At 33.8% G+C, this 120,337-nt stretch overlaps 1 protein-coding gene across 5 annotated transcripts; it reads left to right on the plus strand.

Moving 5' to 3' along the window:
- The first annotated feature begins 8,930 nt into the window (after positions 1-8,930).
- LOC129743375 (ankyrin repeat-containing protein kinase A-like) lies at positions 8,931-113,258 on the plus strand. Of its 5 annotated transcripts, XM_055735367.1 has the most exons (7): positions 8,934-10,124; positions 81,122-82,664; positions 96,633-96,884; positions 96,949-97,933; positions 104,503-104,702; positions 112,580-112,630; positions 112,695-113,258. In XM_055735367.1, exons 2-4 carry the CDS (start codon positions 81,203-81,205, stop codon positions 97,560-97,562), a joined length of 2,328 nt encoding a protein of 775 aa, XP_055591342.1. In that variant the 5' UTR covers positions 8,934-10,124; positions 81,122-81,202; the 3' UTR covers positions 97,563-97,933; positions 104,503-104,702; positions 112,580-112,630; positions 112,695-113,258. The 5 variants fall into 5 exon arrangements, with proteins under 5 accessions (XP_055591344.1, XP_055591343.1, XP_055591342.1 ...); XM_055735369.1 differs by lacking the exon at positions 104,503-104,702 and having other exon boundaries at positions 8,931-10,124; positions 96,949-97,257; positions 112,583-112,630; XM_055735368.1 differs by lacking the exon at positions 104,503-104,702 and having other exon boundaries at positions 8,932-10,124; positions 96,949-97,257.
- Positions 113,259-120,337: the final 7,079 nt, after the last annotated feature.

Genomic DNA, 120,337 nt, shown 5'->3' on the forward strand with positions numbered 1-120,337 from the left:
AAATGGAAAAAAGTTGCGACTAGTTTATGTCAGTTTTTGAATTTTTTAATTAATAAAACTTTTTGTTTACATTTTGTTTCATATGACGGACGTAATGAAAGCACACACGAAATTGGTTTTAATCAAAAACCCGATTTACCGTTAAAAATGCTTCTCAAGCCTTTTGCAGCTGGGCGGGTCACAAAATGCTCCTAACGCACTATGGGGAAAAAATTGTATAAACGCCGAAGAAATTCGATATCTTCCCTTCTAAACGAGCCAAATTCATGAACACATACTTTCCTTTGGTGTAAATATCCAGCAAATCGATTGGACATAGTTTCACATGCCGTACGACCTTACGAACGGAGATATAGTGCCTTTTTAACCCCTGATTCCCCTATATATTGTAAACAATCTAGAAAAAACACTGATTTGGATTAAATGTGTTTAAATAAAAGTAGACCTATCTTGTGTGATTTATTCCAAAAAATCAAATGAAGGCTATTTAAGCTATCACATGATTCGGAAAATGGAATTATGGGTTGTAGTTAGGGTAAATTCCTCTACATTTTTCAATTAATTCAGAAAAAAGTATGTTCACACTAAAAAACTTTCAACCAAATGAAACTTATCTTGAGTGAAAATTTGGAGCAAATGAGAACTTTATAATGTGATTTTTTCTGAGGTCTGTTTGAGCCACCACATGCATCGAAAACTGAGGTTATGGCTGTTTCAACTCCATTTTTTTAAATATTGTAGAAAAGCATGTCCTGAATTGACAATTTTAAACCAAATGAGACCTTTGTTACGTTATTTTTTTCTGAGCAATCCAATAAAGGCAATTCAAGTTACCGCACGATTTGGAAAATGGAGCTATGGCGTAAAATATGATCAAATTGAAAAAAGTAGGGAAGAGTGGGGTAACGTGGGCCACTCTAAATATCTCAGCTGTGTGTTGAGATAAAAATCTCAATACAACTGTCATCGTCGTCGCTTTGCGTAAGCATGTTTTTCTATATGTTCTCGACTTATGTACGTATCATATGCTTTTTTTATTTAACTAGCCTAGAAAAATGTACTTACAAATTAAACAAGTACCCGCAAAATTGCATCCGTGGAAGACCTAAAGTACCTTACAAAAATATGCTCATAGTTTCGTCATGATCTTTCACGTGGAAAAGGGATTTTTGATGAAACATAAAGAAGTCACACAAACGCAACCAATTTGCAAATCATTGCTTGTGGGTAATCGTGGGCCACATTTTGTGGGGTATCTCGGGCCACCTATATTTTGGTGTTTTTACACACATCATGAACTTGAAATACGTTATTACTATCTTTAAAGTTCTCTTATGCCAAATGAAGGGCTATGAAAAATGTTTTGTCCATCTTTTCTAATGCGATAGAGATGAACATAAATCTTATATTTATATGGAACTAGCTGACCCGTTGTGCTTTGCTACACCTTCCTAAAAAAAATGTAAATTGTAAAAATTTATTCAAATTTAGATTTTAGAGAGCATTTTTTTAAAATCAAATCTCATCATACTTCAGAATCAACAACTTTGAAATAAGAGCTGCAGCTGCAGTTCTGAATTGCAATTCAAAGATGGTATATATTATTTACATTTGATCTCCAAACTCGTTTTTCAAGATCTGAAATTTTTACTCTGTACCCAAAAATACCTTTTTAAATGTGGTCCCTTCTTTGAAAAGCTCTTTATCTTAAATTTACATGGGAGCTCCCCCATCTTTTCCAATTTTGTCCCCCACTGCTTGAAGAAGGTATGCAAATTTAACCGGCTCGAGTTTACATAAATTACAAATTGAATGAAAAAGATTCGCATATTGGAATTTATTGCAAATTTTACTTTATGGAGATAGAATTTTCAAAACCTATGAATAGCGTGAATCGAGACAGTTTTTTGAGTATACTCCTAATATTCTGTATCATGAGCACTTCCAGCTCCTGATAAGCATTAGATGGGATATGTTGTGGAGTTGAAAAAGTAAGCTTTATGTTAATGAAAAATATATTAATTTAGTTATGTATTAAATACAGTGCAAATTTCTTTTTTTTTAATAAACTTACTACGGCAATAAATATAAATATTTAAAAAAAATATCAGTTGCATCACTAAATAAGTTCTCAGCGTTTTTTTATTTTCTCTTTGAAAGTCAAATATTCAAAAATGTTGGCAAAAATAAATTTCTTAATTTACATTTGTCCCGTATATTGGGGCAAGTGTCAATGCAAAGCTTATTTACAGATGCGTCAGAGTAATGGCTTTAAAATGGATTTAATACGTATTCCTGTTTTTTGTTCTACCAAGTTTCACTGATATATCTGCAGTAATCCAGCAGTGTAAATTTATGTTTGTAACTCCACTTTTAACGAATGCTGTTCAAAGGGAATAAACCATTTACAAAGAATCCAGCAGTGTAAATTTATGTTTGTAACTCCACTTTTAACGAATGCTGTTCAAAGGGAATAAACCATTTACAAAGACATTTAAGAATTTTCAATATCCGCTTCAGTTTCAACATTCGGAATACCCCTTCTGGTCTTTCCAACATATTGAATCATTTTCAAGATGAATTTCTTAAAAGTTCGACGTTTGCCCTTGCCCCACCGTGTTAGTTGACAGGAGGGAATATTGTTTCCAACACTTTAAGGGTAAACCAAAAATGTCTAATAAAAATTTTGCGTTCAGTTGAATATCTGTTCTAAGGTCTCGCTTTTCAAAAACGAAGCGGATCAAAAGTCTGTTTTATGCAGCCATGTAACACAAAAACACTTTTCATGTTTAGTACGTACTTTAATTATGGTATGTAATCAAAAAGTACGAAGTTTTTTTCATAATTATTTAAAACTAGCTGATCCCATACGAACTCCGTTTCGCTTTCAACTTGGAATATTATTATTATTATTTTTATTAAAGACATTTTACCATTCTTATAACTTGGAATATGTCATGAACACTCGTCTATAAATTTCGACTCGATCGTTGAATAACAGCGCAATTATTGCCAAAAAGTTAAACCTCTTTCGGTTGCCTCGTATACAATCTTTGATATCTGAAATCGATTGCCCTTCTCTCAAAACACCCGTGTGCAAATTTTCAAAGCAATCCATTGCATAATAACGTCAATATTGCTAAAAACCTTTTTCGACGACCCCTGGAAAAACATTTGACATCTAAAATCGATTGTCCGTCCCCAAAAACTACCGTGTGCAAATTTTCATCCCAACCCGATGCCAAATAACGACGATATTGCAAAAATATTGAAAGGTTAATATGGACGACCCCCTTTGCCGGCCTCTTACACCGAATTTATTACCTGAAATCCATTGCTCGTCCCTCAAAACTCTCGTGTGCCAATTTTCATCTGAATCCGATGTATAATAACGACAATATCGCATTAACATTGGATAGGTAATATGGACGACCCCTTTGGCTGACCCCTGTTTGAAATTTGGATAATTGAAATCGATTGATTGTCCCTAATAACTCCTATGTGCAAATTTTCATCTCAATCCGATGTATAAAAACGTCAATATCACTAAGATATTGAAAAGTTGATATGGACGACCCTTTTTGCCGGTCCCTTACACTGAATTTGATACATTAAATCGATTGTACGTCACTCAAAACTATCGTGTACCAATTTTCGTCTGAATATGATGTATAATAACGTCAATATCGCAAAAACAGTTAACAGTTAATATGGACGACCCCTTTGGCTCAACCCTTACACAAAATTTTACACCTGAAATCGATTGCTCGTCTTTCAAAACATTCATGTGCAAATTTTCAACACAATCCGACGAAAAGTAACGTCAATATCGCGAAATCAATATTTCTCTTGTATGGACGACCCCCTTCAGAAGGGGTCATCCGAAAATCTAAAAACATTTTTCATCCTTCCTGGTCCTAATGAACATCCATGCCAAATTTCAGATCTCTAGCTCTTAAGACGGCTGAGTCTATAGAGGACAAACAAACAAACAAACAAACAAACAAACAAACAAACATACAGAAATTGCTTATTATATATATAGATAAAAAGCTCCCATTTTCATTTCTAAATTCGTTTCAGATGTGTATTTGGGCCGAAGTAACAATTTCTAGAAGAAAATATAATTTTTAATTTTTTAACAGAAAAAGTTGTACGTTTGAACATGTTTTAATGTCCCTTGAATGAAAAGTCGGATGCTACCTACATTAACACGAACTAAATATAGAAGTATTTTTGCAAATCTTTCAATTGGTTTTGATTCGATTGATAAAATACCAATCCGTGTCACATCTAGGCGTCATTTATTACCACGTGCAATAAAGCAAGAAAAAACACATCTAGGTTGCATATCGCCCCCACGTGCATAAGAAACATAGGTACTTGTTTGAGAAACAGGCGCCTGATTGTTAAATTTTTCCAGCGATCTATGAACAGTATGCTTTAGTTACTATCCACTTGCGACGACGTTTGCTTGACCATATATCTATAGAGACGAAAAACAAACCCCTCAAATGAAAGAAACTCATTAAAAATGGATGCCATGACTTTTTAATTTCAGAATTTGGCAAAAAAAAATGTATATGACCCATTCCAAGCACCCCTCAACTGGAGAACCGATTTTTATTTTTCATTATCCAAAAATAAATTGCATAGCATTGGAAAGGTTATTTCTTGAGTGTCATTTTTCATTCAAAGATTCTCAGCTACCTTTTTTTAGTATTGAGTATGTTGACGTTGAAATTTAAAAATTTTAGTGTGAAATTAAATTGATTTTTGCAATTATTCTTTATCTATAACATAACTTTGTCAAAAATCTAGCTATGTCAAAAAAAACTATTGCAAAATGGTGGTAGAATAGCCATCTTTAAAGCATGATATAAGATAGATAACAGTCACTGCAAGTTTACGCTCTAGAATCGTTGATAAAGGTATCTATTTTTAAGCGTTGTGACGTTACGAAAATTCTACTGTTTTTGATTTTATGATTTACTGAAATTTCACATATTGTCGAAAATTGGAGGTCTCTTCAAACTTTTTGTGTGGAATTTAATGCAATTTTTAGATTGAAAATCGGTTTAGTAGGTTGTGAGTTGCACCCGGGTAAAGAATGCGTTGTGACGTCACGAAAATTTATTTACTTTTTTTCGAAAACGTTCAAGACTTTTTACTTCAACACTATGATAGTATTTCTTCAATACAAGTTCAACACAACAATGCGCTTCAATAAACGAGTTCTATTATCAATTTTTTAAATAAACTTAATTTTTTTTATGCGTTATCTCTGTTGTTTTTAAACATTTCTAATAAAACATATAAAACAGCGCTCAAAAACGCTTAATTCAAGAATAAACAAACTATCAAACAAATGAAATCCTCTTCGATTTTGTAAAAGAATATTTGAGAATCATAAAGCAGGTAGTTATCTTTGATTTGAATAAAAATCTTGCAAAAGATCAAGTTCTTCATATATCTATGTTAGAATGAAAAACACTGCTAGTAACTTCTATTTCTTTCTGGCATTATGTTCAAACAAAATTAGTTCCATGAAATAAATGTAATGCGATTCGAAAAATCTTTGAACATGGTAAACTTAATAGATTAACTTTTTTTTTTTATCAAAAAATTAATAAAATTAATTAATTTTTTTTAAAACTCCCCTTATTGAAATTTCCACCTCAAAGAATGTCACTAGAAAATCTAAATCGAACCCCGCGTTCACATCAAATCTCACAAAAGAGACTTTTAACTGAATTATAAAATCAAATAAATTAAAATATGTACTAGCACAAGGTTTCATGCAAAATTTGGGTCAGATTATTTTAAGGAAAGGGGTTGCGCAACGCGAATTATTTAGATTTTGTTCGGCATGATAAAAAAACCATTTTTCGTCAATAATTTGGGTCTTCATCAATCAATTTTTCTTTTAATTTGAGTATTTTAAAGCTTTAATTATGACAATATTTAATCTGAGGAACGCATTTCGATTAGAGTTATCATAAAACAGCTATAACGTTCAAAATTAGCGTCGATTAACGATCATTCAGGTATTTTTTTTAATTAACCCATCAGAAGTTAATTTTTGAAACTCAAAACCTTTTTAACTAAACCATTATCGAAATAGGATTTTGAGATAAACTATTTGTCATAACGAAAGTTTTGTGAATGACTATAATTAAAACAAATCAGCCTATAGGGACTTCAGAAATTGGTGCATAACTTGGTTTTCATGGCCTTCCAAACCCAATTTCTCATAATTCCATACAAATTTAAGGCTCGTTGTGCCATCTATTTCCGTGGGCCAATCCCCAAATTTGGCAATGGACTTTGTGTTAGGCCTAGGATCTATTTAAGCTTGAAACTTATAAGATTTTCATTAGTTGGCTGATTTAGGCACTCTAGTGTCGATTAACTAATTTTGAAAAGATCGAAGGCTTCAAAATTATCATTTATTTGTCCTTTCCTTTGCAATTAAAGATTAAAAAGATTCAGAAACACATTTCAACGCTTTTACAATTAAATATTTCCAAGTTTTAGTTTTGTCCTTAATAATATTCACATGATCACACAAAAAACTTCGAATATTTAAAATGGTTGTGAGCAGTGTTGCAAACCTTATCTGCTTATATGGGTCTTTGAGATTTAATTCCATTTATTTTTTGGGAATAAATGGATTGATTTCATCACCAAATCACTTTATTTATTAAGTTTTTAAGCATTTTAAGTAAATTTAGCATTAATTTTAAAATTATACTTTGATTTATTTCATGTAGCTAACCATAAAATTTCGTGACGTCACAACGCTTTGCAAAACCCTGCTTTAAAAAAATGGTGCGTTGTGACGTCACAAAACTGAATCGCTCTGAAGTGAAATCAAAATTTGAAAAAATCAAAAACAGTGATTTGTTGGTTGTAATGAATCGATACTTTCCTGAAATTTTCATAAAATTTGATCAAATAGAAGAGCAGAAAAATGCGGCGTTGTAAAAAAAACTGAAAAGTTGAAAAAGAGGCGCGTTGTGATGTTACGATTCGTTTTGCTTATATTTTGTTAACTATTTATTCTATATAAATACTTTTGATTTCAAATTGTAGAGAATTAAATTTTAACCTTATAAAGTACAATTTTTAACAGTGTGCGATATGACCTGTAAAACTTACATGCAAAATACCAAAAAATTGTTTTGCAAACGTTGTGACGTCACGCTGGAATGTGTCATATGTTTTGTTCAATCGGCAAAATGTCAATCTGGGTCTCATCTAGGCGTCATTCATAACCATGTGCCGTACAAATGAGCTAGGAATCAAGTAGAAAAAAAAAAAAATACATCAAGGCTTCATATCGCCACCCCTTGCATGGAAAATATTCTTGGTTGAGAAATACGCGCCAAAATATTCCCACTGATCAGTATGCTATGCCATGGTCACTATCCTTTTGCGACGTTGGCTCGCGACGCCTCGACCATGGAGACGAAAAACAAACCGCCCAAAGGAAGAAAAAATCTCCAGAAAATGGATGTCATGACTTTAATTTGTTTCGAAAAACTACAAATTTTGTATGGAAGCTCCCCCTCCCTTAAGTCGGATGGAGTTTTGACTATTACAGAAACCATCCCCGGCCTCAAAAACCCTCAGATGCCAATTTTGACGATGATTGGTTCAGTAGTTTCCGAGTCTATAGGGAACAGACAGACAGACAATCATTCATTTTTATATATATATAGATTTTGACGAAACGTTCGTGAGCCAGGTTTTAGGAACTATTTGATCATATACAACTCTTTTTTTTTATTTCCTCATCTGAAATTGCTTTAAATTAACTAAATGAATTATGAAATTTTTGTTTTGGGTCAACTTATAAACTTTGAACGTTATCTAGTCAATTTGGATTTGGTGGCTCACGTTTCCCCACAGCTTTTCAAAATCCGAAAAAAATACTTTTTGTCAAACAGTCAGAACTTTGGAAATTTATGTACTGAAGAATAAAAAAAACGCCTAAGGGTACCCTAAGAATGTAGAAAACCTTTCCATTTATTATTTTATTTTTATCTTTTATAATAAAGATGTTATTAAACAAAGAAAAAAAGTGGCCCATGATACCCCACTCTCCCCTACTTTTTTGAAGCAGGCACTCAGTGTGCATCTCAAAGAAGTCAATTTGGTCAAACAATTTGAAGTCTGAAAGTTTGAAAAGAGTTGGTCATCAAGGAAATTTATAAAGCGTATTTTTCTGTACAATTTGATGTGGGACGGGACACCCTTCACTAATCATAGGGGGTCTTTGTGCAAGTTCTCGCCAAGGTTGGATCTTAAGTTAAACTTTTGATAATTGTTAAAAAAATATATCGGGACCATCTCTGAACCGGGGGGCCGGGGCAGTTGTTCTCATTTGCCCCTGTTTAATCTGGCCTTGGTAGCTAATGACAATAATCGATAAATTTTCTCAGAAACGATGTACATCATAAAATTCAACTCATAAATTGTTAATCCAACGGAATCTTCAATTTCTCTTCGAAGAATGACAGTGACAGTCAATGACACTTTAGTTTGTACTAAAGTTAGTACAAGCTTAAACGTCAATGACTGTCGTCATTGCTGCCCAAACTCGATGCCTCAATCATCATCAATCCCCAAACACCACCGCACGAGCAACTCTCGACATGACGCGATATCTCTCTTTCTGGTTAGTTTCTCGCGCAAACAACACCCACACAGCCGATGCGTATGGGGGAGACGAGACCAATCTCTTCTACATGCGCAAGTTGCTCACAGCTCCCTCGGGCCTCGGTAGCACAAAAAGAAAAACCTTGGGAAAACTCGACGCACACATGTGGAAAATTTACCCCAACTGAACACACTAATTCAATAAAAAAGGTTGAATGAACACGATCGTCGTCGTCGTCGTCGTTTCGACTTGGTTTGGCGTAGACTCTGTACGATTAAGTTCTGAACCGTCGTCATTAGTCTTTCGGCGGTAGTGGTTAGCTCAAGTGCGAATTTCTGCAAAGTCTAGCTCTAGGTACGGACAAGAGTTTTGTGTAACAAATTTTTAGGGGAGGTCGTCCTTTTTCTGCGGAGAAGCAATTCCCGGAATTTTTCCCTTGAAAGTTTTCCCGGACGTTTTGGCGAATCGCGTAACTCGAAGTGAAATCGAAATCTTCATTAGTCTCGATAGTATCTTCAGGGTATGATCTGGTGAAGGAATCGAATTTCCAATTTTTGCAATAACGTCCTTCACATCGTCGACGTCGTCGTCGTCTTCGCCGACTTGAGCGAGAGCAATTTTGTGGTGCGTGTGAGTGGGTAGATCCGTGAATTTTCACTTTTTCGTGAAGCTATCTACCCCAGGTTTTTCCCGATTTCGTCACCTCGAAATCTGGCGACCGATTTCTCCGAGTCAAGTTGTCCAGAGTCTTCTTATAATACGTCGAGTGAAAAATTATATGGAATTCCATCGTTCAGTTCAGTGTAAAGTCGAAGGCAGATAACATCCCGATTAGTTTTTTTTTTTTCAAGCAGGCGACGACTTTTTCTGCTGTGACGTACTTGTGCATTTTTTTTCTTGTCCGCAACTCTGCGCGAATTTTTCCTTTATCTGTGTGTTGTGCGATTTGCGGGCGATTTGTGGGAAATATAATCGAAGAAGCGAAACAAAAAAAAATCTCAAATCTTAACGCTGCTGCTAGAAGATAAAGAGAACGCGAGTCGTCGCGTTCCAATACAACAGAGAGCTGCTGCCAGTGGAACAAATCGAAGCTAAAGCAAACAAAAATAAGAAAAAGAGAAGCTCCCAAGAAGATTAAGTCACATGAAGAAGGTGCAAGATTGTATTGAAGAATATTAAGTCGTCGTAACCGCATGAGTGCGCGAGTGTTTGCGGCATACGCGTGACGCGCGACCCGAGACGCGATTTACCGCCTGTGTGTGGGAGAACGAGTAAATCAAAACGGGTCGAGCAGCATCGGGTGTTGGGGGGAAAAACGAAAATAACAACAAAAAAAGTATTATCAGCAGTGTTGGAAGTTTGTGGTTTTGTTTCAAGTGGTATAGAGAATAATATGAGCAAATTTGCGAAAATAGATAACCATCATTGACGGAGGGCAGAGCGAAGTGTTTGAAAACAGGTAAGAAATTTTTTTGGAGTTCAAATTTTTGCTTAATCATTTTATCTTGCTTACAATTTTAACAACAGAAATAAATCTGAAACAAGCAAGGTATGTATATCTTGCTGTAACGAACCTATCCTAGTAAACAAAGAAACGAAATGTCACGATTGGAATTTTTGATTTTCTGTCAGTGGCATTCCAATCAGGTTGCAAGCTCATTATTTTAAAAGGGATCAGATTGCGTCTCTTTGTTTACTATAGTCTCTTTATCTTGCTGGAACAGCATCTCCTTAGAAACAGAAATCAAACTTACTAAGATCAATCTAAAAAAAAGGGTGAAGGGCTTTTCGGCCTAAATGTGTTGTAGTAACTTTGATTCTCCTTTGAAAAAAATCCTTGTGTTTTTTGAACCTCATTATTACCAAAGAAGGCTATGATCGTTTCTCAATAGAAATACAAATACATTTAACAAAGTAAACGCTTTTATCAAATTTAAAGAAAAAAAAACTTTCTGATTATAAGTCATGAGATTTGGTTTAGCTTCGTATTACTGGATTTTGAATCTTTCATTTTATATTCTCAATAATTTTTATAAGTCTGTTATCGAAATTCTGCGTTCTATATTCAAGTTGTCTGTGATTAAAGTGCGATACAAAAGTGCATAACTTTAACGTAGCAACGTGCGTAGGTAAAAAAATTCCGACAAAATCCTTTGTCCGGCATCAGCGCAAAATAATTGTAGGCGCGCTGGACCAATTGGAATGTGTTCAAAATGTTCTCTGAGAGTTGTCTAGCTTTGGAAAAAATGATCGGACAATTCTTACCTTGTTATGTGAAAATGACAATTTTTATTCTGTCTCTCCTTTTTGAAAATCGAAAAAGGAAAAATGTCCGTCTCAAATGTTGGTGTCAAATGCCTTAAAAATGCCTAAAATATCGGTAGAAAACGCTATCGGAAAGAAGATGTGTGACTTAAAATTAACTCGGTTCTGATTTTCTACTCGGCTCTCATGAGTCGAAAATGCTGCGTAGGTAAAAAAATCACTATCCGGTAGCCGTGCAAAAAAAAAATTGTAGTTGCGCTGGACCAATTGGAATATGTTCAAAATGTTCTCTGAGGGTCGCCTAGCTTTGGAAAAAATGATCGGACAATATCTGACCAAGTTATGCAAATATTACTAATTTGATTCTGTCTCTCTCCTTCTCAAAAATCGAAGTAGGACAAATCTCCGTTTCAAATCTCCGTTCATTAAAAATGCATAAAACATCGGCAGAACATGCTATCTGGAAAAAAATATGTGACTTAAAATTTACACGGTTCAAATAATTCATTTCGCTGGTATCGACTTCAGATATCCTTATGCAAACAACAACAACAACAATTAACTCTTGGATTGGAAACTTGGAACATGGAACCATGCCGATCTCTAAATTTCCTGGGCAATACTTACCCACGTGCTCTTATACGAATTGAAGAGCCGCGAATTCAACATCGTAGCGCTGCAGGAGGTATGCTGGAAGGGCTCCACGGTACCCAGCAAACATTTTAGTAGGTATATTTCTCAACAAATTTTGAATTACGATTCATATACATCATAAAATCATCGTATAAAACTCTAATAAACAGCATTTATCTACCAAAGTGGAGGCAGTATATGTACATACTTACATATTTTTAACTCCTGGCTTAAGCGATAAGAATTATACAAACGACGATATTTAACATCTTATTCGTACAATCTGGTAGTATGCGAGAGAGCGCAAGTTTTGATCTCAATGCATGCAAACCGTTGCCAGCGACAATATTTGCCGCTTCTCTCAGTGAACAATTTTGCAAATGAACCTTCTGATTTTTAGCAATCTGGTTGCACGACTTATTGCAGAGAGAACAACAAAGTTGTTTTCTCACTCGAATCCAGCACGAGAGAACAAATTTGACCAACCCACAGAAAGTGTACTATGTATGCCGTGACCGGGATTCGATCTTATGTTCGCTGGCTCAGAAGACTTGAAGGCTATCCTCTACGCCATGGGTGGCCAAACCACTGTTATTTTGAGGCCCGCGAAGCTTTTTCCAGAATGATCACATGAAAATCTTAGATCTATTTAAGAGTTGAGGATTTTCCTTGGATCCTGTGGAGTTCAAATTTTATTCAAATCTGTATCAATCATTCAAGAATTCGTAATAAAAGTCGGAGAAAAACCTTTACATTTTTTTCAAATATTTTGCACATGAACTGTTTATTCAAACAGATGTGTATTGAGATGAATTTTCCTTATTTGAAAAACTTTTACCATTATTCTGAAAGTGATGAGAGCTTCTGGATGGGTCCATTGCACTAGTTTGAATTTTGACTCTTTTTGAAGGCTTCTTGAGAAGGTAATATGATATTTTCAAAAAAAAAAAAAACACTTTCGAAAAATTTGGTACGAAGTTATACCGAATATCAAACATACTATCTACGAATTAAACAATTTATTTGTCTAAGTTTTGAAGTGCCATGTTCAAAATTACAAATTTATGTGGATTTCAAACATAGTTTTTTTACGAAAAAATTTTATATCTAATTTCTCAAAAAATATAAATTTTGAAATCTGCTAAAGATCAAGTGAACATTTTTCAAACTTAGGGAAAAATTAAGAAAGCCAAACTAAACTTTCCATCATCTTCAAAAATTTGATAATTTTCAGGAACGAAATGAACCAAAAATGTTATCACAGAATAAGATTTGATTAAAAAAAGTTCTACGAAACTTCGGAAGATTACCAACAAATTTTGAGTTAAAATCGTGGTAAAATTGCTGAAAACTGACAACATCTGTGGTATCCATTATAAAAGAAGAAAAAAACTAGACTTAATGTATTTTCAAATTTGTAAACTTATTAAAACCTTCTTACGCTTAGGCGAAGGTGTTGAGTTTTAAACGGATAGATTCAAATTGCTTGGCGGGTAGATTAATTTGGCCATAATATGGTGCAGATCTTCTCTGTTTTCATCATTTTAAAGTATAGAATTTTCATCTTTTTCAAAAGTATTACGCCATATCTGGCAGGCCATTTGTCATGTCAAGCAAATCTTGAGAGTCTTGGAGTTCAGTGAGTAAGTTAATTTCGAAATATAATATTTAAAGGTCTACCATTTGTGGAGAAGAAGGATGAATAGCTGTGGAGTCGCGTTTTCTAAAGGCAGGTTTTTTGAAGAATAATTCCTCCTTGGTCGATGTTTTTTTTTTGAAGACCACCTTAATTGATAAAAGGGCGTCCATTTTATTTTTGTTAGAAAATAATCTTCAAGCAAATTCAATCAGGTTTTTACCATGAAGGTAAGTACCAAGTTTTTGAGCGATTTTGGAAATGAAATTAATCTTTTTTTCACTTTTTACAAGTGAGACTGCTATAATCATTTCGTTTTTATAGAGATGGAATTTTTACTCACTTTGTTCAACTGATTTTCCAGCTTTGCAACTTTGTCGGACAAAACAGTTCAGTTGCTTTTTAACGGATAAATATTTCTAATTGAGTAATGAATATAATAATTTGGTCTAAAAAAACAAGCTCTCAATAATTTTTTAGTTTTTTTTATCAATCCAAGTAGAATCAGTAAAAAACTGTACCGAATTTCATGAACCTGTCTTTCATACATACCTATATTTTTAAAAGAAAACAAATGAAAACAAAAATAATTTAATTATATCATCTTTGAATATAAGTTATTCATTTATTTGTTCTGCATATTAAAAAAAAGGTGGTGTGGCCCGCCAGTCTATCCCATCTCCGAAATTTGGTCCGCCTGTTGAAAATGTTGGCCACCCATGACTCTAACGCTAACCATCTCCATCTTTCAAAGTAGGAATTGGCTTCTAGGGCTTTTTCAGAAATAAAGTTATTTTCTAGAATGGATTTGAATAGGGTTTTTTTTCCTCTTCTGCTTTTGCGACATTTTCATTACGAATAAAATTTAAACGACGACGGTTAATCTTTTTTTGGAGGTCGCAATAAATAAGTTTCAAATAAGGATCTCTATTCGTATCAAAAACTGAAGATTGTAGTGACTGGACCACCTTTGGACATTTTCATACTTTTTCACGGAACTTTTTTCGTACACATCTGTCCACGCGAAATATATATTCTTAACTGCCTGAATTTAATCAACACACATACACCTTACTATCACGAAACTTAACGAAACTAGAGCACTCTCACATTTACAGTACACGGAAAATAAAAAAAGGTAAAATTTACCGAGAAGCGATGTGATTTTTTTACAGCAAAAAGGTAAATTTTACCTTTTTTCAATTCACCTAGCAAAAAGGTAAATTTCACCTTAGAAAAAAAAGTTAATAATACCGTTTTCTTATTCACTGATTTAAAAAGTAAATGTTAGTTGGTTTGATTGGTTTCTTCAATAAAAATTTAAACAAAATTTATTCAAAAAGTGATATTTATTTCAATTAAATAGGAACTTTTACCTTATATTTATTTTTGAAATGTATCACCGTGTTTAAAATTTTTTTTTGAGGCAAGTACTTTCTTCGCCAGGCTCGTGGCATTCCGGCTTTCGCGTTCTTCCGAGCCACTTTGGCCACTGAAGCTCTGTGGGCCGATCTGAAACAAAAGCAAAGTATTATGACGAGAATCAGCACAACTAAGAAAACACTCACCATTCTGTTCCAATTTTCACATATTGGGCACGAAGCAAAGCTTCCTTGCTGAACGACAGAACAGCTTAACCTCAATAAACGCGCTCGGCAAATAGTTACTTTTTTCCGATGAATTATTGAACTGTTTTGTTTAGCTCAATCCAGGTCAACTTCACCTTGCTACTAGGTAAGTTTTACCTTATTTGGATTTACTTTTTTTTCAAGGTGAATTGTACCTTTTTTCCAACCTCGATTCTGGTAAATTTTACCTCGCTGTGAGGTGAGTTTTACCTCGAAGAGGTAGAAGTTTCCTTTTTGGCTTTTACGAGCGTTCACCTTGCTATCTTGGTAAATTTTACCTTTTTATTATTTTCCTTGTAGGCCAAGATTTACGGCCGTTCTTATTCGAACGAATCATGTGTACGTGCACGCTAAGTATGATTCAGTCATCTTGGTTATTTAACTATTTAATTTCTTATAACCACTCCTGATCTCTACAAAGGTCATCATCGATCAAAGGTTGATTAAATGTATGTTTAACTTTGGGTAATGAAGCACAAAATTGATTCGCAAAATTCGAGTTTTCATCCGATTGCCATCAAATTTCCAGGAATTGAAAAATAACTATTAAACTTAATTTTATTATTTTTCTTGTATTTTATTTACAGTCCATACGCAAATGCCCGCACCTTGGCCTAAACCCCGGTCATAAGACTCTGCACAACCTGTGCATTACCCGTTTTTTGAATGTAAACCCATACTTTCTTCAGTTTCTCGACTGTTTTCACTACCTTAGGTCGTTCAAGAAGGTGCTGCTTCATAATCGCCCAGTACTTCTCGATGGGGCGGACCTCCGGAGTGTTGGGAAGTTTGAGAATTTTTGGCACGAAATTGACCTTATTGTTCGTATTCCACTTCAACTCGTCCTTGGAGTAGTGGCTTGAGGCCAAATCCGGTCAGAAGATTGTTGGGACGTTGTGGGCCTTCAGGAGAGGAAACAGCCGCTTCTGGAGGCACTCTTTCATGTAGGGGAAAGGTTTCCTAAATGGACCTATCGGGTTAAATGACCCTACGGCTGTTTGATGAAATGGCTGACTAGACAGCTTATCTGACCAATGCATTTTGAGGGTGATACGCTTAGAACATAAGGCAAGAAAGAATTTTATGAATTTACAAACTCAAAAAAATTTAAAAAATCGTACAAGGTTTTGATACATTTTGATGTAATATTTCGACTTTTAAAAATTATACGTAAAGAAGCTTAAAACAAAAACTAGGATGGTTTTTGTTTCTTACTCAAATGAACTTTAGAAATTAAACATATTTCAGCTTTTGTGGAGGTTTAATGATGATTATATAGTGGAATAATAGAGTGTTTTTGTATGCCCCCATCATGTTTGTAAAATGCCTCCATCCTAAAATAACAGGTTAAATAATATAAATAAATGATTTTTATCATTGAACCTTCAAATCTGAGCTCTGAATAACATCTTAAGAGAGAATTGAAGATCTAAAAACAGATTTGATGAAGTTTTTCTTATAGATGAACTGCCTCCATAGTATGGCAACCCTAACTTTTGTTTTATTCCATAACATTATAATATACATAGATTTTTACAAAACTTCAGCTTTGTCGTACGGAAATTATTACTTTCTAGCAGTTTCAACGAAATTATACGGAAATATTACCCAAAAACAGAAATTTTGTTCAAAACATAAATAGGCGCATTTAGCCCGCACGGTTTGAGGTTTGGCATTTTAGACAACACTTATAATAAAATCGTTTTCTTGGAAACAGAAGAAAATTTAAACATAAAAGTTACTCCAATGTATAGAAAACAGATGCCTGCACACGTGTATATAGTTTTTGTACACATATTCGATGTGATATTTGATTAAATCAGTATTCTGCTTAATAGGCGCATATAGCCCGCTCCTCCCCTACACCTGTCCGTTCATCGTGTTCTGGGTAACGAAAGGTGCACTACGCTCCCCGCACGTGAAGACGGCTTTCCAAACCAGGAATTTATTCGCAAATTTGGACATCTTCTGAGTGCGGGCATGCTCCGGAACGCTGAACTTATCCTTGGCCGTGAAAAACAGGTTGCCGGGGATCTGTTTGAAGTCGACCTTCACATATATTTCGTCGTCCATGATGCATCATTCAACTTTCGTCAGCATGTTGAGGTACAACTTCCTGGCACGGGTTTTGGCGGACTTGTTCTGCTTCTCGTTGCGATTAGGGGCCTTTTGTACCTTGAATGTTCGAAGCCTAGCGTTAGTTTTGGCCTTCTGGACAAAACTTCAGCTTCTTAGCCACATCCCGAACGGAGGTTTTCGGGTTTCGGTTGAAGGCCCCAACTACGCGGTTCCTTCACTTCTGGGTTTCCGATCGGTGTTCAATCGTTCCTCGAACCGCTTAATCACTCGCGACACCGTGGAACTCGCGATTCCCAACGTTTTAGCGATGGAACAATGCAAGAGAACCTTTTTCTCGTAATGCACGAATTGTTCTTTCGACTCCATTTCCACGAGCTTTGATCACAGGACTTTAAAGCCTGCAGAATGTAAACAATGCACTATGAACTAAATCCACCCAACGGTTAAAAGTTAGAGCAATTTCATAGTGTGGCGATTTCATCGTGGACACCCTTTATGTAAGTTTCAAGCGGTCTTTTCGATAAAATTGAAGAAAACTCTATGCTTCAACGCTTTTCCAATCGACAACCAGCACCTAGACAACCTTTGACGATCAATTTGTCAATCGACACCCGAATATCAAACGGTCAAATAAAGAAAGACCGGCCCCGTTTGTGTCGTACATGCGATTCGGTTCAACAAACCACCGAACCACCGAACCACCGATTTTTAGCTATTTCCTTCGAAAGTATCACCAGAAGGTGGGTCGGTAAGAAAGTACCCCTCTACTCTCGCCTTTTGTAGATGACGACGTTGAATGCTGTGAATTGCCTGAACCAATTCGCGGGAAGACAAAAAAAGCCATACCTACACACATTTGCGTGTAAATTTTGGCACTTGCAAAAACATTCTCCCCTATTCAGTCGGCCTCCCACATCTTCCTGTGATCACCTCAGGATACTCCCGCGTCGATTTAGCGTTTTTAACATTCTGTTACTCGTTCCATTTTCGGTTCCCAATGTTTGGTTTTGTAGTGGAGCGTTTTTTTGTACCAGTTCGACACTCGCCTAAAATGGTCAATGATGTAAACAACTATGGAAAGGGTTACAACTCCTGCAATGATTGTAGTAAGTGTAGAGGGTTTTCTCAAAGGTCACAAGAAATTTGACTGTAGTGTTGTTAGTAATCTTTTTACTTATCCTATCGTGACCCCCTCGAATACAAAAGCTAGGAGAGATGTAACAATTATAAACATAAACATGAAACTGGCTATGCAGTTGAGGATTTTTCCAGCAGTTAGTTTAAATCTCGAATCGTTTAATTGATTGCCAAAATTCTATCATTCAAACTATGTAATTGACTAAAATAAATTATCACGTCATTTATCCCACGGTAACGTTACTGAAAAAGATCTGTTCTTATCTCCCATCATTCACCTACAGAACGCGGTTCATAAACAACAAAATGAACGCCCGTTCGACAAACTCGTGTATTGTGCGCGTTGCTCTTATCTGTGTGTTCTGTGTCGGTGCAGATGTTAATTTTATCGTCCACAACGAAAAATGAAACAACAAATAGTTTACTGGTATTAGCCTGAGCATGTATTTCCAATTGATAAAAACCCTGCAAAAATCCCCTTTTTTTCAGAGTGAGGCCTGCGAAGTTCAATGATAAGCTTCAAACATAAAACTTCATGCTTAGTCTAAACAGTTCTTAAAAGCTTAAAAATCAGGTGATCTGAAAAGAGGGAGCATTTTCAGCAAATGCGAAAGAGGCTCCCAAGTAGCCTGTCAAGAAGATATAAGAAGAATTTAAAAAAATGTAAAAAACAAAAGCGCAGACAAAGGATAATAAAGTCGTGGCATTTAATCCGAAATAATTCGCACTGTTAATTCAATGATATTTAATGCAACTTATGAAATTTTTTAGTCATTTTTTCTCAAAAACGACAAAAATCACAAACATGACAAAAATTTGAAAAAAGTAACAAAAATAAAAAAAAAGGACAAAAATGACAAAAATGACAAAAATGACAAAAATGACAAAAATGATAAAAATGACAAAAATGACAAAAATGACAAAAATGACAAAAATGACAAAAATGACAAAAATGACAAAAATGACAAAAATGACAAAAATGACAAAAATGACAAAAATGACAAAAATGACAAAAATGACAAAAATGACAAAAATGACAAAAATGACAAAATTGACAAAAATGACAAAAATGACAAAAATGACAAAAATGATAAAAATGACACAAATGACACAAATGACACAAATGACAAAAATGACAAAAATGACAAAAATGACAAAAATGTCAAAAATGACAAAAAAGTCAAAAATGACAAAAATGACAAAAATGACAAAAATTGCAAAAATGACAAAAATGACAACAATGACAAAAATGACAAAAATGACAAAAATGACAAAAATGACAAAAATGACAAAAATGACAAAAATGACAAAAATGACAAAAATGACAAAAATGACAAAAATGACAAAAATGACAAAAATGACAAAAATGACAAAAATGACAAAAATGACAAAAATGACAAAAATGACAAAAATGACAAAAATGACAAAAATGACAAAAATGACAAAAATGACAAAAATGACAAAAATGACAAAAATGACAAAAATGACAAAAATGACAAAAATGACAAAAATGACAAAAATGACAAAAATGACAAAAATGACAAAAATGACAAAAATGACAAAAATGACAAAAATGACAAAAATGACAAAAATGACAAAAATGACAAAAATGACAAAAATGACAAAAATGACAAAAATGACAAAAATGACAAAAATGACAAAAATGACAAAAATGACAAAAATGACAAAAATGACAAAAATGACAAAAATGACAAAAATGACAAAAATGACAAAAATGACAAAAATGACAAAAATGACAAAAATGACAAAAATGACAAAAATGACAAAAATGACAAAAATGACAAAAATGACAAAAATGACAAAAATGACAAAAATGACAAAAATGACAAAAATGACAAAAATGACAAAAATGACAAAAATGACAAAAATGACAAAAATGACAAAAATGACAAAAATGACAAAAATGACAAAAATGACAAAAATGACAAAAATGTCAAAAATGACAAAAAAGTCAAAAATGACAAAAATGACAAAAATGACAAAAATTGCAAAAATGACAAAAATTGCAAAAATGACAAAAATGACAACAATGACAAAAATGACAAAAATGACAAAAATGACAAAAATGACAAAAATGACAAAAATGACAAAAATGACAAAAATGACAAAAATGACAAAAATGACAAAAATGACAAAAATGACAAAAATGACAAAAATGACAAAAATGACAAAAATGACAAAAATGACAAAAATGACAAAAATGACAAAAATGACAAAAATGACAAAAATGACAAAAATGACAAAAATGACAAAAATGACAAAAATGACAAAAATGACAAAAATGACAAAAATGACAAAAATGACAAAAATGACAAAAATGACAAAAATGACAAAAATGACAAAAATGACAAAAATGACAAAAATGACAAAAATGACAAAAATGACAAAAATGACAAAAATGACAAAAATGACAAAAATGACAAAAATGACAAAAATGACAAAAATGACAAAAATGACAAAAATGACAAAAATGACAAAAATGACAAAAATGACAAAAATGACAAAAATGACAAAAATGACAAAAATGACAAAAATGACAAAAATGACAAAAATGACAAAAATGACAAAAATGACAAAAATGACAAAAATGACAAAAATGACAAAAATGACAAAAATGACAAAAATGACAAAAATGACAAAAATGATAAAAATGATAAAAATGACAAAAATGATAAAAATGACAAAAATGACAAAAATGACAAAAATGACAAAAATGACAAAAATGACAAAAATGACAAAAATGACAAAAATGACAAAAATGACAAAAATGACAAAAATGACAAAAATGACAAAAATGACAAAAATGACAAAAATGACAAAAATGACAAAAATGACAAAAATGACAAAAATGACAAAAATGACAAAAATGACAAAAATGACAAAAATGACAAAAATGACAAAAATGACAAAAATGACAAAAAATGACAAAAATGACAAAAATGACAAAAATGACAAAAATGACAAAAATGATAAAAATGATAAAAATGACAAAAATGATAAAAATGATAAAAATGATAAAAATGACAAAAAATGATAAAAATGACAAAAATGGCAAAAATGTCAAAAATGACAAAAATGACAAAAATGACAAAAATGACAAAAATGACAAAAATGACAAAAATGACAAAAATGACAAAAATGACAAAAATGACAAAAATGACAAAAATGACAAAAATGACAAAAATGACAAAAATGACAAAAATGACAAAAATGACAAAAATGACAAAAATGACAAAAAATGACAAAAATGACAAAAATGACAAAAATGACAAAAATGACAAAAATGACAAAAATGACAAAAATGACAAAAATGACAAAAATGACAAAAATGACAAAAATGACAAAAATGACAAAAATGACAAAAATGACAAAAATGACAAAAATGAAAAAAATGACAAAAATGACAAAAATGACAAAAATGACAAAAATGACAAAAATGACAAAAATGACAAAAATGACAAAAATGACAAAAATGACAAAAATGACAAAAATACAAAAATCGCCAAAATCACAAAAATGACAAAAATTCCAATCCCTAATAAATATCAAATTTTTATTTATCATATTTTGTTAAAGGATTGCAGCGCAAATGTTTCTACACCACTAGAATCGTTATGAAATTGCCTTTTTGATGAGTTTTAAATTTATAACGGATATCTCGCGTTGATAGACTAAAAATCCTTTTCAAAGTTGACATCAAGTCTTAGAAAATCAAGTTGCAAAAGGTTTAAAAACAGCATACTTTGAAAATTCGTCAAGAATTCTGTGTTTCGTATTTTGAAACTTTAAAAATTCGTAAATGTGCCAAACTACGTCAACTTTCCCATCCTTTTTTTCAAAATTTATCTGGTGCGATATAAACAATTTTGACGATTCTTTGATTGAAAAATACGGTTTTTACACCCTTTTTTTCATTTTTTGAGGTCATGGTCTTAAGAAATTTCAAAAAGAATGTCCTTATGTGCAACCTACAGCTTCTATCTTCAGCTCTCTTGAAAATTAAATTAGTTTTTTGAGCATTACGCAGCTGATCGGAGCTGACGGATGATGGTTAATTGTGTAGGTAATTTATTCTTGTTTTCAAATATTCAAAAGTAAAGTTGAATTGTTTTACCAGGTTATCTGTTATTAGCTCCGAATGGAAAAAGTCTCAAAAATCAATTTTATTTTTAAATTTCTAATGTCTTCTGACAGCTTTATAGTATTTAAGTGTTTCTATTTTTTTTTAATTATGAAGAATATACCTATCCGGTGATGTATAAATATGTAGGGTTCCGTTGAAAATTGTGACCTCTATTCCGGATTTTCCAGTAGGAAAAATCTTACTTTATAAAAAAGACATCTATTTTAGGTTTTTTTCGTTGATAAGACTATCATATCCATAAAACATACTTGGTCTCTAAAACATCTCAGCTCTTTATGAGCTGCTTTGCTTTGAATGCTTTGAAACTACGCTTCGGGTCATATTGACCAGAATAGCTTTGGAAGGTTAACCAAATGAGCTAAAATTTTACATGATACCTACTGACAGGCAAAGAAGCGTTTTTTGCCTCCATGGGTTTGATTCAGAAATATACCTCTATTTTTGAAACACTCTATTGGTCATTAAAATATGATTTTGATCAAAATCACTTGAAAATGAGTCAAGCTGTGCCGTTTTTTAAGTTAAGTTTGTATCAAAGCCTCTGCTTTGTTTTGCTTGAAGATCCTTTCATCCAACTGTAACAGAAACCATTCAAAACCATCACACACTGAGGTACCACGTTTAGCTTCAATCAGCTTTTATCGAAGCCATTTTTGGAATAATATGTTACATAAAGAAAAAAAAACTGCAGAATTGTAAAACAAAAATCAAGACTTAATCAAATTTTATTCCACCTTGACCTTGGGCCAACAGCAACATCAAGTTTTATTTCCAGTTCGAATAAAACATTTCAGAATTAATAACCTCACACTCGACTGCCGAAAGTCCGCATAAAATCTATCGGCCCATTAACAGCACGTGTTATGATGCAATTCGAATGAAAATTTTGCTACCAGACAATTTCGACTTAAGCTAGAGCTTAAGTTGGTGTCCTCATCAGCTGATGATGGGTCGAATATATCGAGGTGCTGCTCACTACTTAATTGGATCAGGAAAGTGCTTGGTTGGGTTGTTTTAAATTTTTCTTGGTGGCAGCAAAGTTGAATGTGTATGTGTGTATGTGTGTGGCTTGTTCTGCTATAGGGAAGCTTGTAACGTAACGCAACTGATCCGTGTCAGAATAAATGATAATGGGTGTTTTGCTAGCCATGGTCACAGGTGTGCACCTTTTCCTTGAGCTAGCTCGTTCGCCTGCGTTCTCAATGAATGGCAAACAATGTTGCGAGACGAATGATCTCAACACATGGTTCGGATCATTAGTTTTTTGTTAAATCTGTTTTATCAAAAAGTCCACACTATAAATCAAAAGGAGGTTGCTCTCAAACACCAGTTTGAGCTAAAAAACAAACACCCTCGTGAGTCTGTCCGTAAAAAGAGATAAACAGACAACCGAACCGAACTTTTCAAAAGTCCAACGGACGGAATCAGCTCCGAAAATAGACTGATAAGATAAACGAAGTCACCACACAACAACAACATTCCATCGCTGAGCGCGTTCCATACAGAAGCGTGCAATTTGGTAGGCGATTCCAAGAAAACACTAAAATAACCTCGCCATTTCTGGTGCATTTCGCAACTACCTTTTATATCCGCCCCCCTCTTTTAAAGTACTATTTACTTCTATCTTGGAGCGCATGAGAATTGCAAAGTTTTCCTCGTCCATTGAGAGAAGACAAGAGCAGCGCTAGGCCATCCTCAAGCAAAATATGTTCGGAGGTGTGGAAGAAAATACCGACGGCGCGGGACTCGATGGGTTTCCCAATGCCATTTTCGCCCACCGGTTTTGTTTTTCCACGGAATAAATAAAATACCGGCGGAGAGAAGCGCTCCGGCGAAATTACCTTATTTATTTATATGTTTTTTTGGTTTGGATTTTCCTCCAATTTTCTTTTGGCCGTACTAATGCTTAGGCGAACACTGGGTTTATAGGGTGTCCCTTTACGTTTAAGCACGATTTTGATACATGCGATTTGGAAATATGGAGAGGAAAGCAGCTTAGTGAACAAAAAAAAAATCTGGGCGGAAACCGGGACCAGTGGACAAAACTTTGGACCGGAAAGTCATGCGTGCTAAACGCCAGTAGAAAAAAAAGTAAGACCAAACTGAGCGCCATGAGAAAATTTAGAAACTCCAGAAATTAATCCTCGTGTAATTCATATTAGACTGTAAGACATAATAGACTAAAATGAGATTCTTGGATTTAAAAAAACAATCAAATTTGGTTTATAAGTGTCTCGAAAAATGCTGATGTTGTCCAGTTCGGTATGGTCGAATTCAGACCATATAAAAAGCAGAAGAATTAGATGCAGAATCTAAATCCAGTCGGGGGGTGAGACTGTTCGGGATGGTCAAAGTGTTTACGAGACAGAGTTATCTATTTTAACAGAAAAATTAGGTGAAAATGCATTGGTTTGTAAAGCCATATGTATCTAAGTGTCGCTTACTGCCCAGGACACGATGGCTTAATACCAATTAAACAAAGTCTAGATTGGTATTGAAAAAGCTTTTGACAGTGTTTGGCACAAAGGTTTAGTAGCTTAATTAGCTCGATTTGATTTTCCTGTATATCTCACCAAAATTATTCAAAATTATTTGACTAGCCGAACTTTGCAAGTAAGCTATCAAAATTCATGCTCTGAAAGGATACCCATTAGAGCTGGTGTCCCTCAGGGCAGTATACTTGGGCCAATCTTATACAATATTTTTACTTCTGATCTTCCTGATGTACCAGAAGGAAAAGGTAGATGATTATTTGCTGATGATACTTTGCTTTCAGCCAAAGGTCGAAATTTACGGGTGGTACGCAGTAGATTGCAACAAAATTTAAATTCCTTTTTGAATTACCTGAAAATATGGAAAATTTCTCCTAACGCTTCCAAAACCCAACTTATTTTATTTCCCCATAAGCCAAGAGCTCAATTTTTAAAACCTAATGAAAATCATTCCATAACTTTTAATATGGGGTTTCATTAGAATGGTCTGATCACGTGAAGTACCTGGGACTTACACTTGATCGGAATCTTACTTTTAAAAATCACATTGAAGATATTCAATCTAAGTGTAATAAATATACTAAATCTCTTTATTCTCTCATCAACAGGAAATCCAGGTTGTGTCTGCGAAATAAGATGTTAATCTACAAACAGGTATTCCTACCAGCGATAATGTATGCAGTTCCGATTTGGTCTAGCTGCTGCGCGACGAGGAAAAAAGCCATCCAGAGGATTCAGAACAAGGTTCTGAAAATGATTTTGCGGCTTCCACCTTGGCACAGCACCGAAGATCTTCATCGGATTGCGGGCATTGAATCGATCGAAGAGATGGCCAACAAAATCATCTCCAACTTCAGAGGCAAATCGATGCAGTCTTCCATCGCAGAGATTCGTTCTCTCTATAATTAGTTTTAGTTTAGGATAGTTTTAGTTTTTAGTAGTAAGTTCAAAATATTTTTTGACATTACAGGATGTTCTCCTACATAAAAATATTTGATTGCACTCAGCAAAATTAATTCAAATAAATAAATTATAGTGATTAATAAACTATAGGGCTCTGGACAGTTCATCATTGAACTAAACACCTAATTTAATGTAATAATGTAATATAAATGTAATGATGAATTGGTACAAATAAAGACATATTTTAAAAAAAAAACAAAGTCTAGATCGTACCGAATGAGTCAAATCCACCAAATTGTCCTCATGCGAGACCGATTGAATCATTTTGGGATCATACCAAACCGCATTTGAGAAAGTATGCGAAGCCACCAGGTTCTATCGACAACTATGCAAAAGACTGAAAAAAGTAGTGAAAATCATCGTACATCAGTCTGTGCTGAAGCTAATAAGCAGTATTCAATCACAAACTAGAACACTGGCTTACGATTGACCGGAATCTGTTTTTTTTTATTGAAAAAAGACCATAATATTAGGATTGGATTTGCTCCTAAATTGTGTTTATACTGTTCTTTTTAAATCGTGCTTAGACATAATGGGACACCCTATGTTCACAAACAGTACCCGAAAGAAGCAAACGTGACAAAAGTGCGGCAATTACCCAGTAATATCACTCGACTCCATAACTAGACAGAAGAAAAAAAAATTGATAAATTTAAGTCAGCGCATTACGGACCAAATTTCGATGTGATACTTTTAGAGGTATTACTTAAATGTAATGAATTTAACCCTTCGTTTTATTTAGTAACAAATTTGCAACAATTAATAAGTCAACTTCTTTCTTCATGGCAATAATATTTCTAACTTCAAGATAACGTTGAATTAAAAAAAAAACTTTCTGAGTAGGGGAGAATGAGGATACTTGATCCCTGGGGATACTTGATTCCTTAGCTATATCTCCAAACTGGAATGTCGTACAAAGATCAAATGTTCTAGAAAAATGTGCCAAATGGAACAAAACAGCAATCGTTGAAGCTCAAAAAATTTTAACAAAATAAATTTTTGGGTTATTGAACTTTGTTTGAAAAATTTCCCAAAATGTGACTTGAAGATCTTTTTTCATCATTTTAAAATGTTCCTAACATGGAAATATTATAACAAAAATATTTATTCCAATACATCAATCTTTCGAGTGTAAAATGAACTTCAAAATACAAAATTTTCAAAGCGATGGAAAACTCCCAACTTTTTTCAGAAAAAGTTTTCTAAAATGTTTATTTTGGGTACAATTGATCCTTAATATATGGGTACAAATGATTCTTCTCAATGGATCGTGGTCATTGCTGATTACGAGATTACTAATATTTATCCAATAGCTAATTTTCATCCATCCATTATCTGAAGAAAAGGGCTAAAATAATTGATTTTCTCTTGTTTATAAAAAAATGCGCCCGTAAGTATGCAATGTCATAAGGGTTGAGAATAAGCTATAGATTTTTTTTTTCTGCCAATAATAGATTGTGAAATAAGAACAGACATCACCAAAATAGTCAATTAACATACTATCTTGGGGTTTTGTTTGATTTTTTCCATGGATTAGGGCTTCCTGAATAAAGGATCAAGTCTCCCTTAACTTCAAAAATATCGCAATTTTTTTACTCTCACTAAAATGCTTCTAGTTCATCTACGGGTTCAAGTATCGTTCTGATTTTAGGAGCATAGAAACTTGAAGTTACACGCTCTCAGAAAATGTAAAAGAGTGCGAGTTGCTAATTTTTTTCCAAAAAGATATGGTGAAAATAAGAAAAGGGGATCAAGTATCCCCACTCTCCCCTATACATATACAAACTAGACCAACTTGAATCTGAAAAATATGAAATATTTTAAAAGGCTTATTTTTCAGAGTTTTGACCTAGTCCAATTCACACCGCTAAAAACAATTTTGACTGAAAAAAATATTTTCGCATTTTCAGTAATGCAATTAACATAATTGAATACAATTTGAAGATTTTTTTGGTTTTTTGTCTGATATAATGACCTTTTATTAATTGTTGCAAATTTGCAACATCATGCACCCTTGTTCGGTATATGGGCTCCAAAGTGTGTTTTCAAATGTTTCATCGTTTAAACAGTGTTATATGTTTCCCGATGAAAGGATTATCATTTTTGATGTTATATTATCATGTTGTCGAGACATTTTTGAAATCAAGCAGATGAATATAAGCCTCTAACTGAACAAAATGGCTGACAACTGTAGAAATATTGGGGAAAACCAAGAGCAATTCTTTTGGCTAGATCATCAACCATTCGTTTCATAAAGTAAAAAAAAATGGCAGAAATTACGAAACCTAGTTAGAAATCCTGCATAAAAGTTGAAAAATATGTTTCTCATGATTTTTGCAATAAATTTTGTTTTCAATGGGTCACATTTAGTACAAATTTGTGACTTTATAGTAGTTAAAGTATTTATATTTAATTTGAATCTTTAATTTTTCAAATGCAACCAGTGATGATTTTAAATATAATCTTATGATCCCCAGAAAGGATTTAATTTGTTCGAAAATAATATTTTCACATTTTAAGCAAATTAATAATAAACATCTTTTTTCTACTTACTACTTAATAATGATGCGTGTTCTCAACATTATGCAATGTAATACCCTAGTTTGTAACATTTGTTTCATAGTGTGCTTCAATTATATCAATTACAGTTCCATTTTAGTCCTACTTATAAATCTCTTTCACTCCGAGTATATCATTACGAGCAACACGGCTAGTGTGATTAAGCGGGTTTTTGATTTCCCTTTTTTCGGACGTAATTCTATCTTTAAAAGTGCGATTTTTGGTTTTCCTGTCAGGAAGTGGACGGAAGCACAACAGCGCAGTGAAGTTTTTTGCCTCCAACTACAAAGTGGGCATTAAAAAACTATTCAACACTATTAACAAACTGCAGCATAGTGTTGTTATTGTTTTCGCGCTCTGGCTAGCTGGCAGCGACTCGCCATAACGTAAACTGAGTCTACTGCTATAAAACCTAGAACCGCGTATTGGAAGTGCCTACCTTCAGGCGTTAAACAACCTCAAGCGTTTTACCACTCTTCCACTGCTCTTTGAATTCAAAGAACAACTGGCGGTTAAAAATCACATCGCATTAAGGATATACGCGAGAAAAACACAACGCTCTATTACTTATAGAACAAAACGAGACGCGGTACCTTCGCCCTTCACGTCATCGTTGCCGCCTAGGGTAAAGGGCTACACTACTCATTCATTGAGTGGGTTCTACACTATATCGTAATAGTAGTACCTTAGCCTCTTGCTACTACGATCGGCGGCAGGTTAAAAGGCAAATTAAAGGTTTGGTTATCAAGTCAACCAAAAATCTGTAGATACTAATGCCACCCTTAGCTTGATGGCCAGCGCAGGAGACCCTCCAGAAGGGCCCACGAGACCCCCCCTGGCAATTAAATTTAACAGAAATCTACCGGAATGGTTCGGCCCACAGTGCGACTTTATTATTCTACAATTAAACCCATCTGAAGGCTACCAATTGCCAAAGAACCCCTTCACTATCAGCAAATCTCTACAGCTTGATGGAGGGGTAATAGAGTATGCAAAGACGGAAGCGAGAGGAACCAGATACGCAATCAAGGTGCGCGGCAGAAAATTAGCTGAGAAGTTAATGAAACTAGATAAACTTATTGATGGTACCCAAATTCAAATTACTCCTCATCCACAACTAAACTTCGTACGCTGCGTTGTTTTCTGCCACGATGTCATGGAACTAAGCGAGGAGGAACTACTAACGGAACTGAAGAATGAAAATGTCACTAACGTCCGAAGAATCACCAGAAAAATAAATAAAGAATCAGTAAAAACTGCGGTGTTGGTCCTGACGATTGCCGGTACTGAAAAACCGGAATACGTGAACTTTGGATTGTTACGTATTACAACAAGGCCTTACTACCCTTCTCCAATGCTCTGCTACAAGTGTTTTGAGTACGGCCATACAAAAGTCAGATGCCCAGCTGAAAAACAAATCTGCCAAAATTGTTCTCAAGAACACGAGGGAGAATGCGAAAACCCCCCGCATTGCAAACACTGCAAAAACGGTCATTCTATTACAAACCGAAAATGTCCTCGTTTTGTCAAAGAAGAAACAATTTGTCGGATGCAAGTGGAACTGAAAATCAGTTTTCCAGAAGCCCAGCGAATCTACGAGTCAAGGCACAATCAACCAACATACGCCGAAATTAGTGCTACTAAACTGCCATCTCAAAAGGAACTTGAAGAAAAGGACCTCATTATCGCAAAACTTGAAAAAAAGATCTCCGAACTAGAAGCAACGTGCAAGACCCTTCAAAATAATTTTCAAAAGGCGAAGTCTTGGATTCAGAGATCCCAGAGCCAGGAAAGAAACCTTAGCCAGAACAGGAATCCCATTAGAATCTCCGTTCACCCTCCAAAAGATACAGAAGCCAACCTACCTAGATCCTCTAGCACGCAATCGACACCCTCAAATCGTCAAGGCAGATCCTTAGCACCAACGCAACAAACGCAAGTAAACCGATCTATAACACCAGTAAAAAGGACCCAAAGTGAATCCCCCAAACGAGCCCAACCGCCAGAGAAAAAATACGCTAAAACACGTTCAGAATTTGAATCTGACGGCCCAACGGATATCGCATCGGAAATGGAAATTCATACGACGTACTCCAGCCAAGACATGTTCTCACAAAATTGAATGTACCGAAATGGCCAACTCTCCCGAAAATATACCAACTACCGCAAATACACAGAATCGAAGTAACAATTCTACGTCTATAACTACGAACTCGACCACGCAGCTACCGCTACCGTCTACTCCTAATGTACAAGACCCTCGTCTACCAATTCATGCGACTGCTTGCCCCAGCAACAACCCAACCGCACCAACTTATCATAGGAATAAACGTATGTCGAACAGGAACCGAAACAACCCACGCATGGAAACGCTAGTTTTACAATGGAATGTGTGCGGTGCACGCCCACGCAGAGCCGAACTTCAAAATCTGGTAAGTCGATACTATCCAATAGTCCTTGCGCTTCAAGAGCTACGAACACCAAACCTACGAGAGTATTTGAACAATTTCACATGGTACTTTTCATCTAGTCAATACCCCCACACATCTAGTGCTGGGCTAGGTATTCGAAACGATATTCCGCACTCCCTTATCATTCTAAACACAACACTCCCAGTCTGCGCTGTTACCATCGAAATACCGATAAAGGCTACCATCCTCTCCGTTTACATCCCAAATGGCGAACCACTTACGTCTTTCAAAACCGAGCTGGAAAATATAATCTCTTCACTTTCTCACCCGTTATTGATCGCTGGAGACTTCAACTCACACAGTCTTACCTGGGGTGGTAATCGCACTGATAATCGAGGACGTTTTATCGAAAAATTCATCAGTGAAAATGCTCTTATATTGCTGAACTCTGTAGGCCATACCTTGTACTTCCACCTACCCAACGGCACAACAAGTGCAATTGATCTCTCTATGGCTTCCGTATCCATTTGTAACCGCCTGTCATGGCAAGTGGAAGGCGATTTATGTGGGAGTGATCATTTTCCTATTCGAATTACAATGAATGTGACTCCGACCCCCGGTTCTAGTCGTCCTCGATGGCTGGAGAGCAGAGCCAATTGGCAGCTCTTTGAAGAGACTATACTGGATGAAATTCCCCATAATGCAGAACCAAATCTAACAAGCATTACAGAGGCGATAGTGAAGGCAGCAGATGCTAGCATTCCACGCACCAGTGGAAATCCACATCGTAAATCAGTACCTTGGTGGAACGACGAAATAGAATTAATAGTAAAAGACCGACGAAAAAAGCTTAGACGTTTGCGCATGCTAAATCCTGGTGACCCCTTGCACGCTGAAGCTTTGAAAAGTTTTCGAGAAGCTCGCAACACCGCCCGCTATAAAATTGCTGAAGCCAAGAAAACAAGTTGGGAAAACTTTGTCGGCTCGTTTAATACCGAAACTCCAATATCAGTTATGTGGCAAAACTTCAATCGATTCTCAGGTAAAAAGAAATCATCAAGAATCATTCTCGAAACCAGTACCGGCGTCACCAATGACCCCAAGGAAATTGCGGACTGTCTGGGAGACTTCTTCGAATCAATTTCCGATCAACCTCAGCTACCTTTCCCTCCTGCCCCTAGAATCACCCGACGAGGCCGAAACGCTATTTCTGAATTGGAACAGCCATTTTCCATTCAGGAGTTTTTCGTTGCTACGGAATCAAAGAAAGGGAAAGCTGTGGGACCAGACATGATTAGTAATGAGATGATACGCCATTTACCAATAGCTACAAAGACACAACTCCTGAGATGTTTCAATGAGCTGTGGGACAGTGGGAACTTTCCACCTAACTGGAAGGAAGCAATCGTTATTCCCATTCCAAAAGTGGGGAAAAACCCTAAAGTTTGTTAGAATCTTATTGACCCTACTTCCCTGCGCTAGCTCAACAGGGGAAAATGTATTGATCACCGGAGAAACTTTTACAACAATTAAAACTGTGGTTCTTGGGCGGACTTTTTAAACCTTTTTGAAACTTTACGGAAACAAACAACAAGAGAAGAAATATTCTGGATCTTTCAGGGAATGCACTTTTAATTAAGAAAGACTCGACAATTTGGATGAAAGAAAAGACCATACAAAATTTATTTCAGGAATCTGGTAATTCACTTTTCATTTGCGTTTCGCATTCTCAAATTTTAGGGGAAGTTTGTACAAAGAGAAAATGGTAAGTTTATGGGTTTTAATTTTGTACTTGCGCTTTTTATTTGGTATCTCGATGATCTCGTTGCGGCCGTTTCTCGGTGGTCGACTCGTTGGGGGACTTCTGCTGGAACGACGTAACGGGATCGGGCAAATTCAGGAACAGGACGGAATCCGGAATTGCTCTTTGGGCAATTCCCGCAACAACTCGGCCTGTTTGGCGTAGGCCTACCGTTTCACTTCGGTCCGGGGAGCTCTTCTTGTGCACGGTAACCACGCGAGTGTCTCACTCTATCGAGGGGCAAGTAACGGATTGGTCGGCACTAGAACACCCAGAGGGAATTCCCACCAGACCTCACCACAGCACGGAGTGTCCCTAGGGGGTTGTAACGGGGGCGGGGCACTTGTCACAGGCACGACCTAACGCACTCGCGGGACACCGGTGTGTTCGCGTAAAGGCTGATGGTGATTCACGGCACTGGGGGAAAACAATTGTTCTGGGGTTCTCTTCACTTTGCCACCTCGACCGACCAGCTGGGAAATGGATTCGTGAAGCTTCCAGCTGGCCGTTGAAAAATCTTCAGATCACTACCGGAACTGATAATAACGGGGGAAGGGGGTCAATGCCACCCAAGTACGGTTGGAAACGGGCTAGTCACGTAAGGTGTGTGACGCGCTGTTGCTGCTCAACCTCGGACCGGAAATACTCGAAAAAGCCTTGAGCTTCTCGAGCTCCTCCTATTTATAGGTTTTCTTGTCCTTTCATCGCCATGTTCCCATTTCCCGTGAAGCATGTTTTGTCCCCTTCGAAGATTCTCGATGACAGCAACATGACAGGAACAATACAGGAACTGACATATAGAGGGCTGGTGTCTTTTCGAACAAAACATTTTATGGCGTGCATTCCATAACAAAATATATTAATCTAACAAAACTAAACCTAACAAATAACTAACTAAATGAATAATAAATAAACAACGCGAAAATAAATAAATAAATAAATAAATAACGAAGAATTTAATAATTTAATAAATAAATTAATAAACAAAACTAAATCCCTAAATGACACCAGCCGATTGCTATTAAAATTAGAACAAGACACCACACAAACATGAGATATCTTATCCTAATTTTAGACATTTACGAACAATAATTTTTTATTTACAATATTTACAAAGTTTTCATCCAAACTGGCCCAAAAATCACAATTTTTATTGTAACCATTAAATGAATGGTTACAAGTTGTAGGGAACCAAAGACCTATCTCCCTTACAAGCTGCATAGGCAAAACAATGGAACGCATGGTCAATCGTAGACTGGTACAATGGATCGAAAATCAAAAACTATGGAGCCCTCAACAATACGCATTTCGAAAAGGCAGAGGCGTAGATCAATATCTTTCAGAACTAGAAGCTGTGTTAGAAACACCTTTTAAGAAAAAACAATAATCCGAACTTGCCCTACTTGACCTCAGTAAGGCTTATGACACAGCTCAAAGAGCACCGATTCTAGAAACGATCGGTAAATGGGGAATCAATGGTAAGCCCTACAAATTTCTGCAAGACTTTCTCACAGACAGATCCTTTAAGGTGCTCGTAGGTGGAACACTATCCGAAAAGAAATGCCAAAAAAACGGCGTTCCTCAAGGATCGGTACTGGCTGTTACTCTTTTCCTTGTAGCAATGGAAACCTTGTTCGAACGAATCCCCCGTGGAATACAATCGTTTGTTTATGCTGACGACATCCTCTTAATAGTCTCTGGCACCCAAGCCAAAAGTATAAGAAAAAAACTCCAAAACGCTGTATCGAAAGTCGTTGATTGGGCTGACAAGATCAGATTCACAATTTCCTCCGAAAAGTCGAATATCCTACACATATGCTGCAGAAGGAAACACAAAACGGTTCCAGAAATACATATTCACAGCAATTGCGTTCCACAAGTAAAAAAGGCACGTATACTTGGCGTAATGTTCACAAAAACCCTCAATTTTTCCCCACAAATTTTTGATGTTAAAGCAGCTCTCGAATCAAGAATTAATTTGCTTCGAGCCATCGGTGGTCACCCATACGGTGGGCAAAGAAAGTGCCTGTTGAATCTTTTTAAAAGTGTTGTTGTCTCAAAAATGGTTTATGCTCTTAACACTACAGCTAGAAAAGGCCTAAACTCGATAAAACCACTCATGGCAAGCTATAACGCAGGAGTACGCATATCCGCTGGTGCAATGAGAAGCAGTCCAGTACTATCCATGCATGCCGAGAGTGGTACGCTGCCATGGAATTTTGCTTTTATAGAACGTCTAACCTGTAACGCGATACGACTATTAGATAAACCCCACGGGAAAACTACCCCTGCCACAGAGAGGTCCATGGACTTCTTTCGATCGCTCACTGGAAAAACAATCTCTCCCATTTGTCGCTCAAAAACCGTGGAAACAAGACCTTGGAACACAGAAACACCCCATATAGACTGGTCTGTTAAAAGACAATTTAAAGTTGGAGGTAATAGCAACCGGGCAATACAAATCTTTAAAACCCACTTTGAAGAACGATATATAAACCATCAAGCTATATATACAGACGGCTCCGCAGCGAATAACCAAGTAGGGTTTGGAGGCACCAGCAGTTCAAGAGATTTTTACTTCCAACTCCCAGACGAATGCAGCGTTTTCTCTGCAGAAGCAATGGCGATACTCTATGCCCTCAAGCATATATCCAGTAAATCAAGATACAAAACTGTTATTTTTTCCGACTCTGCAAGCGTGTTGGCTGCAGTTGAATCAGGTAAATCAAGACATCCATGGATACAAAGTATAGAGCAAGAACTCCGAAAGTTAAAAGGCACTCTATGTTGGATACCCGGCCATGTTGGGATTGAAGGTAACACAAAAGCTGATCGACTAGCGGCGCAAGGTAGAAATGGTACAATAATTTCAACCGATGTTCCTGCGCATGACATAATAAACTGGGTTAGAAATGAAATCAGAATGAAATGGGAGTCGGATTGGATTGAAAATAGACAACTGTTTCTTCGAAGATTGAAAGTCAGCACGTTAGCTTGGAGTGATAGGAACAACCCAAAAGAACAACGAGTCCTGACCAGATTGCGGATTGGTCACACAGCGATCACCCATGGTGAGTTCTTTACGAAAGGAATTCAAAATTGCAGCACCTGCAATGAACCGCTTACCGTTCAACATATAATCGGAGAATGTAGAGCACACGCGACGAGCAGACAATCCAGCGATATCGGACACGACGTTGAAGCCGCCTTGCAGCCGGATAACGAAGAAAAACTACTTAAATTTTTACACAGTGCAAATCTTATGAAGAAAATTTAAAAGAACAAAATGTAAATGTAAATTCCTAAAGCAGAGGACGAATGACTGGAAAGGTTAAAATCCTCTTAAAATAAACAAAAATAGAATAGAATAGAATATAAATCTCTTTACTCTTCCAAATCTGTGCCATATTCAACAAATGTTATACGGGTAAAACCATTTCTAAACAGATTTTATCCATCGGTTTTCTTATAAAAAATTATTTTTTTGTTTTCTCATTATAGGTGTTTGAATAAACAACGGAAATTGTTTCTTCAACAATTTTTATTTCCTGATTTTCAAGTTACTTGATTTTTTGAAACTAAGCATACCTTGCACTATAATCGCTTTTTCATCGCTTTTTAAGGTTTTATAATTCAAACATTGTTGTCAGCTGAGATAGAACTTTATTTTAGATTGCTGCATATTGCGCTAAGGAACTATGAGCACGAAGATTACCCTGAAACCTTTCACAAAAAATGAAGTTACTGAAAAAGAACTGAATACAAGTCCAGAGCTTGAATGTTATACCAAGAACAAGTTCAAAATATCGATTTTGACAATGTTATTTTTTCAAAAAAGTTGGATTGAAAAGACGTTCTAGCCTTCCATATAGCACCTTCAAGCAAACGTAATGAATCAGTCACAAGCTGATATATTATCGTATAACTACCCTCAGCTTAATTCTGTGCCGGGGTGGTCTAGCCGCCAGCTGTCAAATCTTTTTTAAATATGACTGAACGTGCGATTTGGCATATGAGACTACCATACTGCACTCATCATGCTATCTACCAACTTTTACAAGATTCCGTTTCCTTCTGGGTTTTCATCGAAAAATTTTATATTTTTTCATAAATTCGAACAGAAAAAGAGCGAAACTCTAATAAAGAAGATGTGAATTCTATCATCATTTTTATCCAAGGATTTTTCATGTTAACGATCTTAAAAAACTCTTAAATATTTTATGAAATTTCAATTCGGTGTTTCAAACTTCGATTGGTTTGTTCTTAAAAAAAAAAGGAAATCTTAAACGAATTGATAAAGATAAAAATGGCAAGACATATTATAAACATAATGTACAAATCTCATACACAAAAAAAAAACTATTCGCAAAAAATCAAGCTGAAGTTCTGTCGAAATTTCTATCAACCTATACTAATCTATGTACCTATTGTTGCATATTTCATTTCTAAAATTTTTCAATTCTCTATCAAATGCATCTTTTCGAGTTATGAATTTTCTATTTTTTCGGGAATATCACTTACAAATGACGCTCAAAGAACGCAAACCCTCGATACAAACGGATTTCGTTCCCAGAAAACAGCTGATGCTATAACAGACGCAAAGCGACAAATCCCGTGCATTCCTGAGAAATTCCAATGAAGAAGATAGAAAAAAAAATCATAGCAAAAAAGTTTTAATAATAATGTTCCCATTAAATTGGATTTATTTATAAGCAAATGGATCGAGCGAAAAACAGATACGAAATAAAATTAACGGTGACAGTAACGGTCGAGTGGATGAAGCAATGGTTTCGGGAAGTTAAAGTGAGGGGGATCAAATACCTTCTGTTAATTTTTTTCTTCTATAAACGGCCGAAGAACTCCAGGTAACATTCTTGGGGATTCACTCAAGTTGACGGCACATATGGCACCGGTACGACGGGATGTATTTGGTCAAGGAAAAAATAAACTTAATCAAAAAGAGTGAATCTGAAAGCAACAGAAGTGCGGCACAGTTTTCAATTTGATGGTAGACGCAAATATTCGACAAAGTTACGTTGAGAAACTTGTGTGCAGCCATACCTACTTATTGACGATCTTCGAACGGCGGAAAAGTCGTGCTACGTTTGGGTGAGGGAAAAACGCAGAGGAAATTTTTCTAGGCAGAATATAAACAACGAAACGAGTTCGCGTAAATTCGCACCTTTCCTTTCCCAGTCGATCCCATAGGTTTCCGTTCGAATTTTGAGGGACGACACCGCTTCAGAACTTGTGGCATTTTTACGGTGATGGCCTCATAGGTGTATTTATTTCGGGGGAGGATGCAATTTCTTTTTTTTCTGGCTCATGGTTCCTGTACCGCGCTGATGTTTGCCCGGATTTCCCGAAAACAACCATGTCGTCGATGCCGATTGTAGAAGTAAAGGTGTTTCGGAAACTTGGAACGACACGATATTGTCCGACGAATGTTGTTTTGAGCGAACGTTATGGTCCAATATGTGCGATAGATTGGCAACCGAAACAAACGGAACGAACCGTAAATTTCGGGAGAATTATATGGCGGCCATATAATGGTTGTTCTGCGCCCGGCTCGTCCGAAAGACCGGAATGACAGTGATGACAGGCCGACACAGAGTATGTAAATCATTTGTGAAGTCAAACGTGCGCCGCCAAAGGACTGTTTGTGTGTGTGTGGTCAGTCGGGGATTCGAATGGACATTTGTGGGGGAAAAATACGGGTGAGTTCAATATTACACGTGTCCAGAGATCAGAAAATCCAGGATCTGCATTCATCTTTTTCAATTAAACTATCTATGGAAGAGAAGGACAGAATGGCCACCTTAACAAGGACGCTGATTTAACCATAGAAAACACCTATGTTATGTTAGTTACATCATTGTATTGTGTTCAGCACTAAAAAGTAGGGGAAAAGAGAACATAATGGCCACCTTGAGGAAAACGCATATTTAACCATAGAAAATACCTATGGTATGGAGGTTACATTATTGTTTCGTGTTCAGACACTTAAAAGCCTATTCCCTAACGGGCTGAAACGTGAAAAACTAGATGAAAACGTGAAAAATACATTTAAAAAAATTATGCCAAAAGCTGAAAACCAGCCACTGTAGGGGCATAATGAGAACCCCCCCTGAGGCAGTATGAGCACCATTAATCAGGGCAAGATGTGCGTTTTCTGCCGGGGAATCTAGCAGCGAATTCAACTCGATGAAGTCAGGTGAGTCGTAGATTCATCACGCTCATACATTATGTGCTTTGTTTGGAGGATGATGCTACTAGCCGTATAATGTAACAATAAAAAAATCGATCATGAATTGTAAATGGAAAAAAAAATCACCATGAACGGAAATCGAACTCTAGTCTTTTGATTACCTCTTCGACACCTTACCAATACGACGATTTGTCGGATGAAAACTAGTCAAGGTGTGGCTCTATAAATCAATTTTAATTCTCTGCTAGATTCTACGGCAGAAAATGCTCATTATGCCTTGATAATATGGTGCTCTATATGCCCACAGTCAACAAATTTAAGTTAAAACGTATTTTAAAATTGATAAAGTGAGAAATCAAAAATTTAATGATGGTAAAAATTGAGAAACAATGTGTACATCATGTTGCAGTGCGTACATTATAGGTCAAGGTTATTTTAAGATCATAAGATCATATTTCGTGATGCTCAAAAATTATAACATTATCGTTACTTGAGAACATAGCCGTTTTTTTAAATATCTCTGTAAAGATGATAAGGATATTCCTGTTTTTGTGAAAAATTAATGCTATAGGAAGTACGAAACAAATCCTCATGAATATTTATTTACGAAAATACGTACTTTCGTAGAAAAGAGTAGTGCTTATTATGCCCTGGGTGCTCGTTATGCCTTATCTCCCCTATATTTCTTAACTGGCTGAAACTTGAAAAAGTAGATAAAAATGTTTGAAATTTTTTTACCGAAAGCTGAAAATCACTCACTGTAGGGGCATAATGAGAACCCCCACGCACAGCAAAAAAAAAATTCTAATAGTATACGCAATCTAAAACGTTTGGCATCTATTTTTTCCCTAGTGTAATTCAAAACAGATGTAATGTCAAACTATTTTTGGTCTATTTTGCGTCGTTTTTTTTTTAAAGTGTAAAATTAAATTCTTTGCAATAAATTTACACTACATGATCTAGAAAGCAACGTTGGGAGATGATTTTACATCAATAATGATTGTAAATATGACAGGTCCCTTGTTTTCCTTTCTTTCGCGGCTAAAGTTTATTTGTTTTCACTCGAGGGGTAGGGAAAGTAAAAAAGTGAAAGTCTGTCAAAAATGGGTACACATGCCCCAGCCCCTGCCGTATAAGTTCGCAGAGGGTCTAAACTTCGAGCCTTCACAAAGACACCGCACGAGCAAGGTATGCTGAATTTGCTGTAATCAACCCGAGAGAGCCACGTAATTCCGAACGGATTAAGGTAAATAATTTGAAATCCAGAAAAAAACAAAGGATGACGAAATCAAACAGTTTTTCTCTGTATTTTCTTTCAGTGACGTGGATCCGGATTTTCAAAAAAGAAATCCTTCTACAGGGTGACAAAAAAGTCCGGTCACACTTTTTTGGGGTCGCCTGTAGCCTACACGTTGCATCCAGGGGCGGTCCTAGAGTTGGCTCTTGGGGGGGTGATTTTTCCAAATTTTCAAAAATCAGTCAATATGAAGGAACGTCTGATGAAAAAACGTTCATTTTGAAAAAGCGAATAAAGGAGGAGGATGGTGGGTGGGGGGAGGGGGGGGGGACACTGCTCCTCCTCCCCCCCTCCCCTCCCAATTTCACCGAACAAAATCAGATGTATTTCGAAAAATTTTAAATAAGAGAAGAAATAAAATATTAAAAAAAATGGTATTATTTGTATATCTGGTACTTGGAAATTGTCACTTTCAAAGATCTTAAAAGAATTTCTTGTTTTAAATGTCATTTTACAAATTAAAATTATACACACGTGGTTGAGCTTCTAAATATTAGTTTTTGTTAATTATTGCTACGAATTTCAAACTGATTAATGGTGATTAATTTTTCCATTAGAGTAATTTTCTGAATAGTGATTTGGAAATTTCATAATATAATTTTCAATTTGGAAACACAATCCTCGTTCAAAATTCTGGTTTTGATTTTTCAAATTCTCAATATAAAAAATCAACACTCTAAATATCAATTCAGATGAAAATAAGATGTTCAAAATCAGATACTGAAGTATGAAGCTTCTGGAACTTAATTTTAATTGATTTGCTCTTGAATTTCAGGTTTCAATACCAAATTTTCAATTTTAATTGTACTGAAACAAATGAAATAGCAACAAATAAATTACAAAGAAGCTGAAAAGCTGATTTTGGAAAATTTTTCGTTCTTAACTAGATTTTTGTCAGATTTTTTGTCGGAAAACTAATTAGTTTAGAGTTTAATCGATGATAACTGGTGAAGTAGCTGACCTACATGAAAAAAAAAAATAATTATTTTGAATCTATAAATTATCTTTCATTTCCTCATCGATGCAGATTTAAGGAAAGAATGCCACTAAGTGGCAAATTACCGAAAAAAAAATACAGATTTACTTTCTAAAAATTTTTTTCTAAAAATTCTATAATTTTGTCGTCCAGAAGTCATGGTAAATTACTCACAGTCTTCAGAAAAATTGATCATGAAGTTAGAACGTTTTTTCTAAATCCTTTTGATACTGTACACTTTTGCTGTAATGTGCACAAATTTTTTCATTGAATTTAAACCAGGCATGTCAAACTCGTTTAAGTGTGCGGGCCGCATTAAATTTTTCTAAGACGTACCTAAGACGTACACCAATTTGTTCATATTGAATCAGCTTTTATAACAGAATTTTATTCCTTTTGGGCTCAAATTACAAACACTGCCCACAATTTCTTGTTTTGATTTATTTATGCTCTGGAATCTCTTGTGTTTTATTAACGCGTTAACTTGAATTTAGAAATATTTAAAAGGTTTTTGAAACTTGAATTCTAACTATAAAAATTTGAAATTTCATATTCAATTTCTATTTGGTAGTATGTACTTGAATCTTCCTACGATCATCCATTATATGAATGCTTGATGTGATAGATTTCAATCCAAATTAAATAAAATTGAATCTATTTTTTTTTTAAATTTCTTAATATAGGTTAGTTTGAAGTTTCATAATTCATTTTTGAATGATGCTAATTCGAGGGAATGATGAATTCGTGCAAGAGAATCTTTAATGTGATTTAAAAACTCAATTGTTGTTTTGCAATCTAATTATGAATTCCTTGTAAAGCAAGTGAGAATAGTACTGCATTGGATTTTGGAATGAGTTAAACATGACTTTAAAAAGATTTAAAAATTTTCAATAAACCAACTATAAACAAAAAAAAATACAGAATTGGAACTTATAATTTAAATTTGAATTTCAGATTCGTCTTTGTAGGAAATAAGGTGTATGATAATGATAAAAGCAATATAAGTTTTGGTTTAAATTCATTACGTCTCCGTTCGTTTTTGGCAACATGCCCGAACATTTTGTGTGGCCAAAATCGAATGTTGCCAAAATCGAACGGTTTTTTATCTGAAATTTTTTTCCCTTATTTTTACAAAATAACTATTTTTGTTATCATTAACATTATTTTAAGTCTATTTCCGTCCATTTTTAGAATTTTTGTAGGTTTTTTTCTCATGTTTTTTATGCATTTTGCACTATTTTTGTTTTGTTTATAATCTTTGTTTTTTTTGGAATTTTTGCTGTTTTTGTCATTCTTCATCATTTTTAAGTTGATTTTGTCATTTTTAGGCTTTTGTTTGAATTTGTTTTTGATTTTTTTAAAATTTCAATATATTTTGTAATTTTTGAGTACTTTATAAATTAAAAAAAAAACTTTTGTTTTTGTTGTTGTATTTAATCACCATTTCTGAACGTAAAAACGTATTTTTGGTGTTTGTCTAAATTATATTGGTCCTGCTATAGAGAAAACTAAAAGGTAATGTCGCTTCTAAAAACCGTTCGATTTTGGCACATGTGCCAAATGTGGAATTGCATGTTACAGCTGCTTCAGTTTGGTAGACCGACTTTTCTTCTATCTTGTGTCTTTAAGTGATACACAAACTTTTTCGTTTAACAATCACCCCCACGGAGTGGAAATGTTTTGAAAATTTTAAAGCACATCTACTAGGAGAATTCTTAGTTTTTATAGAAATTCGAGTATTAACGGGTATTTTGTAACGGTTTTTTGCCGCTTGGGGAGGGGAGGGGGGGTGATCACTCCGATCACCCCCCCCCCCATAAGATCGCGCCTGGTTGCATCTCTCTGGTCCCATCTATATGTCAAATGAAAGGGCTAACTTTGCTGCCCAAAGTGGCAGAGTTTCGTTTCTGTGCAGTTTGTTTACATTGAGTTGTTTAAGATCAGCTGTTATCGCTGCTCGGTTGGCGCGCAGATGACAGATTATTTTTTCGGAAGAGAAGCTGTTCGTTTTGGAGCAAACAGTCAATCGCCAAAATGATCGAGTTTGAAATGTGAGCCTCCAGCAAGCTCCTGCGGACAAGCTGAACGTTTCCCGGTTCCAAAATAAGACGTCAGTGATAGTTTGGGGAGACATTTGCAAGAGAAGTAATCTGTCTCTTATTTTTATCGATAAAGGGGTTAAAATCAACGCAGCGTACTACCTAGACACGGTTTTGAAGAAAAATGTTCTGCTTCAAGCTAAACTATTGTTTGAAGACGATTACTACTGCTTCCCGCAAGATGACGCCCCATCTCACACAGCAAAGGTTGTTCAGGCGTGGTGTGAGGAAAACTTTACCGATTTCATTTCGAAGAATGAATGGCCTACGTCTCCGGATCTGAATCCACTGGATTATTTCGTGTGGGGATACATGGTGTCGAAGCTGAACGACTATAAAATTATAAATTTGGAGCAATTCAAGAGAGTTATCACGAAAATCTGGGACGAGATACCGATGGAACACGTGCGCGCCGCTTGTGACGACTTTCCGAGACGTCTGAAGCTGGTTCGATCAGAGAAAGGTTGTGTAATTCCGAGATATCGTCTGTGAAGTATCTTTATGAGTTACTGAATAAAGCTATGAAAGACAGATTCAGATTTTCTTCTTATTTTTTTGAAATATGGAGATTTTCCTGTGTGACCGGACTTTTTTGGCACCCTGTATAACAATATGCGACTGGGGACACTGACCAGCGTCATCGTTTGATGCAACTTCCGGCGCTGTCCATAATTTGGTGAAAATGTTTATTTTACTGTTAATGCTTTGTTTGAAAATAAATGTCCATGAAAAATAATCATTGTATCTTTGTATTTTTTCAATGTTTGAAACCTTGAAATTTACTAAAAATATCCCAAATATCCCGAATGAATTCTGAAATTTTACATCATTGTGTATATTCACACGACAATCAGCCGTTCCATTTTCGTGCATCGCTTTCGATCTAAATTTACACATCGTGATAAAATTTTAGATCAAAAACGATGTTCCGTTTTCGTGCATCGTTTCCGATCTAAAATTCCACGAATAATTTTTGCTGTGTGGGGAGCATAAGCACCATTAATAGGGGCACGATGAGCATTTTCTGCCGTAGAATCTAGTAGTTCACCTCGAGTCAACCAGTTAAAGTAAAAACGAATTTCAAAATTGATTATAATGAAAAATTCTCTCGAATATTATAGTTTTTTCGTCATTTGAGAACTAAGTTAGTGTGGCTGCATCCTCCTCCTACAATTTCTGCTACTTTTTTATGCTGCTACTTTTCTATCCAATATTTCTCGTATAAATGAAACCTTAGGGCAATTTAGTGGATACAGTTGTTTCGAAATTAACAAAACTTGATTATTTTCGAGTCACTAAATGTCACACGTTTCGAATGGAATGTAGGCTGGCGAAATCTGACATTAACGAAATTAAACCATCATGAGATTGAGCATAAAGTATAATCGGGTCGCATAGATCATAGGTTGCGATGGGTACATAGAAGATTACACGTGTTAGGCATTTAAAAACAGCGATAACCAAAGTTTTTGTTTTGAAAATTGTTGTTTTTGGCAAATAATTATATTTTTTACAAAACGACCAGCAAAGACATACTTTAAGATGCTAGGAACCTTGCCCCAAGCAGACATGTTTCGTCCATCGGAAATCATCTGTCTTATAGCCTGGTACCGTCTATACAGCTTACAAACTCTGGATCTAGCAAAAATTAGTTATATGAGACCTGAAAGCTTGATTTTTCTACTTACGGTCTTACGGAGTGTAGTTTAAGAAAATCAAATTCATAAATAAATTGAAACATTCATTCAAAAATAATTAATTAAAAAAAAAACTTTCGATTGGTTCATAGAAGATAATTGGTCGTTGATTGGTTTAATTAGTTTAACGTTTCTCAACTAAACCAATTGTATTCCCAGTTTGCAAATACGGATAACTTTTACATTTCCCCTTGTTCTGGAATGATACAAATTTGTTATCTTATTTCTGTCCTGTATGCATAAGGTTGGATGTCATTTTGTATGATCTTTAACACTATTTGTACCGGAGGGGGTCAAATGACATTTTTTGAACTTCAAATGACTGTAACTTCTTTAAAAATAGGTTTTTTGCAAATTTATCTTCATGACTATTTTTATTTTCAAAATGCACGTATTTTTTCATAAACATATTTTTTTTTAAAGTTTGTAGGTTTCAAAATACATATGTGGTATACCTATTTATACCGCCGGGGGTCAAATGACCCCTAACACCTTTTACGCTAAATTTCTCTTGTTTCTTAACCGATTTTTACAAAATTTATATTTTTGGAAGGCTTGTAACGTGACTCAAATAAAGTTTTCAGACAATATTGAGCTACAAATATCGATTTTAAAGTTATTGGAAGTCTAAGAAAAAAAGTTCGAAAAAACATACTTCGGGGAAAAGACTGTAAGTCTGTTAATAAGTGCTCGAAGAAAAATTCACTTGCATATGTAGGAAAAAAATTCAAAATTTTTTAAGATCATGGCCACAAAAAATGTAAAAAAGTGGTGTAAAAACTGTACTTTTTAATAAATCAACCGCCAAAGCCGTTCCAGTAACAATAAAAATTATTGACCAAGTTGACGTAATTTGTGACATTTTGGCATCTTTAGATTTACAAAAAAATGAAACACAGAATATTTGACGGCTATTCAAATATAGCTGTTTTTAGACATTTTTATCAATTTTGATTTTCTGAGATTATTCCTCTACTTACGTTCCGCTTTGCACTGGATTTTTAGTATGTTAACGCAAGATTTGGGTAATAAAACTATATGCACAAAAAAGGCTATTTTATACCGGTTCTAGTGATGTTATTACAATGTCAATACGGTGTTCAACAAAAATATGATAAATTAAATAGGCAAGTAGCTTCTGAATTTTTAAAAGTCAGCACAAGTTCTTGCTTGGTAGACGGGCTCAGTGGGTGGGAATATCTCAAAGCCAATTTGCACACGAAGACGGGTGAAAGGAAACAAAAAAACACGCACGCACTAGCGCTAAATTTCTGGATTTACTTTCAGAAAAGTATTTATCATAATTTTGTAAAGCATTGCATCGCCAATATAATTACATGACTAGAACCGGTATGAAATGACCTTTCTTGTGCATATTGTTTTATTGCCCAAATATTGCGTTAATATACTCAAAATCCAGTGCAAAGTAAAATTTAGGTGAAAGAATAGTTTCAGAAAATGCAGATTGATAAAACTTCCTAAAAATAGCTTCCTTTAAATAACCGTCAAGAATTCTGTGTTTCGTGTTCTATAAATCTAAAAATGCCAAAATGTCACAAATTACGTCAACTTTCCAATTCACTTTTAAAAAAATTTCTACTGTGACTAGGACAGTTTTGGCGGTTGATTCTTTAAAAAGTACGTTTTACACCACTTTTCTGGCCATGATCATAAAAAATTTAAAAAAAAAAAAATTCCATATGCGCAACATATAGCTTTTAACTTCAGCTTTTCCAGGCACTAAGTGAATTTTTCTTCGAGGACTTATTAACAGACTTACAGTCTTTTCCCCGAAGCATGTTTTTTCGAACTTTTTTTCTTAGACCTCGAATAACTTTAAAATCAATATTTGTAGCTCAATATTGTCTGAAAATTTTATTTCAGTCACATTACAAGCTTTCCAAAAATATAAATTTTGTGAAAATCGGTTAAGAAACAAGAGAGTTATAGCGTAAAAGGTGTTAGGGGTCATTTGACCCCCGGCGGTATAAATAGGTATATACAGAGTGCCGGTATGTTTAGTGTTAAAATTAAGCTTATGTCAAAATAAAAAAAAAACCCTTGTAACTACAGCAAGTATTATGTAGTACAAAAGAGGTCGATTTTGATCTTAAGAAGAGCAACGACACTGAAAATTACCAGATCTGTTGATGCTGAATGTCGAAATCGTTGTTATTATTTATTTTTTATTTACATAGTATTCCGTCTCACAACATAACCTGATGAATAATATTCCTCCAATTCACTCGGTCCATGGCAACCGTTCCCCAACTTCTCGGGCATCCCACATTCGTCAGATCATGCTCCATCTCGTTCATTGCGAGCCTGCTCCTTCGTTCCTACCGGATTCGTAACAGACACCTGGGGATTTTTTTTTATTATCTGACAATTTGCGCCGGGGGTCTTCAGATTTTCCCCAAAATTGAAAATTTGGTTCATTTTTGCGACTTAAAAACATATGTATTTTTTCAGATTTCTTACATTTTTATTTTTTGAGTTAGCTTCGGTTAAGTTTTTTTGTAAATAAAAAATAACCATTTTTCAAAGCTACATAACTCTGTTATTTTTCAACGGAAATTATAAAATAGCACATCAAAATGCATTGAAATTTTATCAGCTTTCCAAATAAAATAGTTGAAAAAAATTAAATAATGACCTTCAACATAAAAAGTTGAAAATAAACTTTAAATGGCGTCTAAAAGTACCGCCTGCACCACCGAATATTTTGCAAAAAATACCATTGTATAGCTCAATTTATGATGCAACTTTCATCTGAAGACACCAAAGTGGGCCATTAACACCTTGAAGAGTTATGAAAGAAATAATGACAATAAATCTCTTTTTTTGCATCGAACACAAACAATGGTCGAACAACTGCACTCACATATGGAGATAGCAAGCACTTCTAACAACATGGAAACAAAATAACTTACCACAGCAGGTAAAAAACACTACTTTTTCGTGCTTTGTAGAGTGTTTGCAGCAAAACTGACTTTAAATTTTAACCAAAATTCTTTGTATCGTATTGTTAATGGGAATGTTGCTTTTACAACCTGGTCATATACTATATAACTTATTAACTTTTCGATTCGAAAGGTCATTGTGAAGCATAATCAATGCCAATAGTAGAAGGTTCAGTCCCTGTGTTTGGGATCACAAAAATGTGATTAAAAAATTATATATAGACGTGCTTTACATAGTTTTTATATCGGAAGCTAAGCACTGGACACCAAAATCCTTTCCCATTGATCAAAAAAGTATGAGAAAGTGGCACAAATGTTGTAGAAATAATCGAAGAGCTCAGTATGGCCAGCCCAGGCTGTAAAATGATGAAAATATGATACTTTTACCGTATTCGTTTTCTACATTCGCCCAGTTTTGAGGTTTACCATACTAGAACGAACATAATTCGTCGTCAGTGTTTTGCTACCTCGATCGCTCATACACGAATCTTCAGTGTTCCACCGTCCATTTCAAATCAAATCTGCGCATAAACTTCTAAAAATGACAGTAAAATGTGCATTGTGACCTGGTGCAAAACTGGGTATAAACGAATACGTTATTAGATTTTTGGATATAACATGAAGTCAGTTAAGCTGCAACAATCTACCGCCCCTTCTTTCATAACAGTCCCATATACAAAAATAAGCAAGCGAAACAATCAGCTTCTTCTGTTTTGGAATATATTTTTAAATTGTGACCACCACTTTCAGCATAAACGAAAATCGTTTCTAGGTTGTCATAATAAATCGTTAGGCCTGAAATTTTCGAAATTGGGTTATTGGTAAGGTCGAGAACACCATTTTTATTCATTATGGGACTGTTAATCGACCATATTTGAAACCATTTTCAAATCTACTCGCATAACAGTCCCATACAGAATTTTTTTTTCACCAAGCTACTTTCTAGGACTTAAATTTGATAATTTTTGAACTTCTAAATGCAATTGTCCGAAAAAAAACATACTTTTGGAAAAAAATATCGTGAATTCCACATTGTTAGTTGAATCTTTTTACGATTTTTGATTGCATCCGATAGTTTTTCGCTCAGGAAGTCATTCCTAAGAAACTCAGACCTGCCTTCGAAAATGACTGTGCATCATTCGACATCAAGTGAGTTTAAAAATGTTTAAATGATTCAAAGCAATAAACCAAATACTATTTCGCAGAAAGAATCATTGAAAAGTAACCAAATCCGTGGTATTTCACATATGGGACTGTTATTCAGGTATATTTCATATAGGACAGCCACGAATTGATATTTTTTTTTGAAATTTCTAGAACAAAACCTCTTTTTTAGTGTTTTATTTTTAACCTTATGTTGACCTAAAATGACGAAAATTCATATGGGACTGTTATGCGAGTAGGGGCAGTCTGAAAAGGACGAAAAAGTAGTGTTTTTTACCTGCTGTGGTAAGTTCTTTTGTTTCCATGTTGTTAGAAGTGCTTGCTATCTCCATATGTGAGTGCAGTTGTTCGACCATTGTTTGTGTTCGATGCAAAAAAAGAGATTTATTGTCATTATTTCTTTCATAACTCTTCAAGGTGTTAATGGCCCACTTTGGTGTCTTCAGATGAAAGTTGCATCATAAATTGAGCTATACAATGGTATTTTTTGCAAAATATTCGGTGGTGCAGGCGGTACTTTTAGACGCCATTTAAAGTTTATTTTCAACTTTTCATGTTGAAGGTCATTATTTAATTTTTTTCAACTATTTTATTTGGAAAGCTGATAAAATTTCAATGCATTTTGATGTGCTATTTTATAATTTCCGTTGAAAAATAACAGAGTTATGTAGCTTTGAAAAATGGTTATTTTTTATTTACAAAAAAACTTAACCGAAGCTAACTCAAAAAATAAAAATGTAAGAAATCTGAAAAAATATATGTGTTTTTAAGTCGCAAAAATGAACCAAATTTTCAATTTTGGGGAAAATCTGAAGACCCCCGGCGCAAACCCGTCAGATAATAAAAAAAAAAAATCTCACCTGTCCTGCCCACACACTACCAAAAAATCTGGAAAATCACATCACATATGATGTAAATGAAAAGAAGCATCATATATGACGGAATTTTCAGTGCGAGTTGAAAATTGCAGACCCGAGAAAGATGTAAATTTGAGAGCATGTAATATTACATGATAAGCAACAGAATTTTCAGGGTTGCGTAAAAATCATTTAATTTTGCATTTTTTTTTATATTCAGAGAAATTTGTTTTGAAAAAAAAGAAAACAAAATTGGTTTGCGAAACTTTTTATTTCATATATAAGCTTGAAACATTGACTTCACTTATCGAGAAATCACTTTCAACTGACCGTCCGTCGCTGTGTTTACAATCAAAAGATTGTCATTAAACTCTTGTACACGCAGCGAAAAGTAGTACCATTGAGATAAAAAAAATACATCTTTGATTCAAAAACCTCGTGTACATTGAAACAAAATCCATTTTCCTTGATTCAAGTAAATTTTATATTGATCCGAATTTTTTTTCGATTAAACCAATGTTCCAAATTTTTGAATCAAAATATTTAATTTGATTTCGAAGAATTTTATTTTTGACTCAGAATCAATGTGAAAATTCATTGATTTAGATGAATTTTCTTTTGAATCAAAGTATTTTTTCGTCAAACAGTCGACACATCTTCATTAGCTTTTGTTTGGTGAACGGGACTGCGAGAAGCTTTTCAGCGCAACAGCCAGACAGCACCGGAAGCACAAGATCCGGCGTAGGAAAGTCTTGACAGCTTTAAGAGGGCAAACGATAGTGGATTCTTAGGTAGGTCTTTTAAAATCAATTTAATTTCAAATAAACCAACCTAACAAACTTTTTCAGGGCAACCATTCATCCAACTAATCCCTTCTGATCCGGTCCAAGGAGACATCTGGCGCCGAAACCCTTCATGAGTTGTTCGAAAGGAACTGTCGCCAACAAACATCGTTCAGTAAGTACTTAATGCAATTTTAATTTTCTATTGTTAGTATTATTTAGCTTAATATCGTTTTTTGTGAGCATAAATTTGTATTATGTGCGCTATGTAAAAAATTCATGTGTAACATTTGGTTCTCCTCTTTATTTACAGATGTACCGGTTCAAAACTCTAGTCGATAATGTGAACATGAACTTTCTAAATAAATAAAATGTTTTAAACCATAATTGATTTCTTTGCTATTGGAAGGACGAAAATTAATATGTAGTACTAGAATTATTAGAAACAAAAAGTAGAATTGAAGAACAAGTGCTTTTAAATTGAAACCCAAATACCGTTGGAATAAACGAAAAGTTCTTGAAATTAAACGAAAAGGCTTTTGAATCAAAAACATTTTGTTTTTTGAAACAAAGAAAAAGTTTTGATTCAAAGGAAGGCATTTCTTCCAAACAAAAGAAAATGCATTTGTGTCAATGGAATTTTTATTTGTCCCAAAATCAAAGGAAAAAATCCTTTGTTTTTGCGGCACTTTCCTTTGAAACTAATTTCTATTTTTCTGCGTGTAATAATCCAAAAACTTCATAATCATATTTTTCGGATTTTGTGTGCGAGATGCCGAAAGAAAACAACCTAACGATTGCCGGCAACCTGAAAAATAATAAGTCAATTGGCTATACTCGTATCTAAATACATTTCAGTTTTCAGTTCAGTTATTATCATAAAGATAAAAAACATAATTTACCAGTTCAAAAAAACTACTCCAGTTATCGTTCTGAAGATGTTATCATGGAAACAAACTTGCATAATAAGTATTCTGTAAGAAACGGCTTTGATAAAAGGGGTTCTCCCTGTAAACTGAAGCGTCTGTAAACTGGGTCATCTGCAGAGTTCAGCTTGTAAAATACACTTAAAAGAGAAAAAAACACATGAGTTGTAAATGTGTTGTTCTTTCTATAAGTTTATAATCTATTACTCTGACTACGACTCTGTTTATCAGGCAACAACCTATTTAAGTTTATATGTTCACAATATGAAAGGGTTTTTAAACACGACAAATTGTCGATATATGCCATTGTGTAAAATATAAACGCCATATTTCATGTTCTTAAAAGTTGCATAACTAAAGACGATATTAATTGCTCATTAGAATTTGAAGAATATGCAGCAGCTTAAACGCCTGAATTTATGTATAAAAGCATCTTCACAATATTAAGCTCTATGAAAAATTCTCGCGGAATATGTTGAAGCTTCGAATATTACTGGCTAGGTAAAATTTTTGAAGTTAAGTTTAAATATACCTTCGAAGATACATTCAAATTTAACCAGAGATTCCAATGCAACGTATTCAGCTTAAAATAATAACAACAAATCAAATCCTACAACTCACTTGTTATGTTGCTGAACTGTCTGTCTGTCCGGAAGATTTTGATGATTCTTTCCAGGCATCCACCTCCAGCCGCTTCTGGTTCCAAGTATTCCTGTAATTGGACATCACATATTTGATGCACCTGCAGTTACAGCTACTAGGATTTATTCGGTTCTTGAGCGCTGGAATTAGATTCGAAGCCGAATTATAAAGGGCAGAGAAAGTAAAACGAAATTAACTTACCAATCGAAACTGTAAACACTATGAATGCAGAACGAACCAGGAACGCCCCATCTTTCTTTTCCGGTTGTAGTTATTTTATTTTCCGGTTGTAGTTTTAAAGAAATAGGTCCAAACGGAAACGGTTCATCAATCATTTTCAACGACTTGCTGGGAAGATCAAACACGGAAGTAGAAACGGTCAACCAAGACAATGTCTTTTTTGGAAACCAACTTTCAATCTTCTCACGGCACATCGTCCTGTCGAAGAACCGCTGTGGTTTTCTGGAATAGGACAGATGATTAAATACTTTTCTGCATACACAAAACTGTCAATTCACTAGATTGAATCCTTTATTTTGAACCATTAACTTCAATTTTATGATTTGTTTGAAATAAAAACTGTTCCCGTCTTGGGAGTGTAAATAAAAAAAGCAAATAAATTTACAAAACGAAATTGTGTTCCATGTCATGTAATATTACGGATTTTCATTCTCAGTGCTTTTAAGGATTCAAATTTTTAAATATAACATTCCATGACGAGTAATTTTAAGAAATAAGAAAATTACGTGCTGTTAAGGATTCATATTTTCGTGTGTGCACAGAAAAAGTTGGAAAATTACATCACATATGATGTAATTAAAAAGAAGCATCATATATGACGTAATTTTACATTACGAAATCGTTTTGTGCGTCATGTAAAATTAGTGTGATTCAATTTCAGTGCTGTTTATGGTTCAATTGTTTTTGCTTTTGTAAATTTACGTTACGAAGTCGCGTTCTTTGTCATGTAATATTAGTAGTTTTTATGTTCAGTGCTCTTAAGGATTCAGAATTTTTTTCTGTGCAGCGTATCCGGCCATCCTTCACCACCTTCTGGATACTGGGTTCGCCGTAGAGTCGCGCGAGCTCGTGGTTCATCCTTCGCCTCCACACTCCGTCTTCCTGTACGCCGCCAAAGATAGTCCTTAACACTCGTCGCTCGAATACTCCGAGTGTGCGCAGTAGACCGCTGCAAAAACTGACTTTTTGCTCCCATGTGTTTTTTCGATTCCTTTTTGCTCTCCAATCATCTCTGTTAAATATAAGATGATTTGGTTCATCCCTGAATTAGCGCAACGGGTTTTAAATTTGTATGGAAATTAGTATGGAGAAAGTTTTTTTTTCAGATTAAAATCGCTAGACAAGTATTACTTTACAAGTATTTTTTACTGTAACGAGAACAGCTTTGGCGGTTGATTTAATAAAAATTACGATTTTTACACCACTTTTTCACATTTTTAGTGGCCATGATCTTAAGAAATTTTCATAAATATATTTCCATATGTGTAACATATAGCTTCTAACTTCAGCGTTCTCAGGCACTAAGTGAACTTTTTTTTCGAGTAGTTTATAACTGGTTTATAGCCTTTTTCCCGAAGCCTGTTTTTTCGATTTTTTTTTCTTCAACTTTGAATAACCATATTTGAGTCACATTACGAGCTTTCCAAAACTAAAAACTTTGTAGAAATCGGTAAATAAACAAGAGAGTTTTAGCGGAAAAGATATGACTGCTCGCGGTATGAATATATATAAAAAAAAATGTCGGTATGTTTAGTGTTAAATTTGCAATTGATCATCTGAACTTCATTTTTGGGTAAATTTAACACAATACACACAGTATTTGTGAATTAATGATAGAAAACACGATAAATAACGCATTTTTTTTTTAGAAAAATCAACTTTAGTTTAAGTTTTGGACCTGATTTTAACATTTGAAAAAATCATTTCCTGTGGATTCTGTGAATCAGTGAAAACAAATGATTCAAGAGGTTTTTTACCGAAATCGATTGGAAATTATATAAGTTATGATTTTTTTCACTGTAATAATGGTGCTTTTTCTCTAAATAACACCACCATAGTGTAAAGTAAAGTTACTAAACTAGTTTATGAAGAATTCAACATTATAAATCTTCACATGTTAAACGGACTGACTTTGGACTAATTTCTGACCGATTTCGGGCCGATTCGGGACCGTTTCTTCGATCTGGGAAGGAATAACTTGCATGCAAGTTTTCAGCCAGCGATGCCATGAGTGAAGTAAACTCGTCTGAGTTTTTTATAAATCTTTTCTAAATTCCAAATATCTTTGTTGTGTTACAACTAAGCATCATAGTACCTTCACATCATTTGTAGAAATTAACTCGAGGAATTGTATTCAGCCTTTTCTTTATTTTTCCGATGTTTCTGTAAATCTGTAGCGATTTTTGAATATAAAACATTGATTCCCCATGTAATTCTCCATACAAAATTAAAACTCGTTGCGCTAAATCAGGACTCAATGTATCGCTTCCAAACTTTACGGAGATTTTTGTGTGTGGATATTCCGTCAAAAAATGGTATGGGAGTTGTGATAACTTATAAATTTCAGATTTCCTATACAAAGCCTGCAGCGGTCTAGTGCGCAGGTCCTCCTCGAGTAATATCCATGTCTCATGCCCGTAGAGGACATGTTACAGGTTACCCTTTGTGCGGGGGCTTCTCGACCGCAGTTGCTCGTGGAGTCGATAGTAGGCACGTCTTCCGCTGATAATTCGCCTCCGGATCTCACGGCTGGTGTCATTGTCTGCGGTCACCAGTTAGCCGAGATAGACAAAGACTATCGTCGCCGTTGATCGTTACCTTGTTATTACTGGACAAGCGGGTTCAGTCTCGGGCTTAACGTCTTAAATATTCCGATATCTCCGGTTCTAAGAAGGAAATAAGTTAACTTAGAAGTTTGTCAGGGATTGTTATTCATCTTTGACAACTTTAGAAAAGATTTCAAGAAAATTTATAGTCAATCAGTCAGTTTCGTTTTTCATCTTATTGAACAACTTGATCAGTTCGGTTTAAAACAAGGACCATTGTCATATCGCGAACTGTTATTGGCGTAAGATGTTTTAAATAGAATTTAGTAAGAAGAAGCAACCCCAAGAAATGCATTGCTTCCACACACCAGCGAATCGCAACGCAACAGGATGCCTACCAAGTAAATATGTACAGGTGAATCGGTACCTACTTCATATAAATAAAACGTTACTGTCGCATCTCTAAAGCAAATTTTTTGCGTTGCCTCGTGTACAAAGAGTGAGGTTCCCTGTTGGCTGGCCGGTCAATCCCGTACCTTAGAGAGATACCTAGTACTATTTATCTAGTAGATACGATCTTCTATTCCACGCCACGATTGCCACAAGCCAAAAGCAAAACGGACCCGCTCATGAATGAAAACTAACACCAGCAGCTGCCAAGTGTATTTCGGTTCGCTGCTGGGGCCAATACAGCAGCGATTTAGATTGTGGTCAAAACTTCTTATTGTAGATACACCCCCGCCGTAGTTGGCCGCAGTAAGCTTTTTCACACATAAGCTAGCTAATATTGGACCGCTTGATGGTGAATGTAGCCAAACGAGAACCGGGGGTGAGATATCATAAGGGCGCTTTTGAACAAAGTGATCAAATGTTAAAAACTAATTTCCCAAAACATTGATATTTTTTTGAACTGTTTTTTGATCCGTTTAAAATTTTTTGAAAATGAGGCTGAAAACACCCTTTCAAAAGATCACTCAAGCACACGCTGGTATAGTAAGTAGGTGCTGTTTGTTTATTATACGCGTCGTCGTAGATATATAACTGCCGCAATGGGAGATAAAAATAACTAGCCAACAAAAATACAAAACAAGAGATAAGTTTTTTTGCCAACCACCTTTCGCCGCCGCTCGTGGCTCGCGCAAAAACTCCTTCCTCACCTCAACCGCAGGGTTCCTCCCATTCAAGACACCTTGCTGCTGCTGCTGTCCCACCCACACACCTGCTGATGGAAGGAAACAGGCAGCGTTGCCAGGTGGCCGGCGCCGTCACGATTCATAACGCTTTTATGGAGCTTAACTATAGTTGGGAGATGATCTTGAGGAAAATTATGTGGAATGTTATTTTTTTATTTTCCCTAGCAATCTGTAGTGTTCTTCAATATGATATTTTTTTCGATTGTTTTTTTTTGTTTTGTGCAGTGGTTATTTAAAAAAAAACAGTTTTTGATTTTAAGTAGCAGATTTTCTTGGAATCGATTAAAATATCGCAAGAAAGAACAACATTGTCTCAATATTTAAATCAAGAAGACATCAGCAGCGGGAATGATATAAACTATTCCGATTGACTATAAAAACTATTTACAAAATAGAAAAAAATTTAAAAGCCAAAGTCGAAGTTGTTATAAAATACATGAAGTTGCTCGAACTTCTTTTAAAATTTAGAACTTTTCCTAGCCGGTATACATTTGAATTTTCAAAATTTTCCACTCCGCGGGAAGGTTTGTCGCACCAAAGTTATCAATTCTCCAATAAAGGCATTTCAGAAGCATAGGACTTCTTTGGGCAGTCTAACTTGCTATGCTAAAACAATGAAACAGTGACCATTAGTATAAATAGTTAAATTTACATAATTTAAAACATTCTTCTTTAATAAAAAGTTAAAATAGTGATTTGCTTTGATTTTATGCTTTTATTAGTAAACACCGTGTAAAGGCGGGGTTGATTTTTAATGGGGCTAGTAAAATTCAATTTTTGATAAGGTAACAAATTTCAAACAGAAATGTATAAAATTGGAAGGCAACCAAATCTTTCTTCAATTATTTTTCCGTTAATGTAAATCATGTAGAATGTAGGATGCTGATTCCAAACTCTTTTTTAAATTTTTTTTTATCTGCTTTTGTTTTTAAATAACTTTTGAAAATGGTTTAATTACATTATATGAATTTAAAAACTTTTGTAAAAATCTGAAAACATCACATCTATTTTTTGAAGACCGCGAGTGATTTTCTGGTTAATTATTTCCAAATTTGATAATTTTCAAACGATAAGTCAAATAAATTCGCTGTTTTCAACCAAGTTATTGAATAAATTAACATCTTCATTATTAAATGCACAAAGGTTTTCTTAATGTTATCAGAAAAAGTTGATACCTAATCTTTTTTGTTTTTTGAAGTGCAGAATTTATTTTTTTATCTTAAAACGTTGTATCTCTGACACAAAATTATATCGACAAATCTGAATCCTTGAAATCAGCTTTCAGTTTTCATGTAGGTTTTTTAGTTTATCACCTATCAAAGATGATTAATTTTACTCCAAACTGATTAATTTTAAAATTTCTATACGCTCTTTTTCCAAAACTAGATGGTAATTAACAAAATAATAGGTTTTTTTTTAAGTTTAGGCACAAAAAATGTTATTACCTCAAAACCGTTTTAAAAAAAATGTACCTTATTCATAGGTTTTTTGTTGAAAATTCGAAACGAAGGGTTGAAATGTCATTCAATTTGCTTCATAACAAAAAAAAAGTTGAAAATCTAAAATGAGAACTTAAAATTCAAGAGTATGTAAATCAATGAATTAGAGTGTTAAAGATCCAGAGTTCTGTCATATATAATTATTATATTTCAGAATTATATTTAGATTTGGAAATGAAATTATTCGACGACAATGAGAAGTGATTGCAGAATTGTTCAAAATTAAATCATTCAAATTCCGTTGTAGTAACCTTGCGCAGATATAAAGAAGATCTGAATAAATAGTTATTTGAAACATTACTTAAAATTTTCTGCTATTCAACAATAAGTTTAATATTTTCATTTATAAAATGAGAAAGATTTCCCAATGAACTCATAAGCCAATTTTTTATTTCTTGATGTACAAAAAATGAAAATCATCGATTTATCAAAATTTTTCGTAAAGAAAATCATAGCACTGATCATAGATTCGCAGATTGAAGTTGTATCAAAGGATATCGAAATAAGTTTTCATAGATAATGGGTTGACAAAATTTTAATTTCTTCTCTAATTTTGATTTATAAATATTTCAATGTTGGCAGCGGTCGATCTAGAGATTTGATCAATATATTCAAAAATTATTTGAAATTTGTGTCTCTGGAGTTAAACTCCAATATCATAATTATACTTTTTCCTGTTATATTATTACCTTCTCTCATAATATCATTCATTAGGGACGAATGCATCCTGTGGAAGTATCCGATATCACTTTTAAAAAACGAATTCATTCATACATAAAAAATGAAGCAGTTTGAAAATGATTCAAAGTGACCATTCAAAGATGGGATGTCAGAAATTGTGGAAATATTAAGTAATTGGAATGCCCATAGATTCACAAATGCTCTAAATTTTAGCCATAAATAAGCTGATCTAAAGTTTGCTTATTTCTAATTGTAAATTTTGATTTCCAATTTAATAAACCTTTTGTTTAGAAACACCAATTTAGACACTCAAAAACCCTTTATTCGTCTTTAGATTTGGTTTATATTAAGAAATGTAACTAATCAAGATCCGAATTTGAAACAAACCATTTTAAGTTAAAATTTATTTATTAAATACTAATCAAATACTTAAATAAGTTGGAAGCTATGTAAAAGGTGTTTACTACTCACGATAGTCAACAGAATAAGCAAAATAAAAAGTGAACCCTAGTATTAATTACTTTATTACTAATCACTTAAATTGGAAAAAATCGCTTTTTTTTTACTTTTTTCAGACTGTTATGAAATATTCTTTAAGAAATCAATTTCAGCTTTCTAACCGAAATCCACATTAAAAAGGTGCAAATAAATTACACAAGGACAAAAATTCACATTTCAATTTGGACTTCTGCGAAAAATTTATAAATTTTTTCATTTTTTTTCTTTTAAACATTCTGTAAAAAACGGAAATTTTAATTAGCTTTGATGAAGTTTAAACCCAATTAAAGATATTTTTTTAAACAAAAATCAAATTGTTTTGCATGTTTCCACAATTTTGTTTAAATGGAATAAAATCTTTTTTTCAACTTTTTTTTCAAATTTTCCTTTTAAAGATAATTGTTTCTCTGAAATTAAATATTTCCAAGCGAAAACTTATTTCTTGATTGAATGAACAAATTCAGAAACAGTTTTAATTTTTCATGTAGATTTGTTAGTTGATCAGCTCAATGATTGATTTCTAGAGTGTTCTATCCGGGATTTTTACGAACTAGAATTCCTGGAGAATAAAAAAAAATAGGGAATTCTCGCATCCCGGGAAATGCTAAGATATCCTGAGAATTCTCGAAGCCAGCAAAAAGTGTTAAAATACTGAAAATTTACACGATGGAAATTGGAAAATATATCAGATTGAGCAAGGAAAATGATAGTTCTATCTTGATACCTATATGGTTTTGACTTAAACATTTTTTTGTTTTATACATTGAATGGAAAACGACATCTTCTATAGTTGGTGATATTGACTTACCTTTGTTTTTGAAATTTTCAAAATTATTCTTTGGAATATAAAGGGATAAAAGATTGTTGATTGATCCTAGAGAATATCCTACTAACAATCTTTCCTTCATTCCTCATTGACAACTAGGACGTGGCCGGCGTCGTTATTGATCATATTTCAAAGGGAGAGCATGAGTTTTGTGCATTGTCAATGAACTCCTAATCCCAAGCACCATTATTTTGGCCCTTGCACAAAATTGATGGCCTCGATCAATCAGCAATAACAATAGAATGAGCAAAGTCTAAGCAAATATGTTATCTGAAGTTCTAAATGAATGATAACATCTAAGCACTTCAAGTTCAATGATTTAAAGTGGATATGAGTAGTCATCTAAGCTAAGCTAAGCTAGGCTATACATTGAATGAAAAACGACATCGAATCTATAAATCCAGAAATTCCAAAAAAAGAAACGCTACGAAAAAAAATCTGAATGTTCTATTTTGCAACACTCATCATGAAGAACTTTCGTTTCGCAAACTGTTGACAGTAGCAAAATCATCGGCAAAGAATTGAAATATTTTGAAACAAAAGGATATTTATCTCATTATTTAAGATAATTGATAAATAACCTGAAGTCTAGCAAATCAACTTCTATCGGTAGTGAATCATCTTTCTCAATTATTTCAAATTGATGCAGCAAAAATCACTGAAGTTTGTGGTTTAAGTACCGTAAACTGGGGGAACTTTGATCAGCGGGGTAACTTTGATCATCATGAAATTTTTGCAGATAACCATCATTATCTATGTATAAAGTTAAAATATCTGAAAACTGTTAACTAGGTTTGAAAGCCTGTAAATTGAGCTACAAAAAAGCTAAATTTGGTTTTTAATAGGATATTTTTAACAATACTCAAAATATAATTTTAAAATCATAATATATCTGGTTTTTTGAAGGCTCACAAACAAACATCTCTTCTGATCAAATTTAAGCATTTAGGAGCAAATGGGTTGTTTTATGTGAAAGTTCAACTTTTTTCTTGGTTTAGGTTAAGTTTTAGTGTTATTTTTATGGTCATTTGATGATAATTTCTGGATATTAAAAAAAAACGGTCATTTTCCATGAAAAAGTCCGTATAGAAAAAATGCCTTAAACCCTATTAAATGGTTAAGTTTGAAGTCAACAAAGTACATGAGAACAGAACGAGGACTTAGGGAATTGCATGAAGGTAAAATTTTATTTGTTTTTGAGGCCAAAACATATTGGGAAATGTTTATAATTTTTGCCCCTAAATGTATGCAGCAACATTGTCCATCTTTCGAGTATATTTGTTTTTGAAAGAAAAGGTTAAAAACTTCAATTGAGTCCAAACAAAAAATTACATTTATCGATGTTTTGAGCCTTCTGTGCTGAATGGCACCAAAACAATAAATTTGAAGATGTTGAGATACGTAAAAACCTTAGTGATCAAATTTACCCCGAAACTGGAAATCTGGTTTTGAAACAAACATTCAAATATAACCACCAATTTCGTTTGAATTTACTGCAATCAATGTTCATGTTTAATACTCATCACCTCAGTAAGGGTTTTAAAGCTTTTAGGTATTACGAAAAAGCAACCCTTTTCAAAATATTCAAAAATGAATGAAAAAAGTGATCAAAGTTCCCCCAGTTTACGGTACTTAGTTTTTGGGTCTTGGGTTTTTAGCAATTATTTGCTAATTGATTTTTTGAGGCATTGAAAAGTTTGAAATGTTTTGCAATAAACCATAAATTTATATCTTATATATAAAAATGGAGGCGCTATCTTTGTGATAACATCACGTATGAACGGGCGGTCGGAATGAAGTGAAACTTGGTATTCGAGGGTTTTTGGGGCCAGAGATGGTTTGTATAATAGTTTCAAGAATCTCACTTTTGATGAAAGGGGGGTCCCCATACAAAATTATCTCTTCACATCTTATATATAAAAATGGAGGCATTTTCTTTGTAACAACATCACGTATGAATGGTCGGTCGGAATGAAGTGAAATTTGGTATCCGAGGGTTTTTTGGGTCAGAGATGGTTTGTATAATAGTTTCAAGAATCTCACTTTTTATGAAAAGGGGATCTCCATACAAAGTTATCTCTTCTTCACGTCTTCTTATATATAAAAATGGAGACGTTTTCTTTGTAACACCATCACGTATGAATGGTCGGTCGGAATGAAGTGAAATTTGGTATCCGAGGGTTTTTCGGGTCAGAGATGGTTTGTATAATAGTTTCAAGACTCTCACTTTTTATGGAAGGGGGGCTCCTATATAAAATCAACTAGAAACGGGTCAAAACTCGAACAACTTGAAGACGATTTTCATTAAAACTGATTCACGAGCACGAAAAAGATAAAAAAAACTGTAAACATTTTACAACAATTTATTAAGTAACGGGTAAAACGAAGTTTACCGGGTCAGCTAGTTTACCATATTCTTAAGGTTCGTATGCAGTAGAGCGCTCAGACTTTTTTATTTTTTCCCGAGGTACCGAGAATTCCCGGGAAGGATCCTAAGATTTCCTTATTCCCTGAAACGCTAAAATGGCCGAGTAATGGACACTCTATTGACTTCACTCAAATATGGTTTAAATTAAAACTTAAAAATTCCATTTCATCTCATATCAACTCCATACCAACTAGATGTGATATAGAACATCAAACAAAGATTTGGATTCAGAACGCCAAAATCTTTCAATTCAATCATATTAAAACATGGGCACCGAAACTACCGTTCCCTTCAGTTATCAATAAAATTAAAAAAAAAATTTAAATTATAAGACGTTTTTATTGAGAAATTTTTTTCCTTGTAAAATGATAAAAAATTTATCTTTTTCATCTTCATATTTTGTTTTAAATTTTATGTATGTATATATGTATGTAGATAATCCACCATGGGTGCACGGATTCACCGCAGTTTCGCCAACGTATGCGCTAACTTGCATCCTTTAGATTTTTAGTTCGGTCAACCTTCAATGCAAATCATCACATACCCGACACCATGGCTTCGTGTGAACTGTCATGAAATGAAAATGTTTCGTGTAGGTGTCTGTCTTATTTGTAGAACTAGCAAACAGTTTCGCAACCGTATAAAATTCATAACATATTTAGAGTTAAGAATCTACGACAGGTATTCCGCATTCGTGTAGATACCTGCCCAGCTGGCAACTGTTTGTACGTTCTTATAATATATTCAATCAATGAAATAGTTGTATGGTAAAATAATCTTACCTTTTACCTATTTTGCCTCTAGACACTCTCAGCTTACCTGTAGCTGGAACCAACCTTGTTCAATTTCATAACCATCGGCAGATAATTGGCCTTAAACCAAAAATCTATTGCCAATACTGAAATTCAAACGCAATCCGACAGTAGGTCATTGGGTGACTCTAAGCGCTCCATATTCTTAACACGGTGATGAAATTTTGTTGTTTTACTTGTTTCACGAATAAGCTTCTGATAACTCTATTCAGAATTTTCCTCTATTTTGGTAGCTGCCTTTTTTTCATTCTTATTCTTCTTTATCATTTTTAACTTCTTTCTGACCCAAATGCGCTTTTTTCACAGACCAACCTATCGTACATATGCCCATTTCTCTCTTCCTTTCGTATCACTATTTTTCCCTCACTCACATATTTTAAATTATAACACCCTGTGTTCTTTTATTTTGTTGTTCATTCAAATTTTTACCTCCCCCGAGTATTGCAATACTCCTTTTCTATTTTCTTCAAAACTTGTCAAATTACTAATTGCCAATTTTCACATCCAAATCACAAACCACCTCCTGACCAAAGTCATGAAAACCGGAAACCGAGAAACATTATTCAATGACTTATAATCGCATGTGCGGAGCAACACCAAATCAGAAAATTCCTCCCAATTCTAGTTATGCTTGCTTAAAATATTGCATTGTAGCATATTTGAAAATTTTAAACACGATTCGACGAATTTTTCGCATATGGACTCTCAGCCACTTCTTTACACTTCGAAAATTATTGTTCACCATCACCTGCCTTTTTCACGAATTCGATATTTTGTTTTTTTTTGTTTTAAATTTTATGATAAAAAAATTACCGATATTCATAGTAGAGTTTTTTTTTTTTATTTTCAAATACAAGATTCAATCATCAACTATGTTTTGAATTTATTTTGTTAAGTTCCAAATGGATATTTTTTTTCTGAATCGAGAATTCACTGTTTTAAATCGTGGTTGAATATTTTTTTCAAATTCAAGATAATATTGCGGAATTTTTCAATTATCTCTTTCATTGAAAATGAAGGAATGAAATGTAAATCAAGATGATTAATTGTTACCAATTACACTAGTTTACAACATTTTAAAGAAATCGTGAACTTGATTAACTGACCAACAATTTTAATGTAAAATCGGGCGCTGAATCCGAAAATGAAATTCAAAAAAATCTCAATAGAACCGTTTTTGAGTTATGCTCCAAATTTGAAATTTCGGAAAAATTAAAAAAAGTCAGTGTTCAGATGATTGATAGATAATTTATTCACTTTCAATATGCAAAAGAGGGATTTCAAATTACTGTTATGCCGTCCGAGATATTTTAATCTAAGTACAAGAGCTTTTTTAATTTTTCCGAAATTTTATATTTGGAGCATAACTCAAAAACGGTTCTACTGAGATTTTTTTTAATTTCATTTTCGGATTCAGCGTCCGATTTCAAATTAGAAATGACCTTCAGTTTACTGAGTTCAAAAATGCTGTAAACTAGTGTTATTATTATTTTGCTCAACAATTTTGAATTATGGCTATTTTCTAGCCTAATCTGAAATTTATTTAAGATTTCGATTTCAATTTCTTAATGGTGTTATATTTTATGTGTTCTATTTCTGTGTACTATTATTATTTTTTTAAATACTTTAAATTCGAGTTTTATTCGAAATTTTAACTCTTAAAAATTTGTATCGGAAACATTGTTTTTAAATTTGCAAACAAGACTGCTTAAAAAATGTCGTTCATGGCGAAAGTGGCAAAACAACAAAGCGACGAAAATGAAAAATTCATCAAAATTATTAGTAATGCAAAAAAAAAAAAACTGATATTATTTGGATTCAAAGTGTTGGCGTGAACAATCGCAAAAAAATGGTCCCGAAACTGGCCACAAGTGCCGTTAAAGGATCAAAATTGACAAAAACGACAAAATTACCTAAAAACAATATTTAAAAAAATGTATATAACTAAACTAACAAAAAAAATCACTTAAAGACTAAAAATGACTGAATTCTCAGAAAAAGTAAAAGTGACAAAAATTACAAAATGAAAAATATGATTAAAATAACACGAATGACAAAATTGCCTCAGATGATAAAAATGACAACAATAACAAAAAAAAAAGAAACAAAATATGACAGAAATAACCAAAATACAAAAATGACCAGAAAAACAAAAAATTATAAATAACTTATAACAAAAATGACTGAAATGGTTAAAATATGGCCAAACTGTCAAATATAACAAAATGACAAAAATAGCAAAAACGATAAAAATGACAATATTACAAGATTGACAAAAATGGCAAGATTTTGTAATTAAATTGATAAAACTGGCAATTATGGCCAAAATTACCGAAAAATGACAAAATTACAGAAAGGAGAATAAGGCCAAAATGACCAAAATGATTTAAATTTCTAAAATTAACAAAATTATGTAGTAAACAAAAATTAAAAATTAAAAATTGAAAGTACGTTCAGAAGATGGAAAGTCATGGGGGCAGACTTATGAAGATCGGAAATACCTTTGTTATTGAATTTTTTTTTTCATCCAAATTTTTAGCTCAAAATAGAAAATATCATTTTGAAGAATTTATTCCATTGACTTATCGGTAAAAGCATTGATTTGAAATTTTGATTTTGATTTGTTTTAATCGTATCCGTATTTTTTTTTCTCCAGTTAGTGTGTTGGGAATAAGTAAGAAAAAAGTTTTTGAAATCAATTCCTTGTCTGTCTGTCACACGTTAGCCATAGGCTAAACGATCTAGCTAACAAGCTAGCTTAATTTGAATTTCGAAAATGTTCAAGGAGTCTAGGAGAGACTTTTAAATTCAAATCTTGATTTGTAATTCACGTGCTGTTTTTATGTATCAGATCTTTTTGATCAAGTTGATCTCAAATTAAGAAATTTCCTTTTCACATTCGACTACTTTTTTTTTTCAACTCTATCAACAATCTGGTTTCTAGTCTTATTTTCTGATTCTTATCTTTTATTTTTGAAAATGATTCAAAATATCGTTTTTGTGCTAAAAAATTGCGGATTTTTGTCATTTTTGTCATTTTTGTCATTTTTGTCATTTTTGTCATTTTTGTCATTTTTGTCATTTTTGTCATTTTTGTCATTTTTGTCATTTTTGTCATTTTTGTCATTTTTGTCATTTTTGTCATTTTTGTCATTTTTGTCATTTTTGTCATTTTTGTCATTTTTGTCATTTTTGTCATTTTTGTCATTTTTGTCATTTTTGTCATTTTTGTCATTTTTGTCATTTTTGTCATTTTTGTCATTTTTGTCATTTTTGTCATTTTTGTCATTTTTGTCATTTTTGTCATTTTTGTCATTTTTGTCATTTTTGTCATTTTTGTAATTTTTGTCATTTTTGTCATTTTTGTCATTTTTGTCATTTTTGTCATTTTTGTCATTTTTGTCATTTTTGTCATTTTTGTCATTTTTGTCATTTTTGTCATTTTTGTCATTTTTGTCATTTTTGTCGTTTTTGTCATTTTTGTCATTTTTGTCATTTTTGTCATTTTTGTCATTTTTGTCATTTTTGTCGTTTTTGTCATTTTTGTCATTTTTGTCATTTTTGTCATTTTTGTCATTTTTGTCATTTTTGTCATTTTTGTCATTTTTGTCATTTTTGTCATTTTTGTCATTTTTGTCATTTTTGTCATTTTTGTCATTTTTGACATTTTTGGTCAAATTATTTTTGCCTTTTCCACTTGAAATCAAAAACAGCGTACCCTTTCTTTTTATTTTTTTTAAATATAACCAATCGTTTTTTTTTTTTTTTTTAAATATGTCTTTATTTGTATCAAATCATCATTACATTTATATTACATTATTATATTAAATTAGGTGTTCAGCTCAATAATGAACTGTTCATAGCCCTATAGTTAACTAGATAATAGAAATTTATTCATAAGAATGAAATTTGCTTAGCGCAATCAAGAATTTTATGTAGGAGAACATCCTGTAATAGCAAAAATATTTTAAACTTAAAACTAAACACTAACCTAAAATTAAACTAATTATAAAGAGAACGAATCTCTGCGATGGAAGACTGCATCGATTTGCCTCTGAAGTTGGAGATGATTTTGTTGGCCATCTCTCCGATCGATTCAATGCCCGCAATCCGATGAAGATCTTCGGTGCTGTGCCAAGGTGGAAGTCGCAAAATCATTTTCAGAACCTTGTTCTGAATCCTCTGGATGGCTTTCTTCCTCGTTGCGCAGCAGCTAGACCAAATCGGAACTGCATACATTATCGCTGGTCGGAAAACTTGTTTATATATCAGCATCTTATTCCTCAGGCAGAGGCGGGATTTCCTGTTGGTGAGAGAATAAAGAGATTTAGTGTATTTATTACATTTTGATTGAATATCTTCAATGTGATTTTTAAAAGTAAGATTCCGATCAAGTGTAAGTCCCAAGTACTTCACGTGATCAGACCATTCTAATGAAACCCCATTAAAAGTTATGGAATGATTTTCATTAGGTTTCAAAAATTTAGCTCTTGGCCTATGGGGAAATAAAATAAGTTGAGTTTTGGAAGCGTTAGGAGAAATTTTCCACATTTTCAAGTAATTCAAAAAGGAATTTAAATTTTGTTGCAATCTACTGCGTACCACCCGTAAATTTCGACCTTTGGCTGAAAGCAAAGTATCATCAGCAAATAATCTTCTACCTTTTCCTTCTGGTACATCAGGAAGATCAGAAGTAAAAATATTGTATAAAATCGGCCCAAGTATACTGCCCTGAGGGACCCCAGCTCTAATGGGAGTCCTTTCAGAGCATGAATTTTGATAGCTTACTTGTAAGGTTCGGCTAGTCAAATAATTTTGAATAATTTTGGTGAGATATACAGGAAAATCAAATCGAGCTAATTTAGCTACTAAACCTTTGTGCCAAACACTGTCAAAAGCTTTTTCAATATCAAGAAGAGCAACACCAGTTGAATAACCTTCAGATTTGCTAGCGTTAATCATATTAGTTACACTCAAAAGTTGATGTGTAGTAGAATGTCCATGACGAAAACCAAATTGTTCATCAGGGAAAATAGAATTCTGATTAATGTGAATCATCATTCTATTCAAAATAACTCTCTCAAATAGTTTACTTAAAGATGGAAGCAAACTAATTGGTCGATAACTTGAAGGCTCTGAAGCACTTTTTCCAGGTTTCAAAATTGGAGTTACTTTGGCATTTTTCCATTTATTGGGAAAATAAGCCAAGTGAAAACATTTGTTGAAGATTTTAACTAAAAAATTTAAAGTGCTTTCAGGCAACTTTTTAATAAGAATATAGAAAATCCCATCTTCCCCCGGGGCTTTCATATTTTTAAATTTTTTGAAAATCAATTTAAGTTCATCAATATTTGTCTCACAAGAACTTTCAAACACAATTTGCTTAGAAAGAATGTCATCAAATTCTAGGGAAATTTGAGCATCAATTGGACTTATAACGTTTAAATTAAAATCATGTGCAGACTCAAATTGTTGGGCTAATTTTTGAGCTTTTTCTGCATTCGTTAAAAGAAGTTTATCCCCATCTTTCAAAGTAGGAATTGGCTTCTGGGGCTTTTTCAGAATTTTAGTTAATTTCCAAAACGGCTTTGAGTAGGGTTTTATGTCCTCTACTGCTTTAGTAAAATTTTCATTACGAATGAAATTTAAACGACGTTTGATCTCTTTTTGAAGGTCGCAATAAATAAATTTCATATAAGGATCCCTAGTACGTTGATATTGGCGTCGACGAATGTTTTTCAGTCGTATCAAAAACTTAAGATCATCATCAATTAAAGGTTGATTAAATTTATGTTTAACTTTAGGTATTTAAGCGGCTTTAGCATTGACTATTGAATTTGTCAAATTTTCTATAGCCAAATCAATATCTTCTATTGAATTCAGTGGAACGTTTACATCTAAATTACGTTCAATAAAATTCATATATCGCTCCCAGTTAGCCTTTTGAAAGTTAAAAGTTGATTTTAAAGCGTTTTCAATGGGACTTTGGGATAAAGAAAAAGTTACTGGAAGGTGGTCTGAATCGAGGTCCGCATGAGTAACTAATTGACTACAATGCTCGCCTAAATCCGTTAGAACCAAATCAATTGTGGAGGGATTTCTAATTGAAGAAAAACAAGTATGCCTATTAGGATATTCAACAGTATAATAACCTGCAGAGCAGTCATTAAACAAAATATTCCCATTAGAATTTGATGAAATATTATTCCAAGATCGGTGTTTTGCATTAAAGTCACCAATAATAAAAAATTTAGATTTATTTCTGGTGAGTTTTTGTAAATCTCCCTTCAAAAAATTTTTCTGTTCACCGCTGCATTGAAAAGGCAAATATGCGGCAACAATTATAATTTTCCCCATAGAAGTTTCTAATTCAATTCCAATTGTTTCTAAGACTTTTGTATTGAAAGAAGGAAGAAGTCTAAATTTGAGACGACTATTGATGACAATAGCTACACCCCCACCTTGTCGATCAAGTCGATCATTTCGTAAAATTTTAAAGAAAGCATTGCTTTTCAAGTTATTGTCTGGCTTTAAAAAAGTTTCAGTGATGGCAGCAATATGTATGTTTTGAGTTTTCAAAAATAAAAAGAATTCATCTTGGTTAGCCAGCAAAGATCTAGCGTTCCAATTCATAATATTTAAACATCTATTTGGATCCATGAGGGAATCGTAAAGTCATAATAATTTTGTTAGCATAATTAAAAGAAGTTTGGAAAGCTTCAAACATTGAATTTGCTTTCAACATAAGTTGCATCATTTCCATTAAATTTTGATGCAAAAATTTTAATTTTTCCTCAGTAATCTCACCCAAATCAACAAAATTGTTAGGATCAGAAAATGAAGGAGAAGAACAAGTATTTGAATTTCGGGGATTTTCCCAAGCCTTCGCATGAACGTTGAGACTTGGTTTTTTCCCATTTTTATTAGTTAAACCTGAAGAGGGCAACCCATTTTCAACCACCTCTGAGAACGATAAACAACGAGTCTGTGGCGCAGAATCAGCCCAGGTAACATTAAAATCACTTCGGGTATTACCCAGCCGTGATTCCAATGTAGGCCGAGGCTGACTGCGAACAGGCAGGTTGTTTGCCGGCCCGACGTGTGAAGACGAAAAAGAGGAAGGAGGAGAAGAAACTTTTCTGGAAACTTTGGGATTTTTCCTAGAAGCAATAATTTTTGCCCTGATGGGACAGTCTAGCGAATTCGAGGAATGATTACCTGCGCAATTTGCACACTTGAAAAATTCTGTTTTTGGATTATCACCACCAAAAAGGCATTTAGATTTTTCATGATCGAATGAGCCGCAAAACATGCATCTGGCATTCATTCTACAATTTTTAGTGCCGTGACAAAAAGCTTGACAACGACGACGTTGCGTAATATTTTGTAAAAAATTGGTATGGGATTTACGAAAAGGTTCAAATTTTACTCGACAATGAAACATAAGACGAGCCTTTTCAAGAATTTGCAAATTATTAACTTGATCCTTTTTAAAATGGATCAAATAAAGTTCAGGAGCAAAACCAACACTACTGGTATTATTCGTGTTGGTTCTTTTCCTCATTTGAATTACTTGAATTGGAGAAAAACCTAACAAAGAATTTAATTCATTTGTGATCTCATCTGGTGTCTGATCGCCGGTGAGACCACGAAGTACAACTTTAAATGGACGATCACTTCTAGTGTCGTACGTAAAAAATTGGTGTTTTTTATTATTCAAATAATTTAAAATTTTTTGAAAATCATTAAAAGATTCCGCCAATATACGAGCAGTTCCCCTTCGACCGATCTGAAAAGAAATCTTCACATCCTTGACGGAAGTGACGATTTCTTTTCGAAAGGCATTGAAGTCAGGAATCGTGACCGTTATTGGTGGAATCTTTTCGTTTTTAAGAGTATAAGAAGAGGAAGGTTTCTTACTACTCTTATCAGAATTAAATATGAATATTTCCTCATCACCGATGTTATGAAGGACATCGAATGAATTGGAAATTTCAACTTTTTTGGGCGATGGACCTGAATTAGTTTCGGCAATTCGCTTTCTACCGGCTCTACCGGCCGATGACTTCCCCATGCTGGAAAGAAAAGAGAAAAATATGAATAAAAGAAATAAAAATAATTTTAGCACTGAAAAGTGCTGATTGAAAAACAGGTAAGGAAAAAAATAAATAATGTAAAAATGTTCCTGCAGGTACACAGCAACGATACGATGCTCCGGCGTACGTGTTGACGGCTCAACGGTACAGATGGAAGTGATAACCAATCGTTTATTTTGGCCAAAATCTTACCATTTTAGACCTCATGTGATGAAATTAAAACCAAATTTTAACTTGACACACCCACTTTTTCATTTCAATCTATATAAACGAGTAGAAATTTTGAACAAATCTAAATATTTAAACTAATATTTTGAAACATGTTTAATCTGTTTTGATTATACTAAATACATATATTTACATATTTCCATTTTGTAATCTGATTAATATTTATATTCCATTGTGTTCTTTCATTTCTTATCCTTTTTGTTGAGTGTTTTCTGTTATGGCTGTTCCGTGCTTTCTATATCCTGTGTCATCTATTGATGGTTTTGTTATGGGATAGTGTTCTGTATTCTGGCAATCTGCTTCATATTTTTAATATTCTGTAAAATATTCATTAATACCATACCTTGTTCTTCAACTAAGCATCATTAGGACCATACTATACTAACGAAATTACCTACGTCCAATGGCCAGGTTGTTCAAATCATTCCCCTTATACGTCAATCAGCGCCGTTCTGAATGACAGTCACCCGAGGAGGGAATCAATTCATTAACGTAAACATTCGACCAGCAATGCAATTCATGCATCGGTCTTTTTTTTCTGGCGAGTCATTCAACTTGGCAACTCTTGCGTGCCACAGGACAGAGTGGGACTGGTAGGCCTACAACACAAATTCAAAACTAATCACATCTGTAGTTCGTAGGGAAAACAACTCCCTTCCGAACCGTAAACAAGAATATAGAGGGGTAGGTGATCCAAACGCGTCACAGTTTCCCTATCCCTGTTATTAGTTGTAGGTCAAGAGTAAGAGTTATACATAGAGATGGCGACGGGTTGACATTCCGCCTCACTTGAACCGGTCTTTTTACCTTCCTTGATTCTTTCTAACAAATCGCGCGAAATTGCAGATCGAGCCTGGTTCTTCGGATGGGAACCGCTCGAAAAGAGAATCTGGGAATGGGGGGATGATTCCTATGACGTAAATCGAATTTAATTGAGTTTTCAATAAATGAGGCTTGGGATTAAAAATATTTCCCGTTTTGCGACTGTCTTCTTTATTTAGAAATTCCACAAATTTCGTTGTGGGAGCCAGATAGGAGTGGAAGAAAAAAATAAAACATTCGAAAAACATTGGCGTCCGACGGCGTTCGGCATGAGTGGGGGGATGACGATTGATGGGTTTGAGTTTCGGTTCGTGGGAGGGAGTGTGGTCAAATTAGCAGCAGTAGCAGCAATCGTTTTGGGGGAGAAAGGAAAGGAGGATCAGAATATTTTAGTGGGTGGATTCCTTTTGACCATTTGCCACTTTGAGGATGCGATACTACTGAGAAGAAGGTAGGTATTTTTTTTCCAAATGCAGTCCAGATATTTATGTTCGACTGGGAGAAAGGGGGGATGATTTTTTTTATATGAACCGATATGCTAGGAAAAAGGCAAGAAAAGTGGAAGCGCACGAGTTGACGATTGAATAATTTGTGTTCGTTCGAGCGAAACTCGAAGACGACTTTGTATAGAAGATTATTGTGGGGAAAAAACATCAACTTCTAATTTATTGCTGTCCATTGGATTCTAATGTTTTGCCATTATAATTAGAAACCAATTACTCAAAATCAGTTATTTGCAAACAGCTATTTTAGCTGAAATATTGATTTATGGTTTTTAGCAATGCATTGAGGAATCAAAAAAACGCTTCAACAAAAATAAATCATCCAAACTTCACAATAAAAATCATCTAATTCCAACAGATTTCAAACTTTCAAATGTTTTGTTGTGTGTATAGTTTTCAAAATAAAATTCTGTGCTTCGTATGACAAATATTCGAAATTTTCATGTGTTTTTTTATATGCAATATGGGCTTCAACGAAGCTGCTGCCAGACAATGTTGCAATATTGGAATTTCTTTTGCATCGCTTGGGAAGAAAACATTCAAGAAAAAAACAAAAACAGCGTCATTCTTTTAACATAGTTTTTCATGCAAATCACAACCACAGAAAAAATCACTTTCTAAATCTGAAAAAAACCCTTAACATTTGACCAAACATTCGAAATTCGCCATAAATCTGAATTTGGAACATTCCATTGCATATTGAAATCCAGTGGCTTCAAATAAAATAATTAAAATCTTTAAATCACATACTATGTGCAAGTATTATGTTCAGTAGAAATAAGCTACGTTTCGTATTGTTTATAATTAATATGGTCAAAGAGTGGCTCCAGAGAGTTTAATATATTAAAAACAATCAAAACCTTCAGAGACTTAAACACGATAATCAAGTGTATTTAAACTACAACTCACTTATTACCAAAAGTTATAAAATTACAATTCTCAAACGTTGATCTAGAATAAGATTCAAGAACTCATATTTGGGTTATGAATTCTATTTCTGCTTTCTAATCTGGATTGAGATTTTGCATTTGATCGTAGCAGTATGTTTCGTACGTTGACTTCTTTTTTTTAATGATCTATTTTTTTTTTAAATACTGGAATTTGAATCATTCAACATTCATAGTGTTTTCATAATTAAAATTTTAAATTCTCAAATCATCTAAATTTAAAAAAAAAAATTACAGAACCTTTATGTATAAACTTAGTTGTACTAGCAGATGATTTCCAATATTTATTGTTCTTAAGACATTTTTTAAATAAGTTTTACGACAAATTGTCCTTTTTATTGATGTCGTAAGCTAATTTTCCACAAATGATTCGATTCTATTTGTATCCAGATTACGTTTTTTATTTCTTCCAACCAACTTTTACACACGCTATTCAAAGCATTCTCATTCACCGGCATAATTTTCCCATGTCACATGAGAAAATCGCCAACTTAGGTATGAATCTAAATTATGTCGTGCCATTCTCCGGTTTTCATTCAATCCGATCGACCGGCCAATGCAATACCTAACCGGTTTTTTTTTGGTTGTGACAGGTATTTCCGTTGCCGAGATGAGAGCTGCTGCTGATGGCAATGAGCTGGAAGTTGACGTTTTATTATTGGCAGTTTGCCCTTTTTTTCTTCCCTAGGTGGACGTGTGCGGGTTTTTTTTTCTTCAAGGGGACAAATAAACACCCCTCTAGTTTATAGATATTGCTTTCGAATGAAAAGTATCTAGTTGATTCACCCCAGGTTGAATTTAGACCTACTTACCGAGGTTGTTTTTGTTTCCGATTTCTCCAACCAAACCGGGCGCGGGTCGCCTGATCGATTATGTCATGCTAGCTGGGATGAATTGGATTTTTTTTTATCTTCATCCCTCCTATGTTCAAAACTCTTAAAAAAAATCTAACGAAATCGAAAATTGAATAACTTAAGTTAACATTACATTTTATTTGTGATTTTAACAATCAGAAATGTCAGAATTCAAGGTGATTGTCAAAATAAAAAATAAGATCACTCTTTATCGCAAAATGGTTTGGACTGTTTAAAGACAATATTTTAGTGTTATTTTAAGGCATGCGTCATCTGATACCTGATATCTCTTTGAGTGAGTTAAATGTAGAATTATGATATGTCCATTTAAGAAATTTCAGTCTTTATCATGCTAATGGTTTATTCATTTTGAGAACCATTGTACGCCACGGTTTGAAAAATTAAATAATCGATCTTTTGCCAAATATTAGACTGATTGCGTAAATAAACGTTTAATGCTAAATGCTTTAGAAACCTGCTACGAGCGTTGATAGGAATCTTTTCATACGGAGACACATGGCAGGGATAATAGTTATGGTTTTTTTTTCTCTTCCTGTGCCTCTTAGCACCCATGTTTGTTATAGCGTGGAAAAGGTTATAATTAGGATTACTCTATCTTCAGGAAAATATCGATCTCCAAGATTGATTCAGATGAACGGTTGTAGGATCGATCCCATAATAATCAGATCTCTGATAGATCAATCTTTTTCTTTTTCAACAAGACGGAGCTACATTTTGTAAAAAAAAACACAAAACAACACGCAGACTGAGTACCGATATCGATCAGATACGAAACAGATAATGAAAAAGATCGAGAGATCGAATCGAAAATCAACCGATCTAATCGTTATTTTCCTGGCCAAAAAATAGAAAATTTGAGCTAAAATGATCGATTGTCCAAAGATCGATCCTAGATCAAACTATCCTAGTTCAGATCCCTCCATTTCAAGAACAGTGCAAGTAAAAAACTTCCTCATCATCGAACCTAAACAGCTATTTAAACTCTTTTTTCACCGAAACTGCTGTTTTCCCAATATTTCTTCAAAACTATTTTTGATTACTTAACAAGGAACATTAAAGCCTGCCTGTTTTCAATGTATGAATGTTTATATGTAATACTGGTGGCTCCAGAGAGTAAGTTGTTAAAAATTTCCAAACATGGGAGTTTTTTTTCTTTAAATCTTGAAATGAAGACAATTTACGAAGTCGTTTTTAAAGGAAAATCAGCTCGAGTTAAATAATTGGCCTTTTAAGTACGTGAACAGTTTCATCAGATTAAGTGGACGAAAACATTGCTCAAAACCCTTTTGCCGTGACTGTCAATCCAATATTCTATACTTAGCGTCAGCCTGTTCTATTCAATGCAAATCTTATTTGTTTTTCAATAAACTATTTAGGTATCAATTTTGCATTTTTCCATTTGATTGAATTATCAACTCTCTGGAGCCACCTGAAAGTAGATGGACCCCTCATTTAGATCTCGAAAAAATATGCTAAATGGAGCAAAATAAAAATGTTGTTATCTTAAAAACATATTTCATGCAATTCAGTGTTGAAAAGCACTTTTCAGCACTGAATTAAGGGTCAAATAGTACACTCCACGACCTACTTGATCACAAATTTTCAGCCGTTGGCATGGTCGTCTCCATGTTCCTATTTGTTGAGATGCGCTCCTTGTTTCTCAAATAATGAATTTTCATCTGAAATTTTCTAGTTTCCATAAAATATTGTATGCAACTTGTTGCAAAACCCGATATTTTACAGCATTCGACGTTATTAGGTAGGTTTCGTTGGATAAATTTGCGACTCGTGCTGAAAACATCCACTTTTTTACAATTTAATCCATAAATAACTACTTACAGTTGTGTATCTTTAAATCTAAGCTTTATCGAAAAATGTCTAATAGTTATTTCTGCAACTAGTCAAAAAAAGTGGATTTTTTCAACGCGAGTCGTAAGTTTATTTATCGACGCTAACCAAGTTGGATAATGAATAAATCGAATTTTACAACAAGCACGCATACACAATCACGTTGGTCGCCACGCTCATTTTGGTAGTTTACTAGCCGGGCCCAAAGAAATTTTCAGAGAGAGAAAGCAAAGAGGGAGAACTCCCATATTTGAAACGTGTGGCGAAGCTGAGCGGTAAACTCTAGTGAGAGAGCGTCACACGCTTTTTGATGTGACGGGGCCCCCTAGGAAATACACCCGTCACCCGAATATGGGTGCCGTGGCGACGAACGTGTTAAGGAACTTTCGAATAATTCTCTTGAAAATCCATTAAATCTTCAAGAAGTGCATATCAACAAATTACCGCGTGTGAAAGATCACCAATATCCTAAAGATTTTTGAGCAAGGAAAAAACAGTATCGAAAACGGCACTTTTCGATGCGGATTTCGATTTAGATGTTGAAAAGCTCACTTTTCGATATACATATAGGTGAGTTGAGGGTAAATACAGCCTCATCGGTATTTTCTGAAGTTTGATGTGGTTCCAACAGCCTTCATTTGATTCCTCGTAAAAAATCACACACGGTAAGTTGTATGAAGTTTTTTCAAAATGTTCAAGCCCGAACATGCTTTTATTTAGCCAACTTTTTGAGGAAACTAAGGGCAGAAAATATTTTTTGATACTGTTTTAAGTGTCGATAAGTTCACTCTTCAGCACTGAATTGCAAAATAGTCATTTATGCATCAAGTTGCAACGAGTGGATCTTTTCAATACGAGTTGTAAATTTATCGAGACTTGCCGAGTTGAATTATTACGTTTGATGACTGATTTCTTTTTCGATAATGTTTTGCTAAAACAATGGTTAATTGATGGTTAATGTTTTTGAATTTGTTTAACACTAAACGTACCGGAGACGGTCAAATGACGGTTTTTGAACTTTGAATGACGATTACACCTTATATAAATTTTTTTTCGCAAATTTAACGACAGGACTATTTTTATTTTAAAAATGCAAGAATTTTTGCGTTTTTAAAATTTTTCTAAGTGTTGTGGTTTTCGAATAACGCATGTGGTATACCTATTCATACCGCGAGCGGTCAAATGACGGTTTACACTGTTTTCGCTAAAACTTTCTTGTTCTCAACCGATTTCTTTAAAATTTATAGTTTTGAAAAGCCTATAATGTGACTCAAATATGTTTCTCAGACAATTTTCAGCTATAATCAGTTATTTTAAAGTTATGTTAAGTCCAAGAAATTTTTTATGAAAAAACATGCTTCAGGAAAATTGCTATAAATCTGTTTATCAGTGCTCAAAAAAAATTTCACTTAGTGCATAAGAAAGCTGAAGTTAGAAGCTATATGTTGCACATACGGAAATATTTATCAAATTTTGTTTAAGATCATGGGTACAAAAAATGTAAAAAAAGTTGTGTAAAACCCGTACTTTTCAATCAATTAACCGCCAAAGCTGTTCCTGTTACAGTAGAAAAATTTCAAAAAATGAATTGGAAAGTTAACGTAATTTGTCACATTTTGGCATCTTTATATTTTTTAAAATACGAAATTCATAATTTATGACGAATTTTCAAAGGTAGCTGTTTTTCAAACATTTCATCGATTCGGATTTTTGATACAATTCCTACACCTAAATTCAGCTTTGCACTGGATTTTGAGTATGTTATCGTAAGGTTTAGGCAAAAAAAATATATGCAAAAGAAAGAAAATATCATACCGGTTCTAGTGATGTAACTGCATTGGTAGTGCAATGCTTGACAAAAATATGATACATAATAGAAATCCTGTGCTTGATTTTTTTTTAAATTCATTTCCAAAATAAATATGATTGCAATATAAACCCAAATTCTACACAGAAAAAAAATTGACTATTACGTGTCACTGAAAACTGCAACCTTTAAAATAAATCCCCTGTAACTAACAAAATCTGTAATTTCAAATTGTTTTCCTTCAAAGTTAACGAAGATTCATTTATTATTACAGCAAATGTTCCGTTAAAAAATTTGAACACTAAAAATAAAATGTCACGTAATCATGTTTCCGACCTGTAATATGACGGTAAATGTCCTGCTCCTTTTTGTTACAGGACAATCGCGTAATTTTACAGGAAATAAATTTTGCTGTGTACTAAACATTTGTGAATCTCATTTGAATTGTGTTTACAAGCTGACATTATTTAAAGTTTGAAATTTTGAAATGGATTTTTTTATGTTTGGGGATCGACTGTGTATTGTGTTTTTCCTGGAGAAATTCCGGCTAGCAGTCAATTTTAGATCAAAAAAGAATTTTTGTTTTATGTATCCATCGTTTCAATCCGTGTTGGATCTTCTTTAGGGACTAAAATAAGTTATTTTCGACCTATCACAAAATATTTGTTGTGAGATATTTACCTAAAAAGTGTCGTTTTCTTGTTGTTGTCGACTCGGCTGGTCTTGTAGAGCTGTCTATTTATCTGTTTCTGAAATTAGTTTTAAGTTTTTCTCGGATAAAATCCGGTTGTCCGGTTTGGGATAAATTTTCTAAGCATCGAAACTTTGGCACAGTTTTCACTTTTCACCTTTTGTTTTTGTTGTTTCTAAACGTCAGCTCGTTATGTGTTGTGTGTAGGGTGGTGTTTATTATTTGTGTGTTAGTTTTTGTGTTTTCGATTTTCGTTAATTTATTGTATGGTTTTGAAAATATTGGCATATGTAGGATGAATGTTTTCTGTATCTTTTTTAATGTTTATGATGTAAGGTCTGGTTCTAATGTGGCAACTTACCAGCATCCGTAGTTTTCCTTGGTTTTCTCATCGGTCGATGATTCGGACTCCATCGATTTCGAACAACTGGTTCATAGCTATCTTGTGGTCCAGAAGCGCAGTTTGTTGTCGGAGTTTAGCTATCGGGTAGTCTTGTTTTGTTTATCCAAGGTCCAAGGTGACAATTAAAAACTACAACTATAACAGAAGGTGAAAAGTAAAAACTGTGCCAAAGTTTCGATGCTGAGGAAAATTTATCCCAAAATCCCCGGACAATCGGATTTTATCCGAGAAAAACTTAACACAGTAAATCAATCACTTCACCTCATTGTCATAAAACACTAATTAATGCAAAAAAAAACAGATAAATAGACCAGCCGAGTCGAAAACAACAAGTAAACAACACTTTTTAGGTGAACATCTCTCAACAAATATATAAAACAAAAATCGTGTTTGCGCTAAAATAAACTGCCAGCCGCAATTTCCTCAGGAAAAGGGAAATGGAATTAACAACCAAAATTAAAAGTCAATGGTATTTTTTGCGATTTGAATTCCTCAACGAAGTAGTCATCTTAATATTTTTAACTAGATTCTATACCTTATTTTCGAGGATTTCTGAGTGTAAATTCTGGATCAATATCAGAAATCTTAACTAATATTCTGATGTTTTGTGTTTCAATCCGAAATCTATATTTAAGTTATTTATTGTTAATCCGACTTTTGAATCTGAATTAAATTTTGCATTGTGTATGATGAATCTGATTCGGAGTTTCAAGTTTTTATTGTCATTTTGAAGCTTCATTATATTTGAAAACTGCATAAGAGATAAGTTTGAAAACTTTGAAGTAACATATGGAACAAAAACTCGGGATGGCTTCTTATACTCTTGATTTAACATTCGTATAATTATTGTGTAAATATTGGAAATGCATAAGAGTTTGAAAACCATGAATCAAATTTTGAATTTGAACTAGTATTACATTACAACTTTTCATATCTAATTTTTAATGATATTTCAAATTGAGAATTAAGAATCCTAAACTGACTTCAGAACCCGAAATATATAAACAGAAACATCTAAAGTTTTGATTTCGATATTATAGTGAGAGAATTTTTGAAAAATTGAAGTAGAATCCTGAACTTTGGATTAGTTTTCGAGATGTTCAACTCTGAGTAAATATCGTTACTCTGCAATAATCTTACTCAATGATTAAAATTTGATTAGGAAAAAAACATTTTAGTGTATAGTACAATATATCGCTAGCTTCTCTTTGATCCTCATGAGGGCGGGGGTTTACTCCCAAAGCCCCCTCCCCCGCTCCTACAGCCATGTGTCTGATTATGTGTAGTTTACTGAAAGAAGTGTAAGTACATTTGTCGGTTGTTAGCTGTGACTCATTGACAAGAAGATGCTTCAATTACAGGAGCGTCTTCACTCGCCCCAATTAAACCTTCATTCATACCCTATCGCTACTGAATGGAAATTCACTAACAGTAGTTACAGAGCTTAGAAAATTTCGAAGATTTTCTGTTATCGTTTAAGTACCGAGCCAATTTCATTGCTAGACCTAGCTTAACTTGAGTCAGTCTGGGTGCTTGTTTTAAAGTGATTGATGACCGAGACCACCACCTAAATTGAAACATTACTCCACAGAGGAAAATAAATAATGAATGACCTTCATTCAATTTCAGTTTCGAGGAGCGTTTTGATAATTCCAATCAGTGTCAAATAGAATTTATTTTGTCGATCAAATACAATTTGATGTTCCATCAAACGCACACCTGTCCTTTCTAATTATGTTCATCATCATAGTACGAGCCTCCAGCTTTCTGTTTATCAATTGATCATAGACTTGAAAAAAACATTCTAGAGGGTTTTTGCGTGCACTTACGCGTCCGATGTCAAACGTGGTATTTTGAACTAAACGAATACAAGAATTTTTATCTATGAAAAACAAAACAAGTTGTCGACCTAATAATTTTGCATTCTCACGTTTGATTTGAAAATATTCGATCAAATAACATCGATTGCCATCGTCTGTGCAATAAATCGTGCAGCAAAATAAACTGGAACGGAGTCGAGTCGTCACATTGATTGAAGTCTGATAACAATTTCCGAGAATCCATTGGCGCGTGATATCGAGATAAGCAATTTTTGTTTGACTTTTTTTTTTCTCTTTACTCTTTCACTTTCAGCACTTCAACCGGTACTTAGAGCAAGTGGAGGTGAAGAGAATTCTTCGTTTACGATTCGAGGCCCGATGAGGATGGCCGATTATGGCGACTAATCATCCTCCCAGGAAGCCGCCAGATCAACATGACCCTCCCCCCTTCTCCGAAGACGAATTGCGTCCAACAAACAATAACAACAACAACACTAGTAATAGTGACGGCCCAGCTGTGAGCAACGCCAGTCTTCTTCTGAAGCAACGGCGCTCAACGTGTTCCTGTTCAAATATTGCGATTATGCAACTGTTTCACGAGATGAAGCAGAAATATCCAACCGTTCCCGATCACGTGGTGTCCGACTTGGTGACGGCCAACTGTCACAATCGGCCAGCTTGTATCGACAGTTTGGAGAAAGCGGTTCTCGGGACGCCGGCCGCTGCTCAAGCCTATCCCTCGCAATCGATCCACAGCACCAGCAGCTTGCAGCGGAGAATCAATGAGAGGAAGCGGAACAAGCTGGAAGCTGGAAGTCTGAGCGGATGCAGCAGTGGAAGCAGCAGTCGCGAGAGTAGCGTCGATAAGCTGTCCAACAAAGCCAATGGGGTGGGAGATGTGGGTGGATCGAATTATCACACCACGAATAGACTGTACAACAGCAATAATAATAACAGTAGTAACCACATTACATCGAATGCTGCTGCTGGGGAACTCCCACGTAATAGTGTTGGTGCTAATACTGGAAGTAAAACTGATAACCTCTCATCAACGACGACGACGACGACGAATTTTGATAACAACAACAATCAAATCGCGCCCAGCCGACCCAATACTTTGGCGTTTAGTGGCTCTCGTCCGACTCGAGTAGCGCCGTTGCCTCCGATCAGTTCAACTATAACCGCGAGCCCCGAGCTGGGCGAAACCGTAAACGTCCAGCTAAACGTCACCGTGTCACCGGTGGCCAGTCGAAGTCCCCTTGGACAACGGCACACCTCAACCCTGCAGCTGCAACCGGAAGCTCCCTACTCCCTGGAACTTGCTCAAGCCTCCAGCAGCTTCAACACCCCGGGACCTCTTCCCCCGGGAGCCAACAGCCGGAGTTCCACCTCGGTGAATCTTACCCTCCGGCAGCCAACGGACGGTCCACAGTCCCCGATTCACATTCACGCTAGTCCCCTCAAATACACAGCCAAAGGTTTCAACGCTCAATCCGGGATCCAGAGCAAGCTGGAGATTACGTTCCGGGACGGGTACGGTTCCATCAGTGCCATGCGGACCCACGTACCCGGTTTCGAAACCGATGGAACCCCGATCCCAAACTCAACCGGTACCAACAACAACAACAGCGGTAGCCAACGACATGGGACTCCGTTGTACCATCAGGAACCTCTTCATCATCACCACCCTCACCATCACCAACAACAGCCCCAACATCATCAGCAGATTGTGCAAAATCACCCACTGCCTTCGTCAGCCGTCGGAGGCCTGGTGGGTAGTAGTGCTGCGCAGTTTGTAAGCAGCAACGAGAGCGAAGGACTTAATCGGCAACTGCTGTACGAAAACTATCGGACAGGTTAGTTTTTTTTTTGCTGTGTTTGTTTGTGTGAGCATCCCAACGTGATTACAAATCACCGGTTATTGGTCGTTCTGATTACTCTTACCTACCTTTTTTTTTATTGATTAGGTATTTATTTGCATCGATGTGGTTTTCTATCATCGGGTGTAAGGTATTTTGAAGATATTTGTGAGATGGTATTGACAATAATATTGGCAGTCCATCTATGATTCCTTTTTTTAACGATAAATCAACGTAGTGGAATTTTCTCTGAAAAGTTTTTTCACTGCTGCAAAACTATGACATTTACTTCCAAAATGACGTAACTAGAAGAGAGAACTTGAGTATTTCATAGTATTTTGCCTTGTTTCATCATTTTAAAAATACCTTAGCTGATTCCTAAAATCCTGGATAGGCTATCGGTTTTCCAACATATTTGAGTTCTAAACTTTCAGAGCTCTCTGGAGCCACTCCCATTAACGTTCATATCAAATTTCCCGTAGCTATTGCGAGTTCTCGTTTAACTAGCTATGATCCCGTCTGGACCCTTGGAGTGTTTGCGGGTTGCTTTGAAGAAATTGACCCAATGCTCGAAAATTGCTTTGCTAGCGGATCACGGATTTCGGAAACAGAATTTGTAGTTTCGCCGGCTGACTGACTGACGGTCAGTTTTTTCCGCTTCTTTTTGTAGCACATTAGACTGAGTCGATTTGGGTTCATTTTTGAAGTTCACAAACCCTGGGGTCAAAAAACCTTCGTTTTGGTTAAAAAATCAGCCATGATTTTTTGCAGAATTTTAAGTAACGTTTTCATGAGTAAAGTTGATTTTTCAGGTTTGTATGGGAAAATTCAATATTTTGTACTGAAAAATCAACATCATTTTAGTTTCTTCTGTGGAACTGAGCCTGCTGATGGGTTTTGTGCCAATTTATAAATTCTCTAAAGGAAATTTTTCGCTGAACATCTTTATCGAAGACCGTAACTTCATATTTAATAGGCAAAAAAGTTATTAGCTGTTTAACAGATGTATGTCTTTTGGAATTGAGAAACTATAAATTCGATTGACAACAATGCGTTCGAGTTCGAAGGCCTAGCAGAACTTCTGCTAATCGAGAGGTCCGGATCTGTGTTTAAACGGTACTAAATTCTAATAACGTGGTATTTTCCTGTACGCAAGGCCGTATCAAGGGGGGGGGGGCAATTACCCCGGAGCCCCCGACTCAAACATCACTTTAATCATACTGCGATAAGTTCTAGAAAACTAGGAAAGAAAACGAAAATCGGAGTTAAAATGTTTATTAGAACGGCCCCTCCTAGAGTAAGCATTACAAAGTTTTTCCCACAATTTTTGGCTGAACAAATAAGTACAAATTTTAACAATACCTGTCTGTATCTGGGCATTTGATAACGAATTTTTATTATAAAATTCGAAGAAATTTGAGCGAATTCGGTGTTAATTCGAAAAAAAAAAATCTATAAGAACACATGTAGCCTGTGACTGAATTTTTGTGTCTTACTCGAAATTTTAATATTCTCAGAATTGAATTTTTCTAAGCCATTTGGAAAAAATGTATCTAAATCTACACCAACAAAATTGGAAAAAAGTATAAGAAATCTCCTTGCTGTCATACGCGTAATTAAAAAAAAAGCAATTGAATTACCAAATTTTAAAATTGTATATTTTAATTTTACTCATTGAAGGCACTTTCCATCACATACTCTGCAATGTTTTCCAATCGAGACCTTCAGGTAGGCTTGCCAGATACTTTCATAAAAAACGGGTCATTTCACGAAAAAAAAGCTTCGCACAGCCGAAAAAAGCGGGACATTTGAGATACTTTTAAAAGAAGAATAATTGTTTAACCAAAATTATACGTATACCAGCAGCCAAAATTGTTTATAGAAAGTGCACTAGGGTTTTTTACGCGATTTTTGTTCAGCCTTTTCTGGAAAGACTTCTATTTACACGGATTTTTGCCATAAGCCCGTTTATTTTCCACGATTTTCGCAAACTAACTCGTTATTTGAGAGAAAATATTTCAATTCCAACATGTAAACGTCGGATTTGATACCGCGCATGAAACCTGTGTGTAGTAACGAATAACAACAATTTGAAAACTTTGGATAAGGAAATTTAATAAAGATTCTGGCGAAAAATTAAGATCTATAAACATTTTAAGCAATTTAAACAATATTTATACCAAAGTTATGTAAAAATGCTTTAAGAACGGTTCTATGAATCAAAATCTTAATGTAATGCTTAGAACATTAGAGTTATTCAGCATTGCTTTAGAGAAACTATGAAAAATGCTGCTTAATTTGAAAAAAAAAAACATTTTTGAATGCTTTTATGTGTTGAACAAATCAATTCAAATTGAGGCTATTATTTGATTTTTTGTAGTGTGAGTGAACTTTGTAAAATTTATCCAAGAAAAAAGCGGGACGGCAGGACATTCAACAAAAAAGCGGGACTTGTCTTCAGGATCAGAGAGGTGCAAGTCCCAAAATCATCAATTTTAAGTTAAGTATACCTAATTATTATCCATGTTTCAATGTACATCTGGTGCCAAACTATAATTTTTTATATATATTTTCTTGAACACTTTTTCGATTAAAGCTGCTCGAATTCGAAAAATATATGAATAGAAAGTGGCACGTTGTGAACGCCACGACTTCAATTATTCACGTATCAATCGCCATTTCAACAAGAGAAAATTTTTAATATCAAAAACCGTCAACTGGGGCAATATGCAACAGTTTTCAACTTCAATGGCTTCTTAAAACTTATGTTCACAATTAATCCTACCTCTTATGCATCAAAAGTTTTAAGGATGATGGGACATTAAAATGGCGTAGTTAGAAAAATGATTGGTTTCTTTAGTTATATCTAATTATCTAACAACATGCGATTTTCACCCTCCTTAGAAAAAAGGGTAAGTTGCAACAAACTTTGTTTTCAATAAAAAATCTTATGAACACGTATGAAAATTTATAGTTTTTTATATATTTGCGATGCCTTAAAGACCATTACACATGAAAACATCAATTGCAGTATTTTTTTGCTCTGAAAAAACTCATTTTTCAGGGGTTAAATAATACTACGGAAAATTCTACAAGCTAAAATCATAAAAATAAATGTTTGGATGAATGAAATTTCAATGTTTACAAACGATGCAAAACACGTGATGCCAAATATTCATATTTCAGCACATGGAAACGAGATTTACAAGGTGTTTCTATGATTTGCATTTTGATGCATTTTGTTGCATTTTACCCCAGACACCTAACTGAATTATAAAAATATTTATTAAAAAAATTGGGTGATTGTTCGAAAAATATTTTTAGATCAACAGTGTTGGTAAAGCATGAGGAAACTAGAAAAAAGTTTTTAGGTAATATTATCAAGCCAATCCGTCATTCTGGATAAAGTTTTTTCGGCATCGAATAATGTTAAAATTAGCAAATTTATTGCTCGATTTTTCAAATTTTATATAAAAATAAAAAACTTAAAAAAAAACTAGCTTAAGATGCAATACATTATGTCATCATCATTTTGTAATCATTAAAAGATAACTTTATTCATGGCCGTAGGAACAGGGGGGGGGGGGGGTTTGGGGGTTAAACCCCCCCCATGAGAGTCCAAAAAAGCAAGCTAGGTATTCAACTCTACACTCAAAATTTTAAATCCATAATCAAATTATGATAATAGAGCAAATGTATTCACGAAAAAAAATCTAGACTAAAAACTAATACCAAAACCTCAAAACCCCATCCAAAATTCAAAATTTTGCAACAGTTTTTCAAAATTTTCTCCTTTGTTCACAGACTAAAGTTGTCAGAATTTTTCCAGCACGTATCCGGGCCGGACGAATCCGGGCTTTTTTATGTAAAAACCAGGCAAAATCCGGGTTTTTGATTTCAACATTTTCTACCAAAATCCAGGCTCATAAAAATCTTGAAAAAAAAAACTTGAAAAACCTTTCCTGATAATTTTTTTTTGAAACTTGCTCCAAAAATTTTGGACGCATAAATAAAAAAATAATTTACAGGTCAATTTGTTTTTTAAAGTTTGATTTAAAAATGAGAATGAGAACAAACCCGGCTTTTCCAATTAAATCTTGGCAACCGGGTCAGACCGGATTTTTCCCAAATTTTATATTAAATATCCGGGCATATTTATATTATTTGTCGGACCTTGGCAACCTTATCACGGGGTAAAATAAAATATTCAGGTATGAATATTAAATTTTATATTAAACCCATTTTGGAGGGTCTGGTTCTATATTCCCGTAACCAAAATTGTATTTCTTCATATTTTCGTATTTCTGATTCTGTATCAAGTTTAGGATTCTTGATTTTCAGTTCGAATAATCATAAGAAATAAGTAATGAAAAGCTGCTTTGAAATTCTGATTCTGTTTTGCTTTTTATATCAAATTTGAATCATGTTTTTCTAAAATCATTTGCAATTTCAGTATTTTGATAATAGTTTTCTGAATATGAAAAAAAATGAATTTTGTTTTACATTCGAAATTCTCAAACTTTATTCTAAAACTAAATTTAAACGTTAAATGCTTCTAAGTGGCGATCCAAAATTGAAAACTCAGATTCAGATTCATCATTTGAAATTCACATTTAAATTCTGATTCACAATACAGATTAAAAATAAATAATTAAAAAAATGAATTAAGATCAAACTAGCGATACAGAATTTAAATAAAAAATTCATGAATGATGATTCTAAAACTTAGCTCATAAAATTCTGATCTGGAATTCAGATTCGGAAATTGTATTTTTTGTACATTTCAGAAATGGTATAGAAATTTGGAAAGGGTTCAATTTTTGAATTCAGGTTCAGTATTAAGATATAAAATTCAGGAATGAGTGAACGAGTTTTTCAATCAACATAAAATTGTAAAGGAATTCAAGAGACCATGAACATGAAAACTTGCTTGTCAATTTCCAGATTTAGTTTTTTTTAATCAGAAGAAGTTTGCACACAACTCAGTTGAAAATCGCAGATATAAAGTATTTGAGTTAATTTTCTATGTTTTGTTTTATGCAAAATATCCCAAATTATATTTTAAAAAATTACCCACAGAATTTTCAATATGGAATTGATTCTTTATGAAAAATATTTCCTGTTGAAAAAAAAACAAGTATCTGATCTTCACCTAAAAAAATTGCACAAAATTCTATATTTTCTCGGTGTATTGATTAACATGATTGATATTGAAGTTTTTCAAAGCTGAATTTCAAACTGAAATCATAAATTTAGTTCAAGTTTGCTTCGAGTAAATTTGATCCGAAAATTTGTTATCTCTTACTGTTTTTTTTTGAAATTTTTTATTTATTTTCTTCAAAGGTTAAATTCTTGGAATTAGCAAAAGAGTTTGGAAGATTGAGCTTGTATGATTTGAGCATAGAATACGTTTTTTTTTAATAAATTGAAGGCTAGCTTAAAAAGAACTTATTTTATGCTTCGACCTACCAGACTCTTTAACAAATTCTTAAATTTGTACTTTCGATGAAAGGAGATTCCATATTATGTTTCTAGAGGTTTCATAAAAAAAATAGCTCACCCTTTAGGCTAAGGACCATTTTTCTAAAGTTACGTTTTAATAAAAAACTATTAATGAAAACTTAAAAATGAATAATCATATAATTAGTTACAAATATAAATGTATTTTTTCGTACGTTGTTGGGCAAAACATCATAGGTAAAAATCAGTCACCAACCCCCCCCCCCCCCCCCCATGAGTCGGTTCTTCCTACGGCCCTGACTTTATTACAATACATTAAATTAAAAATTGATTCAGTGTGGTGTTATATAAATGTTGCATCTAACCCCGCTCTTGCATGATGCCCCGTTTGACGGTATACCCTTTAAAGATCTCATTTAACATTTTGTTTGGCACGCAATCCAATCAAACGTAAATTATACACACGATTTGCTTGAAAAACATGCTCTTTAAATTTGTTCATCACCACTTGGAATAGGTTTTTTTTCGTTTTCAACTTGTTTATGGATAATAAGTTAGATAGGCTCGAAATAGATATCTTTATTGTAACAATTGGTTTTTTGTTCTTTATCTTCAGTTTTTGCTAGTACCTATAAATAGAGATAGAGTTTTTTTGTGGAAAAATTGGGAAAGTTTGAAAATGTGAACATAGCTTAAGAAAATTTTAGTTTATCCAACAGTAGAACTATATTCATAATATAGAAAAAAAAAACCTGCCATTGAAAATCTAATGTAAAAGGTTAGTCAGAGGTTTCGTAAATTAAAAAAAGTTCAAACCAAACTATAACACTATTTTTGATCAAGAACAAAGCAAATAATTGAACCCCGTGAAAACATTCTACAGCATGATTTAAGAATTTTGCAATGAACTGTGTAGACATTAGGTGCATAGGTTGAACATTCAGAATCATGCACTTGTCAAAAGTGTTTCCCGATGATATCCCTGAACCCACACTGCCAAACAAACCTTTTTTGCTAGGATGCAGAGGTAACCTCGGTCCTAAAGCACAAATTTATTTCTTTCATCCTTTTCTCTATTTTTCCTACCTATCTATTGACTCTCTATTTAAAGAGAGAGCATCAGTTTTGTGCATTGAGAATGAGTTGCTAGTCCCAAGCGTCATTCTTTTGACCCTAGCGCAAAATTGATGGCCTCGGTCAATCACGGAGTAGCAACCATTGGCGATGTGGAATTCGTTCTACAAAGCCACACCAGCGATCGTTGAGTTCAAAATGCTATGATTTATTGTTTTTAGAACTGTCACACTAAGCATTCCTTGCAATACTTAACTCAACTAAAAATACAAAGTTTAAAATATCAAACTGTTTTTTTTTCATTCAAATATTTTTATAGTTGAAAAGCATTTTGGATTTGACAATTTAAGGTGGATGTGAGTAGCCGATCAAGCTAAGCTAAGCTAAGCAAAAAATTGGGAAAGTTTGAAAATAAAAGTTCTGAATCTAATTACAAGTAGCTATAAAACTTAAGTTAGCTTGTTAGAGCTTTGAATATTTTTATCCAAGTTTCTATAAAGAAACAAACGCAATTATTTTTTGGGATTTTTTCTATCCTATGGTTAATCACCTTTGGAAAGGCTCAAATGAGACAAAATATTTAGATTTTTTTGTACAATATTATTGGATATTTTTCTTGGAGACCAAATTTGGCACATGGTTAATTGAAATAAAATTTAGAACAGAAACAAATCAACAATAATCGCTTAAAGTTTAATATTTTTGGACTTTCATTATATCTCTGCTCATTTTCTAATGAAAAAACTTCTTTTCCCCTAAAGTATTAAAGCTTGTTGTGCCAAATCTGGACTAAAAAAATCGCTTTCAAAAATTTAAGGAATATATTTATCTGTAAAAACAACAAAAAATAAAAATTATGCGAGGCTTAAAATTTTAAGAATTAAAATTTTCCATACAATCCTTGCAGCGGTCTAATGTTCATTTTGCGTTTTAAATAAAATAATTAATTCTTTTATGTGAATGCAGAAGCGATTTAAAAAAAATAAAAAAAAAATCTTAATTTTTAAACTTAGAGAATCTGGATCAAAACCAAACAACAATTTTTTTTTATAAACATGAATCTATTTTTAAGGTAACCCAGGCGTATTTTTTTTTTATTTTTATAGAGTCCTAAAAATTTGTTATTTTATGCTTTGTTTGAATATCAAATAAATTTTTTTTATTGGTCCGCTAGCAAATCTTATTTCTAAAATTTATCCATCCTGTTGAAAATGTTGGCAATCCATGCCCTACAACAAATAATACATCACATGCTCTTATTTATTGAATAAACAAAATATTCCAGGAGTTTCCAGAGAATCAAGCATTATGTTCTGAAAAAAAAGTATTTTCTCCTCATTGAAAAAAACGGTTTTACGGGAGATAGTATTACTTTGCCTTCGATTTGTCAAAATAAAAAAAAACAGAAATTATCTCTTAATGATGGAAAGTTTTCAGAAATTTGAAAAAGTGAAGCATATAAAATTTTGTTATTTTTATGTGTTTTAAAGATATGAATGTGAAACCCGATTTTAGGTTTTGAATTGCACTGTTTATCTATCTCCATGGAATTCGAATTTAGTTCTGTTGTATTTTTTATTTTAAATTCTTTGTCTGAAGTTTTAATGTTATTTCCTAATAGACATTAGGAAAATATATATTCTGCTTTCGAAGTAGCTCATACCAAGTGATGGATGATGAAAAGAAAAATGTTTTAATTTCTGTCTGTAAAAAAAAAATTATAAAATCTGAAAATTTTTATTATTTATAATTTTTATAAATTTATTAATTTAATAATTTTTATTTTTTATAAAATCTGAGAATTTTTGAATTTGAAATTTTTGATAACCCGATATTTTCGGGTGGTGATAGAGTTATTAAATAAATTGCGAATTGAAATTAGCATTTAACAGCTCCAATCAGTTTTTTTAATTTTCAATTAGTTGAATAACTCTACCGCAATGTTCGCACGTGATAGATTAGCAATAATTTTTTGAAGCTGTCAGACACAATGGCTATTTAAAGGTAATATAACGAACCCTTTACAATTTCTTTGTATGTTTAAAATATTATGTGTTCTCTGAGACAGCATATGAAAAAAATGATTCATAGGGGGCCCCGTGAAAAAATGCCACGGGCTTTCCGATGGCTTATTTAATCCTGCTCTGTCTGTACGTAGGTACATATGTAAAAGTGATCTATAGGGAATTAATTTTTACTCCAATGGATTCAGATCCACGTATACTAAGCTTGGTGTTGAATGATTAAGGCAGTCTAAGTTCCCCATCTTTACAATCGAATTCAGGGTAAAAAGGTAGAAGAGCAACCCAAGATTGGTTTACTTCGAATATTTGTAAGGTTAAAGACCGAACAGTGCCGATTGAATTCCCTGAACAGATTTTATTGAATTCAAAGGTCGTTAGTTAAATTCCAAATTAACCTGAATTAAGCAAGAAACTCTTCAAAGTTACATTTAAATTTTATATATTTGTGTTTGTTGAAAAACGAACAGGTCCGTGGTGCTCCCGAGAAAACTGAAAAGAAGAGTTACATCGGATCAGGATACCCTACATCAGGCATGTCAAACTGGGGGTTTGCGGGCCGCATGCGGCCCGCGACCTTGGTCAATGCGGCCCGCGTAGCCCCGTCTTAAATTATCACAAAAACACCACTGATTTTTAAGTAAAATATTACTGCAAAAAACTAAAGTTGAATGTAACGTTTTCAACTTAATGCAAATGTTTTTCGATGTTCAAATTTTCTCTAAGAAAAACACGCGTAACATTGTTTGAGGTGATTCCCGCTTCCGTTTAAGATTGTGTGTAAACATTCATAGCGCAAACAACATAAATATCTTCTAAGTATTTTGGTTCTATTATTTTTAACAAAGGAACAACAGACATATTGTGATATTTTTCAAATTGAAGATGTACGTAAGCGTGAATATCAACATTATTTATTGTAAAAAAAGCACATCATAAATAATCGAAAATTTTCCGTGATTAAATTTGTAGCTCTGAATAATTTTATTTCAGTGACCACTTGTCTAACGTTCAGTTAATTTTGAGGTAAGTGTGTTGGTTGCATCGGAATTGAACAAAAACATATCCCACCGCTGGAGTCTTCTTATTGTCTCAAACCTATCCGAATACGTGAGCCTATAAACAGCATACATTTTCAATAACACTAGTTAACAATATTTATTATTCGTAAATTGAGAGTCATTTTAAATACCATATCGGTCAGTGAATTAAAAAAAATCCGAAAAATCTATTTAGAGCACTTTTTGAAATACTGGAAAATGAAAAAAAAAAATTTTGTTTTTTTAAAAATATCTTCAGTTACTGTTCATAAAATTATCATTTTCTATAATCTGACCAATAAACTGCTCTTCGCAGATATTTTTTTTGACTTCTATTCGGATTCAGAGGTCGATTTTAAATTTGAAACTTGACGTCAATAAATAAAGTTCAAGTTTGTAAACTGATCCCATCATATGAGACCCTCAGAGCCAAAGGGGAAAACTGCACAAAAGCTACTTTCGAGATAGCACGCTTAAAAGTTTCTTTGTTGTCCGTTCAAAAAAGAATGAAGATAAAATTATAAAAAATGGTGCAAAACTGCTTGCGAAATTAAGGGTGACCAATAGCAATTTCAAATTTGCTCATTTTCAATGTATGCACAAGAGGCATTATGCGCAATGCAATTAAAGTTCTTTTTTTTTCTTTTTTTTAATTATTTATTTAAAGCTAAAAATCGTGTTTTTACATTACATGGTCAACTAACTAGCCTAACTCATATCTAACTGCCATACTCAAAACTTGGGTCAACAAATATTTAAAAGCACACCAAACTCCGTTTTGAATTGCTTTCTGTTATTCCACCTCACTTCCCTCAATTCTCTTTTAAAAACATACAAACTAGGATCGGCCACCCTCAAATTGTATGAAATCGCTTTCGTTACCAACCATAATGCTGCCTTATGTTTTTTACAATTATTTGTAATAATTTTTTGTAAGATATTTTCAATGTCATTGATTTTTAATTTTAGACGATTTTTTATTATACTTTCGCACCATTTCCAAACTGCATTAGCATTTTTACATGATTTTAAACGATGCATATTATCATCTATGGAGCCACATTTTTCACAAATTACTGATTTCAAATTACCAACATTGTACATTTCTAATTTTCTTTTATTTGGTATCAAGCCATTTGCAAAAGAATAAACTAATGAGCGATCTTGGAAAGAAATGAGTTTATAATTCAAAATTTCCCACACATTTTTCCATTCAACTAACATTTTATTTTCTATATCGGGTTTTATTTGCATTTTATCTAAAAAATAATTATATAGAGCTTTAGTTGTCGGTAAGTCAAAATTTGTCGTTACATCTACCCCTTCGTTTATCCACTCTCTTGCATTCCGCGATAGAAATGATTTCGATCTTGATTCAATGAGATAGTTTTCCAAAGCAAAACCACCGTCCACATCCTGATTGTAAAATATGTTTTTCAGAAATAATGCTTTAGCTTTAGCCTCTGGATCTGTTAGTTTCACTCCTCCTTTATCAAAATCTAAATAAAGTTGATTTCTGTTTAGTTTAAAAATGCAACCGTTCCAAATAAACTTTCCTGAAGCGGATTTTAATTCCGCTAAATGACTGTTCAGAGGAGGAAAGATTTGCGAAACATACCATAGCTTTGACAAAATGTAAACGTTTAAAACAAAACATCTCTCGTAGAGATTTAGAGCCCGAACATTGTGCTTTTTCAAAGTGCCTTTTATTGAACTTTTGAGTTTATTATAATTACTTGTGATCGAAAAATTCCACGTTTTTTCGAATATTACACCCAGAATTTTCACTCTATCAACCTCTCGAATTTTTTGAGGACCAAAAATCACTTTATTCAATCTAATAAATTGGGATTTGTCTTTGTTTAGCTGAACTTGCGCGTAAAGGCCATATGAATCTATGATTTCAAATAAAATATCAAAATCTTTATCATTCCTTACGAAAACTACCAGGTCATCAGCGTATGCAATCATATTAATAAACTTATCGTAAACAAGAACACCATTGATTTCATTCGCGAGATGCCTAATAAGAGGTTCAATATACAGAATGAACAGAATCATACTCATCGGACACCCTTGTCGAACTGAAGAGTTAATTTTGATTTCTCTTGTAAGAAAACCATTTACGAGTACTTTGGAACAAGCGTAAGCGTATAAATTTTTCAAGCAGTTGATAAAAGAAAGCGGGAACCTAAATTTTTCCAAAACTTTCCATAGATAATCATGATTTACACGGTCAAAATCTTTATGCAGATCTAAACTGACTAATGCTCCTTTGAATTTAGCACTTTCTACTGATTTTGTGAGAATTCTTCTAATCTTTTAAGTTTTCAACGCAAGAACTTGGATTAACAAAAGCTGCTTGTCCGGGTCCTATTATTTTGGGAAGTATATTCGTTAAACGTTCAGCTAAAATCTTCATAAACAACTTGTAGTCGCAGTTTAATAAACTTATTGGTCGAAAATCATTCAAGGAACTTGACTTATTACCTTTCTTAGGAATTAATGTGATAATACCATCTGTGAATGATTTTGGTGGGCGAATAGATCCAGATAAATAACCGTTAAAAATAAAAAGTAAATCATCTTTGAAGTGATCATAATGATTAATATATACCTCATAGGTCAAACCATCCGGACCGGGACTTTTTTTCTTGGAGCAACGTTTCAATACGAATTTAAGTTCATCATCTGTTATTTCTTTCATTAAAGATGATCTATCTTCGTCGTTCAAATTTTTACTTAAGTTGTTAATCGGATCGTTCTCTTCATTTTGTGCAGAATTAACTTTGCATGAAAATAAATCTGTGTAAAAATCAAAAACTTTGTTCAGTAACACATTACTTTCAGTGATTAAAATACCATCATCAATAAGTTTGAAATTTGCAGAAGTTTCAATACGTTTAACATGTGCCGCAACTTGAAATATATTTGTTATCTCATTTTGTAGAACGCTATTTTCATTTAAGTTATTCGAAAAGTGTTTAATCCTATTTGTTTCAATTTCGAGTAGCCTTGATTTTATTACACCTATGTCCAAAAGTGTTGGAATATTTAGGCTCTTTTTCTGCATCCACTCCATTAATTTCGCAAAAAAATAACTTTTTTAACTAGCTATTGAATTATTCAACGTCCAAAGTTCCAAAATGTGCTAAAACCAGTTTCAGAAACTATAATTTTTATCCGTTCCCGTGGCTTGAATCATCGCCAATTTTCGACATTTTTGGAAGAAATTGGACATGAATTTGATTGTGTTCCCTACTACACAGAAGTACGCTGGCTTTCCTGCCACAAAATATTAAAAAGATTGTTTTGAGACGAAATAATATTATTTTTTGGAAATGGAAGGTGAACCTGTTGAACATTTTCAAGCAGACGACTGCACTGGGTTCAGGATTTGGCATTTGCCATTGACCTCACAGGCCACCTGCAAGATTTGAACTTAAAACTTCAAGAAAAAGAAAAAAATATCATAACTGGCTTGTGATGATGTAAAAAACTTCCAAGCGAAGTCACGGTTATGGATCAACAAAATTTTCATAGAAAACCTTGTGCACTCTTCTACGTGTCAAAGACTGAAAAGATCAAATGATACTGCATCATTTGGAAAATACGTACTTAACCTAGAATCGTTACTAGATGCATTCAAAAGCCGTTTTCTTGACTTGAATTCATACGAGTAAGAATTTTCGTTGTTTGTATCTCGGATTTCGTTTGCTCCTAAAAATGCTGCTGATAATTTGCAACTAGAGTTGAAAGAGCTGCAGTTCGATTCTTTATTAAAAGCGAAATACATTGAAGTGGCTGTACCAAAATTGATTTGCGGAAATTTGTTGCCAGAATTCTTGATATGTTTGCAAGTACCTATCTATGTGAGCAGTTTTTTTTCCATAATGAAAGCTACAAAAACTACTCATCGTTCGAGATTATCTGATACAAATTTATCAATCAATAATGAAAGTGTCAGTGACAAATAAACTTCAACCTGATATTAATAAACAAGTATCTCAGAAAATATGTCAAGCTTCAGGACAAAAGATATAATAAACAATAATATAAGAATTACTGAAAGCTTTGATAAAAATTTAACTCAAAATTTCATTCCAAGTTTTCTAATAACTATATTCCATTGTATTGTATCTTATCTCCGAGAAACTAATATGTTATTTTTTATAACTGATTTTGGCTGCGGCCCTTTACGTCATAGAAAATTTTTAATGCGGCCCGCACACCTAAACGAGTTTGACATGCCTGCCCTACATAATTCTGGGCTCGGGCTTCTGAGAAGAATTATTCACTTAAATGAATTTCCCTATTTAATAATACATTAATTTTTTTGATAACCTTTTTTTTATTATTTCGACCAACAGAGGTGGCCATCACGCATCAGCTGGACCAGAAAAACCGACTGAGCGAAGAGGTCGAGCGCTACCGGCAACAGCTGGATCTGATCGATCGAGAAATCCGCATCCTGCAACACCCGCTATCCCGAGCCGATGCCCAGCAGCTCAATCGGGAGGTCCAACAGCTGGAAGAGGAAGTCGACCGGATGCAGAAGGAGGTGGACTCCACCGAAATACCGGCCGCCGTTACCGATCGCCTGCACAACCTCAACATTGAAGGTAGATTCGTGGGGTCGATTAGTTTTGGAAGGGTTAAATACTTACAGTTTTGATTTTTTTCTAGGTTCACCTTCGATAGCAGCCGGCGCCGTTGTGAATCGTCCACCACGTCCTCCCAGACCCCCTCCACCCAGGTTACCCAGTGCCCTGCATCAGACTCCTCCCCCAACGCAACCGCCTCCTTATTCCGCCGAGGGCCGATACGGAGGAGGTCGTTCGATGTCCGCTCCAGCTGCCGATCATTTAGGATCCGGAACCGGTGTGACGCCGGGTGTCGGTGGTCCCGGGCAGCAGTGGACCTGCAGCCTTTGTACATTCCAGAACCACGAACTGATGACCAGATGCGAAGTGTGTTCGTTGCCAAAAATGTCCGGTAGATTATCGTCCCAGAGTTCGGCCCCAGCCGGGTTGCCACCTCCGCCATCATCATCGTCACGATCACCATCCCACAACAACAACCCATCTATCGCTGCATCGATTGCAACTTCCTCGACGTCGTTGGTTGCTGCCGCTTCACCTGCCTTGGCCAATTCCGTACTGCTGCAGTCCCCTTCCTCGACTGGTTCCTCTTCCTCGTTGGCCGGTTCCTCATCATCGGTGGCCTCAACGCCCCAGGAACAGCCAACTGGTCCCCCTATCCAAAATGCTCAATTTCAGCAATCGTCGATCGAATGCTGATTCTGAACATAAGTAGTTAGTGCATGGGTAACTTAAATCCAGCGCAGGTGATGGAACCTAGTGCGAACCTCGATCGCGAGGAAGAGGAAATCCGTTACGAGCGGGTCTGATCATCACCCAACCCCTTGCGCCAATAACCTCTACACACTAGTCGCCGCCGCTCGCTGCTGTTTGAAGCGTAACGTGGATCCAATGGCTCGAAGATTACCCCGGCACGAATCCAAGACATTCTGAGAGCCACTGGTTTCATAGAGTTTAATCACTTGCTGTAGATTGATAACGTGTGTTTGCTTGAGACGAAAAAAAAACGAAAACTAGCGAACGGTGCTACAGGAGAACTCGGCTGCCGTTGGTGTTGCTGTAAATTTGATGTAGGCATGCTTTTATACCTAGATGTAACCGTAGAATAACCGTATTTATTGTTAAGTCTAACATAAAAAAGGTAGAACACAAGGTAAAAATGTGAGGTGAAATCAAAACCTTGGGGCTGATTTGTGAAAAAAATATTAACGGCTGGCAAGTAAAATTTTGGAATTTTTTCGAGGCCCCAATACTCAAGCATAAACGAGCTCAGAGAAAAATGAGAGTGTGTATGGCTATTCCTCTCCTCTTTTCGACAGTATTTTTTGTTTTGTTCATGTTTGCCCAATTTTGCTCAAAATGCCGTCGAAATAAGAGGCGTTTCGCGAGCGTTTTGTCAGTTCTACGAAATCTCGGCAAAAATTATACAGTACAACATTTGAAAAAGTGAAAATGTGGCAGCTTCCACTGTTTACCATATCCTGAAATCCCCAACAACTACTTGCAAGCGAGGTAGTGGCAGACCAGCATAAATAAGGGACGCAAAAGGACTTCGTTCTCTTTATCGTCTTCAACAACCAGGATTCACTGAGCAAACGGGATAACGCCAAAAAGTTCAATTGTTCTGACCAGTACATTAGAAAGACATCGAAAAAAGTTGGAACTAAGTGCTGGAAGAATACAAGAGCCCCAGAATACACTGAGGATCAGATTTCGATTCTTAAATCCCAATGCCGCTGGATGATGAAAAAAAAATTCAGTAAAATGTTTTGTTCTGGACGACGAAAATTACTTCCCTCTTTCGAAGACGCACATCCTCGGAAACGATCGATAATATTCCAGGGATGTTTTACTACATCTCCGAACATTAAATAGAAGTTCAAACATAAGTTTGAACAGAAGTTATTTTGATGCTGTTTCTACACAAACATCATGTAGATAGACGATACGTGTTTTGACCGGATCGCATTATGCCAAAAAAAACACAATCTTTCCTGAATACCTACCCATTCGATCCCATTTGTACCCAAGAACCACAACCCGAAAAATCTGCCTCAGTGTCGCCCAATCGAAGATTTTTTCGAAGCTTTGAGCTTATTGGTGTACAAAAATAATTGGAGAGCCAAGAACTGCTAAGAATTGATTGGTAGAATCAAGAGATGTATTCACAAAGTTGACATTAAGGCCGCACAACGCTACTGTTCCGACATCCAACGGAAGCTTCGGCGAACAGCTGATTCTGGACCTGTCTGGACTGTTCACTAATTTTTTTTCAACAATGGACAATTTACCTTTAATTCCAAGAAATCAAATCATCTTCAAGTACATTTTACGTTTTTCGTAATTTGAAAGAGAAATTCCAAAATTTTAGTTGCCACCCGTTATTATTGCGTCAGCACTAAATTTGACTTCGGAATTATCGACTTCCGGAATTATCGAAGCTCCGACGAAGGGAAATGAAGCACTAGTTTTTCGATAGTCTTTGTTTGACAACTTGCCATAAACTGCACATCACTGAAGAAGTGGTAGGCCCTTCTTTGGTGTTGGTTACATTTTTGCATGAAGATTTTACAATTTTTTGTCAACTAAACTACATAATTTGTCCATATTTTTTTGACCACTTGGCCGGTTTTTTAATAAAAGGTGAAGTCAATAAATAATTAATTTAAAAAAGTAGTTTGTCTAAAACGTTCGCTCGCAAGTTAACCGTTTCAGGAGTTTCTTTTACAGTCTGTGACCTAAGATAGTGACCCAGAAAAATTTCCACTATCAATTTGCTTATTTGAATATAAAACGGATGCTCTAAAATAGGTATAATCTGTACTAACTAATCCTATTTAAGTCCTTTAAGCTTATGATGGGAATTACACTAGTTTACAGCATTTTTGAACTCAGTAAACTAAACATCATTGTTCATGTGAAATCGGGCGCTGAATCCGAAAATTAAATTCAAAAATATCTCAGTAGAACAGTTTTTGAGTAATGCTCCAAATGTAAAATTTTGGAAAAATGCAAAAATCACTTTTACTTAGGTTCAAATATCTCAGACTGCATAACAGTAATTTGAAATCTCGCTTTTGCACATTGCACATTGCGTGTTAGACAAAATTTAAGGCCAAGATACACTCTTCGAGCCGCAATAACTTTTTTGTTTTAAGTCCAATCGTGTGGCAGTCTTCGAGTGAAATATTTGTCTATACTTAGGCTTTAAGAAAATTTATCATAAAAAATAATCAGCCGGTGAAGAAAACTGTTCCTAATGAAAAACCAGTATTAATTTGTTCCTCCCGAGCATAATACCTTAAACCCCCATTCACATTTGAGACTTAAGTAACCCTTCGCCATTGTCAGATCTTTCTGAAATTTGGCATGTGACTTCCTGGTAAACTAATATTTAATTTTGACTTGGAGCGAGTCAGATTTATCATGTTTTATTCTTCCTATACAATGATTAGTATATATATGTATATTAGTATATACTATGGTTCGTTAAATTATCAAAAAAATGCATAAATTACTGTTATGGAAAAATAACCATAACTTCTTTAATTTTCACCCGATTTTGATAAATAACCACTTAAAATCTTTGTTTTGAATTGATATTCAAGGCCAATATTAAATCCAATTTTTCGAATGTTACCATTGAGTCTAAAACTTTCGCTGAAACAAAATTTTCTCTCAAAAAACGCGTTTTTGTGATTTTTTCTATCATAAAGTCACTAATATCAACAATACTGTTTATCATATGCAAAAATGAAGTTCAGATGATAGATAGAAAATTTAATAACCTTTAATATGCAAAAGACAGATTTCCAATTACTGTTATGCAGTCTGAGAAATTTGAATCTAAGTAAAAGTGCTTTATTATATTTTCAATTTTTCATACTTGGAGCATACTAAAAAACTGTTCTACTGAGATATTTTTGAATTTAATTTTCATTTATAAACTAGTGTTATTTTCGGAAAAACACATGTGCTTCACTCATTTTATTTCTCACCATCAGATTCTAAAGGGACAAAAGTATCTAACCGTATGCGAAACAAAAAATTCTTCAAAATCTAAAAGAAAATCAAGGCAGAACATACTATCAACATTAAAAATATCAAAAACTGTCAAATCCAGTATCGACTAAGACTAGCTTCAGTATTCACGAGCGTATGTGAGCGTCCTCGTGGTTTCTGGAAATTTTCGTTTTCTTATGATTCTCCTCCCGCTGCTTAAAAAGCTCCATGTAGTCGAGATTTGACTATTTATTTGCAGGCCTTTTGAGGCGTTCAGAGATATTTGACAGCAGTTCAGGTATCAGAAAGGCTAGGACCGTAATACGGACAAATTGTGCCTCTTCAAGATTTTGAGGCGTTCAGAGATATTTTACAGCAGTTACTCTCTTACAAAGCGAGCGATTTTCTCGGATTTAAACTTCATCCGTCCCAGAAATTTGTACCCGTTAGTGTTCCTGAACTGTCAAGTTTTTCAACCGATTTGTACAAGATTTATCTATATATATAAAAATGAATGTTTGTCTGTCTGTCTGTTCCCTATAGACTCGGAAACTACTGGACCGATCATCGTCAAAATTGGCATCTGAGGGTTTTTGGGGCCGGGGATGGTTTCTATAATAGTTAAAACCCCATCCAACTTAAGGGAGGGAGGGCTTCCATACAAAAATTGTAGTTTTTCGAAACAAATTAAAGTCATCACATCCATTTTCTCGAGATTTTTTTTCCTTTGGGCGGTTTGTTTTTCGTCTCCATGGTCGAGGCGTCGCGAACCAACGTCGCAAAAGGATAGTAACCATGGCATAGCATACTGATCAGTGGGAATATTTTGGCGCGTATTTCTCAACCAAGCATATGTATTTTCAATGCAAGGGGTGGCGATATGAAGCCTTGATGTGATTTTTTTCTACTTGATTCCTAGCACATTTGTAAAGCACATGGTTATGAATGACGCCTACACTGAACCAAATCGGGCTATAAAATGTATAAGATCATTTTAATAAAAATTACCAATACTATGTCTAATAGAAACTATCGGTAAATTCATTGAATATTATATCAAAATCTAATACTTTCTACCAGTTCGTCGATATCGGGCAGTATCCGGTGAAAGATACTAGAAAATCCAATAAATCTTAAGAACTTTCAACAGTTTTTGAAATGTATTGGGAAATCCAGTAGATTTGTTCGTTGAGTTTTCGATACCTGTTCAGACTCAGAGTAAGTAAACCAGCAGCCGGCAAACGTAAAATGAATTTAAACAGGACGTCTGGTGTATTTATGACCCCAGTTTGTTCATCAGGGTGGTGCGGAATCGGAAAATCCTTATGCAGCGAATAATCAAACAGCTAGTGATAAAAAATTTCCTCAAGAATGTTAAAACTCGTCGTAAGTAAACATAGCTTCTAAATTAAATTATAATTTGTTTTTTCAATGAATTTATTTTTTCCAGCTAATGCATGATTATGATCCGGAAAAAGCTCACTGGAGGTTCATCATATTTAACACACATTAACTTGAGAATAATAATAATTATTAAGCTACAATTTGAAAAATCTGATGAATACCGCTCGCTGTTCCTTCATTCCATTTCCGGCCCGCGAGACTCTTTAGGAACCAGAAGTACTTCCGGACCTGCCACCGATTCTAGTTGAACAGATCTTCGCGATTATGAGAAGTTTTTAATCGGTAAGTTTAAATAAATTAAGGTTCCTCAACGAATAGTAATTTTCAATAAATATTGATTGCAGGTGACAACATATTAACGGAGCTTGGAATGACGTGTGGAATCCTTAAACTGTAACAGTACTGCTGAGAACAATAGAACCGAGTCCGGAATGTTCACCAAATGTACATGGCCAATTGATTGGAACGGAAAGTTTCGGAAAGTTATAACAATAAATATGTTTAATCAAGCTCCATAATGTTTCTCATTTACGCTGCAGTGAATAAAAACAAATTAATTTCAGAATAAATTGAACAACGGCATATTTTATGGAATCTATGAACTATTAATTTTACTTTTTTAAATTATAAATCAAATCATCCTGGCGCACTTTGAAATTCATTGAAAATTCCTATAAAATGAATCACCCCGATTTCGACCGTCAAATAGTAAAAAGTATTGGATTTTCCTTTAGTGCAAAAACACTAGAATTTCCAATAAAGCTTATAGCTCGATTTCGGTCAGTGTAGATGTGATCCAGATTAACATTTTAGTTCTGATGCGACACTTTGAGGACAATTGAAAAAAAAAAATACTGAAAGTAAAGAATTTACATACTTTTTCCTTACATACCAATTAAAGTACGTACTGAACATGAACAGTGTTTTTGTGTTACACGGCTGCATAAAAGAGACTTTTGATCCGCTTCTTTTTTGAAAAGTGAGACTTTAGAACTGATATTCAACTGAAGCAAAATTGTTATGAGAAATTTTTAGTATACCCTTAAAGTGTTAGAAACAATAATTCTTCCTGTCAACTTACACGGTGGGGCAAGGGCAAACGTCGAACTTTTAAGAAATTCATCTTTACAATGATTCAATATGTTGGAAAGACCAGAAGGGGTATTCCGAATGTTGAAACTGAAGCGGATTTTTAAATTCTTAAATTTCTATGTAAATGAAGGTCATTTGCTTTGAACAGCATTCGTTAAAAGTGGAGTAACAAGCATAAAATTATACTGCTGGAATACTGCAGATATATCAATGAAACTTGATAAAACAAACAAACAGATATACGTTTTAAATCCATTTTGAAGCCATTACTCTGACGCATCTGAAAATAAGCTTTGCATTTACACTTGCCCCAATATACGGGACAAATGTTAACTTAGAAATTTGTTTTTGCCAACATTTTTGAATATTTAACTTTTAAAAAGAAAATAAAAAACGCGGAGAAATTATTTAGTGATGCAACTGATATTTTTTGCTATAATAAATTTATTAAAAATAGAAATTTGCACTGTATAAAATCGATAATTTTTATACCATGATAAAGCTTAGTCCTTTTAGAAATGGGACACTTTCAATTGCTAATAGCTCGTTAACTAGTTATTGGATATTGAAAATTTTGACAGCATTTTGTTGCCTGTAAAAAGTACTATTCGACCTATTTTTTTCAAAATTAAAAATTTACGCGTTTTTGAGATATGTACGATGCAAGAGAAAAAGAAAAAAATAATTTTGCACAGTTTCCTTGAAAATACGTCATTATCAAATTGATAGCTGACAAAACCGTTGATTACTCAAGGAATTACTGAGTTTTTGTGGTGGATAAGTATGCAAACACTGTCAATAATGTCCACAAAGTTTAAATCAAGCATTGGAGAGAAGCATATGATCGGCAATAACGGTTAAGGATCATCAAGGAAGTCAAGTCTCATACCAGCATTTTTAATTTTCAATAAACGAAAAACAAAGGGTAGATCGCTGAAATGTTCAAAACAATTTTCTCCGATAAGCTGAAAGTGTTGCCTAGTGATGACTCATTGAAATACAACCTCAAACAACCATTTTTTGATAGTTCCAAAACTCTTAAGCTGTAAAACCGGTACCGAAAAAAAAAGTTCATAAATGTGGTCAAAAATAATCAAATTTGTTCATTTCGAAACAACTGTATCCACTAAAATGCCTCCAGTTTCCAGTTTCCAGAGTACGACCAAACCGAGTATTGGACCAAACGGTATCAGAAATTGAAGAAGGATGGTGAAGCCACCTAAAATATAGATTTTAAGAAGTATAAGTTGGAGAAACTGATCAATACCATGACTGAAAAAAGTGTGCGCCGGCCAATGGGAGATACCAAGAATAAAGTAGAAATTTCTTTAACAAAAAACGGTAAATATTTTTTTTCAAATTTTTTCATGAAAGATCATAACATTACCTTCATTTTCTTCATAGAAAGTATTTCGTTCAAACGAATGGTTTTTTAGATACAGGCATTCGTAACTGTCCCATTTCTAAAAGAACTAAGCTTTAAGTGTTGTTTGGGAAAACTTCAAGCTATAATGTCTCATGTCCACGAGTTTCGCATATCGCATTCGCATTCTTTTTTTTCAAATTTCTATTGCTTATTTTTTAACTCCAAAAAATACATCATCTAAAGCTATACAGGGGCTGGAAGTGCTCATAATAAAGAATTTTAAAAATATACTCAAAAAACTGTCCCGATTCACGCTATTGATCTGTTTTCAAAATTCTATTTCCATAAAGTACAATATGCAATGAATTCCTATATGAGAATCTATTTCTTTCAATTAGAAATTTATGTAAACTCGAGCCAGGTAAATCAGCCTACCTTCTTCAAGCAGTGGGGGACAAAATTGAAAAAGATGGGGGAGCTCCCATGCAAGTTTAAGATAAAGAGCTTTTCAAAGAAGGGACCATATTTTAAAAGAGGGTTTCTTGCGTACGGATATTTGGCATAACTCAAAAATAGATGTGACAAATGTTTTTATGGAACTTCCCACTTTGGAAAAAAAGGTGGGAAATCCATAAATATTGACATTATTTGAGTCATTATGAAGCTTCAAAAACAGAGTACAAATTTCAAATCTTGAAAAGAAGTTTAGAGATCAAGCTACAGTAAATAATATATACCATCTTTGAATTGCGATTCGGAACTCCAACTGCAGCTCTCATTTCAAAGTTGTTGGTTCTAAACCATGATGAGGTATGATTGAAAAAAATAATGCTTACAAAAAACTAAATTTGAATAAATTTTTACAAATTACCTTTATTTTTGCAAGGTGTAGCAATGCACACCGGGTCAGCTAGTAGTTCTATAAATTTCGTGATGTAAGATGTAACCCAAATTTTTTTTTCAGACAATTTTCCGTTATTCAAAGTGTAAACATGTGCGTAAGCATGCTTTGCAAAAAGACTGTAACAAAATTTTCACTTATTTGGAGTCATTTCACTCGTGTTGGGAAAAGTTGTAAAATTTTGTACACTTTTAGCACATTTTGAAAACTTAACCATGCAAAAACATTTTTAAGATCTGCGGACTTCAAGTTTTTTAACAACACGTGTTCTATTTTCGCATGCTGTGATGCAAAAATAGCAATATTTCTATCACATACGGCTGAAATGGAAACAGTGCTGTAAAAAATACAAAGCCCAAAGTTCTTGAAAACATTTATAAATAGTTGAATTTTCAAACTGTGCTACAAGTGTAAAAATTTCTACCATTTTTTCCTAACACCAGTGAACTTGCTCTTAGTGTTGAAGAAAGCGGAAATTAGAAGCTAATAGCTTCAAGCTATACGTTACGTTCGAGAATGTCTTTTTTATTTTTTTTTAATTACCTACCTACCTACCTAAGGGTCCAGCGCCGATTGACCGGCGCATAGGGCTGAGATAAAAGATCTCCACTGCTGGCGATCCGGAGCCAGCGTCTTCACTTGCTGCCAGCCAAGGTTCTCGTCAACTGTGCGGATTTCAGCGGCTAGACTTCGCCGCCACGAGCTTTTGGGCCTGCCTCTTCTTCGATGCCCATCTGGATTCCAGTCAAGCGCCTCTCTGCAAATCTCGTTTTCATCTCTTCGCAGCGTGTGCCCAATCCATCTCCACTTACGTTCCCGAATCTCGATTTCTAGCGCCTTTTGATGACACCGGCGATGAAGTTCAACGTTTGAGATCCAGTTGCCAGGCCACCAAGCGCGGATGATGTTCCGCAGGCACCGATTCACAAAAACTTGCAGTTTTCGCGTCGTCACCGCATATGTGCACCAAGTCTCACACCCGTACAGCAATACGGATTTGACGTTTGAGTTGAAGATTCGGATCTTAGTTCGTAGAGAGATCTGGCGTGACCGCCAGATGTTTCGGAGACTCGCAAACGCAAATCGGGCTTTTCTGATCCGGGTTTCGATGTCCTTCTTGGTACCACCATCAGGCGTAATCTGGCTACCAAGATACTGGAAGCACTCCACTGTCTCAACCTGTTGTCCAGCTACCACGAAATTGGAACGATTTTCTGTATTGATTTCCATCGACTTGGTCTTTCCGACATTGATTTTGAGACCTGCTGCCTTGGAGCTTTCGGTGAGGTCGTCGAGTTTGCTCTGCATGTCTTGTTGTGTTTGGGCGAGCAAAACAATATCGTCTGCCAGGTCAAGGTCGTTCAGTTGCTCCATGGTTGAAGGATTCCACGGCAATCCTCGGTTTGGTCTACAGTCAATCGATCCAGTCAAGATCTCATCCATTACGATGAGAAAAAGCAGCGGTGACAAAATACATCCTTGTCTCACTCCAGCAGTTACCGGGATTGGTTCGGACAAGACACCGTCGTGTAAGACCTTGCACGAAAATGCCTCGTACTGTGCTTCGATGAGATGGACTAGTTTCTCTGGGACCCCTCGTCGTCTAAGAGCAGCCCAGATGTTTTCGTGGTTCAGTCGGTCAAATGCTTTTTCGAAATCAACGAACACCAGCAGAAGAGAGTCCTGGAATTCGTTGATTTGTTCCAGTATTATTCGTAGCGTTGTGATGTGGTCCACACATGATCGTCCGGATCGGAATCCAGCTTGTTGCCGTCGGAGTGTAGCGTCGATTTTCTCCTGGATCCTGTTCAGGATCACTTTGCAGAGTACTTTAAGGGTTGTACAGATCAAAGTTATGCCACGCCAGTTACCGCACTCTGTTAGGTCTCCTTTCTTTGGGACCTTTACGAGGATACCCTGTATCCAGTCGGCCGGGAATGTTGCAGTATCCCAAATGTCAGCGAAAAGACGGTGCAACATTTGTGCTGACAAGGCAGGGTCGGCTTTGAGCATTTCAGCAGGAATGCAATCGATTCCAGGCGCTTTGTTGGATTTCATGTCCTTGATTGCCGCTTCTATTTCAGCCAGCGTGGGCGCTTCCGAGTTGACGCCATTAATGCGACTTACTGTGGGCGCCTCGAGCTGCGGGTTCTGTTGGCCATTGCTATTTGTAACTCGGAAAAGTTGATCAAAATGCTCAGTCCAACGCTTGAGCTGATCTGTTCGATCTGTCAGCAGCTGACCTGCTCGGTTTTTCAGCGGCATTCTTGCATTAGTCCTTGCACCACTAAGGCGGCGAGAAATATCATATAATAATCGGATATCTCCAATGGCGGCGGCTCTTTCTCCCTCTTCGGCTAGGGAGTTTGTCCAGGCTCTCTTGTCTCGTCTACAAGCTCGTTTAACTGCCTTTTCCAGCTCCGCATATCGTAAGCGGGCGGCTGCTTTGGCTGACCCGGTACATGCCTGCTCAATTCCGACTTTCGCCTTTCTCCGATCATCGATCATCCTCCAGGTTTCATCCGACATCCATTCACTTCGTCTTCCACAAACTTTACCGAGAGTACCATGGCTCGTCGTGATAAAGGCATTCTTGATTCCACACCACTGTTCTTCGACTGTTCCGTCTGTCGGCAGTTCCGAGGCTCGGGATTCTAGCTGTTCAACGTATGCCCTTTTCACCTCTGGATTCTCCAACCGGCGGACGTCGTATCGACACCCGACTTTCTCCTCGCGCCGTTGGACACGCGCAACCCTCAGTCGTATCTCGCCAAGGACGAGGTGATGGTCGGATGCAATGTCTGCGCTTCGTTTGTTGCGGACATCAAGAAGGCTCCTTCTCCATTTTCGACTGATGCAGATGTGGTCAATTTGATTTTCTGTTCGGCCATCTCGGGATACCCAAGTGACCTTATGTGCTGGTCGATGGGGGAAGAGCGATCCACCGATCACCATGTTGTTGTTGCCACAAAATTCTACAAACAGCTCTCCGTTTTCGCTCATCTGTCCTAGACCATGGCGCCCCATGATGCGCTCAAAGTCCTGATTATCGGAGCCAATCTTTGCGTTGAAGTCGCCTAAGTGGATTTGAATGTCACCCTTCGGAATTCTCTCAACCACGCTGTTCAATTGACTGTAAAACTGCTCTTTCTCCTGCAAATCGGCAACGTCAGTTGGCGCATAACACTGAACCATTGTAAGGTTTCTAACCCGTGTTCTGAATCTGGCTACGATTATTCTTTCGTTTATCGGTTCCCATCTTATGAGGGCCGCATGGGCCTGCGGGCTTAACAGGAAACCAACTCCTCGTTCCCGAGTAGCATGTTCTCCTCGTATGCCAGAGTAAAGCAGTACTTGCCCGGACTGTGTCTTGTGTTCTCCAGTGTTAGGCCAACGGACTTCGCTCAGTCCCAATATCTCTAGCTTGAGGCGGCTAGCTTCTCTAGCAAGTTGAGCCAGCTTTCCTGGCTGGGCAAGGGTCAAAACATTCCAAGTTCCAATTCTAGTCCGTGTTTTCATGCTAAAAGTCGTTGCCAAAGTTCCAATTCGGTTATTTCTTCTCTCAGTTTCTGTAACAATATAAGGTATCAGGAGCAGTAGGTTGTTAGCCTAAAGTCCCTATCCCGCGATGGGGCTGCCATCTTGGACTTAGCTGGCGGGAGCTGCATTTCATAAATTCAGCCGCTTGCTGCAAGACAGACGCTGTTTGAGCCGCCCCTGACCTGGAGAACAGACGCTCGGTTGTTGTTGCACGCCGCCCCTGACCTGGGGAACAGACGCGTGCGGCCACCTTCTCAGTCTGCATGCGACCAAAGCATCCACCGGGGTTGGGTACCCGATCTCCGCTTAGGTTACTCGCACCCCAGCCGGCACCGCGGGGAGGTAGAGATAGGAGTTGTGAATAAGAGGTGATATGACCACTATGGGGTCTCGTGTTGCACATTATCCACCGTTTACCAGCCTTTTTTTAATTAGGGATGTTTAATATTTTTGACAAATCTTCAAGGATAGCTGTGTTTGAAGTTATTGTCGATTTACATTTTGTCAGATTTTTTAACACTTAAATTCAAGTTTGCACTGGATTTTGAGTATATTACAACAGGATTTCTGCAATAAATTTATATTCACCACAAAGGCAGTTTCATACCGGTTCTAGTGGTGTAATTGAATAAGCGCTGCGGTTCTTCGAAAATATGATTTTTTTTTATTGAAAAGTACGTTTTTTACACCGCTTATTTTGCATTTTTTTGCCATAATCTTGAAAAACTTCTCAAAAATATTTCCTTGTGCGCAGTGTATGGCTTCTAACTTCAGCTTTCTTGAATACTAAATAATTTTTTTAACACTCAGTAGCTGATCTACAGTCTTTTTTTCGAAGCATGTTTTTTTTCCTATAGATTTTGAATAACGGAAAACTGAAGTTTTTTTTATCATTATTATTGTAACTGAAGTTTTGTAACTGAATAAATCAAGTGAAAATCGGTTTAGAAACAAGAGAGATATTTTAAGTGAGTGATTTTAAGTGAGAACTCGAGGTATGATTAGGGAGTATTTTCCTGGGCTTTCAGGGTGCATTCACAAAAAATTAATGATGCAAAATTAAAGATTTCAAGAATTCATTGAGGGTGTACGAAATTTTTTTTACAATACTATATTGAACCCGAGAAAATCGCTTATATTATATGATAGTTACTAAAGCTTTACTGTTAAATATCACAATACAATGGGAGCTACAAAAAAACAGTTTAAGAGACCTGAGAGAGTTCTACATTTACAGTGTCCAGAAAGCTTACACGGAAAAAAATTGAGTGGTTATCTCAAAGACGCTGTCATGATAATTTTACCATTTCAGTGCTATAGTATTTTCAACCACGAAAAGTTTAACATCGATTTTGTAAAAGTGCGCATGAAACAATATTGAAATTACTATGTACCTGGTAATTTTCGATAACTCTCAATGTTTGTTGTCGAAAATACTATGGTCATGATAATTTCACCATAATTTCTATTACAACTAGCGTCCGCATAGTAATTTAGACATTGTGGCACCAATTCATATCACCAAAATACTACGCACATGGTACTTTTGAGAACAAAACATTATTGACTCAAAAACATCAGTGCGTATGATAATTTTACCATGCAAAACATTCTTGTTGTTTACACTAATTCAGGATCATTAATCATCAAACCCGTGAGAAAAAAAAAACTAATTTTCAGCTGCTTTAATGTTTCACAACTTTGAAAATCATTCCAGAGCATCGGGAGAACACACTAACATCGACCGACGTGTGTCGGAAGTGTGAATTTTAATGTTTCAAATAATGTCATAATGCATGCATGCAAATAAACAAACAAACATACATAGTAATTTTACTATTTAAATCAAGCTCCTCGCTCCTCCTAATATTTATCATAACACATACTAGTTTCATCATGAAACATATTAATTTTACTATGGACGAAGTAAAACAATGCATGATTTCATTGACAATTTTACTAAAACGCAGTCGAATTTACTATGCGCAGCCAAATTGAGCACATAGTAAAATAGCTATGCGTAAGGTATTATAAACAACAAAACATATTTGACTCAAAAATATGGTTGCCTGTTGTTCATTTAAACCACGGATTTAGTAATTTTACTATGCTTTTTTTTTGTGTGTAAAAGGTGTCGTTAAAAAAAAATCTCGAAAAACCAATAGAACCAAATGCAAAGTAACTATACTAAATTTTTTCATCCTGAGTGTCTTTGAAAAAAAATTAACCATCGCACAATGGAGAAAAAGTGTATAAACCGCGAAGAAATTCAATATCATCCCTCCTACACGAAAAAAATCTATGAAAAAGTACTTTCCTATAGTATAAATGTCCGAAGAATCGATTGGACGTAGTTCCAGACGCTTACGAACGCTGTTCTATTGCCTTTTTAACCCCTAACTCCCATATATTTTGTAAACTATCCAGAAAAAAAAAACTTATGTAGACTTGAAAATTTTGAACAACAATATACCTACTTTGGGTGATTTTTACTGAGGAGTCCAATAGGGGCTGTTTGACCCACCGAACGCTTAAAAAAATGGAGTTCTGGCTGTTTTTACCCTCAATTCCCCATTTTTTTTTAATTATTTCAGAAAAAACCTGGTTCGGATTTCAAAATTTTGAATCAAATGGAACATATCTTGTGCGATTTTTTTTTTTGAGGAACCCAATGAAGGCTGTTTGAGTAACTGCACGCAGTTTTTTTTGGATTGTTTACAAAATATAGGGGAATCAGGGATTAAAAAGGCAATATAACTCCGTTCGTAAACTCGTGCGGCGTCTAAAATTATGTCCAATCGATTTTCTGGACATTTTTACTGAAGGAAAGTACTTTTTCATACACAGTAAACGAAAATTACCGAGTTCTGTAATTTTTTTACCGAAATCCTAACATGTGTAAATCGTTAAACTGTTCGGTAATTTTTTCGGTAAAAAATAAACGAACATCGGTAAATGAAGAATCGATTTACCAATGTTCGTTTATTTTTTACCGAACAGTTTAACGATTTACACATGTTAGGATTTCGGTAAAGAAATTACCGAACTCGGTAATTTTAGTTTACTGTGTAGATTTGTTTCGTGTAGGAGGGATGATATTGAATTTCTTCACGGCTTATACACTATTTTCCCCATTGTGCATCGTGTCTAATTCCTTCTTTTGGTCTTTTCATTGTTTTGTGGCATGATTATATTTGAAAATATCAAACTGACTTCAGTGTTTTTTTTAACGATTTGATGAACAGATAATAAACGATTGTTTTTTCCCTAATTGCATGGATGTGGTCTTTACATCAATTTTACACAAAACGAATCATATTAAGGCCCCTTCAATATTTCCACCACAAAGATAAAAAAAAAATATTATGCTTAATGAAAACCTTCATCTAATAAATTCCATCCTTTTTTCAGTAGTAACCTCCGGTCAGGACATCCACATATATCTTTCACCGGGTCAAAACAGTAAGTTACGGATACTTTAATATCCAGATGTTCAGCTAAATTAATGTTTGTTTCTCAATTTCAGAAATCGTTCACTCCTGGATTGTTTCGTAGTCGTTTTGAACTCATCTCAAGCTGGAAGCAGCTTTTATATTTTTAGTTAAAAAAAATCATCAAAATACAGCAAGTGGCAAAAAAAAAACAACAGATCGATTGTGGAGAATACAACAATTAGGTACAAATTGTATCTATCGGAATCGATTCGCATATTAGGTTCCATCTGTATAGCTTTTATTTCATTAAAAAAAAATATGCATAGAGAGTTACCATCATCAGTTACCATCACAATTGTAAATCCATCATGAGTAGATAATTCAAAGAATCCTCAACCGAAACCCATCCATTTTGGCTTAAGTTCTGTTGTATAAATTTCCAAAATTCAGCTATTTCTTTTAATTTTGGATTTTTTTTTAGATTATTATACCCTTATTTATTGCAGCAAAAATAAACATACCTATAGACTTTTAGTTTTATCATCAACAAAACTATAATTAAAAATAAAAAGATTTGCAGGGACTCATTTATTTAAAGTTTTCGTTTCATTTATTCAGTAATTTTTTTTTCATTTAAATAAATGACATTTCAAGAATTCTTTTGGTCTAATTCTTTTATTTAAAGATATCACACACTTTGTCCTAGAGGCCGAACGATTCAAAATTTCCCATAGATTATATACTTTTCCATATAAGTACGTGATACGCAAAAAAAATGACAAAAATGACAAAAATGACAAAGATGACAAAAATGACAAAAATGACAAAAATGACAAAAATGACAAAAATGACAAAAATGACAAAAATGACAAAAATGACAAAAATGACAAAAATGACAAAAATGACAAAAATGACAAAAATGACAAAAATGACAAAAATGACAAAAATGACAAAAATGACAAAAATGACAAAAATGACAAAAATGACAAAAATGACAAAAATGACAAAAATGACAAAAATGACAAAAATGACAAAAATGACAAAAATGACAAAAATGACAAAAATGACAAAAATGACAAAAATGACAAAAATGACAAAAATGACAAAAATGACAAAAATGACAAAAATGACAAAAATGACAAAAATGACAAAAATGACAAAAATGACAAAAATGACAAAAATGACAAAAATGACAAAAATGACAAAAATGACAAAAATGACAAAAATGACAAAAATGACAAAAATGTCAAAAATGACAAAAATGACAAAAATGACAAAAATGATAAAAATTACAAAAATGACAAAAATGACAAAAATGACAAAAATGACAAAAATGACAAAAATGACAAAAATGACAAAAATGACAAAAATGACAAAAATGACAAAAATGACAAAAATGACAAAAATGACAAAAATGACAAAAATGACAAAAATGACAAAAATGACAAAAATGACAAAAATGACAAAAATGACAAAAATGACAAAAATGACAAAAATGACAAAAAAAAACAAAAATGCAAAAAATGACAAAAATGACAAAAATGACAAAAATGACAAAAATGACAAAAATGACAAAAATTACAAAAATTACAAAAATTACAAAAATGACAAAAATGACAAAAAAAAACAAAAATGAAAAAAATGACAAAAATGACAAAAATGACAAAAATGACAAAAATGACAAAAAAGACAAAAATGACAAAAATGACAAAAATGACAAAAATGACAAAAATGACAAAAATGACAAAAATGACAAAAATGACAAAAATGACAAAAATGACAAAAATGACAAAAATGACAAAAATGACAAAAATGACAAAAATGACAAAAATGACAAAAATGACAAAAATGACAAAAATGACAAAAATGACAAAAATGACAAAAATGACAAAAATGACAAAAATGACAAAAATGACAAAAATGACAAAAATGACAAAAATGACAAAAATGACAAAAATGACAAAAATGACAAAAATGACAAAAATGACAAAAATGACAAAAATGACAAAAATGACAAAAATGACAAAAATGACAAAAATGACAAAAATGACAAAAATGACAAAAATGACAAAAATGACAAAAATGACAAAAATGACAAAAATGACAAAAATGACAAAAATGACAAAAATGACAAAAATGACAAAAATGACAAAAATGACAAAAATGACAAAAATGACAAAAATGACAAAAATGACAAAAATGACAAAAATGACAAAAATGACAAAAATGACAAAAATGACAAAAATGACAAAAATGACAAAAATGACAAAAATGACAAAAATGACAAAAATGACAAAAATGACAAAAATGACAAAAATGACAAAAATGACAAAAATGACAAAAATGACAAAAATGACAAAAATGACAAAAATGACAAAAATGACAAAAATGACAAAAATGACAAAAATGACAAAAATGACAAAAATGACAAAAATGACAAAAATGACAAAAATGACAAAAATGACAAAAATGACAAAAATGACAAAAATGACAAAAATGACAAAAATGACAAAAATGACAAAAATGACAAAAATGACAAAAATGACAAAAATGACAAAAATGACAAAAATGACAAAAATGACAAAAATGACAAAAATGACAAAAATGACAAAAATGACAAAAATGACAAAAATGACAAAAATGACAAAAATGACAAAAATGACAAAAATGACAAAAATGACAAAAATGACAAAAATGACAAAAATGACAAAAATGACAAAAATGACAAAAATGACAAAAATGACAAAAATGACAAAAATGACAAAAATGACAAAAATGACAAAAATGACAAAAATGACAAAAATGACAAAAATGTCAAAAATGACAAAAATGACAAAAATGACAAAAATGATAAAAATTACAAAAATGACAAAAATGACAAAAATGACAAAAATGACAAAAATGACAAAAATGACAAAAATGGCAAAAATGACAAAAATGACAAAAATGACAAAAATGACAAAAATGACAAAAATGACAAAAATGACAAAAATGACAAAAATGACAAAAATGACAAAAATGACAAAAATGACAAAAATGACAAAAATGACAAAAATGACAAAAATTACAAAAATTACAAAAATGACAAAAATGACAAAAAAAAACAAAAATGAAAAAAATGACAAAAATGACAAAAATGACAAAAATGACAAAAATGACAAAAAAGACAAAAATGACAAAAATGACAAAAATGACAAAAATGACAAAAATGACAAAAATGACAAAAATGACAAAAATGACAAAAATGACAAAAATGACAAAAATGACAAAAATGACAAAAATGACAAAAATGACAAAAATGACAAAAATGACAAAAATGACAAAAATGACAAAAATGACAAAAATGACAAAAATGACAAAAATGACAAAAATGACAAAAATGACAAAAATGACAAAAATGACAAAAATGACAAAAATGACAAAAATGACAAAAATGACAAAAATGACAAAAATGACAAAAATGACAAAAATGACAAAAATGACAAAAATGACAAAAATGACAAAAATGACAAAAATGACAAAAATGACAAAAATGTCAAAAATGACAAAAATGACAAAAATGACAAAAATGATAAAAATTACAAAAATGACAAAAATGACAAAAATGACAAAAATGACAAAAATGACAAAAATGACAAAAATGACAAAAATGACAAAAATGACAAAAATGACAAAAATGACAAAAATGACAAAAATGACAAAAATGACAAAAATGACAAAAATGACAAAAATGACAAAAATGACAAAAATGACAAAAATGACAAAAATGACAAAAATGACAAAAATGACAAAAATGACAAAAATGACAAAAATGACAAAAATGACAAAAATGACAAAAATGACAAAAATGTCAAAAATGACAAAAATGACAAAAATGACAAAAATGATAAAAATTACAAAAATGACAAAAATGACAAAAATGACAAAAATGACAAAAATGACAAAAATGACAAAAATGACAAAAATGACAAAAATGACAAAAATGACAAAAATGACAAAAATGACAAAAATGACAAAAATGACAAAAATGACAAAAATGACAAAAATGACAAAAATGACAAAAATGACAAAAATGACAAAAATGACAAAAATGACAAAAATGACAAAAAAAAACAAAAATGCAAAAAATGACAAAAATGACAAAAATGACAAAAATGACAAAAATGACAAAAATGACAAAAATTACAAAAATTACAAAAATTACAAAAATGACAAAAATGACAAAAATGACAAAAATGACAAAAATGACAAAAATGACAAAAATGACAAAAATGACAAAAATGACAAAAATGACAAAAATGACAAAAATGACAAAAATGACAAAAATGACAAAAATGACAAAAATGACAAAAATGACAAAAATGACAAAAATGACAAAAATGACAAAAATGACAAAAATGACAAAAATGACAAAAATGACAAAAATGACAAAAATGACAAAAATGACAAAAATGACAAAAATGACAAAAATGACAAAAATGACAAAAATGACAAAAATGACAAAAATGACAAAAATGACAAAAATGACAAAAATGACAAAAATGTCAAAAATGACAAAAATGACAAAAATGACAAAAATGATAAAAATTACAAAAATGACAAAAATGACAAAAATGACAAAAATGACAAAAATGACAAAAATGACAAAAATGACAAAAATGACAAAAATGACAAAAATGACAAAAATGACAAAAATGACAAAAATGACAAAAATGACAAAAATGACAAAAATGACAAAAATGACAAAAATGACAAAAATGACAAAAATGACAAAAATGACAAAAATGACAAAAATGACAAAAATGACAAAAATGACAAAAAAAAACAAAAATGCAAAAAATGACAAAAATGACAAAAATGACAAAAATGACAAAAATGACAAAAATGACAAAAATTACAAAAATTACAAAAATTACAAAAATGACAAAAATGACAAAAAAAAACAAAAATGAAAAAAATGACAAAAATGACAAAAATGACAAAAATGACAAAAATGACAAAAAAGACAAAAATGACAAAAATGACAAAAATGACAAAAATGACAAAAATGACAAAAATGACAAAAATGACAAAAATGACAAAAATGACAAAAATGACAAAAATGACAAAAATGACAAAAATGACAAAAATGACAAAAATGACAAAAATGACAAAAATGACAAAAATGACAAAAATGACAAAAATGACAAAAATGACAAAAATGACAAAAATGACAAAAATGACAAAAATGACAAAAATGACAAAAATGACAAAAATGACAAAAATGACAAAAATGACAAAAATGACAAAAATGACAAAAATGACAAAAATGACAAAAATGACAAAAATGACAAAAATGACAAAAATGACAAAAATGACAAAAATGACAAAAATGACAAAAATGACAAAAATGACAAAAATGACAAAAATGACAAAAATGACAAAAATGACAAAAATGACAAAAATGACAAAAATGACAAAAATGACAAAAATGACAAAAATGACAAAAATGACAAAAATGACAAAAATGACAAAAATGACAAAAATGACAAAAATGACAAAATGACAAAAATGACAAAAATGACAAAAATGACAAAAATGACAAAAATGACAAAAATGACAAAAATGACAAAAATGACAAAAATGACAAAAATGACAAAAATGACAAAAATGACAAAAATGACAAAAATGACAAAAATGACAAAAATGACAAAAATGACAAAAATGACAAAAATGACAAAAATGACAAAAATGACAAAAATGACAAAAATGACAAAAATGACAAAAATGACAAAAATGACAAAAATGACAAAAATGACAAAAATGACAAAAATGACAAAAATGACAAAAATGACAAAAATGACAAAAATGACAAAAATGACAAAAATGACAAAAATGACAAAAATGACAAAAATGACAAAAATGACAAAAATGACAAAAATGACAAAAATGACAAAAATGACAAAAATGACAAAAATGACAAAAATGACAAAAATGACAAAAATGACAAAAATGACAAAAATGACAAAAATGACAAAAATGACAAAAATGACAAAAATGACAAAAATGACAAAAATGACAAAAATGACAAAAATGACAAAAATGACAAAAATGACAAAAATGACAAAAATGACAAAAATGTCAAAAATGACAAAAATGACAAAAATGACAAAAATGATAAAAATTACAAAAATGACAAAAATGACAAAAATGACAAAAATGACAAAAATGACAAAAATGACAAAAATGACAAAAATGACAAAAATGACAAAAATGACAAAAATGACAAAAATGACAAAAATGACAAAAATGACAAAAATGACAAAAATGACAAAAATGACAAAAATGACAAAAATGACAAAAATGACAAAAATGACAAAAATGACAAAAATTACAAAAATTACAAAAATGACAAAAATGACAAAAAAAAACAAAAATGAAAAAAATGACAAAAATGACAAAAATGACAAAAATGACAAAAATGACAAAAAAGACAAAAATGACAAAAATGACAAAAATGACAAAAATGACAAAAATGACAAAAATGACAAAAATGACAAAAATGACAAAAATGACAAAAATGACAAAAATGACAAAAATGACAAAAATGACAAAAATGACAAAAATGACAAAAATGACAAAAATGACAAAAATGACAAAAATGACAAAAATGACAAAAATGACAAAAATGACAAAAATGACAAAAATGACAAAAATGACAAAAATGACAAAAATGACAAAAATGACAAAAATGACAAAAATGACAAAAATGACAAAAATGACAAAAATGACAAAAATGACAAAAATGACAAAAATGACAAAAATGACAAAAATGACAAAAATGACAAAAATGACAAAAATGACAAAAATGACAAAAATGACAAAAATGACAAAAATGACAAAAATGACAAAAATGACAAAAATGACAAAAATGACAAAAATGACAAAAATGACAAAAATGACAAAAATGACAAAAATGACAAAAATGACAAAAATGACAAAAATGACAAAAATGACAAAAATGACAAAAATGACAAAAATGACAAAAATGACAAAAATGACAAAAATGACAAAAATGACAAAAATGACAAAAATGACAAAAATGACAAAAATGACAAAAATGACAAAAATGACAAAAATGACAAAAATGACAAAAATGACAAAAATGACAAAAATGACAAAAATGACAAAAATGACAAAAATGACAAAAATGACAAAAATGACAAAAATGACAAAAATGACAAAAATGACAAAAATGACAAAAATGACAAAAATGACAAAAATGACAAAAATGACAAAAATGACAAAAATGACAAAAATGACAAAAATGACAAAAATGACAAAAATGACAAAAATGACAAAAATGACAAAAATGACAAAAATGACAAAAATGACAAAAATGACAAAAATGACAAAAATGACAAAAATGACAAAAATGACAAAAATGACAAAAATGACAAAAATGACAAAAATGACAAAAATGACAAAAATGACAAAAATGACAAAAATGACAAAAATGACAAAAATGACAAAAATGACAAAAATGACAAAAATGACAAAAATGACAAAAATGACAAAAATGACAAAAATGACAAAAATGACAAAAATGACAAAAATGACAAAAATGACAAAAATGACAAAAATGACAAAAATGACAAAAATGACAAAAATGACAAAAATGACAAAAATGACAAAAATGACAAAAATGACAAAAATGACAAAAATGACAAAAATGACAAAAATGACAAAAATGACA

Source organism: Uranotaenia lowii, chromosome 2 (assembly GCF_029784155.1).
Source record: "Uranotaenia lowii strain MFRU-FL chromosome 2, ASM2978415v1, whole genome shotgun sequence".
Lineage (NCBI taxonomy): Eukaryota > Metazoa > Arthropoda > Insecta > Diptera > Culicidae > Uranotaenia > Uranotaenia lowii.

Coding starts and splice junctions, on each gene's coding strand:
- LOC129743375 (XM_055735367.1), top strand. CDS start 81,203: ATGGCGACTAATCATCCTCCCAGGAAGCCGCCAGATCAACATGACCCT. Junction 82,665..96,632: donor GTACGAAAACTATCGGACAG/GTTAGTTTTTTT, acceptor TTCGACCAACAG/AGGTGGCCATCACGCATCAG. Junction 96,885..96,948: donor GCACAACCTCAACATTGAAG/GTAGATTCGTGG, acceptor ATTTTTTTCTAG/GTTCACCTTCGATAGCAGCC.